The 144179-nt window shown below is 34.4% G+C and overlaps 3 long non-coding RNA genes across 3 annotated transcripts; 1 reads left to right on the top strand and 2 right to left on the bottom strand.

Moving 5' to 3' along the window:
* Positions 1–36467: 36467 nt before the first annotated feature.
* On the bottom strand, positions 36468–133251 carry LOC141385554 (uncharacterized). Its single transcript, XR_015491419.1, has 6 exons — positions 133178–133251; positions 128572–128730; positions 127109–127167; positions 126862–127012; positions 123542–123592; positions 36468–37349 (listed from the first exon to the last, which is right to left on the bottom strand). It is a non-coding gene; the product is annotated as an uncharacterized LOC141385554 (long non-coding RNA).
* On the top strand, positions 91333–97374 carry LOC101885954 (uncharacterized). The gene is made up of 7 exons (XR_015490665.1): positions 91333–91420; positions 92072–92107; positions 92399–92473; positions 92771–92937; positions 93255–93444; positions 93833–95421; positions 97241–97374. It is a non-coding gene; the product is annotated as an uncharacterized LOC101885954 (long non-coding RNA).
* LOC147844051 (uncharacterized) lies at positions 129451–132123 on the bottom strand. The gene is made up of 4 exons (XR_015490664.1): positions 132036–132123; positions 131366–131519; positions 131187–131279; positions 129451–130661 (listed from the first exon to the last, which is right to left on the bottom strand). It is a non-coding gene; the product is annotated as an uncharacterized LOC147844051 (long non-coding RNA).
* Positions 133252–144179: the final 10928 nt, after the last annotated feature.

Here is a 144179-nt window from a genome sequence, read left to right as displayed (position 1 = left end):
TGGCGCGGTGGTTAACACAATCGCTTAACAGCAAGAACGTCGCTGGTTCGAGCCCCAGCTGGGTCAGTTGGCGTTTCTGTATGGATTATTCATGTTCTCCCCATGTTCGCATGGGTTTCCTCCCGATGCTCCGGTTTCCCCCACAAGTCCAAAGACATGTGGTACAGGTGAATTGGGTAAGCTAAATTGTCCAAAGTGTATGAGTGTGTGAATGAGAGTGTATGGATGTTTCCCAGTGATGGGAAAGAAAATGAATAAATAATATAATATAATATAATATAATATAATATAATATAATATAATATAATATAATATAATATAATATAATATAACAGTTTGTTGCTACTTGGACTTGCCTGAAGATAAGTGAAATTTCACTCTGTAACTGTTATCTGTTTGCTTAGCTGCTGGTCAGGGTTTTTCAGGTTAGGGGTCAGGGCTGAGGATTACAATTTAATCTCCTAAAGAAAAAAAAAGAGAGAAAAAGAAGGAGAAATCCTCACAGACCAAACAGCCTGTGTTTGATGTCTTTGACAGTTGACGGTTATTAATGTTGAGATAGTTAGCGGTGAGATTGCTGCTACACTGGCATTCTCACTGTCACTTGAGGTCAACTTCACTGATACGAGTTTCTGTTTTCTCAGCTACCTGCGTTTGTCATTTCATTAACCCCATTTGGATTTTTTATTATACAAGCTTAATAAGCAAGTGTCTGTTTTTGCTTATGTCTGTGTGTATTTACTTGGCAAACTGATCCTTGAAAGGTTGATGTTGCATAACTCTAAGGATGTCTTAGTTGAGGAAAAGACACATTTTAAAAAAATGTAGTTAAAAATAAAAGTTCCCCAAAACATGACCTGCAAAAATTATACCATCAAAACATTCTTGCCTTACAGCGTTGAGTGGTGTAATTATAAACTGAACAAATAAGTGATTTCTCCATTCACCTTGAATATATACTTGAGTGTAGACATCTCATTTATGAATTAAATAATTCATTATTTGTGAAAAACTATTACTGAGATTTTTTTCTGGTTTAATATATACAGAACAAATCCTACACTTAAACTGAAACTCATAGTTTTACATACATCTACATTTCAACAAATCAATATTTATTCTCAAATCCCAAGATCATTCTCCAGTTCGATGCTGTTAAGTACGAAGGCCCTAAAGGGAAATGAGGGTGGAAAAAATATGGGATGGGTGAAAAAATGCATTTCCTTGCAAAGATTGAACAAACACTTCCTGTTCACTTCAACTTAATGAATAAAACAGCTCTGTACATTCACTTTGACTGTGAAATTGAGCATTCTAAAATACTTAACACGGCTTAATTTATTAAGAAAATATTCTATAAATACCAACTGGGGATCTAAAGGAACATGGTGGTGGAAAAAATTTAAGATGCCCCGAAAATATTTTTATCAAATACTGCATTCTTTTAAATAACTTTTTCTTTGCCCAACTTTGTGTTCACTTTGTTTCCTTGCAAATATATTTGAGCTTAATTTTGTCATAAAGATTAAACAAACATGTCCTTTTAACTTCACCTCTTGCAGTGTTTAAGACAGCTCTGTACACTTTCTACAGAGCAGTTCATATTTAATAAATATAAGAAATAAATAATTGATTCTGTACTAAGACTCTGAAAAATGTTGAGCAAAAAAAAAAAAAAATTAAATAAATAAAAAAGCGTAACATGGCTTAATCTGTTAAAGTGTCCACACGTAGAGAGGTATTTTTTCCATCACCTTCCAATAAGAAACAACACTCATGAAAATGCAAAAAAAAATGCACTTTGATTCATGTCAGCAGCAGCGATAAAGGACTTTTAGTTAACACAAAACACAGAATTAAGTATTTGCGAGAGTGCATTGCACAAGTCAATGCAAACATGATAATAGAAGAAGATTACGGTCCCGCAGTGTAAATCATTTGCTGTGAATGTACAAAATTTGCCTGTCCAATCACATCATTTGCATAATATCAGTCTACTGTAGACCACTTCTGTTTTCTCAGAAAAAAAGGTACACGGTGGCACAAATAATGCTCCTTAAGAAACTTTGTTTAGTACAGAAAAGACCTTCTAATACTGTTCTGTACCTTTTATGGTACAACTGAAATAAAAACACAATCGCCCTCATAAAAAAGTTACATAAGTGTTAGACAACTCCTTTATTAAAATATCTATGAAAATAAATATTACTATAAAGGCAAAGTGATTTTATGAATAATTTCCAAATTAAAACAAGATTCATCATTTAAAAGCATGCATTTAAAGAAAATTAAAAAACATGAATTATTAAGTTCTATAAAACAAATCAACTGGAAAAACTTAAAATTACAGGTATTATAAACTAAACATTTAAGGCATTTTTAATAAATGTTTGGAGGCATTTTCTGATACATTTTCATTATTGATATCCACAGTCAATTTGCTTTCCACTACGCACATGAGTTGGCAAAAGTCCTGCATATGCAAATTGTTCATGCAAACATTTTAGTATTGTAAAGCTAATCAAACATTGTGCAAATCTCATTATAATACTTCTGCATAATTATATTTATATTTTAAAATTGAGTAAATTGAAATTCATTACAGAGGTTTTGTCAGAAAATTGGAGAAAAAATGTTTGATATTGTACATGGGAGAATATATTTCATAACATAACATTTTTCAAATTTTATTTGAAAAGTGTTGTAAAATGTTTAGCAAAAAATGTATCTTTTGACTTGTTAAAGTATTTTTTGTTTCTTATTGTAAATTGAAAATGAGCGTCTACACAAAAAGAAACTTTTTTTTGTAAACTGAAACATTGTTTAATAAATGTATTTGGTGTTTTATATTTACTGAAAACACATTGACACATTTTGGATATAGCAAAATGCCTTTGAATAATTCTTGGAGGAACACACTTGACATTGTTAAGATACAAAGTGTCTTGTCACTGTAGTGGTACCATCACGGATCAGATTTGTACCTTTGATGAAGGTACAATATTGCATCTGCCGGTTTTAAAAACCAAAGGTACATTTTGGTTTCCCATGGTACAATTCATGTCCATAAATGTACAAACTGCAGTGGTAGACATTTGTTTCTTTGCCTTAAGGTACAATTATTTTCCACAAAAAGGTACTGCCCCAGTGACAAGGGTTTGTACCTTCTTAAGTACAACATTGTTCCTTTTTTTCTGAGAGTACACTGTACTTAGACAATACTTTAATTTTTTTCATTTTTTATGCTACACTCTCAGAAATAGAGATACAGGAGCTGTCACTGGGGCAGTACCTCTTCAAAAGGTACATACTGTATTTGTACCCAAAGAGTCCACAGTGGTACCTCAAAAGTGCATATTAGTGCCCAAATGTATCATTAGGGACCCTTTAGGTACAAATATGTACCTTTTGAAAAGATACTACCCCAGTGACAGCTCCTGTCCATTTATTTATGAGAGTGTATAATCAAAATGAAGAACATTCTTTATACTGTTAATTATAATAAAACATAAATAGTTTAATGGTTTGAGCTTTGTTAAGTGGTCAATATCAACACCTGGGCATGTTTTAATAAGAAGTTCAACCAAGTTTAAGTTGAGTTACTCTGAGAGGGAAAACTCTTGGGCTGCATTCAAAATCCATTACTTCTATACTGTATATAGTACACAAAAAAACAGCATGCAAGCCGAATAGTATGTCTGAATTCTAAGTAGGTTAACTCTGAGTTAAGCACCACCCTATATAAACATTAACGAAGATCCTATATTATGATTCACCAAGGCAGCAGAGTGGTCTGCATTCAATTCTAGTTTATACTTATCACTTTTATAATAATCACAGCAGAAAAGATATATAACATTTTATAACCGTTTTGTCATGACGTGCATTGTATTGCCAGATTCTCTTGTACTGATGGTCCAAATAGCTCTTCTCTATGACATCATTTTCTGTTTTATGATTTTCTTGTGAGAATTACAACAATATGATCCCCTGATTTGATGGATAACGTTAACTGCATAAATACTTGAGAAATTACAATAAAACAATATGTCAAGCTTTCTTTATGTCAAAGTTTTTTTTGCTCTCTCACTTGATTTGTATCTTTTTAAGCAGCATTTTCCCCTCTTTTAAAATCTCTGGATGGCTTCCCCACCGCATATCTTTTAACATTATATACACTTCCAAATGACTGAATTGCATTTTTAATGAATATTTTTAATAACTCATAAGCCTAATTGACCCCTAGGCTAGCATACTTCCCACATAACTGCCTAATTTAGCCGTTTCTTCACATCTCCAAAGGAATTGAACTGGTCTGCCAGTTTTCTTTTATCATCAGTATTATCACTGCGCTAATCTACTCAAGATGTTAATAATGTAACAGAATACTGGATTTCTTTCATAAAATGAAAACTCTGCTGATTAAATTCACCTGGCACAAGCTTTTTTTTACTAAAACAGCAAACTTTAACTGATTTAAGACTGCATTTTTCCCCCCACGGCAAACCAAAAATATTTTTGATGAGTCACATTTGACCCATTTAGCTTTAGCCCAGGGCTGTTGCTACCGTCGAGCAGCGCTCTAACATGCACCCTCTGACATCCTTCAGCGTGTCCTTATGCCGTCTGAGGAATGTGACTCTCTCTCTCTCTCCCTCTCATTTCCTTTCGTTAGGCAGAGAAAACACAGCGGTTGAAATTCAGTATTTCTGACAGAAAGAACACAAAACTACAGCCTAGCTCTGCTACTTTCACCCAGCGCATAGATGAGAGGGGAAAGAGTGGGAGGTCAGACGATTGGATCTAAGAGTTCTGCGAGAGCGAATGGGAGACGCAGCATCTACTGTAAATGAGCTTTGTTCTTCCCATATGGCTTTAATTGTGTAGCTGGGAAACAGTAGTTTAGATGATCACATTGTTTGCACATAGTAAATTAATGCCCTGACTCCTCTCCAAAAATAACATTAGAGCTGGCACTGGTCGGCAGCGGCGCTTTCAGACCCAACATGCAATAATACACACAGGAAAGCTTCTTCACGCTACAGTGCGAGCGCACACGATGGCAGACAGACTGCCTGTCAGAGTCGAATTAAAAATGAGGGGTGTCTATCAGATATGGACGAGGCTCAATGTGTTTTTGGTGGAGTTATTTGCCAAGAATGGTGTAAAGTAAGTTTGTTTGTGAGAATCTCAAGGTCTCGCTCTCGCTCTGTATATGTTACAGTTGATTTGCTGGCATCGGAAAGCAGATCGGATTCAGATGAAGTAAACATGAGTGGAAGTCAGTGACAGCTTGTAAGAGGGCTGTGTGTGTTTTATGAAGTAACACATTTTATACATATTTTTTCCATCTCAACCAAGCCAACTCTAGAAACGTGCTTGGTTTCCATTTCCATATTTAACTAATTATATATATTTAGAGGACAATTACTGAAAGTGCAAAGACATCTACTGAAATCATTCGTATTCTTATTGTTCTTCCTCTAATTCTCAAGGGTTCTATTCACTCTTGGTATTAAGATGGGTTTTCTACAATCTGATCACAAATGAACTTACAAGTCACATTACTATTCACACATAGCATTTCACCCTTCTGTGAATTTTTTTTTTTTCTTTTTCAAATATTTCCTAAATAATATTAAACAGAGCAAGGACTTTTTCCACACAACTTCTGATAATATTTTTCATCTGGAGGAAGTCTTATTTGATTTATTTCAGCTAAAGTAAAAAGCAGTTTATATATATATATATAAAACATTATAATATCAATATTTATTTTGATAATCATCATTTTACAGTGATTTGCCCATTCACCGTAACCAGCCTATACCTGGTTAACCTAGTTAAGCCTTTAAATGTGATTTTAAGCTGAATACAAGTACTTTACTTAAAAAAATATCTAGTAAAATATTATGTCCTGTCATCATATCAAAGATAAAACAAATCAGTTATCAGAAATTAAAACTACTATGTTTAGAAAAGTTTTGAAAAATCTTATCTCTAATAATCATACATATACAGTTGAAATAAAAATGTTTTTGCCCTACACAATATTTACAGTATATATTATTTTTTGTCTAGAGAAAGTCTTATTTGTTTTATTTCAGCTAGAATAAAATCAGTTTTTATTTTTTTTTAAAAACATTATAAGCTCAATTTGTTTTCTATTTTCTACAGAACAAATCATACTCATACAATGACTTGCCTAGTTAACATAACTTGGCTAGTTAACCTGATTAACTTAGCTAAGATTTTAATGTCACTTTACGCTGAATAATATGTGCTTTGTCCATGGGGTATATGCCGAAGCATGCTAATAGGACTTTTAATTTGCCTTTAACCTGGGTTAAGCGCTTCCGGCGAATTGAATGCCAATGCAAAATCCGGCGCGTTTAAGGTCTGTTTTCTAAAAAAATCAAATTTTTTACAGTGCAGCGATCTCCACTAGCTGAGTGATATCCGATTTAAAGTGGGTCTCAGATTGTACAAGAAGCACTACATTAAATTACATTTCCCCCGCCATATCTTTATTATATGAGCATTTATTTTACCCCACTATATTCAATGGAGCTCCTGCGTTAGCCTGCCGATTCTGACGAGCGCGTGCAAGTAAACAGCTTTTTGTCTCGTTTTACGCTTGAGTAACTAAATAAATGCTAAAGTTTATTTAAATGAATGTATTTTAATGACATTACAACATCGATGCTGTATAAGGAACTGTATAAAATGAGAAAAAGTTCACAATAACAGGTCACCGGAAGTGTATCAGCATGGGAACAGCACTAGCTCGGCATATACCCTATTGAACAAAAAATGGATGAAAACGGGTGCTAATAATTTAGGTAATAACTTTGACTTCAACTGTAAATTTAATATGTACATTTTTTTAAATACATTTGTTTAACAAATATTTTACAACATCAATAGTACAGTGTAGTTCAATTTAGGAATCAACCATGTAAAAGATTGATCACCCAACACACCCAATATCATCCATATTTTTGAGGCTTAAATTGCATTTCCGAACGTTGCTTTGAATAGATTGAAAAGGGTAAAACACATTAAAGACTTTAAGCATGCAATAAAACATTCAAAAAGCTGTATAGAAAAAAACATCATTTGGTGTTGCATGAGAGCTGATGTTTAAAGAGAATGAAGCAGCCATATTTAAAAAATTGACTTTATAGTTAAAGATGTATTTATTTTTTGCTAAGAAAAAGATTAAGCCTATTTCTGACTAGTAAGAGAACATTCTACTTTATACATTTCTCGAATCCAGCGACAAAGTTTAAATCTGTCTCTCCATTGTGCTTCAGCAGTGAGCCTTGCTCGGTTTATTAATGAGTTCAGTAGTCAGATTCTGTCTTTTGAGGTTGTCCAAACACATTCAACCACATACACATACACACTACAAGAGCAATGAAGTCAATGTGTTTTCAAATAACTCTGAAAGTGGTCGAAAGTGGACAAGCTTAAAATGTTTTACACCTTGTTCACAAGTACTCAGCATTGTCCTCTTGTTTTAAGATCAATGAGAATGCATCTTAATATCAGGTGTGAATAGGGCCTAGAAGTCTATAAGAGCTTTAATAGTAAAATCGTCACCCTGGAATTATAAGGTTCTATCTTTGTTCTGAATAATTTTAAGATAGCGAGCTTTAAAGTTTTTGCATTACATATAGTATGTATGTGTGTAACATTTTTTTTAAAATAAAAACTCTTAAAATGTAAACAAGTTATAAAAAACATCCCATAATGTAAATGAGTTGTCATTTAATAAGAATATGTCAATAACTCAGTTTTGACACTAATGTCAGATACAACCTTATAATTCTAAGGTTACGAAATATAGACAAAGGAACACATAAGAATGTGAAAAAATATCTAACTAGCACCAACAACAGTTCAAATTTGCAAATTTAGGTTAATAACTTTTAAACCATAAGGACCAAAAACCAAATTAATTCCCCCCTATTCTATATTTTTCTTAATGCATTGAAATATGTGATCCTGGACCAGAAAACCTTTATGCCAATGTAAGTTTTATTTATATAGCACTATTTAACACAACCAGAGGTTGGGCGATGTGCAATGTGCTTTATATTCTTTATAGTCATATATTTAACTGGTTATCTTTTTTTTTAAAAGAGCCAAATAGATCAAAAATTATTATAATTATTATTTTATTACAAAAATCATTTGGGTATTAAATAAAGATCACAGTCCATGAAGACATTTTATAAATTTTCTTCTGTAAATTTATCAAAATGTATTTTTGTGTATGATTAGTGCTGTGCATTGCTAAAAACCTTTTTCTTGGTTTTTAGATTTTTGTGAACCCTCAGATTCCAGATTTTCAAACAGTTGTATCTTGACCAAATATTGTCGTATCCTTTAACTAACAAACATCAACTGAAAATATATTTATTCAGCTTTCAGATGTTGTATAAAACTCAATTTGTAATCGACCGTTAGTGGTCCAGGGTCACATATACTGTAGATATATCATATCTATACTGAGGCACTTTCAAGTTTGTATTTTTCAGTTTGAGTCTGTAGATTTATGGGTAGCATTTGATACTAGCTTATAAGATTCAGGCTACATAACAACTGACACATTATGCAGTAATTATACATGAGACATTTCGACTTCTGTTTTCTACGGTGGAAGGAAGCACATAAAGTACACGTCATCCATCTTTTATACAGTCTCTAATTAAGAACAAACCGTGAAGCGTCCCAGTATTTATCTTCTGAGACATTGTTTAGACAAACAAATTCAAGGATGAAAACTAACTATTGAACATAAGTAAATGTGTCAACAATTTCAATCCACAGCAAAGAAATCTGAAGCTCATGCTTTCTGTCAATGTAGAGGAGGTATATATTCAAAGCATGAACTCTCCGTCAAGGTTGCTCTTCCAAAGAAATGTTTTTTTCAAGGGCCTCTCACATGTGAACTCTTCATTACGGGCCCTCTTATATATGAACCCTTCATCACAGACAGTCTCTTTTACATGAACTCTATATTTTTTGAACTCTTCATTACAGGTCCTCAGCTCTCATACGTGAACTCTTCATTATATCAGCAGATTCTAATGAGCTGTACAGAACTTGACACAGTCAGGGTGCAAAGTCTGACCTGGATTTATTCTCTCTTTAATATCAGTTTTTTTTTCTTTTCTTTTTTCATTAGACAGTACAGAAAAGACTAATATCCTGAAGATGACAGGAAAATATCCTGAATATGATTCGAGGCAGTAAACAGAATGCAGGATGATCTATATCAGTATCAAAAAATGAGAGTGATTTTAATCAGACTGTTTAAATTATCAAGCAAAAATCAGTTTGTTTGGTTAACAGGAGGTTTCTTTCTACGTAAGTAAACATTAAAGTACCATGTTGTCGTTGAATTAACTATTATCTTATTAGTTATGTACTGTAGGATTTTAGGCATTGTCTAACTCTGTCAAGGTGGCACACTGACTCAGTGGTTAGCACTGTTGCCTCGCAGCAACAAGATCGCTGGTTCATGTGCCACCTGGGCCAGTTGGCATTTCTGTGTGAAGTTTGCATGTTGTCCCCGTGTTGGTGTGAGTTTCCTCTCGGTGTTCCGGTTTTCCCCACAGTCCAAAGACATGCGCTATAGGTGGCCATAGTGTTTATGGGTGTTTCCTAGAACTGGGTTGCAGCTGGAAGGGCATCCACTGCATAAAACATATGCTGGAATAGCTGGTGGTTCATTTCAATGTCACGACCTTCAATGTCATAAACAGAGAGTCAGCAAAAGGAAAATGAATGAATGATAATTCTGTTAAATTAATGTTTATTAATTTTGTGCATTTTGTGCTGTGTTTATATATTAGTGTTTAGTAGAGTGTTTAAAAGCTGTTTGCGATGAACTTTAATTCATCAAGTGTCTGTCTCATCACCATCTAAATTCGGTATAAAATACATATGCTTACTGTAAATGGGTTGGTGTAGGAAAATTGTATCAGTTAATGAACTATGTTTAATGCAAATTTAAGTTAGAGATATTTCCTTATCAAATCAAGCTGTTTTGATGAATGTTGGAAAAAAGCAGACATCAATAGATTACATTGATAGTAGGAGGAAAAATACTAAATAATTTAGAACATTCTTTAGTGTCTCGTCCTATGTGTTCAACAGAATGAAGAAACCAATATATATATATATATATATATATATTATTTTTATTTTTATTTTTTTTTCTGGATGAACTATTCTCTTTCAATTAGTAAAACCTAAAATGTTTCTTACATATTTTTATGATTAAGTTCTGCAACCACAGTTGCTGCTTTTCATAAATTAATCAGTTTTTTTTCAATTAATATGTTTGAATAAAATTATTTAAAAATTGTACTAGTGACTGTTTAAAACATGGTTTGCATGATAGTGCCAGGCATTAAGTATTATTAAATACTAATCAAATACTATTAATAGGCATTTTGGTGCTCCAATGAAATTTTTATAACTGTGTCTTCAAATGATTTATTATAAATATGACAAACAATAGATTTTAGAAAGAAAATATTAACATTATGGACACTTTAGCAAGTCTATTCTGTAAATTATTTTCACAAATAAAAGTCAAAACTTTTTACATAAAAAAATTTAAATCTGAGAACTCCCGTGAGAAATGACACTGGATAAATGAGCTTGAGTACTAAATATTGTATCCTGCAGAGTATTGTATAAAAATATTGTATATTGTATCAGCGGACAAAAGCCTGCAGACTGTGATTATATCAGGGGCCCTTTTCTTGACACTTTTAGACTTTAAAAATTGATTATTACTTTTTAGTTTTTGTTGTTTTTACTTTCTCTTATTTTATGTTGTTGTTTAATTCAATGTTTTATCACATTTTTAAATGCAAGTTATTTAAGCATCATTTCTGGACACTGTTGTTTTTATTTATTATAACAACTATCTTTATGTAACATCGAAATGAAAAATATTTTGACAAATTTTGTGACAATTATACCATGTATGGAAGTGTGTGTGTGTGTGTGTGTGTGTGTGTGTGTGTGTGTATAACACTAAAAATAAAATGATTAGTGTTATTATTATTTTGCTAATTGTTAAAAATGATTTTTCTAATACTGTTTGTATTCTTACATTCTACATAATGCACATTTTTAAGAAACAGAGCTTAATTGAATTAAGACTTTTAAGTAATTAAGACTTTTATTTGTAACTAATAAAAAATGGCATTTTGAGCTTACAATTTTTTTTTTTTGTACACATTGACACATTCTGATATTAAATAAAAAACAAAGAATGCACCACCTGTTGAGTTTCTCCAAACTCTAAACAAGTAAACAGCACATCCTGTATTTTCACTTCTAATTCCTGTGGTTTGTGGTCGGTTTAATTCATCGATTTGCTCAACCACAGCTCTTCAGCGTGACTGGAAAAAACAGGAAATGAACGGCAAACGGTCAAACAAGGCTTCTCCCTTCTGTTTCCCTTACTTTATTTCTCTGCCTTGTTCTCAGAAAATACATATAAAGCCGGCTTTGCTTCATCATTTCGCTTCATCTTTGTCTTTGCACAGATCAAAACCACGTGCAAGAAAAAACCCCACTCTAATCTGAACTGGAATGTTTACAAAAAAGCAATCTGCGTGTGTGCGCGAGAGTGCGCGCGCATGAGTTTTGGCCTGGCTGAATGGTAATTACTGATGGAGTCACTCAAGGCCTATCCAATTCAATTTCTCCATCTCCTCCCGGCCTGATGTGAAACCAAGATACGGTATGAGTGTGTGTGTTTGTATGTATCTGATTTTCTTTTTATCCGTCTTCCCTCCATTTGCCCTCTTCCTGCCATATTTTCCCCTTCCCTCTCTTTTTCCTTTCCCCTTTTTCAATTGTCTGCGCCTACAAGTGTGTGCGTGCGGCGTGTTATTCTCCGTCACTCTCCATCTCTCTCAATCTTTCTCTTGCCAGCGCGCTGATGACAGCTACAGCACCAGACGGCTTTTCTTCACATTCCCCATGTATTTTTAATAAAGAGGCTTATGCTTCTGTTTACAATCAGATTGTGTTGCACACCTGCGCTCTCGCACACACATGACGAAGCCCAGCCACTTGGGAAGGTGTAAAGCTGATAGGTTTAAGGCAGGAGAGATAGAGATCTCGGACTAATCTGAACCCTGTTGGCAGGAGGTTTAACCTGTAGATGAGAATCTGTCTCCACTCACTGCTCTGAGGCCTGCCATTTAGATCTGTTTCCCCAGCTGTGTGTTCATAAATGATTCAATTAAGCTCAGCTCTGATCTGATCCAAGATTAGTCTGAATGCTCGGAGATAAAACAATTTCTGAAGCTCAATGAGAAAGAAAAAAACGTAACGCGTGCCCCTGATTTATCGGCGGACGTACGGATAGATGGAAACGGAGATTGCAAATTAGCATAAAAATGTATGGGATGTTTAATTAAGCGAGCTGGGCAACATCCAGAACTGAATAATTGGCTCTCTTTCAGTTCATGACTTAGAATTTGACGTTAATTGACCTCAACCCGCTGGAATTGGTGAGCTGGAATCGGAATGACAGGAGGCTAAATGTACTGTTTTCCATCGCAGAGGAATTTGATTAGTCTTTTTAGAAATAATTTGTGAATAAAAGCCAAAAGATAAGCACATTTTTGAACATATTGTTTTAAATAATTTTTGGAAAATGGTCAGAAATTAATTAGACTATCACAACGAAGATCTAAAGTTAGAACCTAAAAACACATGACAAACAAACAAACAAATAAATAAATAAACAAGTAAATAACTTTGTTTTACATTCAGGTGGCATGGTGGTGCAGCAGTTAGCAATGTTGCCTCACAGCAAGAAGGTCACTGGTTCGAGCCTCGGCTAGGTCAGTTGACATTTCTGTGTAAAGTTTGCACGCTCTCATTGTGTTCGCGTGGGTTTCCTCCGGGTGCTCCGGTTTCCCCCACAGTCCAAAGACATGCACTATAGATGGTGTTTCCCAGTGATGGGTGGCTGCTGGAAGGGCATCTGCTGCGTAAAACATAAATGCTGGATAAATTGGCGGTTCATTCCGCTGTGGCGACCCCTTACTAATACAGGGACTAAGCCAAAAAGAAAATGAATGAATGAATAAATAAATAACATAATTTCCCATTTATGTACAACAGATTTTCTGAACTTATATGTATGTTTTAATACGTTCAATTAAAACCCATAAAACACATTTTAGTGATATCAGTACCAGATTTTCACCATATTGTATACTATATTAATTTTTACCACATAAGTGTATTTATTTGCAAATATTTGGAAAAAAAGTAGATTATATTAAGTTACACAACTGGATTTTTTTTTCTACACCAAGTACTCATTTATTTATTTGCACATTTATTTACTTGTTTGTTTTTATCAAATTCTCTTTAATAAAAGTGTTATTCAAAGCTATTGAATAAAAGTCTAAGGCCGTACTCACACTAGGTATACAGTTGCCTCGAACGGGGCCAAAGCATGCTTGTCCCCCCTCCTGTCTCCCCCGACGGTCAGCGCTCACACCAAAAACGGGCCTCGGCACGCTTACATCATCGCTGCTGCGCTGTTCAGTGAGAAGCTCTCTCTCACTTAGCAGCACAGTGGATATTTCTTTAGTTATATCGTTTGAGTCGTTTGATATGCAGTGACATGCAGTCAAATGTTTCGCCAAACAGTCCTTAGGGATGCGGTGAAACGCAGTCAGATATTTCGCCGAACAGATCCGCCACTTTTGGCACTCATAAACAATCATAAAGCTCTCGTGCTGCAGGAATGAGGAGGTCTGCTGAAGGCGCGCAGCTGTCGTGCAGTGAGGGGTTTGCGTCTTTAATAAACTATGGCAGTTTGCGTTCACTGAACAGTAAGAATGATTAATAAATCAATATGAAACAGCCCCTTAAAAGTCACGTCTCGCTTTCAGTTTCGGGTTTTGACGCGTTTTGCACTCACACACAAGCATACCACGCCAAAGCCCAAGTAAACCGCGCTCAGGCACACCTCTTCCAACCGGGCCAGGGCCGGCCAAGTGAACCGTGCTTAAGCCCGATTCAGCGCACTCACACTTCTCAAACGATCTGGGAAACGGGCCTGGGCACGGTACGGATGGCATAGTGTGAGTAGGCCCTAAGTCAGCTTTATTGTCAATTCAGCCACATGTACAGGACATACAGTGAATCGAAATTGCGTTCCTCTCAGACCCTAGGCGCCTAACATATATTAAAACAAAAAGTAGAATTTTAAAATGAAAGTACAATACATGAAATTACACATATAATATAATCTAAAAATATAAGTAAAAATAGACATTCGTAAACAACACAATTACACTTAAGGGCACTTGGCAAGGAGTACAAAGCAAAACAGCATTTAGTGCAAAAAGCTTGTAAATATGATAAAGTGACAGTGTCTTAACAATATACAGGAAGGTAGTATGTTAAATGATGTTACAGGTAAGTAACTAAATTAAATGTGAATGCCCTTCCAGCTACAACCGAACACTGTTGCATTTACACACACATACACTATGGCCAATTTAGTTTGCTCAATTCACCTGTATCGGATGTTTTTTCACTGTGAGGGGAAACCGGTGCACCCAGAGAAAACCCACACGGACACAAAGAGAACATGCAAACTCCACACAGAAATGCCAACTGACCCAGCCAGGGCTGGAACCAGTGGTCTTTCTGCTGTGAGGCAATTGTGCTACCCACTGCGCCACAATGACGCCCTTTAATCTATTTCATTACACCATTTTCTAAAGATTATAATATTATTTGGTAACACTTTACAAAAAGGTTGTATTAGTTAATGTTAAAGCATTTACTAACATAAACAAGCAATGAATCATTGAATACAGTATTTGTTCATGTTAGTTAACGTTAGTTAATGAAAATACAGTAGTTCATTGTTAGTTCATGTTAACTCATGGTGCATTAACTAAGGTTAACAAGCTTGACTTTGGTTGTTAATAATGCATTAGCAAATGCGTAACTATAATTATTAATGCTGTACAAGTGTTGTTCATAATTAGTTCATGTTAGTAAATAAATTAATTAATGAAACCTTATTGTAAAGCGTGACCTATTTACTTTTTTATAGCATTTTATACTGTATATTTGTTGTTTGTTTTATTCTAAACATATATTTATTAATACATACATTGTTTGATTATTTTATTAATATTTCATTACTTCACTTAATCTTTTTTTATGATTTGATTTGATTTACTGTCGTTTTTTTCTTTCTCCAAAAAATGCCCTTAGCACTCCCTTGTGGCTTTCCCCATGCAGGGCCTCAATTTGAAAACCCTTAATTTAGATTTTTGACTATAAGTCAAATACAAAATGACCTTATTCCTTCTTCACAGTAGAAACAGACACACAATACAAAACAATATTTAGCACAAAACAAATGAACTCCACAAGACATTTCTCTGTCATTCATTTGATGCAGTTTAAACAAGCAAATTTCCGCCTGTCACTGATGTGTGTCTTCAATCATTTCTGTGCATGACTGTGCATGTTAATAATGCCACATCCACATCTAATTCAATTAACGCCATTAATGACATTGTACAGTATATACAGTTGAATATACGTGAATATACAGAATTATTAGCCCCCTCTGTTTTTTTCACAACTTCTGTTTAACAGAGAATTTTTTTTCAAGAAATTTCTAAACATTATAGTTTTTTTAACTCCTTTTTAATAACTGATTTATTTTATTTTTGCCATGATAACAGTAAATAATATTTGATAGATATTTTTTAAGACACTTCTATACAACTTGAAGTGACATTTAAAGGCTTAACTAGGTTCATTAGGTTAACTAGGCAGGTTAGGGTAATTAGGCAAGTTATTGTATAACCATGGTTTGTTCTGTAGACTATTGAATATAAAACTGTCCTGTATCGTTCCTCCATCACTTTATGTAAAGTGCATTTATGACAAAAAACTGTACAGATGCAGGTTTCACAACAATCTATCAATAAATGCACACACATTTCAGTGCAGATTGAAGAACAAGCCAAATAACAGACAGCTGATCAAACCAAAGCTCCACTGCAAGCATGAGATTAGGAGAATGTTTCCACTGCAAAGTTTTTACTTAGTTTGTGGCACGTAATGAGATTATGGCTGTGTAATAAGCTGTGTAATTGAGCAATCACAAAGTCAGGACAGACTGTGGTGCTAAACACATTTTTTTGTCCCTAGAAAGGGCTTTACTGACAATTAATTTATTATTTTGTGCTTCATGTATGATAATATGCTCATGGATAATACACGTTGAAAATAAATGATCAATAACTCCAAAACAAACTGCATTTAATTATATTTAACAATTTCAATTTGTAAATACAAGTTTGCTACTAATTGAAATGCAATTACTGGACTTAAAAATGCATTCATGATTGAATTTCAATCTGAAAACCTGACACGCAGAGGAAGAAGTACATGCATTCATTAGTAGTCTATGAGAAATGCAGCTCGTTTCTAATATGATAATTTCTTTCTCTCCCGCGGGCTCTGGGTTCAGTTACGTTTAAACGGCTTTAGTGTTTAGCGTAGCTCCAGAAAAAAAAAACCCATCTGCCTTGAGGCGTATAAGTTAACAAAGCAAGCAGCTCCCATTCTCCCGCTCTCTGATGTCTAAATGGGCATAAAGAGATATTACACAGCACATTATCATCCCTGTTATGAATCAACATGGATGAACAAAATTTTGTTTTCGATAACGGCGGTAGCCCTGAAGAGTTATCGAGCAAAACCATGGCACTGAGCGAGGGATGGAAGGATGGATGGATGGATTGCACAAAACACTTGGCCCGCTTTAGTTCATAAAGGAAGAATCACCTCAGCTCACTGTATTCGTTCTCACATTCATCCGTTTCCCTGCCAATGCAATGCAGCTCGGAGAAACTGGAATCCGGACAGATCCATTCCGGCTCTAAGCTGCCGGCCACTGGCTCCCCTCCACTTTTATAATGTGGACTAGCGGATCAAAGCACTAAAAGTGTGTGTATGAGTGTATGTGTCTTGGTCAGAGGCCCCTAAGGGTCCTCGCTGAGCCTGAGGTGGCCAGTGCATGCCTGAGAAATGGGGGTGAGATTTCACGGAGCATGAGAGGCTTTAGACTGTTTGCTTTGCCACAGAGTTATTGCGAACATATGTGATATACACACACACACACACAAAACACACACACACACGCAAAATGCCTAAGGCCTTTTAAAAGCACTGCGGCGGGACAGTGATACAATCGCTCAGCGTCCGGTCTCCTGCGGACACAGATGAAACGGCATAACGATATGAAATGAGAAGAATTCGCTCACATCTCACTGTACTTGACATATTTTATTAGTCAAATTTAAACTACGATATAAATCTCTCCTTGTGATATTATGCCTTTAATAATATTATAAAATCAAATATTTGGAGCCATCTATTTCAGTCCTCATCAAACACAAAGCCTAAGGTCGTCTCTGCTATTTACTGCGGGAAAACAACATTAATCTGTCAGGGTTCGCCGTGAGAGCGCATGCAGACAGACGTGTGCGCATGCAGCTCTCATTCATCTCCAGAAACACAGGCCCGCTCTGCCACAACTTCTGTTTGTGTAGGGACTTTATGTGTTTGGATGGGCGAAACACGGGGATCATGAAGAGAAGAGCTGACAGAAGAGAGAAGCAAAGCGGGAGAGAAACAGAGAGGCAGAAAGAGGCTGTCCAGTCGGTATGTGGGGGCTCACCGCTCTCAGCAAGTGCTGACCACTACAGCCAAAGAAAACTTGCCTAACCCTGCAAGATGTTTTCTTTAATGTTTATGCTCTCTCTCGTTTGGCTACATCCATACCCCCTGTTTCAATGCTTTCTGCAGGAACAAAGATGTTAACTGTCTCAGCGACCGCTAGTAAAACAGAAATCAGGATGCAGACTTTATGACACTATTGTTACTTTAGCAGAAAGCAAACAGCTGTTGGGGTCGCGGTGGCTTCACGGTGAAGGGTCTGGACTGTTAACGAAAAGGTTGCGGGCTCCGTTTCAAGTAGGGCCGAGCCAGCAGCCAGAGGTTTTGGTTTAGTGTTATAATTACCATTAGCCCTTGTAAACGCAGGATGTTTTTAACTGTTCATGCATAATGAGTATGTGCATATGGCTCTGTTCCAAAATTCAGAGAGCTGCCTGCGTAGGCAGCACTTGTGGCATCGCGGGATTGCTTTAGACTTGATGCCTGGTGCAAAATTTTAAGATACATCCAATAGGGGACATTATGCACTTTATAATGCATTATGCATTGACATGACTTCAGCTTATACAAAAAAAAAAAGTATACAATCAGAATTGCTAAAAAGCTCATGAGAAATGCCACAGATATCACTGTTGTAAACCTTTAGGGCCAGATCTAGCCTTCTGTGGGCTTAAAGGAATCCTTATGAATACTGATATTCTGGCAGTAACACTTTGATTATACTGTATTCAGTCATTGTATTTATTAATTGCAGTTTACTCAATGTGAAACTACTACATTTAAATTGGTTCCAAACAATAAAGGCTTACAGCAAATCTACACTTTACAACCTTTTAAATAATAAAATAAAATAATGAACAATGCTGTAATTCTGTTTGCCAGCACTAGCTTCTGAGGAATTACACCAACCTAAATTTAAATAGTAACAGTTCTTAATGCTATTGTGCTACATACATAAATTAGGTATCATTGGAAAGACATGTTGAGCTTTACTATGGTGAATCTAAAAGGTTTGATGCTAAAAATGCTAAAGATGCTTAAAAATAAAATGTTATTCATTATGAAGTCATGAGAGAGAACAATTGTACTGTTTAATATTTGTTTTTCCATATACAAACATATAAATCAGTAATTTAATAACCTAAAAAAATATGTCTTGAAGGCCAAGTGTCTCTTGAGTTTATATTTCAAATTTGACGAAGATCGCATGCAAAATGAGATTTCTATAAAAAAGTTTTCTGAGGCTATATTGGGGTCCTTCTTTCCCTCATCGTCAAAGGCACTTTGTCAAAAATGACCTTGCTAAACTAAAACAGTAACAGTTGCTGAATAAATTGATCTGTTGCGTATATAATAATAATAATAGGTTTTATTTATAGCACACTTTTTTTTAAACCCATGTGCTACAAGGCACACAAGACCAAAAAAAATTCAAACTAAGTTAAAAGCAACGGTAAAAAGGTGAGTCTTAGAAAGTTTTTTAAAACAGTTCAGAAAAACGGCATTCCTGATGCTGTTGGGTAGACCATTACATAGCTTAGGCGCACTGTACAAAAAAGCACGACCACACATAGTCTTTAGTTTACAGCGCGGCTGATACAGCAAAAGTCCAGATGAAAACCGAAGACTGCGGGTGGAAGTGACGAGCGTTACCAGGTCACAAATGTAGGCAGGTGTTAGGCTATGCACTGCTTTATATGTTAAAATCAATAGTTAACAGGAAGCCAGTGAAGTTGCTAAAGTACAGTGGTGATATGGTAGCGTGAGGAAGTGTGAGTCAATACCTGTACAGCGGAATTTTCAATATGCTGTAAACGTATGAGAGTGCTTGTTGGTAAACCCTCAAAGAGTCAGTTACAGAAATCAAGATGTGATAAAGGCATGAATAAGGCTTTCCGCATCAGGACATGATAGAAAATGTCTAATCCGCGCAATGTTATGTAGGTGAAAGAAGCAAGTGTGAGACAAAACTAAGCTCCGCAAAAAGTAGCCCAAGGTTTAGCACCTGGGTAGACAGAGACACTTGGAGATCATCAACAGAGAGTTTAAAATCATTACACTGGTGATCATTGGTAGGAGTGCCAATTAGTAAAGCCTCCCTTTTAGAACTTTTGATTCATCTAGGCTTTAACCTCCAGTAGATAAGCAGATAAAACTGATGAGGCGGAGGTGAGATCAGGGCGAGCACTGATGTAAATCTGTGTGTCATCAGTGTAGCAGTGAAACCCAGGCCAAATTTATGCATGATCTGTCCAAGAGGCAACATATAAATACTAAGATCAGATCCTCTGGGGACACCCATATTGGACACCCATATTGTAATATTTGCTTTGTTTGGGATTAAACACAGTGTTGTTTCAGTCATAAGCAATGAAATCACTCCACTTCACAAAATTTATTATTTATTTGTGTACTCTAATCCAAATCTTTGGAATCCATACAATTTCTTACAAGGTTTATTACAAGTTTTACCAAAATAATAAATTAATAAAACAAAAATATTTGCAAATCCTACAATAGTAGAAATATATATATATATATATATATATATATATATATATATATATATATAAAAACTGTTTGGTGTCATTAAATAATAACTGTTTTGTGCAATATTGGTAGTTTTATGCTTGTTAGAGTTTCACACATAGGCCCGTAGCAAGAGGGGGTTTGGGTGGTTCGAAAGACCCACCCCTTTACTGTTAAAGGTCCAGAATTTGTCCCGCACGAGCTCATTTTTCCAATTTTAACTGCTATGCCATCATGATTTGTGAGAATAACCCATCGAAAAGGCTTTAAGACCAAGTGGATCCTTTGTTGACTGTCGCTTCATTGTGACTACAGCTAATACATTTTGATCAATGCAAACAATAATTTTTTTTTATGAGTCCAAGAGAGAGTCTAGAAAAATCATGAAACTCTAAATTATTTTTTGAATTATAATTATTATTATTACGTTTTAATTTTTATTATTCAAAGGGCCAAAATCTGACTAAAGAAAATGGAATGTTTTTATTTTTTGTATGTATGATCAACATTTTATTGTCTTTAGATTAACAAAATAAAAGTCATTCAAACAAACAAACAAACAAACAAACAAACAAATGAGGGAGGGGGAGCAACAGACATATCAACAATATGAATTTTCAATATGAAAGAAGAGAGGGGGGAAAAAACACCTTTACATGGTCATTCCTTAATATAGTCCAAAATGCTGGAAGAAAAACATTGCCATGCATCAATGGTACTAGGTCTAGCCCTATTAATTTGTGCTATTGTAGCCTCAATTCACTATTTTAAGGAAGCTATGAATCCAAAATACTGCACACATGTGCAGAGTAAATCAATTTTGTATGATTGCCTTCTTTGCAGCTGTAAAACCAGCAAAGAACATTCTCTTCTTTAGTGTACTTGTACAGAAATTAGAATCTTCATTGAGAAGACAAACCCGGACACATAATGAATTTGTAATGTAATGTTATGTGTTTTTGTACATAGTGCATTGTATAGCAACTTGTAGTAAAAAGGACGAAACAGAATTTACATGAGACCACAGGTCGATAACATTTGGACATTCCCAAAACATGAATAAAATGCAATGTTTGTTGTTATTTCCCTAATAAATGACAATAGGTTACAGTTTTTAAATAAAAAAAATACAGATTCTTATTTTTTCCTATGATGTAATACATTTGTATTTTCAAAATAAGTATTTATTTAAATTTCTTTGTTCTAAATCTTTAGAAAATATTTTCATAAATACATTCATAATTAAACTGAAAATGAGGCGAATAACTGCAAAATGGTCTACTTTTTAAGAAAACAGAACCAACCTTTTCACCAGACTGGCTACGGGGCTTACACATTTTGTTTACCATACTAAGCTCTACTGAAAGTAAATCTTAATTCAGCATTTCTACGATTCTGCCAATCATATTTTCAGGTTCAGGAGAGAAGCAAAGGTGGTCCCACAAGTCTTCACATTGTTATACATATGTTATTCAGCAACGTGGACACGTCCAAATGGTGTTGAAAGAGTCACATGCTGTATTTATAAGGTATAATTCACCCCAAAACGTCTTTCTAGTGAACAGAACTTGCATAGGCTGTGAATAAGAGGTAATAAAGTTGTAAATAACATTCAGTTTGTGGCACAGAGTGATCGTTTGGGAGCCGCGCGGGTAGTATGAACCGCTCTTAGCAGTAAAAATGAAACCGGAAGCGAGCACAGTGTTGTCAGATGTAGCTGACGGATTCCAGGCTAAAACGTATCCACGTAACCTGCCGAAATGCAAAAATACCCTCGAAAATCACGTCAGTGACAGATTTTAAGCAGAAAATGACAGATTGTAAGCATATGTCTCAAACACAATCATTCAATATCAGAATTATCATCAGCATTAAAGAACAGGACATATCTAAAGTCCAAGTCCACCTTTCCAAGTCAATACAAAATGTAGTATTTTAACCAACAGCAGACATACACAATGCCTATTGCTGTTTTACCACATGTTTGAGAATAACAATAATAATAGCCCACTCATATTAACCTTTATTTTATATCTACAGAATCGTGAGAAAATTGTGATCTTTATTTTAGGCAAAAAAATTCTCGATTCTCAGTTTAGCTAGAATCGGGCAGCTTTAACTGAAAGTGTCAAGAGTGCTATTTGTATAATGTAAAGTTATTGCCATTGCAGTGCAATCCAAATAGGTCACTTATGAGGTTGGATTTCAGTGCATATGCTGCCCTAGAAAGCAGCTACAAGCAGTAGACAGCGAGTCAGCGCACTAGATTTTTGGAACAGAGCCGGTGTGTGGGAGTGTGTGTGGGCCACTACCCAGGAAGTCATGTTTGCTGACTAGCAAAGAAACCATGGGCTAAAAATAAACAAACACAAACAAAGTCAGCACAAACATTCAAAAAGATTATGTGAACAAGCAGGAGCATGATGTACTTGAATAATTATTCTTCATTATTGCTTTCGTTTTACTTTGGAAAACTTAGTTTACTCAAGTAGGCCAGTTAGTGAAGATTGCTTATACTGTGCTCAGCTACTTATCCAAGGCAAACATGACACAGTTTCATTACAAAGATCTTTATTTACAGGTCATAATGACTTTTGTCAGATTTACTGAAATAACAAACTAATCAAATTACACTCCCAGGAAATTATTGCCAGTGACATCCAGTTAAATACAAGTTCATTTTGGGAAGAACTACAGTCATTTGTCTTTTTAAAGACACATCTCATCAGTCAAGTGAGACGTTTAAATTGTAGACACTCTTAAATATGAATGAACTTGACCCATGAGTGAACGCAGCTGATGATCATCTGCACTCACATCGTATTAGAATCTCTAACTTACTCTAAAAAGAGTTTTTGTTATTTAGGAGTTTCCTAATTATTATATTTTTAGCATTTTTAATTTTTCTGTTATAATTTATATAACATTTATTTTACTTTAATAAAACAATATAAATGTCTTGATTTCACCATAATTTAGAACATAAACCTAAAAGTATATAACATCTTATAAAGTAATCTATTGGCAGTGCAAAATTAACAGATTGTTTACTCCTAAATCATTCTAACATGATAATATGATACTTGAAAAACATTATGGTCAATGTTGAAAATGGTTTTGTTCAGTAAATAGAAAGTTAATATGAAGAGCATGCAATTACAGTTTGACAAACTATTCACAGCAGACTGTACAAAGTTGATTTATTAAATATCATTGATCAATTCAGTAGTGCTATTAATCAATTTTGTATCAGTATTTAGTTCAAGAAATAGAAAAACTAGTTTTAACTGCACAAAAACAACATTTTACTTTGATAGAAAATATAAATGTTGTGATTTCACTTCCAATTTAAGGAGATACAATACCATTTTAAAGCATGGGTTTGGGTGGTTCAGTGAGGTTTTTTTTCTTCCTTTTTTTTTTTTACTGCATCTGAAATCATGATAATATGATGCTGAAGAAACATTTATTATTACATATTTATTTGAATACAATAAAAACAGTTAAGCTACTTGTTATTATTTCATATTATTTAATTAACAAAAAGGTAATTAAATACAGCATACACTTTATGTATTTATTTGACATGGACATCACAATTGCACTGCACAACCAAATGCGTTTGTTTAAATGTTTTAGCAGACTTGCTAATTCTCAACACCTGTCCACAGGAGGCTTGACATAAAATGAAAATAAAATAGATTCATACACAACTTTTAAATTCTTTACATAAAATTGCTTTAAAGCAAAAGCAAAGGTGGCACAATTAAACAAACTAATAGCAAACTAAGAAATGTAAGATATTTAAATTTAATAAAACTATCAAAACTAAAAAGGCTATGTTTACATAAAACCTCCCACACATTGATATGATCGCATAGGCTTGTTTATATATCGAATCAATAGGCTTCAATGTGATTAACGAGGCTTGTGACTATGATGTAATGCAATATGACAAGTGAGAGAATATCATTATGTGCATGTATAATTTAGCAGTTAGACATGTTTAAAATCTTCTAATAAAACAAAAACAGTTTAGACTTGGCTTGACCTTCTTGCACATATTTTTAACATGATTATCAATTTTTAAATTCATAGTTATGCCAAAATACTTAAATTAGTTAACTTCTTCAATAACTTTACTTTTATTCAGGACCTCAAATGTATCCCTTGCAGGCCTATTTCACATGGAGAAGCACATAGAAAATGTTTTCTTGTCATTTAACATTAAACAAGACAGCTTAAGCCATCTTGACTATGTGGTAAAGCCTGAGTCAGTTGTTCACCTGCCCGGCAAGGTGTTTTAGCAGACATAAGACTGTCATCTGTACTAAAAAAAAAAAAAAAAAAAAAAAAAAAAAAAAAAAATATATATATATATATATATATATATATATATATATATATATATTTTTTTTTATTTATTTATTTTTTTTGCTGCTTGTTCAAATTACTTATCTGAAATAAGCTGAAACAACACAATTCTTAAGATTTTTTAGGGGGACAACTTAAACGCTTTATGCTCAATTCACTTCAATTAAGTTAACTTAACTTAAACACAACATAAATGAATTGTGTGGACCCCAGCATTTTTTATTTTATTTTTATTTTTTTTGTGTATGATCAAATCTAAATAAATAGCATTATGTTATGTTGTGTTGTATTGCATTATGTTATGGTAGTAGGGTTAATTGTTTTTTAATTGTTTTCATTAATGGGATGCAAACAACCTGTATAAACAGGACAACTTAAATGTTTTATGTTCAATTCAATTACATTTGCCAAGTTAACGGATTCTGTGTTGGGATAACATGAATAAATTGTGTTGAACCCAGCATTTTTTGTTGTTTGCATCATCAAATCTAAATAAATAGTATAATATAATATAATATAATATAATATAATATAATATAATATAATATAATATAATATAATATAATATAATATAATATAATAATATTATTTATTTAATATTATATTATGTGACGCAACCATCCCGTATAAAACCCTCTGTAAAAAATGATAGAGTACAATTTGACTTTAATTTTACATTTAAACACCCAAGTATAATTAAACATGAAGGTACGCTTAGCTCACCACCGACTGCGCCAAAAGAGGATAAACCAGCATAAGCAAACGTTTAAGAATGAGTCCTTTCATTAAACGGCTCTCTCGTCAGAAATAACACCCCTAAATTGAGACCTCTCTCTTCCCACCACACCGCAGATGAGTAGATTTCAGTCACATAGGATATGACGCTCTCAGGGGAGTCATTCCAACAGGCCAATGCAAACACACGAAGAGGAAAAAAAGCGCACAGTTTCATTTCTTTGAACAATTATATTAACACACACACATACACAGGCATATCATATCACCTGTCAATCTTCAGAGGCTGTAATATAGAAGTGTTTTTCTTCAAACGGCCCATAAACTTGACTGCGCTTCACGGGGTGTTATCACAACACTACATCGACCAGAGGGATCACACACATGCTGGTACTCCATAATATATTACCGATGACAGCTTCCACATATAAATGTATACATAGACGTTCACACACACACCATGGTCAATGAGGATGTCCAACATGTCTCTGCTTCCCGATGAGGACACTTTACTCACCAACACACACACACACACACACACACACACACACACACACACACACACACACACACACACACACACACACACACACACACACACACGCAGGATGGGGTGCAAAGGGAGAAAGACTCAGGAGGAAGTCTTCCATAAGCCTCACATTCCTCGCTGAGAGCAGCGTTAGAGTGGTTTCATTTCCACAGAGAACAATTTCCTGTCAGGAATTACACACACACACACACCACTGGCTATGCATTAGGGAATCACCTTACACATAACGAACCAAAAATCCTCTCAGTGGGGAAATAACCGCTTCGTTTCAGTGAGAAAGTGCTTTATGCCTTTTTGAATTGTCCTGTGCATTTCTGAACTTCAGTGCGTAAAGAGGATGAAATCTAAAGGATAACAGTGATTTTTCTCTCATTGATGTCCCGTTCAAATGTAAAGTCAAGAAATCCGGAGCATCTTTACTTTAACATCTGAAAATCACTTTCTGACATTTCTGATTACTGAGATCGTTAGGGGGGAGAGATGAAAGGCTTCTTCTGCTTAAAGACACACACGCGCTCACACACATATACACACACACACAGCAGGATAAAGTGAAAGTTGAAAAAAAAACAGGATAGCATTCAAAAACATCCCCCACATACTAAAAAAGACGGATATCCTGCTTTTGAGCTCTAAAAATAAGCGCACAATATTTCATAAATTAAATAATTGACCTTTCATTGTTTCTGAAAGGCGCCTGAAGGATATAAGATATATTAACACAGACGCACAAAATAGCATAGACTAAACAATAATATTATTGAAACTTATTCTGACTTTACTGAAGGAACAAAACAAACAGCTGTTTTCATTCATCATGAATTACTAATAAAATTCATTAATAATAAAATATAATATATAACAAGTCTTAAATAATTTATTATGCTATTGTTTATGTTTTACAGATGCAACACCAAATATAAATACAAAAGTAACTTTTGTACATTATTCATAAAAAGCTAGCAAATACAACCATTCTGAATATCATTGAAAAAATGTATTATTAATAAAAAAAATGTGTAATTAACTAGTAATGAGCAAGAGAGATAGTAAAGTAAAAAATTGCATCTTTCTTAATATTACTTTATAAAAAAATGTATAGTTAGTTCATGCTGTCTCAAGATCATTACATAATATTAACTGATACATATATTGCTTTTAGTATTGCATAATAAATACTGGAATAATTATTATTAAGTAAGTTATTGCTTATTTGTACAAGCTTCATTGCAACTACTGGAACATAAATGCAGTGTTAAAAAATGCATTAATTAATTCATTCATTCATTCATTCATTCATTCATTCATTCATTCATTCATTCAATCATTCAATTCATTTTCTTTCGGCTTAGTCTCTTTATTCATCAGGGGTCGCCACAGCAGAATGAATCGCTAACTTATCCAGCATGTTTTACACGGCGGATGCCCTTCCAGCTGCAACTTATCCATGGGAGAAACACCTTCACACTCAGACATACTCATACACCTGTACCACATGTCTTTGGACTGTAGGGGAAAACGGAGCACCCGAAGTAAACCCACGCGAACACAGGAAGAACATGCAAACTCCACACAGAAATGCCAACTGAGCCAGCCGGGGCTCAAACCAGCAACCTTCATAATTTAAATCACCATGCATTGCATGAAACCGATCACAAATGACAGTAAACAATATGTATGATGTTACAAAAAGTACCTAATATTTAAATAAATTTCTTGGATTAGCATTTAATTCAACATTCAAATACACTCACTGGCCACATTATAAGGTACACCTGTCTGACTGCCCTTTAATGCAAATTTCTAATCAGCCAATCACATGGCAGCCACTCAATGCATTTGATGGGCTAAAGCTGCAGAGGACCACACCGGGTGCCACTCCTTTCAGTTAAGAACAGGAAACTGAGGCTACAATTCGCACAGGCTCACCAAAAATGGGCAATAGAAGATTGGAAAAATGTTGCCTGGTCGGACAAGTCTTGATTTCTGTTGTGACATTCAGATGGTAGGGTCAGAATTTGGCGTCAACAACATGAAAGCATGGATCCATCCTGTCTTGTATCAACAGTTCAGGCTGGTGATAGTGGTGTAATGGTGTGGGGGATATTTTCTTGGCACACTTTGGACACATTAGTACCAATTGAGCATCGTGTCAACACCACAGCCTACCTAAGCATTTTTGTTGACCATATTCATGCCTTTATAACCACAGTGTACCCATCTTCTGATGGCTACTTCTGTCAGCATAACACGCCATGTCATGAAGCGTGAATCATCTCATACTGGTTTCTTGAACATGACAATGGGTTCACTGTACTCAAATGGCCTCCACAGTCACCAAATCTCAATCCAATAGAGCACCTTTGAGATGTGGTGGAAGAGGAGATTCACATTATAGCTTTGCAGCTGATAAATCTGCAGCAACTGCGTGATGCTGTCATGTCTATTCGATCAAAATCTCTGAGGAATTTTTCCAGCACCTTGTTGAACCTGGCACAAAGAATTAAGAAAGTTCTAAAGGAAAAAACGGCTCCAACTTGGAGCACACAAACACACACACACAAAACTCTTCCAGACCCTGATGATGCATATTATCAATTTTTTAGCATGCCCTAGAAAGGGAGAGAAAAGTGAAAGGCTTGTGGGTGTGTGTTACAGTACCAGACCTCCAGAAATCCGGCATGTTTACCTTATTTTAAGTAACCTAAACATTTCCTTTGTGAAATACGGGGATTTCTCGTGAGGTTAAAGCAATATGAGTATTTCACAACAGGAACCCACGGATCATTGTTGATTTAGACCTGAGTTTGGAGAACAGAATCAGGTTACTTCGAATGATTAGCATTCCGTTACTGAGACTGCTAATGTGCGTTATTTGTATTTATTTGTCTTTTATCTTTTGTTTCAGTTTGACCAGAGTCCATAATGACTAAAGACAATACGAAACCAGAAAAAGAGCGCAAAAGAAAGAAAGGGAGACAGATTCCTTTCCTCTGTATTCATGCTGTGGTTTTTAAATCAAATCCAGCATGTTCATCTGTTCTCCTGCAAGTGTGTGTGTGTTTGCTGATTGATTGAACTGGGCCACTCTAGAAGTCACACACTGTATCATTACTGTATTAAGATTTTATTTAATAACCACAGACCATTATTACATAAATGAATTATTGATCAACTATTGGGTTTCTATCATCTTGTGAAGTTTTATGCACAATTACAATGAATTAGAATTATGGATCTTACTGCAAATTAATCTCGCTGTATGTGTGTGTGCACAAGTGCATGTGTGTGATCTCATTAGGACTGCAGGAAAAGAGCAGCTGTCCACATTACGCCTCAGTTCCAGTCTATTTCACACAGCTGTGTTAACAACACAGAGAGAAAGAGAGAATGTTACATTCCGCCCATGTCAGTTGGACTACATAAAGAAATATCACAGCTCTCGGCATGCGTGTGTGTGTGAGCGAACACAAACTTCGCAAACCCAGGCTGTCTGCGAGATGTGACTTGTCTTAGAGTCGCCCACGTGGCATCCTGATTCAGAGCAACATGTAACCACACACTCTTCCTCAGACACACACACACACCCTTTCGAAAATGCACATCTTACTACAAACATACAAACAGACACTTATTCAAAAAACTCATAATAATATGTGTGTGACAGATTGAATAAACATGATTTTAGATCGGTCCAGAAGTCTAAGCCAGGCCAAAGCCTTTTAGACAGATTTAGTCTACTAAATGACATAGTGAGCAGATGCGCTAACGACTCTTTAAGTACAGCATGAGACTCAAATGACCTGACCTGAATCCTGATTTTCAGCAGGGCCTGTGCATCACAATGCTAAGCATTTCTATTATAATCTACCCATCCATTCATCATAAATTCCAGTAGATCTTTCATCATAATCTACCATTCACTCTTTCATTAATTTTTAGTAGTACTCTTGTAAAAAAGCGATCTATCATTGCATACAGATATTCAGTGGGTCTGTGATTTGATCTGTGTCTATTCATTCATATTTTCAGGAGCTCTGCGATTATAATCCACCCATTTACCCACCCATCTACCCACACTTACCCAGCCATCCATCAATCCATCCATCCATCCACCCATTATCCATCATTTCGGTAAATCTGCATATAACTAATCTATTCGTTCATGTACCCGGTCATCCATGTTTTTTAGTAAATCTGTGCACCTATCCATTCATATTTTCAATAGATTTACAATTATAAATGTACCCATCCATGCATCTAGCCTTCGTATATCTTTATGTTCAGTACATTTCTGTACATCTAATAACTTACAGGGAAAGATGGACATCAAACACAGAGTCTAAAAATCGTTTTGTAGAAGGAACTACTTTCTTCCACCATTCATTCACATCTGATACTGATGTCAGAACAGCAGAAATCGTTGCTACTTCATAAACGTCACTTTAGAGCTAGTATTTTATTGATTCTCTAGCCTAATGACTAAAGTGATGACAAAACAGGTGATTTTTCTAACATTTTAAGATTATTAGACATCCCAGACTACTACCAGACTACTGTTGTGTTTGCGATAAAGAAAAATGCTAAACACATGCGGGCATTTCTTCTTTCTTTCTTTTTACTGAACTAGTCAGCAGTTAGAAACAAAATTAGAAAAAAACAAATGCCCAGCCAAAAAGTAACTTAGGGCTATACAAAGAGTGGCCAACACAAAATACAAACATTCCTGATATGTGAGTCCCATCTCACACTGAAAACACTATGGTATAAATACAACACTGCAACATACAAAAGAGAGAGATCGACTAACAACCGAGAAATTATGTAATTTTATCCTCTAAGGGCTTATTTTGCAGTCTCTGTTGCCATCTTTCAGAAGCTGAGGTCCAGCTTCCTGCCTCCGGCGCCTTGACTGTAGCTCTGCACAAGATGTTTGGCCAGAGGTTTAGGTTTCGAAGGGGTTTTTAAATTCTTCACTTTCACCAATTGGTGAAGTTTTTTCCTCTCCGCTGTCGCCACTAGCTTGCACGGTTCAGGATCTGTAGAGTTGTGCATTGATGAATTGCTCTTCAGTGTTTGGAATCTCAGTAGTGATTATAGAAACCACACTGAACTGAGCTAGACTGAACTGAACTTAAACTCTGAAAATTGAACTACAATGATTCAATTTACTATGATATTTTATGTGAAGCTACTTTGACACAATCTACATTGTAAAAGCGCTATACAAATAAAGGTGAATCGAATTGAATTGAATCTTGTGGATGGACAACGTCAACCAACTTTGCTCAGCTCAAAGACAGGCTAATGGTCTCTCAGAACTTGTAAATATTTAAAATTGGCACCATCCTTATGAATAAACTGCACAGTTGCAATATAAACAACTTCATTCTCACCTAAAAAAAAGTCTCAAAAGTACATTATGTTGTCCAACAGCAGCAATATTTGTCAAACTGTAGAGTGTCATCTGCTTGTTGCTGTATGTGAGCGGAGTAATACACAGAGGTGAAGAGTTGAGAGGCTGCAGGAGTGCTGTTATATGCAGAATATCGCACGACTATCAGCAAATCAGATTCAGGAACTAGACAGAACTGTTGTGTGTGTGTATGTATGTATGTATATATATATTTTTTTATTCTTTACAGAACAAACATTACAATGACTTGCCTAATTATCATGATTGCATAATTAACATAGTTAAGCCTTAAAATTGCACTTTAAACTGAATAAAAATATCTAGTAAAATATTATGTACTGTCATCTTGACAAAGATGAAAGAAATCAGTTATTAAAACTATTATGTTTAGAAATGTGTTAAAAAATATTCTGACATATATTATATATAGAATATAATAAATATATATATAAATATATATAATAAATATAAATATACTTTTGCTCAGCTGTTAGTGTGGTCAACTGCAGATGAGAATCCATTGCATGAGAAAGTAGTTCAGCAGACAAAAGCTTTTTTGAAACACTCTGTGGTTATTTTTTACTTACATGCCATTGAACTGCTGTATAAACACAATATCACACTCAAAGCACTGTAAATGGCTGTATATCTGCCCTGCTGTGATTTACTACGGCACCCGGCCACAAGCAGTGCTGATATATTGTACAACCATATTGCAGTGCTACGAGTGTGACATTGCTCTTACAGTACACACACACAAGCATGTAATGTAGATGCATTATGATGCTTTAAAAATGATTTGAGATATGTAATACTTATGATAAACAATTCTGTAACAATAGGTTAAAATTTCTTAGTCTACAAAGTAAATGTAAACTAATGCTCTATAGATTCATAAAGTGTTGTATTTATAATTATTAATTTATTTAGCTGCATTCAAAAATTTGACAGTAGCTGTTAAGCAGAATAAATGTGCTTTAAGAATTTCCTCAATGGTGTGTTTGGCAACACATTTGGTAGCGATTGTGATTCCGAGTTTACTCACTAAATCCTTTTTGGTTTGGCTGGTGCAAAACCTCCTTTTTGCATCCGTGTGTGGATTAAATATTCAATCTCTCGTCAACATAAAAATGTCACTCTCAAAGTGATCCCATATGGACCCTGGTTTCATTTTACATATAAAAGCAGTTCCACCCAAACGTCTGCAGCCCAGTAAATAAATTGCTGAAATGTTGAACTTCATGAATAAGGTGTTAAAATCCAAAAGCGTTCCGACTCTCAAACACAGAGGGTCACATTACGGAAAATAACAATATAACAACTCACTATAAGAATAGGGTTTGGACGCTAACAGTGTTTAGCACTATTAACACAGTGGTGTCTTAAAGTGATACTCCACCCAAAATCCTGTCATCGTTTACTTATCCGAGATCGTTCCAAACTTGAATGAGCTCCTTACTGTGAAACGTTTTCTTCATTATATACTGCAGTGAAGACATTCTTCTTTCCAATGATCAATTCAACAACAGCTTGCTGAGTGCAGACACAGCCTGTTTAGTGATATTTGAATTGGCTTAGATGAGTTGGTCCAAAAACAAGCAAACAAAGATGTGCAATTCTTACACATTGTAATTATAAGGATGTTTTTGCTTCAGTGTGTATTGCACTCACCCAAGAGTTTTATTGCAATAGTTGTTAACCACCAAAATTACTATTTATTTATCTCTGTTATAATCCAAACCCCATTGGGCTACACACGGTCACGCACACAAAATTAATAACGTTTACTAAACGTTCAGAAGTTTAAAGGGGAAAAGTTTTAAATGGGGAAAAAAGTATTCATCTTAGCTTTTTTTTTTCCAGTGGAATCTTGAACCCATTTTGAGAATGTCATTGTTACAGAGTATGGAGAACTGCTGTTTCCCAGCCAATCATCCTGCAAAAGAACCACAGAATAGCTCAGAGCGCCGAATTCAGCCATTTCTGCATGGATCCCCTGAACATCTGGCCAGCAGAGAGGCCCCTGTGATTACGCTGCCTCCGATACGCACCGCAGACAAACTCACTCGGAGCTTTACAGAGAATGTGTGAGCCCTGGAAGAAGAGGACGGAGAATTAGCAGGCCGAAGGGAGGAGTGAACGGCAGCTGTAGTGTGGTACTGATCACCGAGCTCATGTGAAAGGCTCATGTGTTTGGCCGAGGCTCGCTTTTCAGCTCTCCTGAGGAATGCTGGGAGATCTGAGGCTCTCTGGAAGCTTTCCAGACGTTCACACAGCTCTGAAGGAACGCTGTAAACCTTGCACAGTAAGCATTCTGAAACATACTCCTTTACAAGAATGAGGAAAGGTCCATACAAGGTGGGATGGAGGAGGGAGAGAAAGAAGAGGAACCCCTGCGGACATCATACAGACACTTCAAGACCACTGGTGTGAAGAGAGATGCTCTGCTCTTTCCCTTCTAACTCATTAATGGAAGAAACTTCAAGTGTGATAACAATGTTTTGATGGTGGTGGACCCAAAGGTTTCTTTATACTAGGAAGAATAACTGAAGTTTATTCTGATAACAGAGACTTTTAGGAAAAGTGAAAACTGAGGCTCAAATCAAGAGAATGATAACCGATAACGACTAACAACAGTGTCGGATAGTGTTAAAGATGAACTGTAGAACAAAAACATGATGACAGGTTTATTGTGTTTTCTGAAAATATTGTTTATTGGTAACAATACTTGATTACAGAACAAATGATGAATTTAGTATTTTTGTATAAAATAATAATAATAATTAATTGTTTTGTAAGCCAAAAACAATTAAGGACCAGTTATATAGGAGACAAGTCTTTATAATAATTGTTTGTTTTTTCTTAAGAGGACATGGCCTTTACATGTCAAAAGCTATTAAATAGGAAGGTGATGTGGTAGAGGTGTCTTAAAAGGGATAGTTCACACAAAAATGAAAATGTGCTCATAGTTACTCCTATTGTGGTTTAAAACTTTTATGAGTTCATTTTTTTTCTGTTGAACACAAAACACGCTCTTTTGAAAACCACTGACTTCAAATACAAATACATTACCTGACATAAGTCTTGTCACCTATTCAGGTTTTAGAAACAACAAATAATACTTGACTTTTAGTTATCATTTGGTTACAGAAGTAGCTTATATGAAAGGCAAAGGAGCCTAGAATATGCTTATTTTACCAAAATAAAATCATGATCATGCCTTGATATATAACGATTTAATTAAGACATTAAGGTCTGACTTTGTTTAGACAAAAGTCTTGTCACTCAAATAACTTATTAATAAAGTCATCTGGAATGGCAAAGAAAGTGTTCTAGCAGGACTCACAGAGTTCAACAAGATTCTTTGGATTTATCTTCATTGTAATGGGCAGCACAAATGTCTCGATACCTCAGGCTGTTGATGTTGCCATCCACTCTGCAGATCTCTCACATGCCCCGAGACTGAATGTAACCCCAAACCATAATTTTTTTCTTCACCAAACTTGACTGATTTCTGTCAGAATTTTGTGTTCATGCAGGTTCCAATAGGTCTTCTGCAGTATTTGTGATGACTGAGATGCAGTTCAACAGATGATTCATCGGAAAAATCTACCTTCTGACACTTTTCCAAATGATCAACTAAGTCAAGTTATTATTTGATGCTCTTACAACTGGCATCGATGACAAGACTTTTGTCAGGTAGTGTACTATGGAAGTCAATGGTTACAGGTTTTCAGCATTTTTCTAAATGTCTTCTGTAGTTTTTAACAACAACAAAAAAAAAGAAATTCAAACATGTTTATTAATAGTGAATGATAAATGATGACAGAATATTCAGTTTTGAGTGAACTAACCCTTCTAGGCCCCAGTATACTTCAAACAAAGTTTTTTTTAATTTTTCAATTGATTGCAAAAAGAAGTCAAAAAAGCTTAGTGATGCTATACTGTTTTGTAAACTTCTAACATCACTACTACTAAATAGGGTTGTAAATGTGTCTCTCTCATAGAGATTATGCTGCTCGTGTGTACCCAAAACACAACAATGATGGCGTGTGTGAGAGAAGAACAGTTTCATAAACATCTGTCAAACAGTCTTCTCCAGCCTGCCACACAAGAAGCACAAATGCACTGTGCCACATCTTTACATTGTTTTCTATTTACCACAAACAAATACAGAATGGAACAGTGTTTACAACTTTAAGACATGACGCAAAGTGGTGGCTTTTCTCTTTCAGCATGTGACCCTCTCAGTCTCTTTAAAATCTCTACGTGAATGATCATACAAGTGCAGATTAGGCCGGTATAAGATTCTGACTGTATGATAACCAATTGGATAAAAACATCATGGTTTCACAGTACTGTGATTACTGCTCTTAAATATATCCTTTTTAAATGTCCGGGTAAAAAAACTAAAACTTTTTTCCCCCTTTCAACACTATATATTTTATTATAATTTTATTTAAAATATTTTTTGTTTTGGAGCAGTTAAAGCTTTTGTAAAAGAGATTTTTAATCTTTCCTGGACAAAAAAGTTTATAATAAAAAACATGTCAGGCTAAGTAATTCAAATGAATGATTGACTTCTGCTGTCTTTATTAGTTTCAAACACACAGATTTCTTTACAATTTAAAATGTCATCCTTGGATATCTTTTCTCCTGGAGATACTGTTGTCCTAAAAAACTAAAAAAGCGTACATTTACATATATCGTAAGAATGGTATAGCAGAAAACATTGGCGGTTTTAAAACCTTGACTTTTCCAAATTGTAGTACCTAGAAAATAGTTATCATCCTATGCCTAGTGCAGATACATCTGTACCAGCTCTGCTACTCGACCCTATTGTTTATACATATTACTAACTTGTAGTTATTGTTGTGGATGTTGTTTTCCTGTCTGACCTCTGTGGAAATTAGATACAAATCAATCGCACTTCAAAGGTGACAAAGTTTCAGAATAAACTCACCTACTGCATGACTGTCATAGACTGCTTTGTGCTCTTTCTCCTCAGTTCGACTTATATTTGTGTTTATTTGTTAGTTAAGAATATGCATTCTATATTTGTTTACTGCAAATAAAAAGGTGTTATTTATTGGAATTCGTTTATTTGTATTTTCTGCAACTAAACCCCAAAATTCAAAGATTTCCCAGTAAACACCAGATATGGACCAAAGGAAAACACTGATAAATTGCCAATTCATAGTGTGATACACAAATGCACATTTCAGAGCATGTTAGGATGCATTTACAGTGTTGAATGTGAGTCATTAATGGCTACAGAATCAGAAAATTAATTGTTCTGTTTGCACTTCTGGATTCTTGTTTGGAAAGATCGTCTCGTGGTCTGCGTTTTGATGAATGTTGTGTCTGATTATTCATCAACAGAAAGTCAGTGCTCACATCCTCTCCGAAAAAAAATCAAAGGATTTATGGTTTTTCATTACTTCAACCATCGCACCATACATCACTGTTAAACAAAAACGTGCTTGAAAAATTGATCTTCAATCAAAATAATGTTTTCCAAATGGCCATTTTTTGGGTTCTATCTTGGCTGAGAGCTTTTATCAGAGGGGAAAGTTTTTCCAACTTTTTCAGCAACTGTTGATGAATCATTTTCTGTGATTGAGAAACGTTCTGCTCAACAGTTCAACCGAACAGAAATAAAAACCCAAGTCAAAGAGAGGAATGCAGAAACACTCTTTTCCAACTAGTTTGTGACAAATAGTAATTCTAAAACTACAAAATGGGCCTATGAGGCTTAACAATGTTAAATGTGTTGTTGGAAATGTTGTTGACAGCCATACGCTTCATTTCACTTCTTGTTTACAGTCATCATCGTGGGAATGTGAATGTGTTTCCCTCAGATGTGGCTTCAACCCACAGGTGCACATCCATCGTGGAAACTAAAGCTGATTAAACACAACTGACTAATACATCCATGGATTCTAGGGTTTCTCAAGTAGACACCTGGAGAATAGATATACAGTACTTTAGTATTGTTTTACTGCAAGTGTAAACTTTAGTATAGATAAATATATTTCATTCAACATGATCCAAAAGTCTGTTTGTTTAATGCTTCATAATGAAAATTTCCTTTTAAACACTTTGACATTAATCATTTATGGGAGGAATTTAACAAGGTAAACTGATTTCACTGAAAATGTAAATATTTCAGTCAAAATTAATTGCATGCTGAATTAGTACGTCTTTTCTGTTTTGAAGGAACTGAAATGGAATTAATCTGGATTTACTTTATTAATTAGTGTCAAAGGTGAATCTGACTGGGTTATAAAACATACATGTTGTTAAACCATATGATTACGCGTACTATAAAATTGTGATACTTTAAAAGATTAATATCGATGAGGGGAAAAAGGCTGTGGTTTGGTGTGATCTCAGTCATGGCAGTGAAAGCTTGCGTGACATGTCTTTTTAGATCAGAAAAGAGGCAGATTTAACTGTTATTAAAACTGACAAAACACCTCTGACTTCACTGTGCTGCTTCCCTCTGGAGCAGCACGACACCTCACACCAGTGTCGGGAAGCTCATTTTAAACTGTTGTTTTTAGTTTGTCCAGCTTTGAGCAAAAGTACTTCAGTGCAGTCAAGCTATTCTTTTGAAAAACTTAAAAAATATTTTTATGAGAGGGTAATGCTTTTTTTTTTTTTATTAAAAATGCTAAACAGTATATACAGCCTGTGCTTATTAAAATAAAACAAATACATATCATATTAAAGTGCATTATATTAATATTGATTCAAAACTTATGGAAAAATCATGGGTATTGTCAGCTTTATATAGGATTTTATAAAGGAGACGTGGCACCCAAAACCACCCTTCATTGGTGGATAAGAAAATGCTGATGTATGAATCATGAAACTGTATGAATGAGATTGTACAAATTTATAAGAATTAGCCACAAAATCAAAAATATACGAATTGCATTGAGATCGTGTTTGGTAAAGTCCAGTCATTTGGCAAATTCTAAATATTTAAAATGGATATTAATTTAATTTAAAGCATTTTGGGGCTGCACTTTGATATGAATATTTTAATAAGTCATTAGTAGGGCCAGATGGAATCTGCGGACGTTTTTTTGCTATTTCTGCAGAAAATCTGCAGATTTAAGCAGAATTATTTTGGGAGTATTGTAACTAAAAACTTAATATGTGACATAAAAAATTATAGTTTTTTTAACGTTTATTTAATGTTTACAATGCAAATCCATCTAGATCCACTTGTTTGGTAAATAAAGCAAGCCTCTGATCTCTACTAAAAGACAGAAACTATTACTTTACACTGCATTGTATTGTAGATATCAAACAAATACTTTCATATTAGTCAATAATATTACTGAAATTAATTTAAAAAACTGTAAAATATAAATTTACACACATTTATACAAGTAAATAAAAAGACATAATAATGGGCTAAAATCTGCAGATTTTTGTGTGCGTAGATTCCATGTGGGGCCTAGTCATTAGCTATGTTTCCATCCAAAGATGCTAATTAAAGTATAATATAATATAAATATAAATGTATGCGCAAAACAGGAATATAACATGAAAGACATGGAAATAAAGCAGCATTTCCATCCAACGAGTCAAAGTAGAAGCTGCGTGAATCTTTTCTTCATTTAATAAATGACTTGCGCCTGAGAAGACAATGTCCACAAGCAATGAACGTGTGGTGTCGTTTAAAGGTGTGACACTAATACTGAAACGGTTACAACATTTTAGAATGTCCAAAACAACATTTCAGATATTTTACAATGTGCTCAACTTGCTGGATTGTCCATTCACACACATTTTTATCATCATATGATATCTTATTACAAAATCACATGACCTTTTTATATGCGCATATACTAGAATTTATTCGGTAAAAGTGTTTTTATCATAGTATATGTGCATTTTTTTTATTTATTCGGTAAAAGTGTTTTTATCATAGTATATGTGCATTTTTTTATTGACTAAGAAGTTTACTCAGTTATGCACATACTTTTTCTTAATGCACATTTTTTAAAATTGGCATTTCCATCAACCGATTAGTTTATGTGCATATCCAAAATGTCAAAAACGTACCTGATTATTGTTTTTCTGGTACACAAAAAGTTAAACTAGTCTATGATACTACAAACAAATACTACATACTATTAGTTTCCCTGTCACAAAACAATCAGAATTTCAATTATTTGAATGTCATATACAGTACATCTTACACATATTACACATATTTCTTTATAAACAAGTCAAGAACATGGTGACAAATATAAGAATTTAATTAAAATTAAATTATTTATAAACTGACCACAATACACATTACAACTATTTATTTGTTTTTAAAAGATTTTATCAAGTTCTTGAAGGTCTCAGCAACACTGTACATTTTAATCAAAGTGCTATTTTATTATTTAAAATGGCAATAATGGCATAACATTTAATGATTAAATTAAGAGATTTCAGTGTCAAATGCTATTTTTAAGATTAGCTGCACAAACATTTCTGGTTACTATTAAAGTACAAAAATAATAATTAGAATTATATATATATATATATATATATATATATATATATATATATATATATATATATATATATATATATATATATATATATATATACATACATACATACATACATACATACATATATATATATATTACCATGCCACGTTTTTTTCCAGGGTTTCTTTAATGAATAAAAAGTTAAAAATAACAAAATTTATTTGTACGTGATAACATACAGTGTACCAATATATTTTTAATAACATTATGTATGTTTTTAGTGCACTTTTGATCAATTTAATCCAAAGCAAAAAATACCATATTTGCCATAACACCATTTAGAAAGTTAATATATAATATATAAAATATAATTAACTTCAGTTGCATTTAACTATTTGGCAAATGTTATTATCCAATACAATTTTTGGACAATAAGTAATCAAACCAATGAAAGAACAACACTTTTATTTGATTTCTGCACAATAACACAATTATTTCAACAGCATAACTATTTTTACATACTGTATCTGCCTCCCACAGATCTCTGAGATGAAAAGTCATAATTTTATTCTAATAAATCCAGTTATTTGGGATTCAAACAATACAGAAGAAAGTTCACCTATGCTGAGGAAATCTGTGTAACACTAGCAGTGCATATATGAGTCTTCACTCCAGCCGCTCTTGATTCAATCAGAGATTATTCACTCCATCCATTATCAAACAAACACTGGAGAACAGAGAAAATCACGAGGAACGTTCCAGCACACTCCGGCATCACTAGATCATCTCAAGATTTGGAGGCCGTACACACAAAACCGTCACATGGGCCCCATTACCATCCATATTCAGCGCTTTCAGAATTGCACGGTTGTTTGTCTTTATAGATTTCCAAGGCTAAATCTATTCCATCTTTGCCTTTCTCGTGAAAAACGAGTCGCTTTTGATGTCATCAATCAACAATCCCGCGTCTGACCCTCATCAAAGGTCATTTGATATTTGCAAAAGAATACTTCCTGACTAATAAGACGCATCGTTAAAAAAAGGCTCACCCTGATGGTGCATGTGATGGCAAAGCTGGCGTCTTATTTACGATCATCAAAAAAACGCTCTTTCTATTTACACATAAAAGGTCAGTTCAAACAAAAAACAAACAAAGAAACAAAATACTATTTACTATTAACCCTCAAGTGATTCCAAACCTGGTTCAATTCTTCCAGTGAACACAAAAGAAGACATTTTGAAGAATGTTGGAAGCCGCTAGTAATAACAATATTAAGGGTATTGGGTGTAAGTACCAAATTACCAAGTTAATGTTATAAACTATTTTGCTTAAAAAAATGAAAATATGGGGTTACTTTGATTTTCAGTTGAAATTGGAAATATGGTGTCATTAATTTGAAGTCTTGAATTTTTTATACAATTTTTATACAATTTATAGTTTTACCCTTGTGTTTCTTTAGATTTTTTTGATTTTTTAACTTAATATTTTCTATCTGATAACTAAACAATATCTATTTGACTCAAATTAAAATAAATAAATAAATAAGTAATTTATGTCGATTTTAAGTAGTTTTGCGTCAAGTAAATAAACTACTGCTACTAAATAAGTTACTTTTCAGATAATGTAATAAGAAAAGTATAAGAAAGCATTCTTGCAGGACTCCCAGGGTTCATCGAGATTCTTTGGATTCATCTTCAATGCCTCCTCCATCTTGCCCCAGACACGCTTAATAATGTTCAAGTCTGGTGACTGGGCTGGCCAATCCTGGAGCACCTTGACCTTCTTTGCTTTCAGGAACTTTGATGTGAAGGCTGAAGTATGAGAAGGAGAGCTATCCTGCTGAAGAATTTGCCCTCTCCTGTGGTTTGTAATGGCGACACAATTGTCTTGATACCTCAGGCTATTGATGTTCCCATCCACTTTGCAGATATCTCGCACACCCCCATACTGTACTGCACACCAGGATGTTTTCTTCACCAAACCTGATTGATTTTTCAGAATTTCTTGAGTCCATACAGGCTCTAATAGGTCTTCTGCAGTATTTGTGATGAAAAATCTACCTTCTGCAACTTTTCCAAATGATCAACTAGAAGTCCAATTATTTGCTGTTCTTACAAATGGGATCGAAAACAAGACTTTTGTCAAATGTAGTTTGTAAGTAATTACCTAATTAATTAATCAATTAGTTAATTTGTATTTTTTAGAGTAACTTAAATAACACTGACTATTCTAAGTTTCAAACTCCCTTTATGCTTAAATGAAAATGTCACACAAAACATTTGTAATTTGTAATTAATACTGATTCAATGTTATGGAAAGTGTACAAGAGAATAGAATAGTCAATAAACAATTTGAAAAAAAAAACAAAACAACTTCAACACTCCCCCCCCCCCCCCCCCCCCCCCCCTTGAATTTGAGATGTAATTGGATAACTAGACTAACCAGTGAGCCAAATACAGCACTTTTTCACAAGACTGTTCGATATAAAATAAAACATGAAATATTTTATTTTGTAAATGTCTTTCCATCGTAGTTTATGCTGGTTTTATCCGATTAAAAATATTTATCTGACTGCTTCAATATAATTTATTACGCTGCTTTTTAGAATTGATGTCCATCCTGGTGTTTTCATTCAGCATTTTCTATGCCATATTGTAAACTGGGCATAATAACAGGTGGAAGAAATAGGGTAAAATAAGTATCGAACACATCACATTTTTTCCTGGTAAATATATTTCTAACGGAGCTGCTGACATAAAATCAGATTTCAGTAAAACCCTATAAACAGAGAAATTAGAAAAAAAATTCAGATATTATGTTGTATAATAATAATTAGTTGCTTTAGTATGTATGGATTATCTTATGGATTATCTTAGTTGTTACTGATACCTGACGAAAATTTTAAGTCAATAGCACCTTTAGAAATATGTTTTTTGAGAAAAAAGTGGTGATTTAGTTGTTAATTTTTCTAAATATCTTAATCTGTGTTCAACAGAGATAGGAAAAGTGAAAGGTGAATAATGACAGAACATTTGTTTTTGGCTGTATTATCCATTTAAAGCCTAAGGATGAGCACTCACCAGGAAATGACAGCTGGAAAACATCACCTTTGTCCTAATGAGCAGAGATGAAGACGCTCACAAACATGTGAAAGGAGAAAATGACTCATGTGGATGAGAGAACAGGATAGAAAAGAGAGGGAAAGAGTCAGTTTTCACAAGGCAGAGGGAGGCTGTGGCCAGTTTAGGCCTGGTTTTGGAAACACTATAAAGACAAAGAGCCGTGCAACCCTAAAAATGCCTGTCTGTGACACACACACTAAAGATTTTACACACACACTCATGCATTTAGCAGATGCTGGAATCGTGTGGAGGGTGCAAGTCTGAAGCATCTAAAGAGTGTTGGGGGTCATAAGGGCGAGAGCTCATTGCTGATCTCAAGCCATTTTCTCACATTTTAAAACCTTGAAGAGACATAAAGTTGAACGAAACCTCTGGATTCTGGAATGTGTTAAACGGTTGAACTTTGACTTGATCCGTCTTATGAGGCGAAGTGAGTCTGGCAGTGTCCATTGGCAAAACAACTGACCTGTCAAATGCCTCTGACAACCTGGAGTTGGGAGAGTTCATTTGGACCGGCTACACTGTAGTAGTTTTTCATTTCATAACAAATATAAAATCACTGAACTGTTGAGCAATGAGCAGGAACAGACGGAATGTGCAGAGAGCTTTTTTGACACTTTCTACATGGAGTTTGGTAAAATGTTTAGGGAATGGATGTTTTTGTGTGGATTTAAATGTGATCACATTCTTGTAACGCATAACACCCAGGACCTAACAATCAGACCCATCAGAGAAAATTTACCAGCCATAAAAAATTTATTTTCATGCATTATTATTATTATTATTATTATTACTATTATTATTAATAGATCAAATACATTTAATATTTAACATCAACATTAAATGAATAAAAATATCAACAAGTATCAACAAGATATTTGTAAAGTGCAGTGTTTAATATCAGTCACCATAAAAACAGCTATAATAATAATAATAAGAAGAAGAAGAAGAAGAAGAAGAAGAAAAAGAAGAAGAATTTAAAACTAAAATAACAAGTGAAAACGTTTTATTTAATAAAAATGTAAAAATATTATTGGTATTATGATTATTCATTCATTCATTTTCTTTTCGACTGCGGAATAAACCACCAACTTATCCAGCATTTTTTTTTTATGCAGCGGATGCCCTTTCAGCTGCAACCCATCACTAGGAAACACCCACACATTCTTACTATACGAGTGAGACACATACACTACGGACAATTTAGCCTACCCAATTCACCTGTAGCGCATGTCTTTGGACTTGTGGGGGAAACCAAAGCACCCTGTGCAAAACTCCACACAGAAACGCCAACTGACCTAGCTGAGGCTCGAAACAGCGACCTTCTTGATGTAAGGGACAGCACTACCTACTGCGCCACCACGTCGCCTTATATTTATTAACCTCTTTAAAGTATTGTTAAATGTTATATCAAAATACTTCTGAAATATTTAAATGCATACTTGACTGTAGCGCAACTCAAAAACAAAAAGCAATGCATTTTTTTATTTTCACCTCAGCAGTCAAATGACAGCAAACTGTATACATCCTTCACTCATGTTCTCATTTGGAGATCAAGGTTGCCCTGACCCCGTTCTGCTCATTCCTCTACAGTCCCACACAAAGTCAGGTTGTTAAAGCACCTAAAGCACCGTCTACAACTGCTTACAGCTGTTCTGAATCGGTTACAAAGCGAATTTCAATCCAAAGCCAAGCACACCAATTCCCGCAACAACAACCTGGAGTTAAGTGCCTCGCTAAAGGGCACGACAGCGATCAGGGTTCAGAGGTCTGCCCTAGCTGGAATTCAACCCGCCACTTCAGCATCACCAGCCCAGAAGCTGCTAACCTCTACCATGCTGGAGCTGCTCTCATTGGAAAGACAATAAAAGATTTCACAGTGTTTCCTCATCCATGTGAGAGAAAGAGACGCTACACAATAAATGACCTGGTACGTGTTTGTGTGTACTATAGTGCGACTGTGCGAGTGTTTATGCATGTCGGGAAGCTGCTCATGCTGAGCTAAATGAAGTGTGAAGACTCTTCCTTCCCAGATATTCGTGTCTGTCTCTATGAGATCCGATTACTCAGCTGCAATAGTTAAAAACACACACAAACAGGAAGTTTGCTTCAGTTGTGGTGTTCAGGGTGGATCTGTGGAGCCCAGTATACATGCATGTTGTATTTTTTTTTCCAGACCTCACACATGCATGCAGGACACCCTCCGAGTTTTTCCACTTCTTTTTAAAAAGCTCTGTTTAGTCCGGGGCTCCATTGCTTCAAAACTGAGCTGGACTTTAAGAGCCCATTATCTCCAGCTAAACAGACTCAACAGATCCCGATGGAAAGACAGGAAGCATTTCTACTGGAAAGCCCCTGAAACAAAAAAAAAATGAAGTCAAAACATTTACTCACTCGGAGACTAACGTGTCCGTTCCACTCCCAAATTTCTCTCAACTTCAGGAATTTCGCATTTACACAACGGCAATATATCTTTAAGAAATTAAAACATTTATTCTGCCGGGTCAATCTCCAGCTGTTGGAACTGTTTGAGAAATTTGGGCAGGGGATCAGAATGAACTCTTTAGTGCTGGCAAGTGATTCGTATATACAGTAACAATGAATATTGATGCAATGTTTTCTCTTCCAGGTTACAGCAGGAAAAAATGTACTAAACAGCCGTTAGCTACGGTGTGCGGAAGGCTTTTTTTTCCACACTGCGCTCATCCCAGGGTAAAGGAAGCTTTTACATTGGATTTACTATCAGTTTGTGCCAAAACAATCCCTGTTTTGGCATTAAAAAACAACTGCCTGGATTTACTAAAATCACAAAGTCAAATATTAGCAATGTGAAGATCTGGACAATTATTTTTGCATAGACATTTATATTTTATATTTTTATGCAAAACTTGTAGCCAAGAGACCCACCTGTTTGTTTGTGACTTAAAGGCACAGTATAAATATAACGCCTAACAGGCTTAACAGTGATAAGTTGACTTGACTCAAAAAAAAAAAAAAGAGTAAACCCATTGTAACTTGGAACTGTTAACTTTTAACTGTTAAATTTTATAACTATGCACATATTAATTATTTAATCATTTTAAGACAATGAGTTTACTCACTTTATTTAGGAAAGAACTGGTTGACTTTATAAAGCAAAGTCAACGAATTGCTTTTTATCAAAGTATTTTACGTTTTCATGCAGGAGTCTCAAACTCAAATTGGTGGGGGGTTATTTCAGTGACTGACAATTCATAGGAGGGGCATTTTAACATTCAAGCGCAGGAAAAAAGTTGAAAACCTGACGTAATTGATGCGTCTTAGGACAACAGACATGACGTTTATATTTCAAGCACTGCCTGTCACCAGTGATAATGCAAATCAGCATGTTTATCGTGTCACACATCAGCTGCTGAAATATATCTGTGGTTGTTGTGTGTATGGTCGAGCATTAGACACACACTCATTCTGCCACAGAGTATATCCAGTCAAAACTCTAGCTTTTTGTTTCTTGTACATATTGATGGGGTAGTTTAGATTGCTATTAAAATATTACAAATAATAGGCATAATAATTGTTATTCTTTCCCAACCGATTGTATTGTTCTAATAGCGCAAGAACAGCAGAAAGCAGTTTGGTTAACTTCAGTGACTTTACTGGCAATTGTTCTTCTAAATATATGTATAATATGTAAAACAACAACAAAGAGGGGAAAAGTATGTAAATATTTACATTTACTTTAGCAGGTTCAATTCAACTAGCAGTACAATTTTACTAATGTACATAGTTTTTATGCAGATCTGTATAAACATTTGAGTAAAATCAACAAAATTAGAGCATTTTAATCAAATATTAACAAAATTATCATTTGTTACACCACCAGCATAACATGTAAGCCACAAAGAAGCGTTTGTACAACAAAATACAAGTGGTACAAAACTTATAATAGCAAAATTTACAGTTTTTAATCAAATGCTCAGTAAAAAAGAGCACTTATGGACATATATTTTAATGTTTAAATCAGGCACAGAATTAAAAAGCAAGTGAATGAACCTGAATGAAAGTAAAACTATTCTGAATACTATAAATGTCGACTAGGTGGTGGGTCAAAACCACAAGTGGCTAGACGTGACTGCTCAATAATGATAGAGGTTCATAAATGTATGTTTTGTGGGGCTGAATCTTGTATATTTTTGACGTCAGTTGCAGGCCAGAGGGTGGAGGGGGTGGGGTGTAAATCGCTAGCGGGCCGGCTGTTTGAGACCCCTGTTTTGATGAGTACAGTGGTCACTTGTTATTTGCGGGAGTTACATTCTTAAAATAACAGTCATAGGTGAAGTCTGTAAAGCAGTCAGCTTTATTTTTTTCAATTGTTACTACACTACAGTCTTTATACACTTTTCTCAGACAGGCATTAACATTTTCACACTTTTCTCTCGATAAAACACTTGTGTTAGTTTCTCCCTTCTTTATGCAACAAACCGAAAATTCATTATTACCACTAACTTTTGAGTGCTACCACAGGTGCCTTTGACTGTGCATTTTTCGTCGACATTGTAGGGTTTGTTAGGAAAAAAAACTTGCAAACATACAGTACAGCACTGCAGAGTCACACTGCTAGCGGTCGAAGATTTATGTAAATTTGGCAAACTGATTGCATTTTTCGCTTTATAGGAGACACAGCATGGGGGAGATTGATTGACAACGGTCTACAGCCAGTCAGGACTCGGAACACAATGTGCTAATCAGGAAACAGAACACAATGTGCTGTAGAAAAAAGCCTGTCAACCTGCATGAAAAAATCTGTGAAACTGCAAGTCCACGAAAGGTGAACTGCGTTATAGCAAAGAACCAGTGTCTTTCAAAGTACCATCAGCACTGTAAAAAAAGTTCACTAAACTCAAAATTCTAAGGTAACTTGCAGCAGAGCTTTTTTAAGTTAATTCAACTTTTGACACAAGTACTGCACTTGACTCAATTTGAGTGAAATTAAAATGTCCTGAAGCTGGTTGCCTTAAAATTCTAAGTTGAATCAGGCTTTTTTCTTTTTACAGTGAGGATGGCTTACTATTTCCAGAAGAAATTCAAAGTGCAGATTTGTGCACACTCTAACGACTAATTTTTACATTGAATGCTATAGGATTCAATTACAACTATAAATGGAGAAAAAGAGTGAAAAAGTGGTTATAAATCTGGCCGAAGTAATAGGTATGGGAATTTGGGTATGGGTTCTGAATGATAAATAACTAATATCTAGCTACTCGAAAAAGTTCATATATTTAATGTTTTATAAACATCATTTATAACAACATTTTGGATGTTTATAAAGATACATCTGGTCATTAACTTCTGAATGCAGGCAGATTTCTTATCAAGCACTGTAAGTAATTTTACTGTACCTGCTACTTTAAATGCATGAGCTTTTTACAGTATATCTGAATGGATGCTGGCTGAATGAATTTTTTTTAGTTTATACGCTGGAAAACAAATTGCTTCAAAAATTATCCAAACAATGGATTAAATTTAAGATGTAAAATTATTACTATGGCTGTTGTCGGAACTGAGCAATTCTGAAGACTATATCTTTATTGTTATTTTAATAATCTTCCTGTGTGTGAAAGTTTAAAATTCAAAACCTTGGAGTAAAAACAGGAAAACTAACTAAAATACTTTGTCTATTATGTATAATTTCGTCTGTATTGAAATATTATGCTGTTTAAATAAATAAATTACACTTGCTTTCAGTCTGAATATCAGTTATTCTGTTTGTGCTCTATTTCTCAAATACAGATTCCCCTAGGTCTGTTTCTCTTGAGACATTTTTCTATATTTGTAATGTTTAGAAATATGCACACTATGTTAAACTGTCGCACTATGCACCTCGCATAAATCGGTTGGAAAGCATCTGAAAATAACCTTCACACAAAATAACTTGAACCAGCACAGCATTTTAATCTAAGACTTACGATACTAAATAACCCAGCAAACGTGGAAACCATTTTTAATAGATGAAGTTATACTGTAGCCTGTTTTTTGAGTGGAGTAAACGCATGACTTTAGGGGTGTGGACTGGACCGTGAGAGAGTCAACATGTCAACTGTAAACCCTCAGAAACCTATTATGATACAGATCAATGTACTGAGACAGAGAGGAAGAGGAAGAGAGAGAGAGCAGGAGAGAAACAAATAGGACAGTTTGTTGCATTTTGTAGGTGAGACAAACACTATGGGGACTCAAGAAAAAATATGGAGTCAGCACAAAACACACACACATAGAAAGAGAGAGAGAGCAGGAGACAGAATTGGGGCGAGAAAAAGGAGGAGGCAGCGAGCAGAACCGATAGGAGAAATGTCCTTATGACGAAGGACACCCGTTCTGAGCAAAGTGTTCATTTCACCTCAGCAAATTAAACATGCCACACTTCTCAAATTAAACCAATAGTGAGCTGGAGACTGCATCAATAACCCAGACCATGTTCAACATTCTTCAACTATCTGTAAGGCTTTTCTGTGGGTAGGATCTTCATTAATCTTGACTCTGGACCAGGTCCCTGGCACACATACTCACAAACACACAACCACACACAAACACTCACACCTAAAGCTATCTTTATGGGGAATTCCCATAGATATAATTATTTCTATACCGTACAGACTGTGGCCCCATTTACACAAATACATTTTAGTTTTAAAATGCATAAGTTTTGCTATGGTTACGCCTTTCGTCCACACTATGTCAGAGTTTTTGAGCACCGAAAATGGAGCTTTTTGAAAAGGCTGTTAAGTCGGTTTCACAACATATAAACTGTAATTGTTTCGAAAATGCTGAGTCTGTTTTCATTTTAAAATGCTGCTGCTCCATGTGGGGGAAAACGTAGACATCTGAAAACAGAGACATAGCTGCAGACGTTCACCTATCTTACGTTTGCCTGTTGGCTTTTCTCTCAACATTAAGTAGCCTAAACAAAGTTCAGTCTTGCATCCTCTCCTTGTAAGTTCAGACTTTGCAAGTTTGATATGGAAAACAAACTTCAGTGGACACGTCTGGTAAATCTACTAAGGAAACGTTGTACTTTGTAACCTCATTCAATCACCCTGGCTACGTTGTTTCACTTTCTTAACAATAAAATGAAAACATGATATAAAAAACTACCTATTTTCATTTTGATATTAGCAAATCAGCAAATGTTGAGGCGTCGTGTAGCCACATATTTATATGACCGTTATCTTCCCTTTATGCGTATTTATAACAAAACGGAGCTTATAACATAACTGTCTCCTTTCATTTTCATTAAAACTACGAAACACCCTCTCCTTTGCTGAATATCAGTTTTGAAAAACAATAATGGCAATAATAATAAGTTTATACAATACAGGAAATAAAAGCAAGCAATCAGTCAAATGTGCAGAATCAGTGTTCGTGGTTACATTAATTAATGTTAACTTATCTTTGCGCTCAGCTAAAACACGTTACCTGAGAACAAGTAATAGATTCAAAATACCAAAGTCGGGGAATATGTCGTTAGATTGAGACAAGATGAATTCAATATCACATTTAACAAATATAGTGAGATCAGATCCAGCGGTAGATCCTTGATGAACAGTCCGACGTGCACTGCTCTCATTGCTGCAGTGCATGTCAGTGTGTGTGTGTGGTCACGTGATGTGCATTTTCAGCGGTGTAGTGTGGACAGAGAGTTGATCAGAAATGCTGGGTGAAACGCCAGTGTGTAAGCGGATTGTTTTCATTCTAAAACACCATTTTAAAACTAAAACGTATTAGCGTAAATGGGGCATATATATTCTATCTCCCTGTTTAACCATACCCCTAAACCCTACATCACAGAAAAATATCAGCATTTAACATTTTTTTAATATTTTATTCTGTTTGATTAATGTGCCCTTTTTCTCACAGAGATTGAACAAAATGTCCCCAAAAGGTTAAAGTATACTGGTAGGCCAGCACAATTAATAGATTTTAAACCAAAATGGCAATTTGAAAAGATAAGATTTTCAAATTGCAAAAGCTGTGATTATTTTATTTATTACTATGATGATGGAGGAGGTTCTCTTGGACTCTTTTGAACTCTACTCACACAAAAAAAAGTGTTACTGTTACAATCACCTAACAAAGGTGTTACAGAGAACTACAACTTTGTCACAAAATGGACTACAAACCACAGCATGCACAGCACACACCCACCAGTTCCTAATCTCGTTTGAGTCCCTTTAGTGTATTTTAGGGTGCTTTCACACCTGTGAATCGATTCAGTTGTTCCGAAACAGAGATTAAAATTGTTACATTGTTGCTCTTTGCTCTTGGAGCGGTTCGCTTTCACACTGCAAAGTTTCTAATCGGACCAAAAGAGCTAAAACAAGTCACGTGCGAGTAAACTCTCCTTACATTGGTCAGAGTGTCAGGGTTTATTTTGCAGCGTCCTGCTAAGCTGTCAGAAGAGGTGCTAGTTTGGTGGTGATTGACAGGGTGCGCGCGTGACGTGTCTGAGGAGAGACACGGTGGGGAGGGGTGAGAAGGGTGCGCGACAATGCCTATTTGAGGACTGGGAGAGAGACGCGAGATTACCGGGAGATCATCACTCATTTGCGGGCATCCGGAGACTCGCGAAACTTCCCGCCATACTCATAATTCTCTCTTCATATAGCCGTAAGCCTATTACATATCCATAAAACACTGTGATATAACCGCGCTCGGATCGGATCGCTTTCTCACTGCAATCGAACCGCTCCAGGGTTCGTTTTAATCGAGCCGAGACCACCTCATTCAAGCGATCTCGGAGCGATTACTTTGGAGCGGAACAGAGCGCGATTGCCCTGTTTACATATGCCAATTGAACCGCGCTAACTGGGCAAACGAGATACGTTCCGAAACAAAAGTGTAGGTGTGAAAGCACCCTTAGTCTTTGTTGCAAACACTCTGAAGCTGCTCAAGGACTCACTACACAGACTATTTATACACCACATTTGCTCACACACATTGCTGAGTGTTGTTTGTTTTGCTAATTAAAACGAACCTGTAACTTTATGTAGCATTTTCATTTCCTTGTCAAGCCATGTTCTTTGATTCTTTGAGCCATGTTCATGTTCGTTTTATGTTGTCTACTCCAAGCCTTGTTCCTAATTCATCTTACATTTCTCCAGTTTTGATTACTTGCCTGTTTATTAATGACAAATTCTGGATTACCTATATGTACCCAATTGCTCCTGTTGTTGACCTTTGCCTGATTTACGATCGTTATTAATAAATCTGAATTTGGATTCGTACCTCTGTAAAAGCCTTCTTCTTTCCACTCTGTGTGGAAACACGACTAATCACAAGTTTTTAAAAACTCGCTCAACAACACTCAAAAAAAAATCTGTATATTATCTACATTTATTTGCTACAAATGCTCAAGTTTTTCTGTGCATGTACCCGAGTTTTGTTTGATACATTCAAATAGTCCTTTCTTTGCAGGTTAAATACAGTTCATTTATCTGACTGCTTGTATTACAGGACAACACTTGTATTACAAATAATATATAAATGTCAATATATTTATAAATTATACTTTTAAATATGAGAATTCTTGTGCTGTGAAGCAGCACAGGGAAATAATGTCAAAGGGAAGCATGTATGGAAAGCATTGTCAATGCACTGTGAGGGTCATGAAATCAATATGAAAAATCTAACAATAAAGGTTTTAAAGGTTTGATATATCTATATATAAATTTTTAAATATAAGTTATTAAATTGAATTAAAAATATTATAGTTATTTTCTTAATTTGGCATGGTAACTGATAACTTTATTGTAAAAATTGTATTAAATAAACAATAGCATAGTGTGTACTTTGTGGTTATGCTTGGTCTTTTTTTTTTTGTGCTTTTTTTTTTTTTTACCAGATCAAACCTGCAGCTCTTTTAGGAAATTATAGTAAATCATATTTTTTAAATTGTAAATTGCAATTTTGATCAGATAAATCGCAATAAGATTTTTTTCAACAAATCATGCAGCCCTATATATACTGGTATTGCTATATGGAGACATTTGGTCCCCACAACAGAAAAACAAGCCACATACACGCAAGCACGCACACAAACATATACACATAAATACACACACGAACAAACACACAAGCACATGCACGCACGCACACACACACATTCACTTTTACATCTATCTTTATGGGGACTTCCCATAGACATAAAGATTTGTATAATGTACAGACTGTATATTCTATTATCATTCTCCAGTAACCATACCCTTAACTTAACCCTACCATCACAGTATTTTTAAATATATTTTTAAATACAATAGGTGGAACTTATAAGCCGTTTTCCTTACGTAGTCTAAATACAAATGTCTACACAAGGTCAAAGTTACTACAATAAATGGAGACGTTTGGTCCCCACAAAGTGAGAAATACAAGTCACACACGCATGCACCCACACATACGCGCACTTGTCTGGATAATAACACTGCTGACACCCTGCTGTTTAACACAGGCCTAAGGTCTGGGATCCTGCAATTGACAGTGAACCCATGATTAGTGTTTATTTGCAGTCGGAGTTGAGCTCTGCAGTCTGCAGACTATCTACTGTATTAACTCATGTGTGTGTAATAATATCAGGCCTTCGGTTTTGTTCACCTGCAGAGCAAAATCAGTATCTTGAACCCCTTCAGTGCGGGCTGCAGAGACATGGATCTTAAATAAAAACGGAGCTAGCCTTTAATTAATTTAATTCCATTTCATTGGACGGACTGAGGAAAAATCATACTTTTTCCTCTGTGTGTGTGTTGAAGTAAGAAATGATTTAAACCACAGCATGTTGAATTTGAATTTTAATTGGAGTGACAGAAAGATTAATTTACTGAAAAAGTGGAAATGTAACACGTTAACTCTGTTTATTTTGGGTTTAATTAAAATACTCAGGCAAATGTAGCGTCTTTTTCATCATGGTCATTAAAAAAAACAAATTCACTAAATCAAATTTAAATCTCTCACATTTACAAATATAATCTTTCATACTTCTGAAAATTTTATTTGATTGTGTTAATTCAAATTAGAATTTTTAAGACATTTTCAGTTTGACAAAGTAATATGCTGCATTAAACAAACAAACAAAAAAAGTTCCAGTTTCTAGTTTTTAGTTGGTCATTCAGTTCCATTATACTTGTTATTTCAGGTTCTGAAGAAGAAATAAAGTCAAACGAGTTTGGATTGGAATAACATGACCATGTGTTTATACTGACTAAATATTACTCTTTGGCTAATTTATAGATTTAATTGGTTGTAAATCAGCAGCAAACTAATATCAGAGCCAGAAATAAATAGGAGCTTGTAGCAAAAACGTAGATGATTAAGACTAAAATGGAAAAATTTCAATGTATTCAGGGATTTCCACTCCTAATTAATGCATTTATAAAGTAAACTGTAACTCAAAGCATTTACAGGGGCACAGGAGATTTTTACCTGTGCATGTGCCCCAGTAAATGGGGTCTAGCGACCCCCCTGGAGGTGACACTATATTAGTTGTTGTGTATAGGTAACACAAAATCAAATCTATAGCCGAGAGCAGGCCCAGATTAAGAATTCAGAAGCCCCTGGGCACAATGTCTTGTTGAATTCAGAGGCCCCTTACCTTGTCGCACCCCTATTGTGAAATTAAAAAATAAGAATAACATATTATTTTAAAAATAAAATTAATTTATAATGTTTTGCTCGCATTTTTTAAGTAAATGATATACAATAGATATATTTCTAGTCTACAGAGATTTAAATATTTTTTAAAGCATTTGAAACACACTTTGAAAAAAAATACTAATACAACTAGTAAAATTAATGGATTTTAATATACTTGTTCCAGTTCACTAAAGCATTCATTCATTCATTTTCTTTTCGGCTTAGTCCCTTTATTAATCCGGGGTCGCCACAGTGGAATTAACCACCAACTTGTCCAGCACGTTTTACGCAGTGGATGTCCTTTTAGCCGCAACCCATCTCTGGGAAACATCCACACACACTCATTCACACACACACTCATACACAATGGACAATTTAGCCTACCCAATTCAACTGTACCGCATGTCTTTGGGGGTCTGAGGGGGAAACCGGAGCACCGGGAGAAAACCCACACGAACGCAGGGAGAACATGCAAACTCCACACAGAAATGGCAACTGACCCAGCCGAGGCTCGAATCAGCGACCTCCTTGCTGTAAGGCAACAGCACTACCTACTGCGCCACCCTTCACTGAAGCAGTACAAAAAATTTATATTTAAGGGTGATTTTAATGTATAACTTCTACACACTTATAATGCATATGATTTAGATATAACACCTCTCCAATCAGTACTATGAATCGGAGTCTTCTATAATACACACACTTATTAATGATTCCTACTTGTCTTCCGCGTGATGAAGAGTTGGCAAAATCTGATATGTAGTGGGGGGGAAAAATGAATTCATCAGACGCTGGATTTGAACCGGGTTCATGATCGATATGTTGCTATGCTCTTTAGGAGCTACGCCACTCACGCTGCTGTGTCACGCTCTTTAGTTATGTTGTCTCTGTCAATCAAACGGTGATGTTTGGGAATCACTCAATTAGCTTATTCCAACAAGGTTTGCTATTTGTATTTAACCTAAATAGACACTCCAAAACCGGCATTTTTACCACCCTCGCAGGGTCCCCAAGTGCACAAGGGCCCCTGGGCCTGTGCCCATTATGCCCATTGGTTAATCTGGCCCTGGCCGAGAGCTATATATGTCCATAATAGTGAAGACATTTGTGACATTGGCTTTTTTTAACAACATATGAACATTATAACTGCATGATTGTGTTGACAATTTGTTTATTTTTTCAATTATAAAAATCACACACTTTCCAAACAATGCTATAGTGCTTTTACGATATTGGAGTTTCAAATTTTACCTTGAAAAATATCAGTATTCTATACTATTTTTAATACTGCAAAAGACCCATGCACCCCCCCCCCCTCCGTATGTTGATACTTATATTAATATTTATGTTGATATTGTTGACAATGCTACATACGAAAAGGAAAACTAGACCTACTTTCCACTAGACCACTTCCTGGTTAGTAAAAATGATTGTTGATCTCCAATAACTGACAGATATCACAATGCTGATAGGAAGTTGTGAATCCCCCACCAGTCTGCTCTCCATATACTTATTTATAATATAGACTAAAACTGATTTTTCTGATGAAATATTTTCTGTGTACTTTTACCCATTAAATACAAGTAAAATTTTAGGAGAACAAAACCAATTAAATTACATTTTCTTGACTGTATTGCATTTATGAAAAAAACTCCCAACTTTTTTTCAAAACTGGGATTGTACAATACAAGATACATACAAAAATACAAGATCAAACAGTTTTCACAAAACATGCACTAATATCTGCCACAACAGTCTACATCGAATTTCAGTGAGGAATAACATGATATGTGCCATTTGAAGCTTAATCCAGCTAGCCAACAGGCCACAAGTTAATTTGCTCCCGTGGTACTTTAGGGATTCCAGGGTCCATGAAAGAGTAATTTGATTCACAGATGACGTTTAGCTCAAGATAAATGCAATTAATCAGCATATTAAACTCAGTTAGCCCATTGCTAATGCGGTTTAGGCCAAGACTAGGTTAAATCTCCGCCCAGGAAACTTCCAAACTTAAATGAATGAAGCCTTGGAGCCAGTTGGTGTATTAGCATGACAGGGGATTAACATGACGACATGTGAGCTGGCATGCTAATGCTGTAGTGACAGGCTATGGTCAGTTAGCATTAGCTAGCGTTAATGATACCTCACGGATGTGTGAAATGCAATTATATCCCAACCGCATCATTTGCAGAATAACTCCATATGGTCCGAAACACGTGTGTGTGTGTGCATGTGTTTTGAGAAGGTCCATTTATGTTAAGTGCAACAAGCATGTGTGTTTCATCTGGACTCTGATCTAGGACAAGCTCCGCCTGTTCCACGATCCATGATTGATTCATACCCCGAAGTGTTTGGGAGCCCGGTCAACAAACCATATGTTCTAAACAAATGCAACAAATCCGAGCCCAAATTAAAGTAATTCTTGATCAAAAACACAAAGGCCATAAGTATTCTGGACAAAACAATCCTCCCTCCCTAATGAATCTTTTGGCAAACAGGACCCGACCCAAAAAAAGCTGGTCACAAGTAATCAAGGCCCACATTAGGATCCATTTGGATTTTGCATCATATTGTAGTAACACAAGCCTGGTCTGAATGAAGCTTCAGCTAAACGAATCCAGCCCTTTAGTGAAAACTGAATGAGAGGGAAAGCTGGTTTTTCCACCAGGATTTTAACCAGCAAGACTTCCTGGATTAACCAGCATTATTAACCATCTTTTAATGCACATTATCAATGTACAATCATTTCTAAAAATATTTATTTTTTAGTCAGTAAAAAAAATAAATAAAATTCATTAATTAAAAATAAATAAAGCAAGAGAACAATTAATGCATTTAAGTCAGTTAATCCAAAACTGTAAATTCTCTCATCATTTATTTACTCTTGCTTTACTATCAAAGTTTATCAAAGACTATCAAAGTTTTCCAGTTTACATTCAACAGGTTTTTGGTTTTCTTTAAAACATCTTCTTCAGTGTCAAACGGAAGAAAGAAACTCAAATGTTTGGAACCACTTGAAAGTAAGAAAAGAGAAATTTAATTTACATTTTTAGGTGAACTAACCTTTTAATATAGCAGGAATTTAAATTAATATTCTCAGGCATGTTAAGAACAAGGATCATTTAATGAAATATTAAAAGTCTCCAAACACAAATTAATTATCATTTTGAATCTTTAAACTTTATCGCTTTCATTTAAACCATTGGAGTATACTCATTTGTCACACAGACGTTTTTATAATTTAGTGAAAATACTTTAAAACGTAATGTACATTTATTATGATCACGTATTGCATTATGCAATTTTATAAATGCAGGTCAGAATACAGATTTCACTTCTTGCCAAAATATATCGGCTATGCAGAAAGGCAATGACTTATTACACTGCTCTGACAATACAACAATGTTCCCAATTCAGCAGATTATTAATTAGTAACTTAGATCAATAATAAAGTAATAAAGCCAATATATTTGAACATTGTATACACTGTAAAAACATTGATCTAAATTGATCTACATTAACCTTGATCTTTGTTTCAACAACTTTTAACTTAGAAAAGTTAAAAAAGTGACCTTTAAAGAAAATTTTTAATAGTTTAAAGCTACAAAATACATTGTCTGAGTTGGTCTTGTATTACAGTGAGAAAAAATTGTAATAAACTGCCAGTGCATTTTCTGTTATTCTACAGATTATTTATCTATTTATTATATATTTACCTATATATGTGTACATATTATTTCAACCTACTAAAGTGTCATTAAAAGTCACTTTGTTAAACTGTAGAGTTGAATTTTAAACATCAAAAGTCGACAGAGCAGAAGCAGATCATGGTTCAATGATGCAATTTACAGCCATTAATAAATGGAAAATACGTGTGAATCCTATAATACACAAACTGTTAATTATCAGATTTTTTTTTTTTAACATATAATTATAATGGTCAAACGGTAACACTTTACAATAAGGTTCATTAGTTAATGCATTTACTAACATGAACTAATCATGAACAACACTTGTACAGCATTTATTAATCATAATTGAACATTTACTAATGCATTATTAACATCCAAGGCCATGCTTGATAACATGAGTTAATGCACCATGAGTTAACATGAACTAACAATGAATTACTGTATTTTCATTAACTAACGTTTACTAACATGAATAAATACTGTAGTAAATGTATTATTCATTGTTTGTTCATGTTAGTAAATGCATTAATTAACATTAACTAATGAACCTTATTGTAAAGTGTGACCGGTCAAACAAATATTATATGTAAATAACCATTCCATAATATTTTGAAAAATATGCAACAAATTTATACATAGATGACATTTTTATATCTGTGTAAAATATAGAAAAAAGAACTGTTATATTGCCATATTGCATAGCTGCCATATATCAGATTTCTATAAGGGAATAATCTGTTTGCCAACAATAATGACATTATCATGGGTATTTCTGGTGGGAAATCCCCTCAGCGGTCTCTTATAAACTTGTGACATAGGGAGGGGGGCTCTTTGTACAGAAAGAGCAAAAACCTATTAGGCTGAGAAAAGCAATGCAATGCAATCCTCAAAATATTTCTTGTCTCCTTGCTAAGTGCTGCTCTAGCTACTGGGTTTGGGACACACTATACTGGGGTATACATATTTGTCAGTGTTTAACATTCCTCATTTATCTGAAATATAAATAAAATGCTCAGATTACCTATACAGTGATAATGCAATTCAGTTTAATGAGTGACCCTGTGGTTTAACAGAGAATTTGCATTATGATGAATGACAAAAACAACACCCTGACCAAACATCTACTTTTTTTACTCATTTAATAAGCCATTAACAGTATGCTAGGCCATTAAAGTTAATCTCAATTATTCTCAATGTCTAATTATTTTAGTCATTTTTAATTCATGTAATTTTTTGTTTTAATTGTGTTGTATTTATCAATGTGCTACATTTTTATAAATAAACAATTATAGTTTTATTTTTAAAAGTATTTATGATTTTCATCAAGGGTAACGTTCATTAAAATATAGCAATACATTTCAGGATTTCATGTTGTAGTATATGACCCAACTAGTGTTTGTATCAAATTAAATAACAAAAAAAAAAAAAAACATTTATATATACAACAAATATCAGAAACTACATACTTGTCTTCTTAATTATTGGTTAAATAATATTCCAATCTTAAAAATGTCAATCATTATATTTATATATATATATATCATATTTATACAAATATAAATACCACCTAAAAATGCAACAAAAACTTTATTTTCTGCTGCAGACACCTGAATTGCCTATAAAACTAATTGTGAATTCTGAGCAAACACGTGTCCTTTGTGTTTCTTTCACTGAAAAACAGGGTCTCTGTCTCCAGGAGTGTTTTTTGGGCGACCGCAGCCTGTTGAAAGCAGCTGGTGCTTAGGCTACCCTTGGCACTCAGCCCGAACCGCATTGAATAACACATATACATACATTCACACACACATACACACTCTGCATTCCATCACTGATCATCTCTGCACACACAGGCAAAATATCCTCCAGACACACTCGGCAGAGCCTTAACCCAGCACCTGGCCTAGGCTGTATATATATGTGTGTGTGTGTGTGTTAGAGCATGGCCATTTGCAGCTAACTTAAATGTGAACACTGCACGTCTTTGATATTTCAAAAGTCTGTAGCTATTTTTCCATGCAAATTTATGGTTTTACTTTATGCGTATGATTAAAACATCACAGTTTCCATCCCATGTGTTCAAGAGAGAGAGTAAAGAGAATAAAAATGGTCATTTCCTGGGAAAATAAAGCATGGTGTATGATAAATATAAAAATTAAGTTTCTCCTAGCCGAAAAAACCCGATTGCCCTCCACAGTAAAAAGTTGCACCTCAGAGAGACAGATGACACACTAACTAACTCTGTCCTGTTATCTTGCATGATCTGTGTGAAAATGATTGCGTAAAAATGTTGTCGGAGGTAACTATACAAAGTCTTTTTGAAGATGGATTTTTGGAGAGGTGTTTGCAGAATTATTCAATCTAGATTTAAGATGTATAAGTTAAGATCGGTCCACTAAATCTAGCTCAATCACATCATCTGTTAAGGCAAAATCATGATTTTTTTTGATGCTAGTTTTTTCATTTCATTCGATTGAGTCTGAACCTGCATGATCAGCCCGATTTCTGATCACGTGAATGAATCTGTACATCCCTAGTTTTACATATTTTGTGATTCACGTTTTTATTTTTCCTAATTTATTAATGCTTTTGAATTGCATTTTGGGAGCTTGATCTTTCCTTTTAGCAATTTTTAAACATAAAGGGCCTTATCATACACCCAGCGCAATGCGCACAAGGCGCGACGCAATTGTTGTTTGCTAGTTTCAGCTCAGACCAAGAGTCATTTTGACGTTTTGCAGCACGCTGTTTAAATAGCAAATGCATTTGCGCCCATAGGCGTTCTGGTCTTAAAAAAAGTGGTGTGTTAAGGCGCATAGCTGGCATTTTGCTATTTTAAGGAACTAAAATACCTGTAGACTGCACAATAGACCAGTTGAGAGGAGCTCCAAAGTCCAGCACAGAGCGTGTTATTTTTGCGCCTCGCTTAAACATGGCTTAACACACGCAGGATGTACAGCAATACGCAAATATCTTTATAAATGAAAAAGAATAAAAGGAATAAAATATTAAAAACTTTATTATTTTTTACATAAATATAAAAAAACTTTTGTATAACGATTAGTAGCATTATTATTTATATTAATATTTATATTTGTTTTTTATTAAAAACAAGCTTAGATTTGCCCACCTGTCAGGCTTTAGACCATATGGGTGTAGCATGTGTATTAGGATATAACTCATTAGGAAATAACTTCATTATTATTTTTCATTTATTAATTTGCTGTAAATTAGAACTGAATTTAGAAATAGTTTTGAAACAAATCTTTGCCCTTAACAAACTAAATTAATTATGTATAGGCTAAACACCTATAACTCATTAAGAGAATAAGCTCAACCCTGTTAGACCATGTGCAGCTGTGCAAAGTGGATTTTTCCTGTCGTCAAAATAGTAAAAGTGGATTCACACATGCCCTTAATGCTTTTGCACCCTGTGCTTTGGATCGTCAAAATACGAGCCTAAAAAGTTCAGAATTTGACTTTTATTAACATTTTTTATATTTAAAAATTTTTACATTGTCTGAGTTGGTGTATATTACAGTACAAAAATCTTATATTAAACTGCCGTTTCTCTATATACTATTATAGTAAATTATTGCAAACTACTAAAATGTCAAGAAGAGTCACTTTGTTAAATATATAGTTAAAGTTTCAACATCAAAAGTCAACAGAGCAGGCATCAAGGAGCCATAATACAACTGTAAATAAATGGAAAATTCAAAATAAGAAAACTGATAATTAACAGATAATTTTACAGTGCAGTTCCTGTCCACTGAATCAAATTACTGTCATGATTTTGGTCTCTGTTGAGAAGTTTGAGCAAAAATAAAAGAGACCTGATTTGGTCCTGGTATTATGACACAAACCATACCGAATGATCAGTTATATTCAGCTTTTCTAACTGATTTTTGAGCATCTTGATGATTTAAAGGATTAGTTGCAAATTATGTTATTAATTATGCACCCTCATGTAGTTCCAAACTCCTGAGACCTTATTTGTCTTCATACTGTAGCACAAATTTAAAAAAAAAATGCTGAAATCTGATCATGTGTCTTCAGTAATTCAATCAGAATGTTATGAAGCTGTGAGAATTTTTTTTTGTGACCATAAAACAAAAATAACCACTTTTGAACAAGATCAACCATTGCTGTCTATGGAGGATAAGGGAGCTCTCAGATTTCATCCAAAATAACTTAATTTGCGTTCTGAAAATGAATGAAGGTCTCAGGAGTTTGGAACGACATGAAGGTGAGTAATTCATAACATAATTTTCATTTTTGGGTGAAATAACCCTTTAAAATGTTTAGAAAAAGTTTGTAGGGTACTTTTTTTCTCCTCCTCTCTACCCAGCACCTCCAGCCCATCAGGATCACTCCATCAGCAAGCCACTTACAGCTCATTTTCCATCCATCCAAGCATATTTTTCTTCCCCTCCCTCTATTTATGTCTTTCATCCCTCAAAACCATCTTTCCCTCACTGGCTTTCTATTACGCGCCTATCTTGTTCTGATAGCGTTCTATTCTTCCACTTTTTCCATCTCTTTCTGTCTCTTACTCTCATTACATTGCCAGTAGCCGAAGATGATGTTTGCAGGCTTGTGATCTTGACCCTAATATGCTAAATGTCTGTGCCTGCGGGGTCTGTCTCGTATCTCCCTTTTTCGCTTTTGGAGAGAAGGCAGAATCCAGATCTCGGCTAAAGCACACATCCAGATTACAAATGCACAATGTTCCATTTAAACAAGAGAGGTTAGTACGTCAGAGGATCCTTCGAGATAAAAGATGCAGACAAGAAAAAGTCGCTGTGGACCCAGAGCCATATTTGGTCACTTTAGGCAGCGCTTCCTTTTTTTTTTTTTTTTTTTTACATCAGTATGCTTTTAGGATTATTGAGTCCAAAATGACTATGCAAAATCTCTGAACAGATGCCAGCATTAATATTTCATAGCAACAGCTAAGTGTGATACTTATTTTAATGAGTCTGTGTGACATTTGCTGCTCGTTTCTGTAAATTAGATGTTAAAGATTTTCTTCAATACTTAATTATTATACATAAACTGAAATATGAAGACTTGCACTAAATTTTAAATGTTATATAAATATCTCATGCAGGCCACTGGATTTTTTTTTGTGCTAATAGAACTATTATTTAACACTGAGAATTCCTTGATTACAGATGTTTCTTAATTTCATAATTCCTAAATATAATAAATTAATCAACGTAATAAATCCAAACCATTATATAAAAATTAAATTATTTTATTTTAAAAAGACACTTGCAAACAATGAAGGTGAAACATGTTTAACTTACAGTTAAAGGCAAAAGTATTAATAATATATTTTTGTTTAACAGAGCAGGAAATTTTTCACATTTTTTTTTCATCTAAAAAAAGTTTGTCTAGAATAAAAGCCATTTTTATTTTTTTATTTTGAGTTTTTATTAGGTCGATATTAATAGCCCCCTTTTTTCCAAAATTCCTGTCTATTGACTTACCTAATTAACCTAACTCAGTTAAACTAATTACAAACTTAACCTAACTTAATAAAGATTATTTAGTTAACCTAGTTAAGCCTTTAATTTCCACCCTAAGCTTTTTAACTAATATTTTACAAATAGCTACTAAAATTTTATGTACTGTCATCTTGGCAAAGACAAAAGAATCTAGTTATGAGAAATTAAAAAATTATGTTAAAAATGTGTTTTAAAAAAATCATCTCTTTATTAAACAGCACTTACATAAATTACAAGGCTAATAATTTTCATGTCAACTGTATTTAGGTTTTTCAGGAACATAACAAAAAAAGTTTAAGATAGCCTAAAGTGCTTTTTTCCTCTTTTCTTTGGTCCAGTTTGTGTCACATTCAGAACACACAGAGCCAAAATACCTTTAAGGCAAGTCATTTCACTCAACGACCGTCTTTGAAACGCCTCTTGGGCATGATGCTCGTGCATTCTGTCTGAATGGGCAAACATCAAATTCTCCAAAACTGTTTGCCAAGTACGATTACATTACATATTTGAAATCATCAATAAATTTTACAACCATCTTATAAGTTTAGTTTCTAAAGGTCAGAATCAAACAAAATCTGCATTTTTTCTGGTTGCTCGAGCTAATGCACATGCGCACTTAAAAAAAAAAAAAAGATCACGACACCAACCTCATTTAAGGCTGTTACAAATTATCATCCTCTAGATAATACTTCAACTGAATGCGCTGCTCTTCTGAAGAAAATTACAACTTGGTCTTGATTGCAAATCTCCTTCAGAAATGACAACAACTCTTTGTTTACAAGTTTGTGGGCGTTTGAGTAATTGCTGTCATGTGATGTGCATTTGACAGGATGGACTGTACTTCATGTTGTTTCATACAGATTACAAAACCAAAAAACTTTTGTTTTCAAGTGAACTTGCTTAATTTAAAAGCACAGATTTCAAGATTGATGTGGATATATTTCTTATGTCTGTAAATAAGTATTTGCTGAGATTTCAGCGTGTTTGTGGACCACCAAACTGTTGTATGGTCCAGCGATCAATGATTGGGTCCTGTACTAGTAGGTGGGGCTTCATTTGCCATAATGATCATTACACTTTTTTCCCATTTAAAACTATATGAGTGACACGTCTTGTGTATTGTATAGTCTTTGACACAGCCAACAATAATCAGCTTGGTATCAAGCGCTAAATGAGCACTTCAAACATCTGTTGGGATTGTTTAGAGCCATGTTTAGCAGTCTGACATGAAAACACTGCAATGAGCAGCGATACACAAGAGACATGTAAATACTGAGCTTTCCTAAAGCATTACTTTAGAGAACTATATATGGTTTGAAACACTAACAATGTGTCATTGACTCATTGTTAAGTTCTCTGTTTGATCCAAGCAAAACAACTCCGAAGCATGCTGATTTACAACACTTCAGCCTTCAGATCGCGCCAACCAACTCTATTTCAGAGAGCCGGCATGTTCTCACATTGTACCACACACCCCCTCATCTCTAAAACCGTGAGCTTGTAAAAATCAATAACATGGAAAAAACATGCTCAGAAGAAGCCAGACAAGTCATAAAAGAAAGACATCTTACAGAATGAAAAACAAACACAAACAGCTGCTCAGCGAGCATATGCTCGTAAATATCACACGCTGGACAAGGAGAAAGAAAAAAAAAGGGGGAAGGAAAGGCTTTATCTGAGCTATGACATCCAGAGGAAAAAAAAAAGCTATCAAGCACTTGTTAAATACAAATCAGACATTCAATATCCTGGTATTTTCACTGCACTCTTTTTTTCTCTCTCTCTCTCTTTCGAACACACACACACACACAAAGTTGGCTAAGATCCAGACACACTATTACGGGAAATGCGAAGAGGAAACAGAGATCAATAGGCTAATCAATGAGACAGTGTGACAGAAAAAGGGGTTGTGTGTGTAAGCGCGCAAGTGGAACACTAGAAGGGAGATTTAGAGGTGAAACCAACAAGCTTGTTAAAGATGTGTAGCTTTTAAAGGAACGAGCCGTAATAACAATCAAAACAAAGCTAAATAGAACACTTAATTAAAATGCTACATCTCCCTAGTGTCAGTGAGAAAGAGCTAGCATTTAGCACTAGTTTGCTTGTTTACGAATTGATATTCGGGGAAGCGGTGCTCTGAAGTGATACTGGTTAATTATCATCCTTATTATTTAAAAACTGCACATTTTTAGTCTGCACAACCATCCTAGCTCTGCAATATCACATTAATGAATGTGAATTAAAAAAGAAGACTGCTTGTTTGTTTTTCATGGCTATGGAAGGAACCAAACAACATTTTTTTTGTTAGTTTGACTCCACAATGGGGTTTTTAGTTGAACCGTTTTTTCAAAAACAATCTCACAATCGTCAAATACAATTGTCATGTTTCAATCACCGGCCACTTTTTTAGGTACACCTTACTAGTACCGGGTTGGACCCCTTTTGCCTTCAGAAAAACGTTAATCCTTCGTGGCATAGATTCAACAAGGTACTGGAAATATTCCTCAGAGATTTTAGTCCAAATTGAGATGATAGCATCACACAGTTGCTGCAGATTTGTTGGCTGCACATCCATGATGCGAATCTCCTGTTCCACCATATCCCAAAGGTGCTCTATTGGATTGAAATTTGGTGACTGTGGAGGCCATTTGAGTACAGTCAACTCATTGTCAAGTTCAAGAAACCAGTCTGAGATGATTCGCGCTTCATGAAATGGTGCGTTATCCTGCTGGAAGTAGCCACTAGAAGATGGGTACACTGTAGTCATAAAGGGATGGACATGGTCAGCAACAATACTCAAGTAGGCTGTGGCGTTGACACGATGTTTAATTGGTACTAATGGACCCAAAGTGTGCCAAGAAATCCCCCACACTATTACACCACCACCACCAGCCTAAACCATTGATAAAAGGCAGGATGGTTCCATTCTTTCATGTTGTTGATGCCAAATTTGAGTTACTGTTGCCCTTCTATCAGCTCAAACTAGTCTGGCCATTCTACTCTGACTTCTGGCATCATTAACGCATTTGTGCCCACAGAACTGCCGCTTACTGGATACTTTCTCTCTTTGAACGATTCTCTGTAAACCCTAGAGGTGGTTGTGCGTGAAACTACTATTATATCAGCAGATTCTGAAATACTCAGACCAGCCCGTTTGGCACAAATAACCATGCAACGTTAAAAATCACTTAATTCACCTTTCTTCCCCATTCTGATGCTCGGTGTGTAATGCAGCAGATCGTCTTGATCATGTCTACATGCCTAAATGCATTTAGTTGCAACCGCAAAAAGTATGGTGAAATGTGAAAGCACACCCCAGGTGAGGCATCAGAGGGCCCAACGCTATCTCACAGCAATTCGTGACTTTTTGATTTGGTGGCTAATTTGAATGAATACAGTATATACAATGTAATTTGAACAATTAAGCACGATTTGCTCATCCCCCAATGACATTGGGTTTAGGGGGTGGGGTTTAGTGCCATGCTTCGTTTTATTTAAAAATCATACATTTTCTTGTGACTGAATTTGTATGAATTAGCCACTAAACAGACTTAATGTAATATAGTTATGTTTCCTGTAACATAATCATAAATGCCATTCATTCATTGGTTTACTTCAGATTAGTCTCTATTTCATAGGTCACCACAGCGGAACAAACCACCAACTATTCAAGCATATGTTTTACATAGCAGATGCCCAGCTGCAACATAGTAATGAGAAACAGCCATCCACACTCATTCACACACACACCGTCATACACTCTGGCCAATTTGGTTTATTCAATTCACCTATACTGCATTTCTGTGAAGCCTAAAGGAAATCCAAGAACATGCACACTCCACACCGAAATGTCAACTGGCCCAGCTGGGACTGGAACCAGTGACCTTCTTGCTGTAAGGCAACAGTGCTAACCACTAAGCCACCATGCCACTATAGCTTAAATCTAATGACAAAAAAGTACAAGACAAACTAAAATATATTCTTAATAATCTAAAGCATAAGCAAAGTAACCACTTTAAGATTAAATGATTTTTGAGTCTGATAATCAACCATACACTGATAATGTCATAAAAGAGCATACTGTAGCTTTAACATCAGCACATTGTAATACAAAGTTACAACATTTGGATTAGTGTCTTCTACTAGTTAGTGAAGTATTAAAGAACTGTATAAAATGATAAATAACTGACTGGACATTAAATTAATAGCAGATTTGTCTCATTTTTAAACAAACTTTACAATTTTTAAACAAAAAAAAATCCTCTTATTAAATGTTGAACAATGTTCAAAAGGGCATTCTGTGATATACTGTAGCAAATAAACACCAACAGATTTTTTTAATGCTAGCATGTGTGGAAATGCTTCAACCACTTGAGTTAAAGCTAATCCCGCTTACCTCTAACATGACATTTTAAACTGACCATTATACTGGTCTATCTACCAGTGGCTTATATGTCAATTGCTATAAACAATAAACTAATACTTCTTACAGTTTTTTCCAATTGTTTACACACATTTTCTAAGAGCAGGTCTCATATTGTCAGAACTCTACACACAAATCAGAAAACACACACACAATGGGCAAAAATCTTCAATTCTTCTGCAAAATGAAACTCTACGTTCAGAACAATGTGTTCTTTTCGAAATGGTACTTTGTTTTCAAATGACACACACAAGCCATCACATCAATAGACAATTATAAGATCAGTTGAACACTGATGTGCTTAATGAAAAACACTATGACCACTTTTTCTCCATTCATCATAATGACTTTCTGTAAGCCTTATTTTGTTCATTGTTACCCTTACTACAGACAGTAGGCCGACAGTAGTGCATTGTAAAATATTTTAGAATATTGTTTTTATACAAGACAAACAAAAACCAAATATATTTTACTGTATTTTCCCCACAAATACAGTGTACAAAGTGTTCATCCCAACCAACACAAAGTTGCAGATAACGTGGTCTACATATACCATCAACAGAAGTATTTACTGAATACAGTCACAGTAAAAAAAATAAATAAAAAAAAAACAGCTATACTCCATCCTCTTTTCTGTTTTGGTCTGGCAGAACAGTGGGGGAAATGTCACTTTGCATGGCGAATCCAGCCACAAAAAGCATCAACTGCTATAGCTTAGAGAAGGGGTATACGTGTGTGTGGATTTCGGTCATACACTTTACATCTCCAGGCAGAAAAAAAATCCTCAATAGGTTTGAGGAATGCAGAATATGGAGGGAGATAAACAACTAAAAAACATGGATGGGCAGAGAACCAGTTATGAACCAGATGAGCTCTGATTTCTAAATTGCAATTCTGTGTGAAAGGTGTTTACCTATGTGATGAGTTAGTATGCAAAGTAAGACAACTGACTTTAAAATTATGAATGACAGTGTGTTCCTTGTGAAAACAAAAGATTTTCTGCATAAAAATTGTGCAAAATGCAGAGAAATATGTGTAGTGTTTTGAAAAAAAGTGTGTTTTAAAACTGCAATTTGAGTGTAAAGCAGGAATTGTGCTTGTAGTTTAGCAGAATTGGTTCAGGGGGTTGGTGCATCAGTTACATGTTGTAGTCATTGTGACTCAAGTACAGGTAATTGTGTGTAAACAATCGGAAAAAAGTGTAATAAACTGGTCACTAATCTGCAAACTTATTCTAAACGATGATACACTTGATAGCTCTTTTGTGGCACAAACAAACCATTTTTTCAAAGCGCAAGGAACAATTTCGTAATCTATACACCTTTTTTACATTATAAAAAAACTTTGTGGAATGTAAAGATTCTATAGATGTTAAAGTTGTCAATATTATTATTAATAATAAAAAGATGGGTGTTTGGATCAGGTAATTCCAAGCAGCTTCCATGTTATATTGTTGCGAGGAGAGACAATGACGCACAGGCTAAACATAGAGCTCAGGTGTGCACACTGTCTGCCCTACCTGTCAGCGGTTACCATGGAAACACCTAGAGATGAATCACCTCACTTCCTGAGCTGAACGAGGTCACTATTTAGCCACTTCTGAGAGGACGTTAATGGGACAACCTCTGCTCCCTCTGGTGCCGTATGTTCCCCAGTCCACCTCAGACCTGATGACGCAGCACTTTTCCTTTAATATGAGCAAACTGCGCTTTCTACAGGAAATACTAGACAGGGAGAAGTCAAAAACCAAAAACCGGCAAGTCAGAGTTGTTTATGTGTGCGTAATACAATCATGTTTTTTTTTCTGAAGTCTCTTACTTGCCCCTTGTAATAGACAGGTGTGATCTCAGGAGAATATTATATTCCTTTATGTAGTACTAACCTTGAAAAAAAAGATAAATTTACAAAAAATAATTACATCAGGTATAGATATACATAAATATACAAAAACATTAATACATTAACTGTAAATAAAATCTATAAACTTTCACATTTTAATTCTTGTATATGTGTATACACTCACCAGCCACTTTATTAGGTACACCTGTCCATCTGCTCATTAACTCAAATTTCTAATCAGCCAATCACATGACAGCAACTCAGTGCATTTAGGCATGTAGACATGGTCAAGACAATCTCCTGCAGTTCAAACAGAGCCTCAGAATAGGGAAGAAAGGTGATTTAAGTGATTTTGAATGTCGCATGGTTGTTGGTGCCAGACGGGCTGGTCTGAGTATTTCAGAGACTGCTGATCTACTGGGAATTTCACGCACAACCATCTCTAGAGTTTACAGAGAATGGTTAGAAAAAGAAAACATCCACACAAAAACGCCAACTGACCTAGCCGAGGCTCAAACTAGCAACCTTCTTTCTGTGAGGCGATAGCACTCACTGGTTAGCACTGTCTCCTCACAGCAAGAAGGTTGCTGGTTCAAGGCCAGTTCTGTGTGGAGTTTGCATGTTCTTCCGGTGTTTGCGTGGGCTTCCTCCGGGAGCTCCAGTTTTCCCCACAGTCCAAAGACATGCAGTATAGGTGAATTGAATAAACTAAATTAGCTGTAATGTATGTGTGTGAAATAGTGTGTTTGGGTGTTTCCTAGTACTGGATTGTGGCTGGAAGGGCATCCACTGCGTAAAACAGATGTCAAAATAGTTGGTAGTTCATTCCACTGTGGCGACATCTGAAATAGTGACTAAGCTAAAGGAAAATGAATTAATAAAAATTACTTTTTATTTTAGCCAAAATAAAACAAATAAGACTTTCTCCAGAAGAAAAAATATATATAGGAAATACTGTGACAAAGTCCTTGCGCTATTAAACATTTGTAAAGTATTTTAAAAAGAACAATATATATTCACAGAAGGGCAAATACTTCTGTATATATAACTGCATATTTAATAAATAATACATATTTTATGTGTATTTACATACTGTATGTTTATTATATATATTTTATTCTATTATTAATTAGTTATTTACAATTGATAAATTATTCTTAGAAGCAGCAAACATGTAATTTGATATGCCTTTAAAGGGGCATTAAAGGCGACTAGTTGATAGAAGCACTGAACAAACAGAAAGGCTCATTAAATGAATCATTAAACAAATCAGTGAACAAATCAGACCAAGCCTTTTAGGGGGTAGAAAGAATTCAAAATATTTGGCCGACTGTGAAGTGTGTGTTTGTTTCTCCACATGTTTCTATCAGTACGTGTCAGTCATTTGACAGAGTTTTCTCTGGTTTCGGCGTGTCTGTGCACCACATGGGAACTCCTGTTTGTGTTGATGTTGTGAGTGTCTTTGGGGTGTGTGGATCTGCTGGCACTGAAACTGCTCGCAGTGAATGAATGCCAATGTGGACATGTAGTCATTACCCTCTCCTGGCCTGGCAATGATGTGGTTAGTGTAGCGTAGCCTATAGCCTTGAGCCTGACCATCAGAGCACCTGCACAGCCCAGCATGTGTGTTACTGCCTGCCGCTTGAGCAGAACGTGAAGCTTTCCTAATGCTCTTCTCTATCCTTCAGCTCAATACTGCATCATTACACCTTTACCAAAGAACGCCTTAACTGTGACGCTCTTAAAAACATGAGACTGCATGTATGATAGTCATAATGTTCCTTGAATATATGGCTCAATAGTCTTCACATGGTAAAGAGATTAATCAAAAAGGCATGATTTTGGTGTTGTGTATGTATAATTGAAAATGGAAATATGACAACAGAAAACTTTGTAGTTCATATCAAGAAGCCCTAAGTGACAACTGCTTCTTTTTTATATTATTAATAAATGTGAGTTTATTTTGTTTGCCTATCACATATATGAAGACTAGACATTTTCCATTGTTGCCAGCAATTCATCAAAAATTAATCAAAACATTAAGAGTTTATTTGCAAAAACTGATTACTAAGTTTTCATAATTTTCATGTTTTTATGTTGTATATTAATACAATGACAAAAAATATATATGAAATGTACAAAAAAAAAACAGTTTTTTTCAGAATAAATGGGTTATTTAGAATAAAAACAAAATCATGTTTTTATATGTACAGTCAAAGACTATAGAATACACAAGACTTGTCACTCGTATAGTTTTGAATAGGCATGGGACGTTTTCAAGGTAAACCGTCGTTTGGAAAAGTCAAGGTTTTAAAAACCAGCAAAATTTTCTGCTATACTGTTCCTAAAGTATGCGTACGATTTTTTATATTTACCTTTATTTTTGTTTTTTTTAGGATAACAGTATCTCCAGCAGAAAACATATCCAAAGACGCTGTTAAAATTGTACAGAAATCTGTTTTAGAAGCTAATGAAGACAGCAGAAGTCAATGATTCATTTGAATTATTTAGCTGGACATTCCCGCTCCAAAATACTTTAAATGTTTCTTAAAATAAAATATATTGTGTTTAACGGAAAAAAAGTATTTGGGTAATTGGAAAATGTTTTTTTATTCAAGGTTTTAATCCCATCAGAATCATATTCCAACCCTTGCCTATTTTTGAATAGGAAAAAGTGGAACAGGAGCCAATCATTGATCATTTTAGACTGACGATTCTCCAGAGGGGAGGCTTGAACCAGATGTGAGTTTCTGCAGATTTTGTGTGATTTGATTGTTTAGAAATGAAACTAAAGGGACAGTTGTTGTTTACATTTATTGATAATACCAAAACATTTTTTCTTTAATAGTAAGCTTGGCAAGCATTTTTGGAGAATTTCATGTTTCCCCATTCAAAGAGAATGCCCGAGCATACTGCCTGAGAGGCTTTTCAAAGATGGCTGCCAAGTGAAATGACTTCCAACTTTGGTAGGCTACTGTGTACTATTTCTTAAGTTGGTACAGAGTTATCTGTTTTTGCAAATTAACTCTTCACATGTATAATACATGATGTATATATACTGTAACTATAACGCACTGACTTGGCAGCTTCTGTAATAAATGTTTTATTTAATGTCATATGATGACTAAAACATAAAAAATACAGCCAGACTGAAATTTGAATAAACAAATAAACAATCAAATGAATTTTATTAAATTACTAATTCATAAGACTAATACATTGAAATAATAACTAGGGCTGGGCAGAGCTTAATCAATTATTTTGTAACGTCAACATTTAAATTGATAAATGATTCTAATTTGTTTCATATATATATATATATATATATATATATATATATATATATATATATATATATATATATATATATATATATATATATATATATATATATATATATATATATATATATATATAGAATGTCTAAATGACATAATTATTAATAATAATAATAATAATAATAATAATAATAATAAATGCATGCATATATAATACACAGTACAAATACATACATTTCAAAACACACTTGTTTTATAAATGTGAATAATTGCGATTTCTTTTCGGCCATAATTAACACAAACTGACAAAACATAAAACAATATAAGGTTATTTAAATAACTAGATTAGTTTTGTTTTGCATGTATATTTTAACTTTGAAAGTTGACTCATTTTATGAATGACCAAAGACCACAGATTTAACAAAAAGTATCTACTCTGCAGATAAAGAAAAATCATCAACATTTACATGTTGGATGGCCTCAAGGTGAGTAAATAAATTTTAAATTAACACCCAAATTTTCATGTTTGGGTTTCTTTAATTTTGGTTCTAAACAACCTAAAACCCACTGAAAGAACGCTTAATCAACCTTCATAAATTAATTATAAATTAAGACCCAAATTCTCATATTTGTGTGAACTAGCGCTTTAAATTGGTTGCCAAAGCACCCAAAACCCCACAGAATGAAAGCTTAATTAACCTCATTACACACTTCAGTGCACCTACACCTGCTGCAACACATTCAACGGTCAACTGTTTACAGTAAAGACTTACCATACTGTATGCAGATGGATCTGTGTTGATTGATCATCCATAAGTGCATGCATTTTCTGAACTCCTCACCTCTGACTATTAGCTATGCCACCAGAGTCCTGAGCCTTTAATCTCAAGTCTGCACCTTGCTAATACTGCCTGCAGCTCTACAGCCAATCACAAACACATGAAACAAACGCTCTCTTTCTCAAGTGTCCGGCTTCATCCGTCTTCCACCGAGTTTCCATCACACACACACACACACACATACACATCTGACCTGTAGAGATAAGCCGTGTGGTAAAGGTAAAATATTCTCTCTCTGAATGTTAAACAGCAGAGAGTTCCCCGGGAACATCATTTCCGAGTCGGCCAATCTCACAGCAGAAGAGTGGACAGAGTTATCAGAACAGACGTCAACTCAATTTTCTTTCGCATCTCCAACATAAAACATGACCCCTTTCAAGGTTAACTTGCTGCGCTGTAATAAGTGTAACTGTGAACTCCATCTTATGGGGAAGTCTTCGTTGACTGACTGAATATTTAGCCTCTGTGCGAGACAGCAGACTGATTCAATAAAGTGTGTCAAATATTTGAAGCTCGCATTTGACTTGCTGATGCGTTTGACAGACTAATGTCTGGGGAGCTGCCACTGGATATAAAACCCAAAGCAAAGGATTTAACAGATCTGAACGTGAATGAGTAAGCACGGAAAAAGAGAAGAGTTGCTGAGTCTGACTCTAGGACAGTTCAGAAGTTTAAAAAGCTGCTTCTCACAGCCTGTCGACCATATGAAACGATCCCAGATCAGTATCCGTCACATTTTGGTACATTTGAACTTGCAAGATTTTTAATGGTTATAGCTGCAACGTGTCACGAAGCTTTACAAACCTTTGTGGATCGTTTGTTTTGACCAAGTGCTTTTGAGTGTGTATCAAACTGCTAAGGTCAAGTTATTTCCGTGAATGAGGCTTTGGTGCAACAAGATATATATGAAAATGTCAACAGTTCAACATTCATTGAGCAAGCTCTATAAAACCACATGAGTTCACTAAAAGGTAAACCATCACTAACAAACCCTGATGAATAATAATTACGGTTTTATTATATGGTCGTACCAATTGTTTAACTACAGTTTCACAACAAATACCATGGCTAAACTATGGTTAATGTAGCAAAACCGTAGTTAATTTGTGGTGACAATGGTTTAACTTCTTTTTTAAGCAATAAAACTTGAAAACAAAAAAGTGATTTGTTTTTTAAAGGAGTGGTGGTACTGTAAATAATGTCTTACTGGCCGTTAAGAAAAGCTTTCCAAAAAAAACAAGACGTGTAAATTAATAAAGGAAGACACTGGATAATTTTATTTGATTAGCTGTTAATTGCACTTATTACACTTTCCATAAAACATATGATATGGATTTTTAAAATCTGTTTTATGAATGTTTTGGAGCTTTTGTTGTATTACCACAGCTTTGACCAGCAGGCGTTAGCAGCGTGAGGTCTTTTGGTCCTTTTGAGAAGCAAATGATTTAGTCAATTCAAAGCTTTGAAGAGTTTTTTCCCCATCACTAACTGTTAAAAAGTCTGTTCTATATCATGGGTGGTCATTTAAATTCCCTAGAAGTCTGGTCTCTATATTTCCTTTCTAGTAGAGATCTGGACAATAGTTCTTCTTACTTTTTTTGAATGGTTTGAAATTTCCATCAGGGCAGCCGTAATACATTACTTTGAGAAAGATAAAAAAAAAACTGACCCTAAAGAGTCAAAATAATCATCAAAGATGAGGAAACTGGGCCCTGGGAACCAAACCAAGTATGTCTACGAAATTTTCAATAAAAATGTAAATATTTTATCAGTCCAATTGGATTTGAATATTAAGAAGTAAGAACAGAAGTTTTATCAGGTCATTATTATTTTCACTTTTACATTTGGGGAAAAAAAGCCATGTAACTCAGAAAAGATATAAAGTATTCAGGGATTTTCTTAAGAAATATTTTTATATTTTGCTATCAGTTCTATCCATCAAAAACTATGTACATAATATAGAACATACAAATCAACACCTACTTCATAAGAGTAAAACAAAGTTAATTATTTAATAGTTAAAGTTTTTATTTAAAATAATGCTTTATTCCCTATAATAATATCATATAACAATTTATATAATAATGCTCAATGTTGTTAAAAAAAGCTGTCAGAAATTAGGTTTATTTAGGCATTTCACCGTGCTTTTTGTAGCACTCTCATCTATAAGATAACAGAACTACATGGATCAGAAAAGCTAACAAATGTGTACATTTGGCTCTGGATGTAAATATTACCAGATAAAGCCCAAAAAAATAACTATTAGCTTCAATAGCCTTGTGGGCAATGTGTCAACATGCAGCACCTAAGTTTGCCAAGATTGCTTAACTCGCTAACCAACGTCATTTCCTGATGATATACTGTCCACAATTTTAAAAAAGGAAAAATTGTCTAAAACTAAACTTTTTGAGGAAAAAACCTTATAAGACTCTGAACAGATGGTCTGTACTGCTGCATTGTTATGCACTGCTCATTTTAATCTGCTAAAACTGTAACAGTGTAATAAATGTTGTCTCAGTCAACTATTTAAGGATGCCTGTTCTATAGGGGCTTTCACACCGGTAATTACAGAAACTCAGTTATTAATGGAACTAGCCATCAGGCCCTATTCACAGAGAACTATATTTCCACATGCACCATTTACCTTGTTGCATTCGTGCCATCACTTGGAACTTTAAAGTGACGCAAACTTGCTTTTTGTTTTATGTGCACACAAAAAATTTTCTCGTAGAATAATAATATTCCAGTTGAAGCACCGAAGGCATGTGTTCTGTTTTGGGGAAGTTTCTTGGTATTTTTGTAGACTTTGAATGAGTCAAGTCAACTTATTTGCCTGTCGGGACCATTGCTGCCTATGGAGGATGAGGGAGCTCTCAAATTTCTCCTAAAACATCTTAATATGCATCTTACAGACAAATGAAGATTTCAGGGCTTCAGAACTAACAAATTTTCACTTTAGGGTGAATTAACACTTCAATTAACAAAAAAAGTGATGTGGTTAAAATAATTGTAATCTCTATGTAAACATGATTTAAGAGATGAATATGTAATGAAAAAGTAAATTATTTTGTTTTTGAATGTGCATGTATGAAAATTAATGGGACTGTAGTCAAATAAATTATTGTCATAATGTCAGCGAGAATTAAGACATACTGCTCTTTAAGTATATAGTTTATTACATACATTAGAACAAAAAAAATGTAATGTTGGATGCAGTAACTTTAGATTTCCAAATAAGAAACTTCCTTCGCACCACCAAAACTGGGGGGGGGGGATGGCGTAAAGCACTCAACACTATGCAAATAATAGCACTGTGGCTTTGACAGGAAATCTGAAATTGGGTTAGTTTACATGCTATCTCTACAGTGCATTTGTGTCATAAACAGAGCGACCTGCCAAAAGTGCATTTTAGCGGGTGTGTTGACAGCATATACATATAATGCTTCCTCCAAACCAAATATTTACAGGCAACTTTTGCTATTTGGAAGCATTGATGGACTCCGCTAGGGCAACATGACGTCTTGAACCTCCCCAGACACGAAACACATAGAGGACAAACACGCATCCGCATACTGACGGTACAACACCAGATGGTTTCAGATGCTGTTTGTCCTTCATTTGGCCTCTGCAAGAGTTTACTGACTCTAAAACTGTTCACAAATATTTAGAAAGGGTAGCTGGCTAAAAGGTCTCGTAAAGAAAAACAGCATATTTATAATAGAAAAATGTTCTATTAGTTTGCATAAGATCTGACCCTGCCCTCGTCGAGCCCCTCTCTATCAAGCGCTTGTTTAAATAAAGCTTGACAAATTGCAGAACAACAGATGCGCAGCACTGATAGCATAATGGAATCAGCCTATGACACAGAGGTTAAGACGAGCTGGTTTTATCTGATGTCGTATAAAGCCGGTATTGATTTGATGTAGGAACATTTAAGTGCAAAGCTGCGGGATCATTCAAGCAGAAGCAGGTGTAGACTTTGGAGAGGGGGAATCAGAAAAACAAAACACAATCAGCCAGACCAGGAGATTTCATTATGCATGAGTGTCAAGTTTGGCAGTGTGGATTTCCAGATAGATTGCGAAACACAGACATATAGAGAGAGCGAAACAGAGGGTCAGACAAACGGAGGCATATAGCAAGCTGGCTAACAACCTCATGTCTGTCTGTTTCAATGGGAATAGTGCCAGAAAAACCACCATTACATATCATATCACATTTCATACGTAGGCGCTGACCTTTAACTACTTGCTGTCTTGTTTCTCTTCAGTGAGCCCAGCAGATCTGAGTAAGGCCTGAAACCAAAGCATGTTTATAATATGAAATATTATTTATATATGCATAACTGTTCTGTCTGGTTCTCGAATCTGATTGGCTGATAGCTTTGCAATATTCTGCAATTACAGCACTCGTACAGCTTCCACACCCTTCTGTATTACTTTGCCCACATAGAGTGACAGCAGATCAATAAAGCCACTACAGTTTGACAAATATTGCAGCTGTTGGACAACTTAATGTACTTTTGAGGCCTTTTTAGGTGAGAATGTTGTTGTTAAGATTACAACTATGCCGTTCATTTATAAGCACAGCACCTATTTTAAATATTCATTATTAGGGAGATTCAGCACATCTGTCATCATGAACCACAGCCTGTCATACTGAGCAGAGCAAAGACGGTTGACATTCTACCACAAGAAGGCAACAGAGACTACACAATAAACCTTTAGAGGAGAAAACTGCATAATTTCAAACTACAGCTGATCAAATTATTATGAAATAGGTAAGTGACATTTTAAGTCGATCTCTCTCCTTTGTATGTTGTAAAGCTGTATTTATATCACAGTCTGGTAGTGTTTGCTTTGCTTTGGCTTTTTCTGGGTTAATTATTGTGATATCCAGATTACAATGAAATAATGGGAAATGTCTATAGACTGATGGCATTTTATGGTGTTCAGCCTTATAATCGAAAATGTCAGTTAAATAACCTGTTTTGTAATCACTTTAGCCAGCGGCCTCGTGCCAACGCACACCTCCCATCAGTGCCGATATACAGCCATAACTGCTACTCGTGTATATATATTTATACACACATACAAACCTGAGGTAAGAATAAATCTGGGCTTGACACATTATAGCATAATGATGGTTTGTTCTGCAGACTATCAAAAAAAAATTGCTTAAGGGGCTAATAACTTTGACCTTTAAATGTTTTTTTTAAATAAATAATAATAAAAAAGATTTCTAGCTGAATTAAAACAAATAACATATATATCTTATTATAATCAATGTCATATTCATATTTTTCGTGTTTTTGTGATCATGTGATGAATAGAAAGTATTGAAAACTGCATTTAGTTTAAATAAAGTCTTTTGCAAAATTATAGTCCCTACTGTCACTTTTAATCAATTAATCAATTAGTAATTATTAATGAACTAGTATGCCATTGCATAAAATTATTTTACAAACACTGAGTATAATATGAACTGTTTCTTGAGCTCAAATCAGCCTTTAAAATGATTTCTTAAAAAAAATCACATCACACTGAAGGCTTGTGCCGAACATGTTAGCTATTAACACAGGAATAAATGTCATTTTAAATAGAATTCAAACAGAAAACACACTACTGTAGACAGAAATAATATTTCACAATATTATTTAATATTTATAATTATTAATACATATTTGACCAACATAATGCAGCTTGGTTATCAGAAGAGGCAAATGTTTTCAACTTATGCTTCTAAACAATTATTTATAAGTAAATACGGGTCACTACCACTTAGATTTATGTAAACGATTTTAAATCTAGAACAGTAGTTCTAGTATAGTTTAAAATATATATTTGTAAAAAATAAAAGAAATATGAACAAAAGCACAAGTTCATCACATTTGTAATTGCAAATGTTTCAAGAGTAACATGTAATGGAGTGGCAAACTGTGATTCGTGTGTCTGACACTCCTGTGCACAGAACCCCAATGTTACCCATGACTCAGTTATTAATAATGACTTTTTAAAAATGACTTCAACTATTCCAGTGCATATAAATAACATAGGAAAACTACAGCCTACAGTGATTATTATTACGTATTTCTAGTTATTACAGCATGTCTAAGACAGATCAAACAGTGACCTGTCAAAAACACACACGGCATGAGAGAGACTTTGTGTGTGTGTGTGTGTGTGTGTGTGTGTGTGTGTGTGTGTGTGTGTGTGTGTGTGTGTGTGTGTTCTGCACGTCTGCACTGCTGCAAATTATCCTCCACAACCCCAGAACATTAGTGAACGTGCTTTGATATTGCTTCGAGCCTAATATAGTCAGCAAACTCTCTAACCACAATGAATTTATTATTTCTGAAGAGGAAAAAAAAAGTCCTCAAATGCAGAATTATTAGCTTATATATGGAGGCCCCTCTAAATCTCCAAGTCCTGCTGCCATGACATTAATGACTCTCAGCTGAAGTTCAGGCCAGCACTGATCTATCGTTCCGGCGCAAATGAAGACAATGTTTTTGGCTGTCCAGGTTTCATTTCTAATAGAAAACTATTGATTTAGCAATAAGAGGCATTCTGCTGCCATACAGGTGGTCTGTGTGTGACAGCGTGATTTACAGCATAGCATTAAAACTGTATCAATATTTTACGGCTTTGGGTTTTGATTCAGGACCATAATTTGGGCAAAAGATGTCAATGTTTTGTTAGTTCTGTGTTTAAAGAAAAAACTGTATAAAGCACTATTTTATTTAATGAAGACACATTGCTATATGGCCATGTGAAATCTGTTTTATTATTATTTTTTTATAAAATATACCGTTTTATTTTTTATATTTCTTGCCTATTTGTAAATTTACTGTTTTTGTTTATTTTTCATGCAAATTCTTTTAGTATAATATTTTATTGTTTGTATTGCTTGCCCATTTTTTTATATACTGCTTCTTGCCCATTCTTTAAATATACCTTTTTGTCTATCTTTCTTGCCTATTTCTGAATATACTTTTTATTGTTTATATTTCTTGATCATTTTTGAATATACTGTTTTATTTTTTATATTTTTGTGGATTCATTTGTGGATTAAACAAATGAATTACACATAAGCATTTAAAAAGCATGTCTGACGAATTACATTAAAAGTACAAAAAATTTTATAAATTTTTCTTATTAGTGATGATAAGTATTTTTGATGTCATTATAACACTAATAGTCCAATATTAGTCCTTTATATATTGTTAAAATGAGTTTTTTTCCTAATCTGCAACGGCGATGTGTAAAATTTCTATTTTAGAAATGCTTTCTATTTTTGCAACGTTGCAGAACAACAACTTTATATACTACTATGACAAAGGTCACCTCAGGTAAAGATTTAAGTTAAATTCTACCAATGTGAGTTTGAATACGGTTTTATGTGACATTTATAGCTATACTACTGAAATTAGCAGCAGATAGTTCACCTCAGATCCTTGATCTTGCCAATAAAATGATATGTTAAATAATCTGTTAAGAATTACCAAAATTATAAAGAAATGTACACCATAAAACTGTATACTTTGTAAAAAAATTTTAAAAATAAAAAAAACTGATAGCACAAGGCACTAAAATATAATAAAATAACTACAGGAAAGACACGGTTTGAACATTGATTCAGTGCACTAACACTAACAGTCACTCAGTAGCCTATTAATAATGTTAAAGAGGTTTATTAAGTATTATTCAGATTTAAAGCCATTACCATTTTGTTGGGAGTGCAGTGGCTGATATTTAAATGTTTTTTTTTTCATATCAAATCACTTTTGGTGCAAATAGCAAAATTTAAGTTTTAGTTCATTAGACAATACTAAACAAAAACATTAGAAGTCAGTGACTACCAGTCTCCAATATTCTTCAGAATATATTTTTTTGTTCTTCAACATCTATGTAGATCCTGGATCAATAAGGCTTGCAGAATATGTGCTTCTACATCATTGATATCCAATCAATAATACCCTCTGAATTGGGGGAAAATGTAGAGTTAGGTTTAGGGTCGGGATTACGTATGGATTACATTTTGGAACAGGAATGATGTTCAGGCATCAACACTGTTGTTAATCCAGGATCAGATTGGCAAAATCACAACCACTGAACTATCCCTTTAACAGGGAAATCAAAAGTCCCATTGATCATTTTTTACATAGGTCTTTCCACACACACACAAAAAAAAAACATAAAAACAAGAAATGTTCTTCTTATTCTAAAAACAGATTATATTGAAGTCAATCTGCAAATAGTGTGGTTAAACTCTGCCTCTACAGATGATGATCAACGCCTACTTCTACAGCACAGTCTATTTAGCTCCAGCCACAAATTCACACATACCTGTACAAAAACAAGAAAGGCAAAAAAGAAACAATAAAGGTCACTAGAAAGCAAAAAGATGCTGTGCAATGACAAGATGTGTTAAATTACTTCTAAATGATGCATTATGTTAAACATTATAAGTAGAGAACAGTAAAAAATAATGTAAAAAGTTCAAGATCCCTTCGATTATGCACAAATTTGCCCAAAACAAGGATATTCCATGTTCATCAGCTAATTTCACTTAAATTAAGAAATTCAGGGTTCCACACAATTCATTCATGTTGTCCCAACTCAAATCGATTAATGTAACATGTTCAAATTAAATAAATGTAAAACAATTAAAGGGCATCTATTTTACCTTTTTTTCAAGATTTAAGAGAAGTCGTTTGTATTTTTAGAATGTGTCTCTAAAGTTTCAGCCCAGAACACCCATTAGATTATTTATTATACCTTTCAGAACATTGAATTTTCTGCTCTGAACACAATGTAGCTGTTTTTGTTGTTACTGTACAAAATAAACCTGATTTAACGTAATTGTTCTGACATGTAGGCTTTGGTGTATATATATTTTTGAGTGTAGGAGTTGATTCTGTGATTCTGTCATTGCATTTTTCACAGTGCAGAACACAACAGCCCTAAATCGCCTTAGAAAAAAAACTTCTCCAAACTTAAACTTGCACACAAAAGTGCACATACCAGAAATGGAACAAATTCATAAGCTATATAGTGATGCTCACGCAGACATACACAGCTGTTTAGCCCAAAAATATGTCAAAATGAATGACGGTTATTGACAAGTGTCATATACACATAAACAGAGCTGAACCCCTTAAGGCAAGAGTGAGAATCAGCCATGATGAGCCTCTGACAGAGCTTGTGGCAACCAGCGCCAGTGGCAAACGCTTAATATAGCAAACTGACATCAAGATTATTAGAGCGGATATTAAACAAACACATGCTCTTTCTTTGTCTACCTTGCGCTAGCCTACATTTCAGCCGAGACAGTTAAAGAACAAAAGAACATTCATTAAGCCACACAAACATAAATTACATGCAAAGATTTACACTAAATAGCATCACTCGCTCACAAAGACTCCCTGTTCCTCATGCACAAATGTTTCAAAGACATTTGATACAAAAACAGATCAAGGTCACAGTGAGTGAGTGTGTGTGTGTGTGTGTGTGGGTGGGTGGGTGGGTGGGTGTGTGGAAGATGATGTAAGTGTTTAAATAGGCAATTTCCTTCTCAAACAGTGGCTGTCCCATTTATTCAATGAGCTACAGTCTCTCTCCCCGTCCTTTAGTTCTTCTATTAGGTTACAGTGCTGTGGCTTGTTGCTCTCTGTGCCAGTAATAATTGGGCAAGCAAATGTGTGATCATGCTCTCTTTTTGCGGTCATCGTCCATCTCTTCATCACCGGACAGATAAACAAGTAATAGTATGCACACACACTCCCACACACAAACTGTTGCTGTGTTTAGCGGTGGCATGATCGATAGCTGGCCTTCATCATCTTCGTCCTCATCATGGCTTTCTGTTGAAGGAAACTGACCACACAGACTGTAAACACAGGCAAACAAAAGGCATTGGTTTCTCTTTGATGGTGGGACTTTTATATTGGTTTTCTATTGTTGAGAGCTTCCGGTATTTATTTTTGGTATTTAAGTTTTTCAAAGCAAAATGCATTTTCGTGACTCCAAAGCTAGATAAGGTAAAATAAAAATGGCCACACGTTAAATTAAGTTTTCAATACATGGTATACTGTAGGCTAGCACTGAAATAAATTCATTTAAATAGGCAAAGATAATGCAAATGCTTATTATTATGACACTCATTATATTAAAGGGCAAGATGTAAGATCAAACTTTGGCATCTCCAGAATGTGTCTGTAAGGTTTCAGCCCAAAATGCTCATCAGATTATTTATTATATAATGTACAATCTGCCCATTTTGGTGTCTAGGTACAGTGTAGCTATTTTTTAAATGCAAATGAGCTTTTCTGCGTTACGTCAGTTAAACAGCTGTCTGTGACCGAGACAGACACAGATGAAGCTAAAATAAAGTCACCTGTCAAAAACACCAAGTAAGCTTATTTGATGTATTTGTGGTGGAGTTTATTCAAGCCTTTCTGAAACGATGAGTCACACACAAATACAGTTTGCATTACACACACCCACACATATGCACATTTACTGACAGCATGCGGCCGTGGTGATTATAGTGGTTAAGAAATACATAGTGATTTTACTGTCTGTATTACAAACATACACTGTTTTAAAAACATTTTAGACTTATAAAATTAATTATTGAGGTGCAGCTGATCACAGAGAGTTATAACACGTTTTAATCTCTCTTCTTTGCAAAAATGTTCTGTGGACATGTGTTTACATGTTTTTAGAGACTTGGCACATTTCAATCAATCAGGTGGGTGGAGAAAACCGCACAACTACATCATGTTATGGTGGGCCTCAAAATTACTGGGATTTGGATCCTAATTTAAAATAGTAAAAAAAGAGACAGCTTATGTTTAAATAACTTCAATATGACAGTGGACACTATTAGGCATTGGAAGATAACCGGCTTTAAGGTTTAACACGGTTTGAAAAAGTCAAGGTACTAAAACCGCAAAAATATTTTGTTATATCATTTCTAAGGCATATGTAGAGGGTTTTTTAAGTGTTTTTATATGTCTTATAGGAAAATCTGTATTTTTAAAGCTAATGAAAATGCTAGAAATGTTTGTTTATTTTCAGCTAGAAAAAAATCAGTTTTTATTTAAAAAAAATTATTAGCCCCTTTAAGCCATATTTATTCACTGGTCTACAGAACAAACCATCGTTATACAATAACTTGCCTAATTACCCTTACCTGCCTAGTTAACCAAGTTAAGCCTTTAAATTTCACTTAAAGCTGTATAGAAGTTTCTTGAAAAATATCTAGTAAAATATTTTTTATTGTCATGATGGCAAAGAAAAAAGATATCAGTTATTAGAGTTTAGTTATTAAAACTATTATGTTTAGGGATGTGTTGAAAAAAGCTTCCTTCCATTGAACAGAAATTGGGAAAAAAATAAGCAAGGGGGCTTTAAGACATGTTTCCCAACTCCCAAATCAGTATGCTGAAATGATTTCAGGAAGATCATGCAACATTAAGTAATGATGCTGAAAATTCAGCTTTATCATCACATAAATAACTTTTTACTAAATAAAAATATGAACGTTATATAAAAATATTATAATATAACTGTTTTCAAAATATTTAAATTTAATAAATGTTGGACATAAAATTCTTATTTACAAAAGTAAGGAATAATTATCAAAAAAAAGTTACAATTTTAACTTAAATGACCTTTTGAATGATATTAAAACATTTACTCTCTGTCATCGTTAAACATGGAAATTCCTCGGCCCTCTGGTCATTTATTTCCTTTGACTTGGTCCCTTTATTCATCAGGGATCGCCAGAGGAATGAACCGCCAACTTTTCCAGCATATGTTTTACACAGCGGATGCCCATCCAGCAGCAACCCAGTACTGGTAAACATCCATACACATTTATTCACACACATACACTACGGCCAATTTAGTTTATTCAATCCACCTGTACTGCATGTCTTTGAACTGTGACGAAAAGCAGAGCGCCCGGAGGACACCCACGCAAACACAGGGAGAACATGCAAACTCCACACAGAAATGCCAACTGACCCAGCTGGGACTCTAAACAGCAACCTTCTTGCTGTGAGGCGACCATGCTAACCACTGAGCCACTGTGTCGCCCAAAATGCTTCTGTATATACTAAAACTATTTCCATTAACCCTAAATCATAATCCAACACCCTGCAAAATGAAACAAACAGGTAAAAAAATGGTCTAAAACAAATGCCCAATAATAATCAATAAATTTGTTATATAATCTTCAAACAACAGAACAGAAACATCTGTTCAGTTCCCAGTGATGTGTTGCAGCTGGAAGGGTATGCGCTGTGTGAAACATATGCTGGATAAGTTGGCCGTTCATTCCGCTGTGGCGACCCCTGATTAATAAAGAGACTAAGCTGAAAAGAAAATGAATGAATGAATGAATGAAATATCTGTTGTATTATACCTTTTGTTCCTCAATATAGGTAGATCATGACCACACACATGACTTGCTGAAACTGGCTATTTTTCAATCTCTCAAAATAAACCCCTTAGTGAAACTATTTTTTGTCATTTTTTCGATGCATTTGTCTTATATTTACTCGTTTTCCTTGCAGGGACAGGTGGCTGGTCTAAACAATGTCGGTAATGTCAGGTCTTCCTGTCTTTTGCAGAGACATTTGGTACCAAGCAGAACCCGACTAACATACACATACATATACAATACCAAGCGTTAGTGTGTGGGATTTTTGGGTAATGTCAGCTCTCCTATTTTTTAATATTTATAAGCAGGAAGGAGAGGAAACTTCCTGGTGTGTCATAAAGTAGATGGTCCAGACACCTCATAGCTGTCTGATAACCTGCCAACACCACAGCAAAAAGCCCTGAGACGCCTCCATCGCCGCCGCCACTGCTTCTATTCTTCCCTCTTTCTCTTTCTTTCACACCATCTCACCTCACTGTCTGCCATTTTTACTCAGGAGAACTTCACCTTAAAAAATCCTGGAGAAAACTTTTACTTGCAAGAACTGCTGACTTAAAATTACAGTAGGTCTCGTCTCCAGCTCTCCCTTATTGATGCTTTAAGAACTCAATGTTTAATCGATGTTTAATGAACACAAAAGCAGTAAAAAGAAGCTGCTCTTTTTCATACAGTTACAGTGAGAGATGATGACCACGGCTGTTTTAGAACCCATTGTCTTTTATATTCTGGGTCGCACGCAAGTGAGTCATAATGTACAGTAATGTTTTTTTTTCTTAACTTTTCCTTATCCAACCAGATTAGGAAAATACATAAAAATAATAGTAATAGTAATTAATTATCACTGAACATTCCTAGTTAATTAATCACATCACTTACATAATATTTTGTAAATATCAACTATATATATGCAAATGAGGCATTATTTAATCTAATTTGTGTAACTTTGCATTCATTTTACCACGTTTTTTAAAATTATTCTATTAAATGTTTTTGCAAAATTATTAGTCTACAAATATTACAGAACAAATACTGATTATCACTTTATGACTTTCCATAATTAAAACAAAAATACTGTGAACAGGCAAAAAATAATTTTTGGTGTTATTTTAAATAATAAATGTTATTCTTTCGTCTTTTTGATGAGACGATAAACTGAGGTCCTGACTCTCTGTGGTCATTAAAACCCGGGTGTCCTGGCCAAATACCCTCTCAGGCCCTTAACCATCATGGCCTACCCAAGCAATGAATTGGCTCTATCACGGTCCACCAATAGCTGGTGTGTGGTGAGCGCACTGGCGCTGTTGTCCTGTGGCTGCAGTCACATCATCCAAGTGGATGCTGCTACTGGTGGTGGTGTGGAGAGACCCCCCTCATGATTGTGAAGTGCTTTGGGTGTATGGCCATACACAATAAATGCGCTATATAAATACACACATTACATTAAAGTAAATAATCAGGGTAATATGCATAAACAAATCTCTACATAAAAAAACAGCAAGTGTACAGCAAGTGCTGCTGAAATGGATTTATGGATTTACTCAAAAATTATTAAAAAGCCTTTTAAAATATAAAATAGGAATTAATGAAATAAAGAAATAATCAAATGATTTTTTTAATTTCTTTTATTTGCATTAGACAGTAAAAATTATAATTTGTGCATGTAGTGCTCTGCCCTGCAGTGGCTAGCTTTAAGGCCAAGCAGCTACAGTACTCATTACATCATTCTTATTTTACCTTATTATTAATTACGTCATTATGGAGAACTGTACAATATTTTTTTTACATTTTATGAGTTTTTGATGGAAGAAGTAGTTTCTTGTATCAATCGAATAATATTTGATCATTAGGCTGTTGATGCTGATAGAGGCAGGTCTCCTCGGTGGCCCTGGAGTAAGCGCACAGACAAAGTGCCTTATTCCACTTATGGTTACACTTCCACACAGTAGCAATCATAAATAAGATACTGTAGATTATCTATAAAAAAAATTGAAATTTAGTGAGTGAATGTGCATAAAAAAAAAATATATATATATATATATATATATATATATATATATATATATATATATATATATATATATATATATATATATATATATATATATATATATATATATATAAAATTCTAAAGTTTACTGGATTCACTAGATTTATTAGTGATGGATTTGAGTAGAATGTAAAATAAAAGTGTTACTTTTTCGAGTTTTTTCTTCTTCCGAAAATGCCGCCTTGTCAGAATACAAAATGTAATGTTTCATTTAATGTTAACAATTCTGTATAGTTAAATCAAGAAATTGTGCTGTCTAAAAGTGAATATAAACATTTCTGAAAACATTTTAGGTGAGCATGTAGTTGTTTAGATTGCAACTATGCAGTTTATTTATAAAGTTAGTGGCTATTTTAAACATTTAGGGTATAATTTCGGAGATACAGCACGTTGGCATCCATCAGCCTGTCATACTGAGCAGAGCGAAGACAGTTGATGTTCTGCAACAAGATGGCAGCAGAAACCACAAAATAAGCCCTAAGAGGAGAAAAACTCAGCATAATCAAATCATTAAAAAACAAGTAGGTTACTTTCTAAGTCGATCCCCCCTTCTTTGTATGTTGTAGTGCTGTATTTATACCAAGTAGTGTTTCTGGTAATGTTTGCTTTGGCTTTTTTGGGCTTACTAAATGTGATATCCCGATTCCGACAATGAAATAAATGTCTCTAGAATGATGGCATTTCATGCCATTCAGCTTAATAATCTTGTCACCTGTTTTGTCATCACTTTAGACATTACGCAAGAGAATCTTTGAATTACTAGCTCTAAAGTGACGTTTGCAAAGTAGCAACAGTTTCTGCTGTTCTGACGTCAGCTGCAGATGTGAAGGAATGGCGAAAAAAAGTAGTTCCTCAAACAAAAGGATTTTTACACTCTCTATATTTGACTTATTTTTTTTAAATACACAATCATGCCGTCTAACTGTTGTATAAACTCAATATTACACTCAGAGCAGTACAATATGGCTATCGGCACTGGTGGAACACAAAGGCATTTGCCCTGCGGGCTCGTGTATAAAGCCACAGATATACAACCATATCGAACTGCTACTAGTGTGATATCTATAGTGCTATAGTTTTATTTATCATCTTGTATTATATTAATTGTAAGAAGGCTGTGGTATGGGAAAATCTGAAAATCTTTAACCAAACTACTGAGACAGACAGCCGTAACTTCAGGTTAACATTTTGTCATTTATATAATACCTTTGGTTCACAGGAAAACAAATCTCTTTTTAAAGCAGCATGAATCATCTGACCAATAAACTTAAACAGCGATTTCTGTCACAAAGTACTTTTTTAAGATGGCAAAAATGCAATGACCCACAGGGGACTATCCAATGTCAAGAGATGTCAATGCCACATGTTTTGGGGGATTTGGGGAAAATAACGTCTCTGGACTCAGTATAACTACAACAAAAACTGATAGGAAGTCCCCATCAATACAGAAAAGCAAATATGTACACTGTCAGAAAAAAGGGTACGGTTGGGGTACATTTGTGAACACTTGGGGTACAAATGGTGAAGTTGTACCCTCAATGGTTCAAAGTAGCACCCTAAGATACTTATATGTACCATTTAAGGGTAAAAATGGTACAAATATGTTCCCAACTGTCAAAGGGTCCATGTTTGGGCCATTTAAGGCCCAAAGAAAGGTACAATCACTTGTGTGTAAAAGGAGCAAGGCAACGTGTATGAAATGGTCCTTCATTTATGTTACGAGTTGTTGGTTATTTGGAAGAAATGCACAAAAAAACTGTACATTATAAATTAAATTTTTTAATTATGTAAAACATTGCCTTATATAAATATTATAAATTAATATTTTTGATTTAAGAAAATGTTAACATAAATCCCCCTAAATGTAAAGTGAAATGGCTTATTATACACAGACCTTTCTTTGATTATCAGATTTAATAAACTACTAGAATGGACATACAAGTATAAAGTATATATATTCAATAGGAATTAAAGGTAACCAGCTTGGTAAACAAAGACAGAGTACAACATTGTAGCATTAATAAATTAATTAATTAATTAATAAAACAATTATAAAACGTAACAGAATAATACTGCCAAAATAAGACAGCTGAGAACAAATAATAGATTTAAAAGACCAAAAGCTGACCGTTAGATATACACAAAACGTATTAAATATAATGTTTTAACTACAAGGGGAGATTGAATCCAGCGGCAGATCCGAGATTGACTGGCCGAAGTAAATGCTGCTGTCGGCGGGGGAGAGAATCATAAAGCTCCCGCTGACAGAGTCCGCTTTCACTGAAGCACATTGTCAAAGAAGCGCTGTCTTTTTAAATAAACTGTCGATTCGAGTTTAAAAGAACTACATTCTCGCCTGAAATACTCTCAAAACTACATTTTGTGACACATTAGATGATATTTTTTTTAAATTTGCGGGTCTGCAAAGCGGGGATTGTCCATTGACTTTCGCTTAGCATTAGCAGGCAGCCAGCAGATTTGAATTCGTGTTGTCCAATAGGATTTTGCCCGCGCCGTGCATTCATAATGCCAGCTGATTACGTGCGACGGTTAATCTCCAGCTGTTGCACTGCTATTCTGAGGCTCTTCTCGCCGCCGATGGAGGATGGACCTGAAGGACTCAAAGAAGCTGGAATACGTTCGTGAAGACGAAGCACAGACATTTGCAGGTACGTTTAATGTTAAATAACTTATTGTAAATATCCGTTGGGTCATATTCAATTCATAATTGACGTTACTTTGCCTTGTGTATGTAACTTCGTTATGATTACCGTCGAGTTAATTGCCGCGTGAGGGGACCCTTTTGTAATTTAAGGTTGACCAGAAATGAAAATATGATTTTTCACATAACCTGTCCATGAGACAGAGCTCGAGACGCTGAAAAAAACAGCGGTGAAACGTCCAGAGAAACAGTTCAAACACGTTTCGTTTTGTTTGGATAATGTTGTTAAGCCTTTATTGCATACGTTATTTATAAATTCAGAATTTTCTCAGTGTTGGAAAGCTAACATTAACGTTCATGCTAACGTTCATGTTTACTCAGGACAGGAGTGAAGTGAATGCCTGTCCCCTTTATGTCTGAAACAATATAACTTTAGTTTATGCATATCTCGAACCACGTTCATTTATAGCAGTTGTATTTTGTAACGTTACATATTTAAATAACGTTATAAACGGATGTTCAAGAGAGTCCTAATCATCTGTCGTGTCAGATCGAGGGGCAGGTCTTTATCAAACCTTTGAGTTGCTAATTTAAAGCGCTTTTTTTTTGTTTGCTGTTAACCTGAAGTTCACACCGATCATAATTTTTTTTATTTCAGAAAATGAAGTAGACGAGGAAGCAGTAGTGTAATAACGTAAGTATTTAGTATTTTGTCTTTCATCTGTTTGTTAATAATTATATATATATATATATATATATATATATATATATATATATATATATATATATATATATATATATGTATATATATATATATGTATGTATATGTCTGTATATGTGTGTGTGTGTATACTTTTTCCCTAGGAATTCATTGTGCAGTCTTAAATTTAATCTCCCTTTTTCTATGAACTGTAAAGTGAAGTGTTAAAGTTAAATTTGAATTTTTATGGTTGTCATTATTTTTGACTTATATTTGAACCAATAGGTAATTCCTGCAATTGGTGAGGATGCATCATCTTTTGAGGGTAATGCGAATGTCCTGCGTATCCAGTGAAATAAGGTGTGTGACCCTTTATTAAAAACACCCTTGTCAGTGAGATCCCACATTTTAAATCAGTTCTCAGTTTAAATTAAATGTTTAATGTCAGTATAAGCCAAAGTGTAGGATCAAATGACTATTATAAATGTTATGACTATTGTAAAAATATTTTAATTTTCAAGCTTTGTGGTGAACACATATGTGCATTCAAGCTTACAACTATTTGTACAGTGATAACTAAAAGGAAATGGCAACAAAGAATGTTAGATATAGTTTTTATTTAAAGTGAATCACTAATTTCCTTTTTGTTTATTATAGTCATGGTGAACCTGACTGAATGCATTCATCAACCATCTCCAACCAAGTCAGAGCTTCAAGGGCAGCTTGTGCTAAAGGTGCCTGAGCTTGATTAAGAAAAAAAGCATCTCCACTGGCCAAAGTCTACAAAAAAGCAGGAGAATAGAAGTTTGCAGATGATCTAACAGGTATTAACATAAAACTTACATAATAATAATTTTGCAGATCAAACCTTTATTTCTTGGATGGGATCATTAAGTGCCTTTTCAAGCTGCATTTAGAAAGTTCAAACTCATAGGCCTTATATACAAACCCTTTATATAGAGAACATGTCTCAATTTTTTTCTTTAAAAAATGTAATTCATAAAAATACAATAAATATCTTTTATTCAGCATTTGCTAAACGTTCCAATATTTTTTTTCTTTATTTTAAAAATGGGTCCTTTTATATTATAAAATTATTTAAGAGTACTTTGTTAATTTTTTGTCTTCATTTTATTTTAAGGTGGTGCAGTGGGTTGCACAATCGCCTCACATCAAGAAGGTTGCTGGTTCGTGACTCGGCTGGGTCAGTTGGCATTTCTGTGTGGAGTTTGCATGTTCTCCCCATGTTGACGTGGGTTTCCTCCAGGTGCTCCGGTTTCCTCCACAAGTCCAAGTCCAACAAGTCCAAAGACGTGCTACAGGTGAATTGGGTAAGCTAAATTGGCCATATGTATGTGTGTGAATAAGTGTGTATGGGTGTTTTCCAGTCATGGGTTGCAGCTAGAAGGGCATCCGCTGCGTAAAACGCGTGCTAGATAGGTTGGCGGTTCATTCCGCTGTGGCGACCCCAGATTAATAAAGGGACTAAGCCGAAAATAAAATAAATAAATGGATGATTTTATTTTGCAATAGATTCAGACTTTCGTGCTGCTCTAATTCTGCTCCCCCATATTCTTAAAGAGAAAGTTGATTGCTTACAGTAATTACACTGGAAGAGGTTTGGGTACTGTTGGTTAAACACTTTGTAATACTCTGATAGATGTTATGCAGTTCTGACAGATTTTACATTGTTTATTGATGTCCTTTTTCTTTTCACAGTGGGATGATGATGATGCTCCCTACCCACCTCTACAGATGGTTGAAAGTCCTTTGCAAAGTGTTGGAGAATAGGAGTTAAAAGGCATTATTACATCCATCGCCGTTTACTGTGTTTTCAACTTGGCTTATCCACGCTACATAAAGAATGCAAAGGATGAACATCAGCAACTCCCCGAGATGGAGCAACAATTTAAATTTGAACATCAGCAACGGTGTGAAGATGGAGATCCAAAATTACAAGAAAAACAACTCAGTGCAGCTGTCCGAGAGAACTGGTATTGCTGGGTCTGCATCAAACAGCAATGCTTGGATCTTTGCATTTACTTTTTTGCATGCGTTTCGAGTCTGCATCAGTATTTTAAGACTAGCAGCTATAGACATTTCAATAACATTGCCCAAATCAACTGAGAAGCACAAGATGACACAATGCTAAGAATTTTTTCTGCCCAACATCCTTGATGAGATTGACAGATTCAGGTGTTCAAATAGAACTGTTTTTGTGAGCATGTGAGACCGCTAATGAAGAAGAAATGACACTTTCCTAATGAAATACATTTTAAATGTCAATACTGCACTGGTTTCTGTGTGGCAAGTTTATAATACTGCTGTTGTATGATTCATATTTCCATGCAAATACACTAGGAGTTGACTTTGAATGGGGTGTTATAAACCAAGACAGACGGACTTTCAGGCTCTTGAAACATACTCTGCTGATAAACTGTTTAAGAATGTTTAGAAATTTTAAATCAAACGTGTAATACTGTTTGATCAAAAGTGTTTTTGAGATCTAAAATGATTAAGGGTATACAGTAAGTTTCAATTTACTGTATGGAAATAGATTGCTTTGAGATTCTTGATGCTTTTAGAAAAATGTAGAATGCAGTGCACTAACAAAAATATACTTCATGAGGTCCAGTGCTGTTTTAGAAAGATTACTTTGTTACATTGGTAAAAATGCTCAGTGAAATGGGATGTACTGGTGTTAAAAAATAATATTAAGCTTTTTTGCTGTTTCATAAAATGTTTTAATGTTTAAGCAGCTATTTTTTAAAAGTTTATGCATCTGGTATGACATTGTGATAGTTTAAAACTTTCATCCTCTAAAAAGGTGACAATGTAATTTTTTTTGAATCTTTCAATGAGTGTGATAAAATGTTACAAGTATAAAAGTACAATTATCGTGCAGTTTGTACTCATGGAAAAATTTTGCTTTTTATTATTTTAAAATGATGTAATGTTTAAACATTCATCCTGTAAAAATGTTGATATTTAATATGTTTAATAAATGTGATAAATGAAATTTAATGTGTATGGAGTACAAATCTGAAATGAAAGGGTACAAAATTAATCCCTATGGAGGAGAAATTGTACCTTTTATAAAGGTACATTTTTGCACCATAGCCCAAGTAAGGTACAATTAGTCAGCAGAGGTACATATTTGACCCATTAAGGTACATACTGCTAGGGTACAAATATGTACCCATGTGAAAGGGTACAACAGGTTTACCCTTGAGGGTACTGCCCCAGTGACAAGCCATTGTACCCCTAAAGGTACAAATTTTGCACATTTTTTCTGACAGTGTATGTGTGTGTCTCAACAAACAGCAGGGGAGGAAGAGAGAGAGAGAAAGAGAGAGAGAGAGAGAGAGAGAGAGAGAGAGGGCACAGATTTGAAATGACAAACTGCTCAGTGTGAGAAGCGAATGGTGATGCGTCATGCTGCAAGCCTCTCACACTTGACAAAGCCAGTGAATTTGCAGAATTAACAATCCTGACAGAGAAGCCTCAGTTCAGAGAGACTGACATTACATCACCACAGCTCACCCTGCTGGACACACACAAGCCCTACATAGCCCAAAACACCACCACCAACACCCACTGCTTACACACTCTAACAAACCCATAATAATCCTGAAGTCTGAAAACTTAATATACTAAAAAAATGTTTTATACCAATCAATGATAAAAAAAAATAAAAAAAATAGTTTGGCATACTAAAATAGAACATTAATCATATTAATTCTCAATATAAATCAATTACGTTTTTAATCATAAACAGTGTTTTGTTCATTCATGAATATCCTGGTATACTCAGTATCATACTGTCCAGCATTAAGTTCTTAAGCTTTTATCACATCATTAAAATTAATAAATAATTAGAATTAAAATAAACACAGATTTTAAACACCCACCATATCCACACATTCACAGGGTTGCCATGTTTTATAAGGATACTTTGTAGATACAGTATAATGATTTTTATACTGTAAAAAACTGCATATTAGTATTAGTTTCACCCCCAAAACCAAAACACAACTCTGTCGGATATATTTCTGTACTTTCAAAGAATATAATATTTAGTATGACTTGTCTTTAAAAATATGACCTCATAAAACGGGACAAATTCCACAGACGTTTATTGTTTTTATACAGTATAAAGCTACAGTTGTGTAAATACTATTGCCCAACCTGAACCCACACCCTAATCCAAACCGAAAACTTTCCTGCGGCTTAGGAAAATTGATATCTTTGCCCTTTTATACAAACATACTAATGTAAGGTTGATGTTGAGTTTAGAAGCAAATACTGTAATTCAGCTTGAAAAATGTTTTAATTGTCTCATGTGTGATAACTTAAGGAATGGGAGGCAAAGTTCAGCAAATCATAAAAAAATAAATAATTAAATATTAATAAAAGTAATTATACAATGAGATATATACAGTGCTTGACATAATTGAGTACACCCCATTTTTAAATTATTTTTATCTATTTGTCAGTGAATTTAAACAAAGTGCATTTAAACAAAACTTATTTATTAAGTTTTAATATTTAATATTAAATATTTATTAATTTAATATTTAATTATTTAATATTTATTAAAATAATATTTTAGTCACCAAACATATTTAGAAATGAAAAGATAATACAATTACATTCAAGAAAAATACTGCAAAAAAATTACAACCTACAAAATTTCTACATTTTTTTTTTATTTATTGCTTCTCTTGATTTTTCCACTTTTTATAATTTGTATTTAATATTTTTCTTTAACATAAATTAAGGTGTTCTAGTATTTGGACTGTTGTCGTAAGTTATATTGTTAGATAAGCTTCAGATTAGAGCTTCAGTACTGACAAATAATGTACAATTAAAGTCAGAATTATTAGCCCATCTAAATTATTAGACCCCGTTTACTTTTTTCCCGATTTCTGTTTAACAGAGAAAAGATGTTTTTAACACATTTCTAAACATTATAGTTTTAATATCTCATTTCTAATAACTGATTTCTTTTATCTTTGCCATGATGACAGTAAAAAATATTTGACTAGATATTTTTCAAGACACTTCTATACAGCTTAAAGTGACATTTAAAGGCTTAACTAGGTTAATTAGGTTAACAGTGGTTAGTTATAATATAGACCTTAAAATGGTTTTTAAAAATTTTATTCTAGCCGAAAGAAAACAAATAAGACTTTCTCCAGAAGAAAAAATATTATCAGACATACTGTGAAAATTTCCTTGCTCTGTTAAACATTAATTTGAAAATGTATATAAAAAAGGGGGCTAATAATTCTGACTTCAATTGTATATGCGTCTATATTAAAAAATATATAATTTAAAAGATAATATTTGTGAGTGGTATACTTATATATGTTGAGCGCTGTAAACACACACACAGACATATGTGTACACACACACACACACACACACACACACACACACACACACACACACACACACACACACACACACACACAGAGTATAGGCAACATTTGAAGTGGATCAAAATCCTTTTTGACAATTTAAAAAAAAAACTTTTTTGATTCACATCAAATGTTGACTACTTGTACTGCATATATATTCCTAATTTTACAAATGAAGACATCCTTAAAAATTTATTTGGTCAGATTTAGCTCACTTCCATTTACAAATTTGTACTCAAACTACAGCAAAAGCATATACATACACACATAGCTCTGTGGTCTGGATATGATTTCCCTGCTTTAGGAGTTTTGGACGTTTTTTGGAAGACATGCCTGCTTAATTTCCTCTGAGGAAACACAAACCCGGACTCTAATCACCCAAAAACACACAAATACGTATAGAAACAAGCACACGCACACACATGCGCACGCACACACACACACTGCAATCACTACTTCACTGCTCATACAATATTACTGTTTATTCCAAACAAACTACTAGTAAGGGAGTGCGAGTCCGCGCAGTGCCATAGGAGAGAAGAAAGACAAACAGAACGAGTGATTACAAGCGAGTGAACGAGAAAGACAAAAAGCAAAGGAAAAAAGTAATATCCTGTTTGGCTGAGTAAAAAAATAAACACATTAAAAAAAGACGAAGGCTGGAGAATATACATACACAGAGAGAAGAAAACAAGCCTTGATGACAGGCTTTTGTGCATTTTAGATGACTGCTAAGAATTTTAGTTGTTTACATTGTTGTTTTTATTTTGCGATTGAAGGAGAAAGTTGCATGTACTGTACGTGTATGTGGTTGTGTGGATGTATTTGTAGGGCACCTAAAAGCAGGTACAAGGAGAAATTACCACACTCATTTATCACCTGTGTTATCTGCCCTAAAGGCCAACAAGCAGACAACATTCACACACACACACACATACACATACACATACACGTCCTAACATCAAACTATTAACAGGAACATCCAAAAAACTATCACACCAAACTTTGGGCCACAAAAACTTTATATATATCCTTCAGAAGCTTAGAAAAATGTTACAAAAACAGCTTTTCCTTCTGGAAAACATTAACAGGGACAACATATAAAGTGTTCAGGATTAAGTATTAAGCTCAACTCATTTCCCCATTTCTTCGCTTCCTTAGTACAGCTAATTTGATAGTTTCTATTTATAATAACATACAATATTTGATTCAAATCTTGTGAAAATTTGAAAAGTAATGAAAAAATAATATTAGCGTTATTTAAAGAAAGCCACTGGTAAATTTAAATAGATGTAATTATGTTTTTGTATGATGTCACATAGCAGTCTTGAGATCAGATAACTGTGATTAACTTTAGTTTAGTTTCTGAAATGGCCGAATGTACTGTTTAGTCACTGAAATCTAAAGTAGCCATTAATATGTTTAATCTGCTTTTGACAACGAGAGCTTGGACAAATCTATAATAAACTGGTTAGACTGGTCAGGCAAGCTTGGATGCACGTATTGTGGGTTAACCTCAAGATAAAAAAAAAACACTGAATTATTTGGAGATCATCAAGAGACCCCCATTGAACCGTATCTAATTTAATCCAAATGCTCTGAATTTTAAGTCAGAGGCTGGAAAACACTGTCTATGTTCTCAGGCAAGGCCATGTCTGGGTCTCCAAAGCATTGTCTCCATTTATATTCAGACTATTTCTTACCAACACGGCCTGCATCAACATACTGCCTAGTAGATAGGGCTTATAATAATAACTTTGAACAATGAGTCATTAACATGTTGCTTAATGCTATATTGAAAAGTAATTGATGTGCATTCATAAGATTTAATCAGTATTAGGCTTGTGTAATATAGAAGTAATCATCGATACTAGATGATTCATTTTGACACTCAATTCTTCATTAAAGCTAATCTTTAAAAAATATATTTTAGAAAAAGAATGAAAGTTGATGTCAAAATAATATAAATTGAAACACTCTAAATGATACACCTAAATACCTGAATTTTCTTCAGCTTATAAATCTTTGATTTTAGCATTGTATTATTTAATATCTTCTTATGCAGCTCATTTAATGAAATAGTTCACTCCAGAATTTAAAATGTACTCACTATTTATTCATTTTCAAATGGTTTCAACGCTTTGAGTTTTTTTTTCTTCTGTTGAACATAAAAGAAGACAGTTTAAAGAAAACTGAAAACCTGTAACCATTGACTTCCTTAGCATGAAAAACAAATGCCAAAGAAGTCAATGGTTACAGGTTAATCATATCTTATTTTTTGTTCAACAGAAAGAAGAGATTCAAAAGTCTGAATAAAAGGTCTGAAAAAAGGGCGAGTAAATGATGACAAAAGTTTAGGTGAACTATCCCTTTAAGTCTCTAAAACCGATTATGTTTGTAATCTTTTCTTTTTCTTATTCTTTGTTTTATTATTTTATTAATAATTGCAGTGTGACTTTTTGCTTGTTACTATGATTTTTTGTAAGCTTTTAAATTATGGCTTGTTGTTGTATATCTTGTAGTGCATTGAGTTTGAGAAAAGAGCATAATAAAAAATGCATTATTATTATTATTAATTGTGGCCATTTCAGATTAAAATTATAATCCTTTGTGCATTGTGTTTAATGTGTTAAATTCAAGCTTAGCATGTATTTAATAGTTTATATACATTAAAATGATTAGCATAATTATATATATATATATATATATATATATATATATATATATATATATATATACATATATATACATACACACACATATATATATATATATATTCATATATTTACATATATTAAAATATATATATTTTTTCTATTTTAGCATTTTATTGATTACTGACATGAAAACATTTGTCAATCCATTATATATACAATTTATAGCCCCCCTGAATTATTAGCCCGTTTATTTTCCCCAATTTCTGTTTAACAGAGATAAGATTTCTTTTGCACATTTCTAAACATAATAGTTTTAATAACTCATTTTTAATAACTGATTTATTTTATCTTTGCTGTGATGACAGTAAATAACATTTTACTAGATATTTTTCATGACACTTCTTTACAGCTTAAAGTGACTTTTAAAGGCTTAACTAGGTTAATTACGTTAACTAGGCAGGTTAGGGTAATTAGGCAAATAATTTTATAATGATGTTTTTTTTTTTCTGTAGACGATCGAAAATATATAGCTTAAAGGGGCTAATAATTTTGACCTTAATTTTTTTTTTTTTTAATTGAAAACTCCTTTTATTGTAGCCGAAATAAAGCAGATAAGACTTTCTCCAGAAGAAATTATATTATCAGACATACTGTGAACATTTCCTTGCTCTGTTAAATATCATTTAGGAAATATTTTTTTAAAAAAAGAAAAACAAAGGGGGCTAATAATTCTGACTTCAACTGTGTATATATATATATATATATATATATATATATATATATATATATATATATATATATATATATATATATATATATATATAATGTGTGCCTAACATAGTTTGTTTGTAATAAAATACTGTAACAAACATGATTGCTACATATTAATGCAAGTCAGGTTAAAGTGTTTCCGGGACATGACTATTAACAAGGCAAAACGTACAAGTGCAAAAATTATTAAGCTGCTAATAAGAAAATTAACTCAATATCAAACAGGAGCAAACACTGCAAAATAAACAATTTAGCACATCCATAACATGCTATACACTACATCCAAGCCGAGTTCCCTTGAAGCAACTTGCCTTGCTCAAGGGCACAGTTTTGATCTCAGTAAGTCTGGTTCACGACTTACCTGAAATTAAATCTCCTCCCTTTGCGTTAATACACCAGATCATTAACCATCCGGCCATGATCTGAGCACAGACTTAGGAGACTTTAAAGAGGAAATATTTGCCCACTCGGTTGAAAGACTAAAAACACACTGGAGGAAATTTGATTTATCTAATCTTTTATGGTGATCAGTCAGTCTGGAGGGAGGTTGAGAGTCGAAGCGTTTTTGGTTGGTACACTTTTGCGCCCAAGATTTATTGATTCTTCACTCGGAGGGTACATTTAAGCCTCTGAGAAAAAGTGCTCCTTCGAGTTATTTGAACCAAGCGAATTATAAAGCAAAACATGAAAACAAACTTGAGGTTGGCTTTCGTGAAAACATATGTTTTCATGCGTTCACTACAGTCATGAAAGTATGTTTATGTATTATTGCAGCTTTGATGTGTGTTCCAGATAATCTGCCAGCAATGCTGTTGACACAATTAACACGCCGCACATATTCTCAAATATTATTACGTTTTATTAAAAATGTATCCCGCACCAGATGTTCGAATTAAGAACATAACCGCATTAAGTACAACAAAGTCAGACTACAGGCTCCATTTTCGATCTCTGTATGTGAATTAAAACGACATTGTCGGTTGGTTTATATAGTTAACTTATACAGTCAAATCAGCGTTTCCCGACCCGTGCTCAATGCAGAGAGACCATGAAGAGCACTTAGTCCCAGCAGACCCAACATCATCTGGGTCAAAGATTGAGTGGAAAACATGTGTTCTAAAGAGAAACACAGAAACAGAGAGAAATGATGTTCAGATGTGCGCGTACAAACCACTCACTGTGAGAGGACAGACAGATATGGATCAGCTGAAACTCTATCTGAACCGAATGTATTGAATTACATAAGAGATCTAAGGGACATCTTTTGTTCCCCCCACAGCAACAAACCCTCTCTTTCTAACACACACACATTCGCATGCACAAAACAGTCAATTCAGCAGTCAATACATTAGCACTGGGACCATTAGGAGTTGTGTTATGGATTGTCAGACAGCGATTTTACAGCTTTTAAAAACAATCCCCGGTTATATAATTCATATTTGCTTACTTTATATCCATTCACACATACACCTAGCTGTATCACACTATAACAAACACACACACACTCATCAATATTCTCATCCGTTAGACTATAAAATCCTGAAATGAAACATTTACACTCTAAACCGTGCCACCTCCTCGGCCCCGATGAGGAAACTTAAATTCACACTTAATATTCAGCACAGGTAATACATGTGGTGCATTCCTCTAAGGACTGTGCTCTTGTGTTTGTGCTTTGTGAGAGCATTAATGGCCTGTGAGGATCTGATGAAGGAAGAGTGGGGGTCTTGAAGCATCAAAAAGCTACAGGACGAAATATGTTAGACGGCAATGTAATATGCCACAAAAGTGTACAGCGGCTTCTCCTGAGGAAAAGTTGGAGCATTTAAATGTCACTAAAAGCACACAGAAATATGCACCGTTGCCGGTTTTCTCATCTATTTTTCATATCGACAGAAAAAAGCACACAAAGGGAGGAAGGGAGGTGTGAAAAAAGCTGCAAAAAGTGGTGGCGGGTTGAACTCTCCGGTGTGCCTTTTAATGCAGCACCAGTTTCACATGTTTTTTAACGCTGAAAAATCATCACTGGAGACCACGATGTGTCGAAACACATTGCCACTCACACACAATATCCAGACATGTTCAATAAAGTTTTACACTTAAAATAATAGAAATATAAATGTTATGGTAACACTTTAAATTAAGGTTGTATTAGTTAATGCATTTACAAGCATGAACAAACAACAAACAATGCATTCAGTACAGTATTTGTTCATGTCATTTAATGTGATATCACTTTAGTTTAGGTCACAAACCATTAACTAACACTACTAGCTTAATAAGTGAAGTTTATTTATAAAATAATTTCAAGAGGATCACTTTCTTATGATTGCTTGTGGCTGGTCCTGCATTATTTAATTCATGATTCACCAATCAGACGATTCCTAAGCCACTATAAATACCCTAGGTTCCATATGACAGCCATCTTTGTTTTTAAGAATCCCCCCTTCCACCCCTACTCCTCCTCCTTTCCTAGATGGGTGGCACGGTGGCCCAGTGGTTAGCACTGTTGCCTCACAGCAAGAACGTCACTAATTCTAGTCTTTACCAAGTCAGCCAACATTTCTGTGCGGAGTTTATAAGTTCTCCCTATGCTCACGTGAGTTTACCTTGTCCAAAAATCCTGCAACTTAAGTTAATTGACTAATTTAAATAGGCACCATAGACATGCACCTAGTAAGTAGTTATCTCTAAAGAGCAATCACTATCTGTTCATTAGCTACTACAGCGGGGAAGTTCTTGAGATCTACCTGAGCTCAAACTCTCCTCTAGCCTTGCAAACTGGAGGGAGCCCCGGGCTCGAGGATCTTATGAGCTCAGGGCTCTCTCCTGGGAAAAACAAGCTTTATAATCAATCATTAGCTAGGTGTGAACTCTTGATACTATTAAGTAACCATTTAATAGTTAAGGTAGAAGTTGGGTTTAGGGATGCAAAATAAGACTTTATATAACTTGTAATGAACAGTTAGTATCTTAATATTAGGCAGGTAATAAGCCAGTAGTATTATAATATAATAATTATAATAGCATGAATCGTGACCTAAACTAGAGTTAATGTTAATATTTAATACAAATACAGTTGTTCATTGTTTGTTCATGTTAATTCACAGTACATTAACTAATGTTAACAGGTATAAATTTGGATTTTGGATAAGGCATTTATAAATGCTGTGGGCCACAAAGTAACGCAGGGTAAAACGTAATGCAGAGTTTTAAGGTATTTGCTCAGGGTTAACCATGGCGTGCTTTTGAGGTTTTGACCACAGTGTCAGCAAATGTTTTCCTGCCAATTATTAAAATAGTTGGGGAAAAAAATTAAATTTAAATCTGTGAAAGTATGTAAATGAAATTGTATATTGTTGTAGTTACCTTCTTCTTGGCTAAAAAATTTAACTGTTTTAAAAGTAAATAAATAGAAAAAAAACACTGAATGCTAGCCAGTTTAAAAAAAAAAATGAACACGGAAGGTTAGTTGTAACATGGTGTTACAAATAAGTCACACATTGTTGGACACCAATTAAACAACAAAATAATTGTTGAATTTTGAGTGTAATATTGAATTGCTTTTATGTTAAAAATGTATTTTAATAAAATATATTTTTTAATAGAAAATATAAATGTTATTACTAATAATGCAAATAAATGCATTGTATAATAATGCAAATAAATCCAAATGTGTTTATCCAATAGATAAATAAATAAACATGCTGTGCTTTATAAGATAAAAAATGATTTAATGAATTTTATAATGTGTTACAACTAACCCTCTGTCTGTTGCATCTTGCCCCACAGGTGGGGTAAACAACAGTAACATTTTTATTCCTGGCACTTTTGGCAATACTGCACAGAAACCATTTATTGAAGTGGCTTGTGTGTTGTTGGGGAAAAAAATGGTTTGTCTAAGCCCATTACTTTGTTCATTATTTGGCCAAAACCAAAAAGTGTTACTTTGTGCCCAGTTTTTTTTTTTTTTTTTTGTATTGTTCATGATTAGTTTATATCACCAAATACATTAAGTAATGAAATCTTATTGTAACGTGTGACCAACTTTATATATATGAAAAATAATTTTACTATTCCTATAGTGCTCAAAGAATCTAATTACTCAATATGTTATTACTATATATTAAAGTTTTGATTACTTTTTGTACTTGATATTTTCTATAAATTAAGTAATAAAAAGATAAACACAATGGACTGATTCTCCATTTAAACAACGAATCTCTCAACCAATTATGACACTTGGATTCTTAGTCCATGATCTGTTTCGAGTTTTGGAGACCTAAATATTTTGGAAATGAGTTTTAAATTGAAAATATGGATTCTTTTTGTGCAAACTCCGTTCAGACAATCAACAGATAAAAGTACATCATTTGCAGATGAAGGAGTCGCTAAACAGCCGTGTGTGCTGGTGGGTGCAGGGCTTTGTAGATGAGAGCGTATTGTCCCTTTAAGAGCACAAGTAGGTCGGCGGTCGCTGTGGCGTCGGCTGTGTCTGCAAGGCTAGTGATCTGATTGGTTGTGATTTGTGGGAGAGCTGATCTGATTGGTGGTGATGAGGTCTGTTTCACTGGGCCTGGCTCATGTGGGCCAGGTGTCAGAAAGCATCGTTTCCACACCAACGCATTACAATGAGACTGGAACAAAAGGGCTGACGGCGCAACCTAGAGAGAGAAGGGGGGGCACACACTGGGAGGACCGAGCAGGAGAATGGAGTTTAACTCCAGACTTGCCTGACATCATACTGAAAATGCAGATTGACCTCCGCTTTCCAAAGTGGAGTAGAGCCGCAATAGGTCAAACTAGCTTCACTTTGAACCAGACAAAACAAACAGGAATTCAAATCAAAACATGCAGCAAACAAGCTTTCACAAACAAACCTACAAATTGCTGAAGGAACAAACTTATGTTATCAAAATTCAGGCCTTAAAGGGACAGTTCACCCCAAAAATTTAAATATACACACCATAAAGTTTTTTCAAACTTAGAAAAGATTTATTCTTTCTTTCTTTTTTACAAAACAAAAAAGATCTTTTGAAGAATGTTGGTCACCAAACAATGTTATGTTCTGAAGTTATGTATTGAAGTTGGCTGACCATGTTCCTCAAAATATCTTCTCTACATCAAAACAAAGATACTCACACCGGCTTGAAACAGTTGGGTGGTGAGTAAATTTTCATTTTTGGATGAACTTCCTCTTTAACAATAACAACAATTTGCTTACAGATTACACTGGCGCTTATTAACATATAGTTTTTTTATGTTTGCCTTTGTGTCTGCATGTCCTGTGAAGTGCAAATATTGACAGATAAGTTTTAACCAGAGGACCACTTCAGCCCATTATCACTTTGAAACATACGTGCACTGCCCCCTAATGGTTCCTTTCAACATTAAAAATGCACATGCCACTGCTCTGCAACAGATAAGAGAGTGCTCCTTTAACAATTATCCTTTCGAAATCTCAAATGATGAATGTTAAGACAATGCAGTGTCATCATCACTTAAGGGTGAAGCCACTGAGAAGCTGAAGTTTATTTACTGTACGGTGATCATTCAGAAGATCAATATGTGTGTGAAGTCACACAGCGAGAGGATGGTGTAATTATCTAATCGTTTCTGTTGAACGATCGCTCATCCCCAGCGTGGCATTTGGAAGACAGGCATCAGAAACTCATTTTAATGCCTATTATTAGTGCACACAATACTGAGAGTAGGAGTGGAGAAGTGAGAAAGGGAGAAGGGTGGGCGGCTCTCTGAATGTCAGATTCTCCTTTATTAACGCTGGAATTTTGTAAATCTAATTGAATGTTTTCTCAAGTTGAGGGGTCATTCAACACACACGTACACACACACACAAAACACACAAAGCAGTAATACACTCTTTAATATCTATAAAAGGACCATTTTGGATTCCAAAATGAATCTTCATTGAACAGTTCTTAAAATATTAACTTCTTAATGTAAACAACCCTAATTACCTATAATGCTGTTTCACACCAAAATGAAAGATTCTTTGATTGTTAAAGGGCACCTATAGTGAAAATCTTTTGTAAGCCGTTTGGACAGAACTATGTGTAGGTATTAATTGTGTGTCCATAGTCATAGTGGGTGATATAAAGCCAATAAGTCTCTTTTTAAAAATGTTCTGACATTAAAATAGGATCTAAATCCCTCCCAGTTTGAGGTCCACTGCAACATGTAGGAGTACAGTTTCCCCACCCACGAAATTGATTGACAGCCGCGTATTAACATGTCTCGGTAGTGACTTGTATGAACATATGCACAAGACAGGACGTGTGCAAAGCAACCAGGATTAAAGGATCTGTTCAGCTCGCTGTGATCATTAATCATCATCAAATGTGGTCAAGAATGAGTTTTACAAGTACAATTAGAAAAGAAGGCACTTTAATCCCGGTTTGTGGACGTTAATTCAGGTTTATTTTGTACAATAACATAAAGGAGATCCATACAGCAGTGGATATTATTGTGTATCCAGTCACATTTGCAATGCAAGAACAGTGCAAAGTACAATGTGCGCAATGTGTGTGTGTGCGCGCACAAACTTTGTAACGGCATTGTGTGTAACTTATCATCACAGAAAGCCTTAAAATAACTCCACATCAAATAATAATTGGGAAAGTTCTTACTGTAGTATTTGTCACAAGCGTTATGTAAGATATGTGCTTCCTTCATGTCTGTCACTGTGCTGTTTATCTGACACAGCAAGTGCACACTCTGTATGACATGTGGGAAAAGTGGGTGAAATTTTTAAATATGCTAATAGGTATAATAAATAATCTGATGGTTGTTTTGAGCTGAAATTCTACAGACACAATCTGATGTGAAGACACAAAAGTCTTATATTAAATCGTGAAAATGCAGTTAAAAGAGGTGCCCTTTAAAGCTTCTTTATGGAACTATCAAAGCCAATAGAGAACCTTTTATTTTTTTGTGTACAACAACAGCAGCAATGATCACTGGTAATAACATATTATCATTGTATACATATATAATTATATGTTAATAAACAAGATTTGTTAATATTATTGTATTAACGAACCATTAAACAAATTAAAATGAGCACTTCACCTTTATCACGTCTTCGGCCGGTTGAAGAAACTGGAACACCCGTAGAAAACCCACACCAACAAGGGGAGAACATGCAAAATACACACAGAAATGCCAACTGGGCCAGCTACTGTAGGACTAGAACCAGCAACCTTGCTGTGAGGAAACAGTGCTAACCACTGAGCCACCGTGTCACCCTGTATTTTTAGTTATTTGGACTAATAAAATATTTTTTAATTAACATAAAATGACATATAGAAGGCAGCACAGTGGCGAAGAGAGTAGCGTGATCATCCCACAGCAAGAAGGTGGCTGGTTCAAACCCTAGCTGGGTAAATTGGCATTTCTGTATGGAGTTTGCATGTTCTCGCTGTGTTAGCATAGGTTTCCACCGGTTACCCACACAGTACAAAGACATGTGCTATAGGTGAATTCAGTAAGCTAAATTGGCCGTAGTGTATGTGTGAATGTACGAGTGTATGGGTATTTCTAGGAGTTGGGTTGCAGCTGGAAGGGCATCCGCTGCGTAAAACATATGCAGGATAAGTTGGCGGTTCATTCCGTTGTGGCGACCCCTGATTAATAAAGGGACTAAGCCAAAAAGAAAATGAATGAATAAATGAATGACATATAAAAAATATTAGGTTATGAGTATCGGACAGAATATACTGATGCACAAAACCATCACTGTAATACGAACACCATCTAACCCCTCCAACCTCTCAGTAATATCAATGTAACATGTTCAGATCAGTTACAGCTTATCTGACACCATGTTCTGCATTGATTTGCTCATATATGCATTGATTTCTTTCCTCATTCAACTCAGTTCACATGTCAGGAGCAGAAGCTCAATGCATCTGATCATCATGTAGCGCGCTGGGACAATTCCCATCTCCCAGAACAGCAAAAGATCCGGTGCTCATATTGAACTGAATATTTAAAGCGCTTGAGCTCTTTCATTTAAGCGGTTAAGAGTTCCAGCTCATAAAAAACTCAAAGGAAACATTCCCTTTTGAAACCAACCAAAGAAAGCACACAGACCAATCAAAATGTTCCAGCTTCACATACAGGCAGAATCTGGAAATATAAATAAAGAAAGGAACTGTTATTTAAACTCGATACTGATCTTTATGAAAACGGTTTCATTTCTCAGTAATAATGAAATATCTCTCTGGCAGAATAAACAAATAAAGCAAGCCTCGTATACGCCAGCGGCTGTTTTTCTTCATAAGCAAGAGCATGAAAACAGTCCTGAACGGTAAGCTCTTTCATCTTGAGGAGAATGAGGAGTTTCTTTTCCACGGATGCTTAAGCACCGAACTGAGACAGACACCAAAACAACGTTACTTTGTGACTGCTGTTTTAATAATGCAAGAGCCTTTTGCTTGAGACATGAGGCACATCAGCACTCGGATTAGAGATGGACAATATGGCAAAGAATAACGTCTTTTTCAGAATGATTGAAAATTAAAATTTAGGATCTTTTTTGTGTTTGTTTGTTTTACATTTACCTGGTAAACTAACTGTTTACAACTGCCAAGTGGTCTAGGGCTATTTAATGCATTCAGAGTCATTTACTTGGCTGTTACAAATTGGACTCGTGTTCAATCATGGGTCAAGTTTTTAAAAATGATTTGGATGTGACACAGAGTACTAGTTTCAAGTTTCTGGCTTTCACCCTGCAGCAGTGCTTGGCTGGAAATGAAAATAGGACTAAAAATGTGTGCTTTGGGATGTGAGGGAAATCTAATCCCTTTCACACGTATGTTTTAAACACTTTAGCTGACCCCCTTCGTGAGTTAGATAGAACGCATCACTTTTATTTTTCCATGGCAATGGAAATAATTTTATCAACTTCTCCAAATCCACATCAAAGCAAAAGACTGTACAAAATAAGTGTTACTGCCAACTTTCATAGATATCAACATTTCACAAAACACATTTTTTGATTTGACAGTAAATGTGTATTACAATTTCAGCTATTCAAGCAAATGTTATTTCAACGTAAGTAAGCATATCTCTGTCTATGTGCCAGCCATTGCGAAAAGGCATATTTGAGTTTAGCAGCTGACTTTAGATATCAGAGATGCACTGAATATTTTAATCACACCAAAATGTACGATCCATGGACAAACCTATACTGATCACACTACTGTGATTGTATGTGTTAAAAACTTACAAAGACTTACAAAGTTGTTCTTCTGCAATATCACAAGATGTTGTTGATTGCTAAGCAGAAACTCACTCCAGACTTCCGCACAACTAGAAGCAAAAAGGAGCACCTCTAGGCTTTTTTTTTTACAGACAGCTGTAACTGTCTTAAAACATTTTTAATACAGTACAATTCTAGAGGTACACGAAATTAATATGAGATTGGGCAAAGTTAGCATAATACATCCCCTTTAATGAACTCTGGTTAGAATAGTGGTGAATGTTGTACCGTACATGTGAACTAAAGGGTGAAAATGTCTGTATTTCAGCACTCTCTTGAATCATTAACACGTTTTTTAAGCTCTTCATAAGTCTTCGTATTACAATTTCTTCAACAATTTTTTCAACAAAAAAACTAAATCACATGCACACATAAGTGTTTAACCCAGCACACAGCATTCCTTTGAAGATTTAGTAGATTCTGTTGCAAAATGTATGACATTTAATGTTAAAAATAGCATGAAAACTTTGCAAACAACAAACAACTGGTTTACGAGAGTTAATCAACTGAATTATGCAATGATATCCTAGGTATAAATATAATATATATTTACTCATTTACTGGCAGAAAAGATGCATCAAATGGTAAAGGTTTGGGGTCAGTTTTTTATATTATTAATTTTATTTAATAATTTAAAGAAAACTATTATGTTCCTTAAGACAGTATTTAATAAATGTAAAAAATATATTGTTATATATTTATTAAATATTGATTTATTAGTTATTGTATGCCATTTCAAATGAAATTATTACTTTAGTAATTATTGTTTTTTTTACCATTACCAATAATATTAATAATAATTATAACAACAATAATAATTAATATTAGAGTGATTTCTGCAGCATCATGTGACTGGAGTAATGAAGCTGAAAATTCATCTTTAAAATCACTGGAATATATGATTAAATAAAATTATAAGCTACTTTTGAACAATCATTTTATAGTGTATCACATTTCACAATTTTACAGTTTGTACTGAAATAAATGCAGCCTTGGTGAGCAGAAGATTTTAGAACATTTAAAAATCCTAATATATTAAAATGTAATAAAATAAAATAAAATTTCTATAAACATTTCTAAATGTTATAATCCAACAGTAGGATTTTTTTTTGTCCACATTCACATAAAGTTAAAAAGACAGTAAGAATTTGCAATGACCTCTCATTGCATCCCTGATCATCAGATCATTTGACAAAAATGTGTGTGTGCTTATTTGGACAGTAGTCTGATTGTTTGATTCTGCAGGATATGACCGGAAGGGAGAAACCGATGATCATTCAATTAAATGTGCTGGGTCTGTGTGTATGTGTGTGTGTGTGTGTGTGTGTGTGTGTGTGTGTGCATATGTCTGTGTATGAAATGGGAATCAGATGGAGTGTGTGTACGTGTGTGTGAATAATTATATCATGGTTGGATGCCTGTTCACTCACTGTGCAGCCAATGATGAGCTGATTAACAAGGATTTTAATTATTCACCAAAACAAGGTGCCCTTTCATACACACACACTCAAACACAACAGTAGCAGACAGACGGTGGCATCCTGTGGCGCCATGGTTCTCTGCGGGCACTGAGATGTTCATTGTGCCCACCATCTTCTGTCTGAATTTATCAAATCACTGCAAGCAAACATGATGCATTTATGTGAACATCACACACTACTGAACACATTTACACGCGCACACACACACAGACCAAAGCAATATTCAATACCCAATGTCTACACATAACAAAAACCTTACTAACTATTAATTAGCAGCAAATTATAGGAGTTTATGAAGGCAAAAGTCTTAGAATATGGATATATTTTGTTTTTCTGCAATATACTGTATTGCAATACAAATAGAATTTCACCAAGTGACTTTAATAACTCTCTTTGGAAAGAATTCTTTGAATTAAGTTGAAGTCATTTTATATTGATAAGACTGATTATGTAGGGGAGTGCATCTGAAAAAAATTTAACAAGCAAGTTGCAAACATAAGATCATGTAAACAAAATATACAACATAAATAAACAGTGTTTTATGGTGTTCTGGGGAGTATAACAGTATTAATGTATAGAAATTAGAGAAACAAATAGTTAAAAATAAATCATATAATTAAATACAATTCATATTTATTTATGCTATAAATATTATTTCTATTTTCGTGACCTGAATATTTTAAATATTTCAAAAGTCATAGTTATTGTCCAATATTGCAATGCTTTTCTGCAACATATTGCGATTTTAATGATGCGATTTTAATAATGCATTGAGTAGCTCTATATTTGGAAATAGAATTTTTTTTTTTTTAAACAGATTAAGGTTTGCAACAGATTTTGTAGTGGAGAGCAATGCATACATTATAATAAACAAATTACAAACAGATTAATACCAGATAGCAGAAAAATTAAATATACAGTCTTAGAGCTCTATCTCACACCCGGTGCAATAAGGCACAAGATGTGCATGGCGTGATTTGTTACTATTTTCAGACCAGCACAACCCTAATTTTCTCTTTTTGCGCCATGTTGTTTAAACAGCAAATCCATTTGCGCCACTTTGTGCACTTGTGGGTGTTCTGGTCTAAAAAGGAGGTACGTTAAGGGGCATTGTTGGTACTTTGCTATTTTGAGGAACTGAAACAGACCGCACCATTGACCAACTAAAAGATGGTGTAAAGTCTATTACAGAGCGTGTTAGTTATGCGCCTGTAAAGGTTCACACACTTACACATTGATTAATCCACACTTTTAAAGAAATATTTATTATTTTCTATAAATAAAAAAACTACTACCTCTATTCCACCTTTATGATGAGGGGGCTTTTAAGTTTATTTGTGACAATTTGTATTTGTATAATGTTATTATGATTAGCAGTATTATTTATTACATGCATATTTATATTTGTTTTAATAAAACACTTGTCGGGTTTGGAAGACGTATGCATCACCATATGGGGCATAAGAATAGGACTTGTTTTTGGTTATAACTTTTTGAGCACACTTCCCTATTATTGTTCATTTATTTGTTTGCTGGAAATTAGAACTGAATTTAGAAATAGTTTTAAAACAAATTGTTGCGCTTAACAAACAAAATGAATTATGTAGGCTAATGGATCTCTACAGCAGAGTGCGTACAACACCATTTCACGAAAGTAAAAGTAAAACAGAGAAAGTAAAGAGGCTGAATGGAGGAGGCTCGTTCTTTATCCTCGCTGCAGATAGTCTGTTTTTCATGCAACTGAAGGGTTCAGTTTTTCCAATTACAAAGTCTACCATGTAAGTAGCAAATGCACCATGGTGCAACGCAACTGATTCTTAAAGGGAATGGGAGATGAGACTCTGATTGGTCTAATGCATGTTAGGCTCAAAACACACCCTTCAGTCATTTCTAGACTTAGGACAACCCTGCTAGACCATGCGCCGGGGCACTAAGCTTAGTTTTCAGTCCTTGAAATAGCAAAAGTGGATTCGGACACAACCTTACTGCTTTTGCGCCTTGCGCTTTAGACTTTGCACCTGGATCATAAAAATAGACCCCTTAAATGTTATTTTTGGGAAGTCTAACAGCATTCAGGTATGTAAATTGAAGAATTAAAAAAATTTTATGCCAGGTCAACAATTTGACATTGCACATTCTGCGATGTGACTATTGCAAATGTGCATGCACACTGCAATGTCAATGCTGAAATTATATATTGTGCAGCCCTAATGTGAACGTCACACACAACTAAACACAAATGGACCAAGCCTCGAGCAAATGCAGCTGGTAAATTTTCTGCTGCAACATCTAATGTAATTTGATTAAAGATGGCTGCCGTATGGTAAAAAAAAAATTTCTGTATATCTAAATGAACAATTCCTTCCCTCGAGTTCCATCTGGAAAGTGTTGGGTAGTGATGGACTGGAGCAAATTTGTTTGTGAGAGACAACCAAATGAAATGAGCTTTGCTGCACGCTCGACTGCACATCATGACACGACAGAGGCTGAAATCATGATCTGGTGAAGACGTCAGCAGACAAATGTTTGAGAGCAATAGTGCAGCGAGAGCAAATACTTAGGCAGATTTCTAGTAGCACTGGGTTTTATTAAATGAGGTCTCGCTGAGCTCATCTGTTATAAAAGATGCTCAAGTTTAAATGCAACTGAAGAGCTTCCTCGAGACTTGTGCGAAGTTTGGGGGTGTCCAATTCTGTGGCTGTGGTTTTTGCTTAAAAGAAATGTGAATGACTGGAATATAGATTTGCTAAACCAGCAGAGTTCAGCGAAACTGCTTTCAGCAGCTTTTGTAACCCGTGTCTGGAACTGGATGGGTGACAGTTTAGTTCCTGAATATATTAACGAAGGCAGATATGATGTGAATGGGCCTATGAAATAAAATATAAAAACAATATCCTAATGAATACATTTTTAAACAACTTACTTGGACTCAACTCTTATAGGCCATTCTCAGGATGGATATAGCTGCCAATGAAAATGAGAACAATTGCAACTATGATCAACTTAGACAGGATCGTAACATTTTAATGATGATGAAACACTGGAAAAACTGGTTGTTCAACCTGGACCTCCATTGCAAGCAAGCACAACTTTAGCACAATGCTTATCTGTGGTGAGTTTAGAAAGTACAAACAAATTACATGTTTCTGTTAAGCTTATTCCAATGGCCAATCAGATTTAGTCCATGCTGAAAACACCACAGTTAAGTGTGTATTATTCAGAAGCTGCAGCAGACTTTTAAATCAGTATGACGATTTTAAATCAGTATGACGATCTATTTAAAACTGAAACAGATTATTGAGTAAGGGAGGGTATTTATTTTTGCACTCCTCCTTTCATCTTTCATGCCAGTGCTCTCAAAGTTATGTTTCATAAACAAATTTCAGGAGGAGCACGATCAGGCTAATTCATCATCAGCTCAAGACAAAACCCCTATAAATAGTCAAACACTGCATACCTTCGTTTTCTCTTAACTTCAGCATCCCTCCACCACCCAAACTCCACACTATTAAACTTGATACCTACAGTAATTAATTCTGAGACGGGAGCGTTCTGGTGCTGGGCTACACATTGTGCTCAGACCCTATCTCTCTCTATCCTGATAAGGGGAATAACATGACTTAGGATGTCTTTCCGAGCTCAGAGCCCTCTTTCTGGACAGCATACCAAATACACACATCCTATTCAGTCAAATATCTGTGAGTTTGAACTTGTGAAACTGCTAACCTGATGTCCCGGAGCTATTATGTTTTCCAGTCGCGTTACCAAAAATTAATCCAGCCTGCCCATTGGACTTTCTTCATAGGAGAAAAATTATAGCTTATTTCAGTGCTTTTGTTTCCTCTCATATATATATATATATATATATATATATATATATATATATATATATATATATATATATATATATATATATATATATATATATATATATATATATATATATTTAAAAAACTAAAGTAATTCAATTATTTTCAGGCTACCAGGGACTTTGACATTTTGCGATACATTTTCACAGCAAAATAACATTTGAGGGGGTGTAGCTAAGCATATTTTGCCCAAGCCGTCAAACTGACATCATCAGAGAATCTAATTGTTATTCTAGATCGATTTGATTTGTAATAAGTCTAAGAATGCACACTAGTAAAATAAATATTTAAAATTTTTATTTTATGTGGACTTAGTGCATGCAGAGTGAGTGGCTGAATTATGTGCTGTCAAAATTCTCATCATAAAATACAAAGAGCAGATAAAATGCACGTAAGAAATTCATTTCACTTTAGCTAGTGTTTAGTTAGTGAATTAGTTTGTGTTTTCTAAAGTGCATATTTTGATTTAGATTAAATGTTTAGGCCTCATAAAAAATTGTTTCAGCACACTGAACACAAACAAGCAAACCATTGCAATCCATGCAAGTCAGTCAAGTAAAAAAAAAGATCATGTTGACAATTTAGAGTAAAGTATTTCTTTTAAGAGACAATAATTAAATGTATGCATATTCAAAACTTTGCACCCATTTTGATTAACAAATGATAATAAAATATTATTTAAAAAAAAAGAAAAATGTTAAAATGGTAAATCAGGTTTAACACTCAAAGGTAATTCATCAAACTGAAATATTGTAATGCTGTGATTAGTCAAGGTCAGCCCTGAAGTGCACCACTGTCATTATTAGGTGAGACCACCCCAAAGTTTAATCCTAATGAATGGTTTTGTTGTCTGAAATGTGGAGGTCAAAAGATCTAGACTGGAGCAAAGTAACCAGGCTTGTCTGCTGGCATGACTAGTCAACAAATGAAAAGAAAACGAGGAACACAGAAAAGAGCTGGTTCTTCCAACTGTGTATGTTACTGACTCCCTGAGTACCTGATTTTGATGCCAGAAAGAGCTCATGACTGTAAGTCTGAAGACGGCAGATTCACAGATTAGTCAAGACATTCAGCAAAGCACTAAAACAGATGTTACAGGGCAGGGTTTCCTAAAAGGTGACGCACAGCCCATATCAGGACAAAGTCAAACTGCTGGCTTCTTCCCAACATTTAGGTCCAGCATAAGCATGTCAACATATGTTGACTTGAACTAAAAATAATCAAAGCAGGCTACTGTATATCAACCATGAAGACTCCACGAGAATGAAGGAGTTTCATGTTTGCTGACTAAATTGAGGTTCAAAATTCACTTTATGACTAAAAGTTGAAAATTTACTTTCAAATGTACAAAAATGTAAAGGTGCTGTATGTAAGTTTATGAGTCATTTAAAGCAAGAAAAAACCTTTACATGTTTGCAGATATTTTGTGAAACATCATACAGTAAGTGAACATTCTTGTTTATCTGAGAAACAATGCTGAAGTTAGATATTCCTCTTTGAAAATGTGCATTACAAGCCAGAACGCTGTCTTTGTTTTGGTTCTTTTAACCCACCTAATACCAAGTCAGCCAATAATTTTTCAGCACCCTGGGTTGCCTTAATGAAAAACAGTGTACTTGACTCATTCAGTCAGGAAGGCTCTCAAAGTGTGAATGTCCATGAACGAAATGCGACCTCCGGTGGACAGTATGGCAGCCTCCTAATGAGACGCAGATTCAGATTTCCACTTGAGGTGGTTGTTAACTAACAAATAGTACAAATATTATGAACGTAGGTATTAGGTGAGCAGTTTACATTGTAACCATGTGTCCTAACAAAACATGACAAATTTAAATACAGCCATTCAAAAGCACATAATAATGCACTTTCTGTAGTACTCATGAAAAGCTAAGACATATAAAAAATACATATTAAACCTCTTTAACATTATTAAATGTACAAGCTGAATGATTGATATTTGTTAACTTGGCCACAACTTGAGTCACAGTTCCAAAGTTCATTTTCAAATGGTTTATTTTCAAAATCTGAGGTGAACTATCTGCTGCTGCTTTCAGTAGTATGGCAATAAATGTCATGTAAAAAGGCATTCAAACTCTCATTGTTAGCATTTAACACTGAATAAAGCACATGAGGTGTACCTGTTGTGATCATTGTCAGTTTATCCTGTTGTTCAGCTGCAAGAAATGGAAGCCGTTTCAAAAATAAAATGTATATATCAGGTGTTGGTTACAATAAAAACATCTTTTAATATGGAAAATATTCCTTCTGTCATGTACCGCTGCTTTTATTTAGTACACGATTTAAATCAGCCTTTAGGCTCGAGAAACATATTAACACATTTGGAACACACATTTGGAAACATATTAAAGGGCACCTAGGTTACCCCTTTTTTCAGATTTAATATAAGTCTTTTGTGTCTCTAGAATGTGTATGTAAAAGTTTCAGCTCAAAACACCCATCAGATTTTACATCATACCTTTTACAAGATCCTGTTTTATACATATTTCCACCAGGGGTGGTTTTGTCGTACTGCGCCTTTAAGACGAGTCCTCCCCGCCTACTGTTTCTATGTGCCTTCCCGCGTGCTTTAATCTCCTCCCTCGGCTGCGTCAGACAACAGACAGACATAAAGGAAGGTCTCACGCAGCTTTTGTGAGAAATACAGCTTTACTAATCAGTATTAGCATTGCACTGTTTTTGCACTCAAATGTGACAAAATACAGGCTAATCTCCACTGCTGTGTTGATATCTGTTATGTTATTGTACAAAATAAACCTGATTTAACATCTACAAACCGGGATTCAAGCATCTTCCTTTATAATTGTTCTGACACACAGATGTGCTGATGAAGTAAAGCTGAAGTAAATCGCTGTAATTAATTACACACATGCTCTGTTTCAAAACACTTTAAACATGTGAAACTTACTCTTAATCACATTTGATGATAATTGCTGATCCTAGCGAACTGAACAGACCTTTTATTCCCGGTTGCTTTGCGTATGTCTGGTCTTGTTGACATATACATGTGACTACATGTTAATGTGCACAGCTGTCAATTAATTCGGTGGGCGGGGGGACCGGACTCCTACGTAAAGTTGCGGTCGGTCTGAAAACCGCTCCAATTGGTCCACCGTGGGTGTGTTTATATCACCCCAATATGATGGTCTATACACTATATATACACTAGGGTTGTAACGGTATGAATTTTTCACGGTATGATAATCGTCTAAAACAATACCACGGTTTGACGGTTTCGCGGTATACGGTATGTTACAAATGTTACAAAATAATAGAACAGTGAAGCAAATTTGACTTTTTCCAAATAATATATTTTTAGTTACTATAAACAACACCACTTACAATGAACAAATAAAAATAAGAAAATAATAAATAATGTGTCAAAGTCCAAATAAAATCCAAATAAACATGGTGCAAATCCTCAGTAAAAAATAGATATAAATATTTACTATACTATAAATAGTTACATAACGAAGCTAGATTCAATATGGAACATCCTTAGGTTTTATGTGCCAGCATGGATATGGTTGTCTGTGGATATGGATTTGGATATGGTTGTCTGCAATGCAGACAAACAGCTGCATCTTCATTTGCGTCTTTTGAAAACAGCAAGAGCAGCAGTTCGTCTTTGCTGTGTCACTGTTTTGTCATGTTTCTGTGCTGCTGTGCATGCAAAAGTACTTAGTATGAGAATTATTTCATGAAAAACTTTTTTTTTTGCGTTTTATTTAGCCGCGCATAAATGTATGCCTATCTCTCATTCCGTGTTGTTCAAAAAGCTTGGTCCACAAACAAAAGCGAAACCTATGCTTATTGGTTGTGATATAGCGAGTTTGAACCAATCTGGGCATGGAGGAGGGACAATGCATCAATGCATCATGTCTGATTTGTCCGGAGACACAGTGACGAGCGTTTCTTTGTCAAATCAGCGTTGTCAAATGTTGATGACGTAACCGCACTGATTCCGGAGCCTCTGAAAGTCCGCGAATGTTATGTGATACAGCACTGGAAAGCTGAGATTCTCTTCTTTATGCCAATCTTTGAATTGTATGAATCGGATCAGCGGATCAAAAGTTATTAAACATTTAAGAGCAATACTTATTTTTAGCCGCGGGCGGCTGTCTCGGTCTTTAAGGGTTAAAACCGTTGATATGCAATTGTTCATGGTATGATAATCGTGCACGTTCAAATCGTGGTAAACCGTCATACCGGTATATTGTTACAACCCTAATATACACATATGTTTGTCCAAATAGCTTGAAAAGTAGATCTTTCACTATAGGTGCCCTTTAAAAATATTGTTGAATGACATTTTAAAACTGCATGAGAGTGGATGATTTTGCTCCAAAAAATAGCTATTTGAATGCTTGAAAAGCTTGAAAATATCATCTATGACCTACAGTATATGTTTGAAAACTACAGTTGGGAACATTTTGTATTAGTATATGGAACATCTTTTAGTATGTTGTGTTCCTCATAACTATATAGTATGGTTGTACTGCACATAAAAATATAATTTATTGTACTTTGGATGCTGAACCGCCTGTGGTCACGTCTACTTATATGGAAAAGAGCAGCTTGTACTTTCTGCAAAACACTGTTGTGACATTAAAGTAAGCAAATAAAGACAGAATTTGTATTCTGGGGCAAACTATCATGAAAAAAATATCACTTGGCTTTGGAAAAGGCATATGTGTTATTGATGGAGTTCTGCGGGTAGACAACACAAGGGTCTGTTAAGCAGACTAACTGCTGCACTCCCAGCACTAATAGCATTGCGCTGCATTATTGATAAAGCAGTGTAGTATGCCAAACTGAGCGGGAAAATAAAAGACACCATGGATACCGTGACACGGCTCATAAAATTTCCAGCCTATAACATCACTTCTCTGCAGTAGAGGAAATGCAAAAGATTACAACCTTATGCAGCATAACAATGCAGGCTTAAGGGCCAAATGTCGGAGAAAGTGTGTGAACTCAGAGAGACCTTTGTTCTTTTTAGGCAGCCTACTGAGCAAAAAGCCATAACTCTTTTTCTGTGATTCATCGCTCACATCTCAATGTATCTGAATGTGAATGTCTCACTTCAATCATCTTAAATTGCGTTTGGAAGGCAAGAACCACCTATGAAGCCAGTGAAGCTTTCCACTTCCATTTCACCATTTCCTGTAGCTAAAACAGCAAGGCACGTCGCTAGAGAACATTGGTTCAATTCCCAGAGAACGCATGAATTGATAAATTGTGTACTTTGAATGCAATTTAAGTCTATTTGGATAAAAGAATCTGCCAAATGCACTGATGTTGGCCGCGTTCAGACAGCATCAGATCCAGACAGAAAAAACCTGTGGTGTGAGCACTGATAAAAGAAAAAGAACAAAACGCGGGATGCACGCTAATGCATATGTTCATGACAAGACTGACAGAGAATTTCAAGGAGCATCAATCATTTAAGCAAAATCCTCTGGTCTCAACAAACAGACCCTTTTCATTTCCACACACGGCCTGTAGACTGCTGAACCCAAAAGACCCTGAGGAAACATCTCTGCTGGAGGATTCTTGGAATTCATTGAGTGGAAGAACAAGAGTTGAGATTGTAAGCGGCTTTCAACAAAGTGGAGGTAATACAAGTGTTTTGCATGGACAGATGAGCCTAAAAAAGGTCTTCTTGGTTTGCCCTCCTCCATATTTCAGACATTATGAAGATTGACCCACTCTAAACAGGTGCTTCAGATACCAGTGGCAGGGTCCAGATCTCCACTATGCCAAAAATTGTACATCATAAAAGTGAATTATGCAGCCGTGAAGACCCTTGTTATAAAATTGGCACGCTGCAAACCATGCAATTACCTGCTGGGTCACTGTTTCAACATTAATAACAATGTCCTCAAAAGCCAGGCAGAAAATGCAATGTTACTCAAAGCTTCAGAAGGTTTTAACACAATCTCACAAAACTGCACAGGAAATCCAAATGACTTTTATCCTCATGACAGAAAGAGGGATTCTTCCGGCCAAACCCGTAAAACAATATATTATCTTTGATAACTAAACGGCTGTCATTAAACACCATGCAATGTTCAAATACAAAACTGTTTAAAAGATAAATATTACATTATAATGTTGTGAATATTCGATCCCTCTACATCAGCAGTACTTATCCATGTAGCCTCAAGACATCCAACAGTTATTCAAAATAAGCCAACAGATATAAAACGCTGATTTATGATATATAATGCAGCCTCATTAAAGAGGTGTGATTTAAAGACCTAAAAAGTCAAGTGAATTAATAACATAAAATAAAAAAAACAACTCACTAGGCACTTTTAAAATTAAAGTGCTCTTATTATGGATTATGAAAGGTTCATATTTTGGTTTTGGGAGTCCCCAAAAACAGACTGACTTACATGTAAGGTCAAAAAAGTCTTTCATCTGCTTCTAGATGTACGCGCTGATTTACTTGGCATAATCACACAGACTTTAAAAGATATGGACGTAGTATCTGTGACATCATCCATAGGTTTCTGAAGAGCACAAATGAAGCAAGTAGGCGTGGTCAACCATCATCGCATCCACCAGGGGTGACCAAATAAGGGCAAAGAGGCATCAATGGAGCTACAAACGCCTGCTAGTCTTTTGCTTAGACAGGCTTTTCTTTGGGAGAAACGCTATACACTTCATAACCTGCGACTCATTTGTGTTCTGACCACAAGAGCTTGGTGGTATACTACATCAATAAAGTGTTTAGTCTTATAAAAACACTGTTGTAATACATTGAGCCACTAAACATTGTTCTTATGACTTTTTTCTACAGGAAGAAAACGTAAATTACTTCTAAATACTTCAAATACAGACTGTGTTAGTAAATGCAAGGCTATTTATAAAACCCAGGCATAACACCGAACGACAACGCTTCGGATGACTGTATTATAGCCTACAGCTAATCAATTTGTCAGAAAATGGATATTATAAATGATAAACTATCTAAAGTTAATGCCGTTTGGACATAGTGCTATCCTGTATCTCGCGTTCAATAAGTGGACGGGCTAAAGTTTAATGTTTGTTGACGTCAACATGAAACAGCTTGTGATTCATTTCGAAAACAAGTTGTTTTAATGACTCTGAGTGGACTTTTTCTTTCGAGAGATTATGCCTTTATGCATGATGCACTTTCAGATTACTTTTCAGAATATATTCATTTACTACTCTTATACATTAAATTCATAATACAGGCACTTTAATAGATATTTTTCTAATTTTTAAAAAGCTGTTATGTGTGCTTTATATTATATTATAGGCCTTGAGTTTACATTTGTGATTACAAATGTTCAATTTAAGTGAGTATTAGGAGATGGCAAAGATAATCAAAATGTAAAAATAAAGATTGATGAGCATGCACAATTACATATACAAATACAAAATTTCTAAAAATTTTGCAAGATGATATATTTTGCCTATTGGTTTAGAACAAATTTTGCTTTCATACCAATCATTTAAAGGTCCACATTCTGCAAAGATGAAGCTATATATATATCTATTCATGATTCACAAACATGCACACAGATCCAGCTTCCATCATCCATTTTTAGTATCTCTCCTTCATTGTATTTCAGGAGGATTGATCTGCCGTGTCAGCAGTGACTCACATTTCATTCTCTCAAATGGGTAAAATATGATCAAAGCGAGGGAGAATATAATACGGCCAATAGAAGATACTCTGCAGAGCAGACAACCAAATCAATTGCAGTGTGATCGGAGCTAAAATTAAGTTCTGAAGAAGACGAAAACTGACAAGAAGATTGAAAAGAGGAGTTGATTACTTTTCATTTAATAGCTGCTTTCTGCCTTACAACACCTCAATTGTGAAGACAGGCTCCCGAAGCAACAGTGGTTTAAGTGAGTTTCTTAAAAGCACAATGGTGTCATCCATACCTGGGATCAAACTTATGACCTTTGTGTTTCCAGCTCAGATCCTCAATTCACCTGGGGAATAAAAAAAACACAGAAATCCTTTGAAAAACTTTGAAACAAGAAAAAACATTATAAATTGGCTGGTTAAAGAATCCTGTTACATTACCTTTGGATATTTAACTAAATTATTGACAAATGTTGTACATATCAAATAAACATTTAAAGTTGTATTGCTAATCATGTCAACAGTGAGCTGTAAAAAAGCTGAAATGTCATTTCCCCTTGTGTGAAGGTTACCAAGACCACAAATATCTTTAAAATTATCTTCAGTTGTGTTCCGAAGATGCACAAAATTATTTTGGTTTTGTAACAACAAGAGGATGAGTAATGACAGAAATTACATTTTTGGGTAAACGAACCCTTTAACGTGAACACCTGATCGCTACATCTGAGACAGAGAGAAATGAAGGTGAACAGAACTGGTGGATGAAATATGATTCTTTATAATATGAGAGACAGGGAGAAATATGATCTAAAGGGCCTTCATAAAGTGTTCAGATGGACTGTACAATTGCCCCTTATGATTGATTGTTCTTAGACAAGTTGGTGTTGAATAAATGTAATCATTCATTTTAGTTTTCTTTTTTTTTTTTTTTTTTGTGATTCACCTAAAGCAATTTCAGTCTTTCACACAAATTCAAATATCAGTAAGACAAATTTATGTCACTTGTCTTATCTGTTGTTTTACACTAACAATAATAATAAAAGCTACCCATAGCTTGGGACTCACAGGTGATTTCCATTTGTTCACACTTTTGAAATGGATTTGAAAGATTTTTCCAAAATTTTAATCCTTGCTATGCAGTTTAATGGTAGGTATTATTTAAATTTTTATGTTAAATAACTTATATTATTCATATAAAGATGAAGGACAGCAAAACGAAAATTAAATAAGAATGTTTCTTGAATGTTACACTGTCTTTATGCAGTTGTTTAACAGTTTAACAGTTGTTGTTGTTGTTAAGAATTCAAAGTAGGTATGCTCATAATAACCAATTAACTCTTAACTGATTCATGGTATCAGTTAAACAATAATAAAAAAAAATTGTAAGAAAAAAATAAAAAGTTTAGCTGCATAAATGTGTCACACATATTTGTTAACTCACGGGACAGTAACACATGCAACCACATGTGGAAACAAACATATTTTGCCAAAAAAGCAAAATGAAAGAAGGATATTGCTGGTCACAGTTCGACATAGACAAGTTGATGCCAAACCAGTGCTGATGCTGATTGCCTCAGTCCTGGATCTGCATCATAAGCACCTCCATTTATTTGCACAATTGGAGAAAGAAGCCGCAAAACAAAACTTTCTGAAATGTGCTCTGCTTTAAAAACAAGCTGGCCACAGTTCGATCAGAGCACGTTCCAGCACCGCTCATAAACAAAACAAATAGTCTGTAGGAAAAAAAGGTTGGTTTGTTGGTTGTACACTAAATCATTACAAGATGTACAACCAACAAATCAACTTTTTTCCATTTGGAAAGTTGCACTTATTAATAGTTCTTATAAAATATCAATTTTTAAAATAGCCTACATAGCCTCATCTACGCCTCAAACAAATCCAAAGATTTTTTTTATTGTTGCATAATGATAATACATGTGAATTACATTTTTGTTAACCGCCCACTACCCAACTGTGTGGTGATGATTTGTTTCGCTGTGTGAAAAATAAAGATTTAAATTGAATTAATGCTTCATTATAATTGTTGTATCACAAACTTCAAGAACTTTTTTTTTAATGTCATCATTTTTAAAAGATTACGTCTTGAGCATCTGATTTTTCCCAGGTGCTGATGTGCTTTCATATTTGCCGCCTCACTTGTGGCAAGTTCAGGTGAGAGTGTTTAAGCAACTCTGGCAGGAAAATATACATTTAGAATTCAAAGAAAATATTTTAATATTAAAAGGAAACTTAAGTTTGATCAAATCAATGTCGTAATGAATCCCTTTAAATAATGTAGCCTTTGACAGCAAGCATCAGTGTTTCTTAAGATTGAAATAGGAATAAAGGATGATGGGGTGGGGCAGATATATGCGTACCTTGAAATAAAATCCTGCAAGCGCCCCTGAATCTGACTAATTAGTGGTTAATATACGGTTAAAGAGGGGCGGTTGTCGGTTGGCAAAATTAACCGAAATGTGCATCCCCAATTCAAAGTTACATTCATTACCAAAATATTTTTTACCAGTAGACATTTTAAATAAAATAAAATGTACATTTTAAATAATATAAAAACAATATGCAATAGAGTAAAAGAACCTTTCTAAACTGTGAATAGTTTCTTAGTTATTTGTTTCGTAATGTAAAGAATATAAACAAAGCATTTTCCACTGTAAAGAACCTTTTAAATGTTCCTCACCTTCCAATGAATCCATCATGGGCAATAAAAAGCTCCGCTTTGTTTGAAAAGTGTTGAGGAAAAGTTGGCCAATGAATAACAAAAAAAAATAATAATTAATTTTCAAGTACTGTGTGTGTGATGTGAAAGAAAGACCAAGGCTAAAAATGTGGATGATGAAGATGAGACAGGATGAGCTTCCTGAAAACGGGAAAGAGGAGGGTATAGCCTGAGAGATAAGTGTGGTGAGAGTAAAGGTCAACATCGCTGCAAATGTCAGACAAACAGGGAATATTTTTAGCGGAGGGATTCAGACAGACGCTGAAACAGAGCCTATGATGCATCTGACTATATATTTTGATGGCATCGGTGCCAGTTTCAGCCACGGTGCCCAGTGATTTGATGGAGAAGAACACTGTAAAGGTCGTTTAGCGTAATCCGAATACAGCAGTGTTGATCTCAGCCACATCCATTTGAGTACAATCTAGGCTGTCTTCCCTGTTTATGAATGAAGACAGCAGCGATCAGAGGATATTCTTTCTCTCATTTGGCTCGTGTAATCAAGTCCAGTTACTGAGAAATGAAATCTGAGAAATGAAAGGAGCAATGTTTATGGCTTTCATCTGTCATACACACACACACAAGCTCGGAGTGAAGCAGACTGGCTAATCTTACACGCCTCCCTTCAAATAAGAGACACAGAAACATAATCTTGATTGCTGCCACAATTGTTGTTTGTCCCTTTAGCCGGATTGTCTGTCCTTTGGATAAATTTGCTGTCCATTACTCGGCCCGTCTCTGTGTCCTCTAAATGTATTATCTGTTTAGGCCTGCCTTGTTCTGGAAAACTAATTCACACAAACAAACAGCCACAACAGAGCCTCTCCGTTTTGAACATACAGAAAACAAACAAAACACGAAAAAGACCTATAAATATACCTTCAGACGTTCATTATTCATGTTTTTTTCCGTTGATTTTTCGGCTTGTTTTTTCACGTGCTACCTGTTGAAACCGACCTGCAGGCTGCAACAAATGAAATAGCGCTGCCACCTAGTGATCTCCCAGAGGAACTACATCACTGATATTTAACTTTCAAAATAAATGCAGAAAAATAGACATTAAAAAATAATTAATAAATAAATAGACAATAGCATGTGTTATAAACCATTTTAAAGAAATACTCACAGGTTATTGTTTTGTCATCAATAATGGTTTTTGCCATCCATTTTCAGACTGAATAGTTCCTTTAAGAGACCATTTATACATTCAAAACAAATGTACGTGTCAGTAATAAATTCTAATTCATAAACATTCTCTCTCTCTCTCTGATCTTTAAGTTAAAAAATGTAATAAACATAAATCACTAAATTCTAGTAACATAGTGTCATAAATGGTGTAGGCCTACATTTAGGGTCTTAACATTTATTTATTCATTTTCCTTTGGCTTAGTCATCGCCACAGCAGAATAAAACGCCAACATATCCAGCATATGTTGTACACGAATACTCTACCAGCTGCAAGCTAGTACTTGGAAACACCCATAACACTCTCACATTTACACTCATACACTACAGCCAATTTAGCTTATTTAATTTCCGTGTAGCGCATGTCATTGGACTGTGGGGGGTGAGGGGGGAACTGGGTCTTAAAACAAAATGTTTTTTTTTTTTTTTACAAAGTCAAACTTTAAATTGGTATAAGGTTCCATTTGTTATCCAGTCAGCACTTTCAATGCAAACCGAAGAGGACCAATCAGGATCATCTCAGAGGCCAAGATGAGTGTTAATAAGGCCACGTTTTAATTTTTTCCACTATCAGAATGTAGGCTAATGTATTATTATTATTTTATGATTATACTGATGGTGAAGCAACAGAAGAAGCACTTATGAATATTATTACATTATTTAAATATCTAAAATGTGAGTAAAAACAATTTATATATATATATATATATATATATATATATATATATATATATATATATATATATATATATATTATTCAGTCTGATATTTTTCTTTTTTATTAAACTTCTATACAACTTTGATGAAGCATTGCTTGTTTCTTGCTGTTTCTAAAGTCTTAAATTACAGTCTTATTGTAGCTGTTTTGTGACTTTCCTAAAATAAATATCTGAACTAGATGTTAGTAGCACTGCCTTTTGTGCTTATATTGAACAAGAAAAAAGTCGTTTGAAAACAAGTAATTCCTCAAAACTGCTCAAAATGCAGATAAACAATATAGTGTTGTCGCAGCTCACTGCAATATATAGAATGTTTTGAAATTTGACAGTATCATATTGTAATCAGTGCCCGAATTAGTTCACCATATATGTGCATTATCAACATGGATTAATAATTAATTAATTAATAATAATAATAATAATAAAAATAATAATTACTAATAATAAATTAAACTGAGCTTGTTTTTAGCTATTATACAGTCATCCGATTTTTCTGTTTATAGATTTCAACTGATCTTTTTTTTTAAGATTTAAAAAAAATATTGTAATTCTTCAAACAAAAGTTGGGGTGTTTGGGGGGAAAAAAACATCATAAATAACTTGTATACTCTCTTCTGAAGCCATAAACTAAACTATGTGTGCAAAACAGATTGAAATTTGGGTCGGTTTTCATGGAAAAACTTACCCTAGATTTTAAATTGGCCAGGGCTTACAGAGCCCAGAGGTGGAGCTGCATCACATGGCCCAGAAGTAGAGCTGTACCAGAGGACTTATTTAACCTGAGGCAGAGCTGCACCACAGGAACCACTGAGCCCAGAGGTACCGCAGAACTGCACCTTGAGACCTATACAGAGCCCAGAGGCGGAACCGTGATATTAAACCCACAATGCACCATGGAGCCCACTAAGCTCAGATGTGTCCTCTTAGCAGGGGACTCACTGAGCCCTGAGGTGGAGCTGCACCATGGGGCCCATTAAGCAAGTGGGTGGAGCTGCACCCAAAACCCATTGTGTAAGTACATTCATAACAACTACTTTAACAGATATTGAAAAAAAAGTCTTTGTGGCTACCAGAACTTAATATATCTGCTTTTTCATGGCATTCAGTACAGAGCTTGTGCATTTTTTATTATCCTGACTTAATAGAAGTATATTCAAAATACTATATAAAAAGATGTTTACACTACACTCAAAAAAATGATTTGTTGGACTTACATAAAAAAAAGAGTGTCAAGTGGTTCCACGTAACTGTGTTGAGTAGTTTCTACAAGTAACAATATAGTTAAATGAACTAAAGAAATCCAGGTAAAGTTTACAAAATATTTCTTAGTACATTCAACCCATTTAGATGTGTCATTATTGCATTTTAGTTTTATGTATATTTTACTTAGTAATGTTATGTTAGAATTATGAACTTTTAGTATGTAAGGTGAACACTATTTATATTTATATTTATATATATATATATATATATATATATATATATATATATATATATATATATATATATATTTCACTTCTAACGTATGTGCTCTACAAGTGTAAAATTTAAATAATCAAACATATTTTAGAAACAAAATGAATTTATTTTCTTTGCAATGTTTTGCAACATACAACTGCTAAAAACCCATAAAACAATTTCAATTTCCTTTGAAACAAACACACTAAAACATCAGATGCTTTCAGTTAACATTTACAGGGTCTTTTAAAGTGCAACTGGCTTTAAGAATCTGAAATAATCTTACTTTGAAAAATGTTGTACATGGAATGTTAAAATACTGCTAAAATTAATTTCTGATCTTTACAATCAATAGTGAGAGTAACATTAAAACTGGCCTCTATTTTTGTAAACATTCTCAAACAGTTCAAATAAAAGTACAAAAAGAAAGAAAAAAAATGCAAAAGCAACATTTGGTCAATAGTGAACATTCTTACAATGTGCTACTTCAAATATTGGAAGAAAAATGTATAAGAGCAAATTTACAAAAGTAATTTGACATTTTTTTCCAGTGTCACAAAATGCTACAATGCTCAATTGCTGATATTTCAAAAGGTTTAATATATTGTTAAAGTTGACCTTTATTTATGAAAACCACCACAAAACAACAGCTTGTTTAAAAAAAATACACATAAAAAAATTATAAAAGAAGTTTTACTATTGACCAAAATGTTCTTTCAATATGTGCAACTGCAAGTAATAAATTTTACTTTGAAAAAGAAAAGGAAAATTTAAGACAAGCAGCATAAGAATTAAAAAAAAGCAAAGAAAAGAATAAAACTGAAAATCTGAATCTTTGTAAATAATCAAACAATTATAACCATTTAAAGTTGTAGAACTCCATTTAAAACTTTGGTGCCATCGACAAAGATAACTTTAAAAATGGCCCTTAATTTTAAAACTAGAAACAATTTAAGTGTCTCAAAAAAGCTTCTTCCTCTATTTCTTTCATTCGTCCAGAATGATGTACTGATTCAGCCAACAAGTTTGTTTTTGAGAACTTGTATTTTGTGTGACAGTTTATGTGCAAGTCCCAGCAACACTTTCTGAAAAACTCAAAAGTGTATTTCAGGTCTGAAGGATAACAAATTCACGCTGTTTTTGACTCTCAAAGAAAGAGAACAAGCCTTGGTGACATCGCCAAGGTTCTGAAGCACTTTGACTTCCTCAAAAATCAGTCCAGCAACTGATGGTGGGTCACAGACTTCTACACCTTCAGGCTTAACGATGTAGATATAAAATCACAGTATTGGCCATGTCTCTCTCAAAGTCTGTCGCCTACAAAACACAAAAACAGTATCACTGTTCAGTCAGTTTAATTACATCAAAAATACAGATTGTAAATTTAAAGAATTTTGTATCAACTGTCCATTCCTTAATCTTTCACATCACGCACCTGCAGTGACTTACAAAAATACTTTACTGTGTTTGTTAGGGTGGTCAAAAGTACAGGCTTCTGTACTGAGTTTTAAAAAATGTGAAGAAACCATCATTCTTCCAAAGAAATTCAATTGGCCAGTGTTATTGCGCTCAACAGATGTGACTGTGATTGGCAACACTGATAATTGCCACCTTAATCTGCCTAGACAAATCTGCTTGAGAATCTGCTCGACTGTGCTCAAAATTTCCCCAGAAAAATGCTAGCATCATAACAATCTTGTTTTTCAGTGCAGACTGGTGCTGAAGTCTGTTCTTTTGACAACCCCAAGGTAAATATACTTTGTGTATTGATATTCCTTGACTATATTATGTGAATTTATGTGATGGCATTTTAAATATTAACTGACTGAAAACTATACTTACTGTATACTCCTTCATGAGGTTTTAATAGTCTTCATTAAGATACACAGAAAGTGCTCTGAGAATGCAAGCTCTCCAAGTTGAGATGGCATCATTCTGTAGAAGAGACATTAGGTATATACAATGAAAAAACACCATACTAAATTGGAAATTATTTACAAGCATCAATACAGATAACAAACCTTGTTGATGGTAGCCATGAGTTTTCAAATTTTCCGTTTTGCAATTTCTTCTTTTGTACGGTAAATGCTGTCCAGCTTGCTGGTGTAACCATCCAGTTTTGAAAAATGTTTGAATTAGTGGGACAGAAGTGATTCGACTGAATTCAGCAGCAATCTGTAAATTTAACACACAGGATTATAGTAAGAATAGCTTTCATACAAAGTACTGTCTCATTGTTTTCAGGTTCTTATAGATATGACTAAAATACTCCCATTCCGAGTCTATATGGCTGCAAGAACACACATGGCAATTGAACGTGGTTACACTTGCAGGTAACCCCGTGTTCTCCTTTGCACGGCTACAATTAAGATGGCTGTGTAGTGCACTCCACGTTTTAAATCTACAGCGACAGTCAGAATAAGTGCATGAAAAACGAATACCGCGACCACAATGTCTATGCACTAATCTATAGTGTTTCAACAACTGTGATCTAGTTGTGATGGTTATTTTGCAGTCTTTGCACTGCCACATGCTTTCCTTGAGAAACACGAGTCAGTATAACAGGCTAAAAATGCTAAAATTAAAAAGACTCCATAATACACTGATATAATAAATTAACATAATTCTGTGAACACTCACATCACTTTTCCTGGTGATATTTAACACTAAAGATTAATGAAATACTCATACCTGACAAAGCCACCATCTTCTCCTCCTCATGTGCTTCACATGTTCCTCTCTCTGACTGTTCCGTTGCTCCGCCTCCAGGTAGGTAGCTACGGTATCAGCAAATATCCAATCTTAAGAGGTTTTTGCGTTTTACTCAACAATGTTAAGTTGGCCTGTCAAACCCTTATTAAGTAAAGCCTATAGTACTACATTTTTGTAGAAATAACATGGTAAACTTATGTTAATTTAATTACTATTATGTTTTATGTAATGTGAACAAGGATGGGTTTAGTAAAACTAACAATAGGGAAAGTTTATTTTTTTGAGTGTATATAAGCCTGAACTATAACATTTATTTTATCACACTGTAAAAATATATCAATAAGTTATGTCAGCATATGCATATGTTAAATTAACTTAACTTTAAAATATTTCAACTTTTTATTAATTAATTAATTAATTAATTAAGTAATTAATTTGTTTATTTATTTATTTATTTATTTGTTTGTTTGTTTGTTTTTAGGCAACCACTAATTTTATAGTGTACTTTTTAGAAAAAGTACTAAATCAAAATAATCATGGCTAAAAACAATGTTTTGCGTTGGGCTGCCAGTAAGTTTGTCAGGTTTTATTCTGCAAAAACAACTTGCTGGATGTACTTTATCACAAAACAATGTTCTGATAAAAATACTTATAATACTTTATCAAATCTTTAATAAAAGGCAATGCTGACAGAAACGGAAATGGTTGAATGGAGTTGATGGAGCATATACAAACCAATATTAAATAATCAAAAACATTGGCAGAGACAGACAAGCAAATAAATGGATGTGCATTAATTTACTGACGGTCAAGATGATTCGAAGTTCCCATATGAGCCTATTTTATTCAGTGGTTATCATCTCAGAATAACATACCTAGGCATATCATGACTGACAAATCAGAATCAAGTATTCCTGACAGCCATGTAATAAAAGTTACATAAAGCACTTGTGTGTTTTGCTTGGTGAAACTTACTGGAGCTGACTGCCTTGGAAAGTCTGGAAAACCTATCAAACATTAAAAGCCATCTTCTGTGGACTTTCTTGATAACTATTCACCAAGGATTCGATAACAAACAGGTGGACAAGATCTTCACAAAAAGAAATTGAAGTGAAACTTACCCACAAAATGAACTGATGCATTACAACACCTTGTCTCTGTGCTGCATTCCTAAATTCTCTTCACTGACAATAGCACAGAGAACATTCACATCCTTCTTATAACAATGAACAAAGAAAACAAAAACGACTCAAGTGAAGGAATGCATTTAGAGTTAGCCAAACTGGCATTTGAACAACTACAGCAACTTCTGTAAAAACAGCCTAAAAGAATTAGTTTTTGATGTTACTGAAGAGTCTACAAACACATTATCTGCAGTTAAAAAATAATAATAAACCAAACACACTGCTGATCTTACCTTACCAACAATTCATTAATGTAAATACACTTGACTAGACATAACCTGAGTAGGCACATATTTTCTCAAGGAGATGTGAGCTGATACTTACTTTATTGCAGGACATTTAATTTTATTTTTACTTAAGAGATAATTTGACACAACACATTATTGGCACCCAAGATGAGACTTATAAGGGTCAAGTAAAATGGGGACTTTGTTGGGCAGACCCAAGCAAATTCATCACATACACTAAAGAGTAAGCATTCATTTTTATGAACATTTTGATACTCTTGCTTTTTTTGATGAATCTCCAATATACTGTCAGCTAAAAATCTTCTTAAATGTTCTAATTATTTCTTTAACAGTTATCATTGTAGATCAGAATCATACAACAAAACACATCTGAGTCAGTTGCTCACTAACACGAGACAGCATATTGCTCAATGATTTTTCCCAAGCTCATTACAGCTAATAATGACAAGTGCAAATAAAAAAAATTAAACCTTTTTGTTAAAGAATTCATTAATAAACAAATCACTCATCTCATTTAGCAAAGGCACTGAAAGAAATATTTGGGGGAGTTTTAAAAAATTATCTTAAATTCTCATTGTTTGCTAATGTCTGTCTTTCTACTGTAGTTTGTCTGGCTGCACAGAGACATATATTGGCTGTTCCTAATGTTCCCAATCAAACCTTAGAGAACTGAATGTCCCTTATAAAAATTAACTATGATTTTAATATAGTACAACCACACTAACCATTATGTTTCTACACATTGATTACTATTTGTATAACCACATGTTTACTAAAAAGCCATGGTTAAACTATGGCTAGTGTCGTAAAAACAATGATTAATGCATGGTTGCATGGTTTATACATATAAAACAATGGCTAATTTTTGTGTATGTGGGAGTAATATCTTTTTAAAAGATGCTACTAAAGAATACACAGTACAAATCATTCTGTGTTTTTGTTTGTGGCATTTATATATAAAAAAGAGTTTGTTTTCAACTGAAAACTTACAATTTATAAGTTAAGGTAGGCAGCAATGTGCATGAGAAATGTGCAAACAACAACAATCCCAAACACACACAGAGCACACATCAATTCTGCTACATCTGTGTTTGAGGGAGAACAAGCAGTCTGAAAGTTTACTTGCATTCAGACAGAGAGAGAGGTTATGTTTTGTGTCTGCAGGTCATTTACATAGCAGATCCCCTCTCAGCTGCAACCCATCTCTGGGAAATAACCATACACTTATACACTATGGACAATTTTAGCCAACCCAATTTACCTGTACCTTATGTATTTGGACTTTGGGGCAAACCAGAGCACCCGGAGGAAACCCACGCGAAAGCAGGGAGAACATGCAAACTCCACACAGAAACGCCAACCGACCCAGCCAAGGCTCGAACCAGCGACCTTCTTGCTGTGAGGTGACAACACTAGCTACTCCACCACTGCATCGTCCCTAAGTTATTAGCCCTTTTTTTTCCCAATTGTTGTTTAACAGACAGAAGAAAAAAATAAGTTTTAATAACTTATTTCTAATAACTGATTTATTTTATCTTTGTCATGATGACAGTAAATAATATTTAACTAGGTATTTTCAAGACACTTCTGTACAGCTTAAAGTGACATTTAAAGGCTTAACTAGGTTAATTAGGTTAACAAGGCAAGACAGGCAAGTTATTGTATAACGATGGTTTGTTCTGTAGACTTAAAAAAAAAATTATTTCGAGCTTAAAATACTAATAAAAAAAGGTAAAACTGCTTTTATTCTAGCTGAAATAAAACAAATAAGACTTTCTCCCGAAGAAAAAAAATATTATCAGACATACTGTCAAAATGTTCGTGCTCTGTTAAACATCATTTGGAAAATATTTAAAAAGAAAAAAAAAAAACATAGGGGGGTTAATAATTCTCACTTCAACTGTATATTTGTATGTAGTAGTTTGGTAATAAAAAGTCCAGAGAGAATTATTTTAATGAGTATTGGTATCGACTGTATGTAAAACTGCCTTCATGTTAATTTGGAGCAAAAATGATTTTGATGTGTAATTAAACAAAATGTTGGTATATAATTAAATAACAAGACATAAACACAAATTTTTAGTATAGTCACTATTTTTCAACCCACTAATTTCATTCATTTATTCATTTTCTTTTTCGGCTTAGTGCCTTTATTAATCTGGGGTCGCCACAGCGAAATACCCGCCAACTTATCCAGCATATTTTTACACAGCAGATGCCCTTCCAGCCGCAACTCATCTCTGGGGAACATCCACACACACTCATTCACACTCATACACTACTGACAATTTAGCCTACCCAATTCAACTGTACCGCATGTCTTTGGGGGAAACTTGAGCACCAGAAGGAAATCTACAAGAATGCAGAGAGAACATGCAAACTCCACACAGAAACACCAACTGAGGCTCGAACCAGCAACCTTCTTGCTGTGAGGCAACAGCACTACTCACTGCACCACTGCATTTCCCTAACCCACTAGTTTAAAACAGTTTATTTATTTATTTATTTTTTGTTAACAGGTAGTGATCTTTGTCTCCCCAGTTCTCTGCAAGGTTTGACTGCTTGTCTAACCTAAAGACCAACACTCTCAGTTCACAATGCGATCGGGACAAGATTTGGTAGGTGATTATAGATGGGGCTTTTAGATTATGCTTGTTGCTTAAAATTATCTGTAGAATACTTGTAAAATGTATTCTGCAAAATGGATATTTATCTAACTCGCAGAAGCAACAAGGATGCCTTATTAAGGCTCTGTCACTCTAGAAGCAGCAAGTGATTGAGCCATCAATGACTCACTCATGTAATAAGATAGCTAAAGTTTATAGAATTTTATGAAAATAAAAAAGCTGTCAGAGTGCGGTAATGGAAGTTTCTCCAAAAGGCTTATCCTGTCATTGTTTAGTTACACCACCAATCCTAAAAACAAAAAAAGAAAATATTTTGAAGAATGTTGCCTACCAGTAGCCATTTACTTCTACAGCAATGTTTTTTCTTACTATTTACGTCTGTGTATATCTTACAGTAATGATATACAATGCTGTAAATACATATAGCAAGATAAATGGTGCTGTAAATGTTACAAACTGCTTCCAGTAAGTTACTGTAGATTCTACTGGAAATTGTTAACAGTGTATTAATTAAATCTAATCTTTATATTGACTTTGTATTTAAGTTTTGAAGCATGTGAATAATTACATTTACATTTGGTGTGAAGTGAGTAAAAACCTAAAGAAAAAAAAACTTGTCGCTAATGAATTAGAAAAAATGATTAAGGGAAAAGCTCTTAAAGGGTAATAAAGTAGGGGCATGAAAATAGACAAGTTTACTAGTATGATTTACAGAATAAATTAATAAGTTAAAAACAGCTTGGCATAATGTTTCATATATTTTGAATGAGTCAGGTGGTAGAGGTGGTCTTGTTTTATACATCGTAATCTTTTAATAATCTTTCCGTGAAATCAGAATGTGTCTGTGTATTTGATCTTCAATGTGAGATCACAACTTTTATGAGGCCATAACTACACCATCTGATTTCAAAATGCATGGCGTCACTCCCAGAATTTGAAATTATTTTGATAGATATGACAAAAAAAATTATTAGTTTTAGAAGAAATAATAGTCATCTCTGCTGGTATATACTTTTATTAATTGCCGTCTATTGGTGCTATTTTAAAACCCAATGAAACTCAATACTATATAGGTCCCAAATACTACTAACCATTAAAATGTACTACTTCAAAAACTAGTTTGTATTGTTTTAATTGAAGTTTTATTATTTTTATTTTCTTTTTATTTATTTATTTATTTATTTATTTATTTATTTATTTATTTATTTATTTATTTATTTATTTATTGTAGTGAAAACCATAAGAGTTTACTCACTTCTGTGATGGTTATTTAGTCTAGTTTAATTTAGTTTTTTCTTTTTCATAGAGGTTGAAATAAAAGTGAATGCTAATAACAAGCTTTCTCCAGGTATTTGTAATTTTGCTTCTCACTTAAAAAAATAACATGCACATTTCCTATTCCCCCTTGCTTTTACTACTTAAGTTACTACCTAACTTACTTTAGTAATCAATTTAAAACACACAATGTGCTGCCATTACAAACTTCTGGCCATATTATGAGCTTATGAGTGGCTTTATCCAAACATTAAACTTATTTAAAAAAGAACGGAGATTAAAATTCATTAAAAGGATTTTCCTTTCCGAAAAGAATTCCGGCTAATCACTGGTGTTCAGCTTCATGTTCTTTTATCATGAAGGCCACTAGAGGGCATGTTAAGATCATTTCTCTAGGCTTCGCCACTATATGCAGGTATATGCGGATATGCAGCTGCTACTGTAGCAGTATGTCATTCAGTGACAGTCTGATAAAATTTAATTAAGTTAACTGACATTAAATTTTAAATGACATGAAAGCATAAAATTCTATTTCAACTATACATTTCTATAGGACTCCCCCTGTTTGAGACTGTGATGGCAGGCAATTCATAACTTTCAGCCAATCAGAGAGCTGTGTTCGATGTCACTTCTTTTGCTTAGTCTGGTCCTTACCAGCATGGCAAACAGAGAAAGAGATGAGGAGGCTTCAAGCCAGGCCGCGAACGATTAAATTCCCTTTCATTAAATTCACTAATGTTGATCCTGGACCATCATCATTTATTTAGAGTGTAAATTCACTATTGTTGATCCTGGATCATCATCATTTAAATACATTGTAAATTCACTATTGTTTATCCTGGATCATCATCATTTAAATACAGTGTAAATTCACTATTGTTGATCCTGGACCATCACAATCATTTCAATACAATTTAAATTCAATATTGTTGATCCAGAACCATCATCTTTTAAATACAGTGTAATTCACTATTGTTGATCCTAGACCATCACAATAATTTCAATACAATGTAAATTCACTATTGTTGATCCTGAACAATCATCTTTTAAATACAGTGTAAATTCACTATTGTTGATCCTGGACCATCATCATTTAAATTCAGTATAAATTCACTATTGTTGATCCTGGACCATCATCATTTAAATTCAGTGTAAATAAAGTAATGTTGATCCTGGACCATCATCATTTAAATACAATATAAATTCACTATTGTTGATCCTGGACCATCATCATTTAAATAAAATATAAATTCACTAATGTTGTACCTGGACCATCACAAACATTTAAAAGTAGTGTAAATTCACTGTTGTTGATCCTGGACCACCATCATTTAAATTCAGTGTAAATTCACTATTGTTGATCCTGGACCATCATCATTTAAATTCAGTGTAAATTCACTATTGTTGATCCTGGACCATCATCATTTAAATACAGTGTAAATTCACTATTGTTGATCCTGGACCATCATCATTTAAATTCAGTGTAAATTCACTATTGTTGATCCTGGACCATCATCATTTAAATACAGTGTAAATTCACTATTGTTGATCCTGGACCATCATCATTTAAATTCAGTGTAAATAAAGTAATGTGGATCCTGGACCATCATCATTTAAATACAGTATAAATTCACTAATGTTGTACCTGGACCATCACAAACATTGAAAAATAGTGTAAATTCACTGTTGTTGATCCTGGACCATCATTATTTAAATATAGTGTAAATTCACTATTGTTGATCCTCGACCATCATCCTTTAAATACAGTGTAAATTCACTATTGTTGATCCTGGACCATCATCATTTAAATTCAGTGTAAATAAAGTAATGTTGATCCTGGACCATCATCATTTAAATACAATATAAATTCACTAATGTTGTACCTGTACCATCACAAACATTTAAAAGTAGTGTAAATTCACTGTTGTTGATCCTGGACCACCATCATTTAAATTCAGTGTAAATTCACTATTGTTGATCCTGGACCATCATCATTTAAATTTAGTGGAAATTCACTATTGTTGATCCTGGACCATCATCATTTAAATACAGTGTAAATTCACTATTGTTGATCCTGGACCATCATCATTTAAATTCAGTGTAAATTCACTATTGTTGATCCTGGACCATCATCATTTAAATTCAGTGTAAATTCACTATTGTTGATCCTGGACCATCATCATTTAAAAACAGTGTAAATTCACTATTGTTGATCCTGGACCATCATCATTTAAATTCAGTGTGAATTCACTATTGTTGATCCTGGACCATCATCATTTAAATTCAGTGTAAATAAACTAATGTTGATCCTGGACCATCATCATTTAAATAAAATATAAATTCACTAATGTTGTACCTGGACCATCACAAACATTTATAAATAGTGTAAATTCACTATTGTTGATCCTGGACCATCATCATTTAAATTCAGTGTAAATTCACTATTGTTGATCCAGGACCATCATCATTTAAATTCAGTGTAAATTCACTATTGTTGATCCTGGACCATCATCATTTAAATTCAGTGTAAATAAACTAATGTTGATCCTGGACCATCATCATTTAAATAAAATATAAATTCACTAATGTTGTACCTGGACCATCACAAACATTTATAAATAGCGTAAATTCACTATTGTTGATCCTGGACCATCATCATTTAAATTCAGTGTAAATTCACTATTGTTGATCCTGGACCATCATCTTTTAAATACAGTGTAAATTCACTATTGTTGATCTTGGACCATCATCATTTAAATTCAGTGTAAATTCACTATTGTTGATCCTCGACCATCATCATTTAAATTCAGTGTAAATAAACTAATGTTGATCCTGGACCATCATCATTTAAATAAAATATAAATTCACTAATGTTGATCCTGGACCATCATCATTTAAATAAAATATAAATTCACTAATGTTGTACCTGGACCATCACAAACATTTAAAAATAGTGTAAATTCACTGTTGTTGATCCTGGACAATCATCATTTAAATTCAGTTTAAATTCACTATTGTTGATCCTGGACCATCATCATTTAAATTCAGTGTAAATTCACTATTGTTGATCCTGGACCATCATCATTTAAATACAATATAAATTCACTAATGTTGTACCTGGACCATCACAAACATTTATAAATAGTGTAAATTCACTGTTGTTGATCCTGGACCATCATCATTTAAATTCAGTGTAAATTCACTATTGTTGATCCTGGACCATCATCATTTAAATTCAGTGTAAATTCACTATTGTTGATCCTGGACCATCATCATTTAAATACAGTGTAAATTCACTATTGTTGATTCTGGACTATCATCATTTAAATTCAGTGTAAATTCACTATTGTTGATCCTGGACCATCATCATTTAAATTCAGTGTAAATAAACTAATGTTGATCCTGGACCATCATCATTTAAATAAAATATAAATTCACTAATGTTGTACCTGGACCATCACAAACATTTATAAATAGTGTAAATTCACTATTGTTGATCCTGGACCATCATCATTTAAATTCAGTGTAAATAAACTAATGTTGATCCTGGACCATCATCATTTAAATAAAATATAAATTCACTAATGTTGTACCTGGACCATCACAAACATTTATAAATAGCGTAAATTCACTATTGTTGATCCTGGACCATCATCAATTAAATTCAGTGTAAATTCACTATTGTTGATCCTGGACCATCATCATTTAAATACAGTGTAAATTCACTATTGTTGATCCTGGACCATCATCATTTAAATTCAGGGTAAATTCACTATTGTTGATCCTGGACCATCATCATTTAAATTCAGTGTAAATAAACTAATGTTGATCCTGGACCATCATCATTTAAATAAAATATAAATTCACTAATGTTGATCCTGGACCATCATCATTTAAATAAAATATAAATTCACTAATGTTGTACCTGGACCATCACAAACATTTAAAAATAGTGTAAATTCACTGTTGTTGATCCTGGACAATCATCATTTAAATTCAGTTTAAATTCACTATTGTTGATCCTGGACCATCATCATTTAAATTCAGTGTAAATTCACTATTGTTGATCTTGGACCATCATCATTTAAATACAATATAAATTCACTAATGTTGTACCTGGACCATCACAAACATTTATAAATAGTGTAAATTCACTGTTGTTGATCCTGGACCATCATCATTTAAATTCAGTGTAAATTCACTATTGTTGATCCTGGACCATCATCATTTAAATTCAGTGTAAATTCACTATTGTTGATTCTGGACCATCATCATTTAAATACAGTGTAAATTCACTATTGTTGATCCTGGACCATCATCATTTAAATTCAGTGTAAATTCACTATTGTTGATCCTGGACCATCATCATTTAAATTCAGTGTAAATAAACTAATGTTGATCCTGGACCATCATCATTTAAATAAAATATAAATTCACTAATGTTGTACCTGGACCATCACAAACATTTATAAATAGCGTAAATTCACTATTGTTTATCCTGGACCATCATCATTTATATTCAGTGTAAATTCACTATTGTTGATCCAGGACCATCATCATTTAAATTCAGTGTAAATTCACTATTGTTGATCCTGGACCATCATCATATAAATTCAGTGTAAATAAACTAATGTTGATCCTGGACCATCATCATTTAAATAAAATATAAATTCACTAATGTTGTACCTGGACCATCATAAACATTTATAAATAGCGTAAATTCACTATTGTTGATCCTGGACCATCATCATTTAAATTCAGTGTAAATTCACTGTTTTTGATCCTGGACCATCATCATTTAAATACAGTGTAAATAAACTAATGTTGATCCTGGACCATCATCATTTAAATACAATATAAATTCACTAATGTTGTACCTGGACCATCACAAACTTTTATAAATAGTGTAAATTCACTGTTGTTGATCCTGGACCATCATCATTTAAATTCAGTGTAAATTCACTATTGTTGATTCTGGACCATCATCATTTAAATACAGTGTAAATTCACTATTGTTGATCCTGGACCATCATCATTTAAATTCAGTGTAAATTCACTATTGTTGATCCTGGACCATCATCATTTAAATTCAGTGTAAATAAACTAATGTTGATCCTGGACCATCATCATATAAATTCAGTGTAAATAAACTAATGTTGATCCTGGACCATCATCATTTAAATAAAATATAAATTCACTAATGTTGTACCTGGACCATCATAAACATTTATAAATAGCGTAAATTCACTATTGTTGATCCTGGACCATCATCATTTAAATTCAGTGTAAATTCACTGTTTTTGATCCTGGACCATCATCATTTAAATACAGTGTAAATAAACTAATGTTGATCCTGGACCATCATCATTTAAATACAATATAAATTCACTAATGTTGTACCTGGACCATCACAAACTTTTATAAATAGTGTAAATTCACTGTTGTTGATCCTGGACCATCATCATTTAAATTCAGTGTAAATTCACTATTGTTGATCCTGGACCATCATCATTTAAATTCAGTGTAAATTCACTATTGTTGATCCTGGACCATCATCATTTAAATTCAGTGTAAATAAACTAATGTTGATCCTTGACCATAATCATTTAAATAAAATATAAATTCACTAATGTTGTACCTGGACCATCACAAACATTTATAAATAGTGTAAATTCACTATTGTTGATCCTGGACCATCATCATTTAAATTCAGTGTAAATTCACTATTGTTGATCCTGGACCATCATCATTTAAATTCAGTGTAAATAAACTAATGTTGATCCTGGACCATCATCATTTAAATAAAATATAAATTCACTAATGTTGTACCTGGACCATCACAAACATTTATAAATAGCGTAAATTCACTATTGTTGATCCTGGACCATCATCATTTAAATTCAGTGTAAATAAACTAATGTTGATCCTGGACCATCATCATTTAAATAAAATATAAATTCACTAAAGTTGTACCTGGACCATCACAAACATTTATAAATAGTGTAAATTCACTATTGTTGATCCTGGACCATCATCATTTAAGTTCAGTGTAAATTCACTATTGTTGATCCTGGACCATCATCATTTAAATTCAGTGTAAATAAACTAATGTTGATCCTGGACCATCATCATTTAAATAAAATATAAATTCACTAATGTTGATCCTGGACCATGATCATTTAAATAAAATATAAATTCACTAATGTTGTACCTGGACCATCACAAACATTTAACAATAGTGTAAAATCACTGTTGTTGATCCTGGACAATCATCATTTAAATTCAGTTTAAATTCACTATTGTTGATCCTGGACCATCATCATTTAAATTCAGTGTAAATTCACTATTGTTGATCTTGGACCATCATCATTTAAATACAATATAAATTCACTAATGTTGTACCTGGACCATCACAAACATTTATAAATAGTGTAAATTCACTGTTGTTGATCCTGGACCATCATCATTTAAATTCAGTGTAAATTCACTATTGTTGATCCTGGACCATCATCATTTAAATACAGTGTAAATTCACTATTGTTGATCCTGGACCATCATCCATTAAATTCAGTGTATATTCACTATTGTTGATCCTGGACCATCATCATTTAAATTCAGTGTAAATTCACTATTGTTGATCCTGAACCATCATCATTTAAATACATTGTAAATAAACTAATGTTGATCCTGGACCATCATCATTTAAATAAAATATAAATTCACTAATGTTGTACCTGGACCATCACAAACATTTAAAAATAGTGTAAATTCACTGTTGTTGATCCTGGA

This window comes from Danio rerio, chromosome 5, assembly GCF_052040795.2.
Source record: "Danio rerio strain M-AB ecotype USA chromosome 5, GRCz13ab, whole genome shotgun sequence".
NCBI classification, from domain to species: domain Eukaryota; kingdom Metazoa; phylum Chordata; class Actinopteri; order Cypriniformes; family Danionidae; genus Danio; species Danio rerio.
The sequence above is the reverse complement of the archived record's forward strand: the minus strand, read 5'-3'. Positions and strand labels throughout refer to the sequence as shown.